This window comes from Stegostoma tigrinum, chromosome 38 (genome assembly GCF_030684315.1).
Source record: "Stegostoma tigrinum isolate sSteTig4 chromosome 38, sSteTig4.hap1, whole genome shotgun sequence".
NCBI lineage: Eukaryota > Metazoa > Chordata > Chondrichthyes > Orectolobiformes > Stegostomatidae > Stegostoma > Stegostoma tigrinum.
Window position 1 is genome coordinate 3,108,070 of NC_081391.1, and position 132,418 is coordinate 3,240,487.

Genomic DNA, 132,418 nt, shown 5'->3' on the forward strand with positions numbered 1-132,418 from the left:
GGGAGACTTGTCTACGTTTAGCCCTACTATCTTACCCAACACTACCTCTTTAGTGATAACGATTGTTTCTAGGTCATCCCCTGCTACAGTCTCCCTGTATCAATTATTGACATGTGATTTGTGTCTTCCGCTGTGAAGATTGACACAAAATACCAGCTCTGTGCCTCGGCTATTTCTTCATTTCCCATTATTAAATTCCCTTCACCCTCTAAAGAACTAATGTTTACCTTAGCTACTTTTTCATTTTGTATATTGGTAGAAATGTTTGGGTTTTTTTATATTCTAAGCTAGTTTACTCACTCAATCTCTTTATAGCTTTTTTTGTGGCTTCCTTGTTGACCTTTTGAAGATTTCCCAATCCCCGAGTTTCCCACTAATCCTAGCCACTTCTGTATGCATTTGCTTTCAATTTGATGCCCTTCTTTATTTCCTTAGCAATCAGTGGCTGATTATCCTTTTCCTACAGTCCTTCCTTTTCACTGGTATATACTTTTGCCGAGCACTGTGAAAAATCACTTTGAATGTCCTCAATTGTCCCATCATAGAGTCTTTGCTTCCAGTCTGTTTTAGTCAACTGCTCCCCTGCCCCATTGTAGTCTCCTTTAAGTACAAGACACTGGTTTTGGATTTTACTTTCTCACCCCTCCATCTGTATTTTAAATTCAACCATACTCTGATTACTCCTTCCAAGAGGATCCCTAACTATCAGGCCATAAGTTATTCTTGTCTTACTACACAAGTCTGAATCTAGGATAGCTTGTTCCCTTGTAGGTTCCATTACAAATATTTCACGAATACATTCTGTGAACTTCTCAAGGCTCCCTTGACTAACTTGTTTGACCAATCAACATGTAGATTAAAATCCCCCATGATAATTGCTGTATTGTTTTTATGTGCATCAGTTATTTCTTTATTGCCTGCCCACCGTGGTGTTATTTTTTTGGTGGCCTGTAGACTCTGCCTATTTTATTACTATTTCTAATTTTCTCCCATACTGATTCAACCTTTTTCTCCATCGAACATATATCATCTCTCACTATCACCCTAATGTCATCCTTAAACATCAGAGCTACACTGCCTCTCTGTCCTTCCTGATTGTCCTACCGAATAGTCTGATACCCCTGGATATTTAACTCCGTTATGACCATGCTGCAACCATATCTCTCTAATGGCCACTAAATCATACCCATTCACGATGACTTATGGCATCAACTCATTTACCAGTTGACACAATAGCCTACTCTGCAGATCTGAAAATAGTTCTTCACTTGTACCTGTGCCAAATAACAGGATCACAAGGGTCTTGTGGCATAGTGAGAGCGTTCCTACTTCTAGGACAGAAGGTCACCTCAGGATATGATGGCAACAGAGATATTTCATAATGCATCCACCCAGGCTGGATGAGACTACCAAACTCATTTGATATAGGACCCACTTTTGTCCCAGAAGCCCAGCCAAGACCCAGCAGTAAAATGTGTGATAAAGCCATTGCACCAAAAGTCAAATAAATTGGTTGGTATTTGAATATCAGATTATTTAAAATTTCACATTTCACCATGGCAACTGACTTTTGTGTTCATTCACGGAAAGTGGACATCGCAGTCTACACCAGCACTTACTGCCCTGGAGAAGGTGTGATGGTAAGCTATTGTATTGAACCGCTGCAGTGATAAGGACATTTGCAGCGCTGTAAGGGAGGGGAGTTTCAGTATTTTGACCAAGCAATGACGAGGCATCGAGGATTTGCTTCCAAGTTGGAAGGGAAACTTGAGTAGTGTTTCCTTGCTGACCTTGTCCTTCTAGGAGGAAGAGGCTGAGAGTTTGAAACAGTCCAGATTGGTGAAATATTGCGATGTATTTTAAATGTTGTACACACTGCTGACACTGTTAATGGTGAAGAGAGTGAATGTTGATGGATAGTCATCAGGCAGGATGCATTGGTAGTGATCTTGATCAGATTAAACAATTTAGGTTTGGATTTGTAGATGATGGACAGGCATTGGGGAAGTAGGAGATGATTCACTTGCTTCAGAATACCTAGCTTCTGTTCTACTTTTTAGCCACAGTATTTATATGACTGGTCCAGTTCAATTTCTGGTCAATTGTAGCTCCCATTATGTTGAGATAATGAAAATGAAGAATTCAGTGATGGCAATGCCATTGAGCATCAAGAGGATTTACATGTAAATAGTTATTGACTGCCATTTGTGTGATACAAATGTTGTTGCCACTTACTATCGAGGCACTGTTTCAGTATTTAAAGAATTAAATGATAAAAATGTGCAGTCATCAGCAAACATCCCATCTTTGTCCTTATTATGGAGAGACGGTCATTGGTGAAGCAGCTGGAGACGGTTGGGGTCTAGGACACTACCCTGACAAAATCCTGCAGAGATGGCCTGGAGCTGAGATAACTGACCTCCATCCACATCCCTGGCCCCCAACACCTCATATTCACCATGGACGTCCAGTCCCTGTACACCTGCATTCCGCATGTAGATGGCCTCAAGGCCCTCCGCTTCTTCCTGTCGCGCAGGCCGGACCAGTCCCCCTCCACCGACACTCTCATCCGCCTAGCTGAACTCGTCCTCACACTCAACAACTTCTCTTTTGACTCCTCCCACTTCCTACAGACTAAGGGGGTGGCCATGGGCACCCGCATGGGCCCCAGCTATGCCTGCCTCTTTGTAGGTTACGTGGAACAGTCCCTCTTCCGCACCTACACAGGCCCCAAACCCCACCTCTTCCTCCGGTACATTGATGACTGTATCGGCGCCGCCTCTTGCTCCCCAGAGGAGCTCGAACAGTTCATCCACTTCACCAACACCTTCCACCCCAACCTTCAGTTCACCTGGGCCATCTCCAGCACATCCCTCACCTTCCTGGACCTCTCAGTCTCCATCTCAGGCAACCAGCTTGTAACTGATGTCCATTTCAAGGCCACCGACTCCCACAGCTACCTAGAATACACCTCCTCCCACCCACCCTCCTGCAAAATTTCCATCCCCTATTCCCAATTCCTCCGCCTCCGCCGCATCTGCTCCCATGATAAGACATTCCACTCCCGCACATCCCAGATGTCCAAGTTCATTAAGGACTGCAACTTTCCCCCCACAGTGATCGAGAACGCCCTTGACCGCGTCTCCCGTATTTCCCGCAACACATCCCTCACACCCTGCCCCCGCCACAACCGCCCCAAGAAGATCCCCCTCGTTCTCACACACCACCCTACCAACCTCCGGATACAACGCATTATCCTCCGACACTTCCACCATTTACAATCCGACCCCACCACCCAAGACATTTTTCCATCCCCTCCCCTGTCTGCTTTCCGGAGAGACCACTCTCTCCGTGACTCCCTTCTTCGCTCCAGACTGCCCTCCAACCCCACCACACCCAGCACCTTCCCCTGCAACCGCAGGAAATGCTACACTTGCCCCCACACCTCCTCCCTCACCCCCATCCCAGGCCCCAAGATGACATTCCACATTAAGCAGAGGTTCACCTGCACATCTGCCAATGTGGTATACTGCATCCACTATACCCGGTGCGGCTTCCTCTACATTGGGGAAACCAAGCGGAGGCTTGGGGACCGCTTTGCAGAACACCTCCGCTCAGTTCGCAACAAACAACTGCACCTCCCAGTCGCAAACCATTTCCACTCCCCCTCCCATTCTTTAGATGACATGTCCATCATGGGCCTCCTGCACTGCCACAATGATGCCACCTGAAGGTTGCAGGAACAGCAACTCATATTCCGCCTGGGAACCCTGCAGCCATATGGTATCAATGTGGACTTCACCAGTTTCAAAATCTCCCCTTCCCCTACTGCATCCCTAAACCAGCCCAGTTTGTCCCCTCCCCCCACCGCACCACACAACCAGCCCAGCTCTTCCCCCCCCCCCCACCCACTGCATCCCAAAACCAGTCCAACCTGTCTCTGCCTCCCTAACCTGTTCTTCCTCTCACCCATCCCTTCCTCCCGCCCCAAGCCGCACCCCCAGCTACCCACTAACCTCATCCCACCTCCTTGACCTGTCCGTCTTCCCTGGACTGACCTATCCCCTCCCTACCTCCCCACCTACACTCTCTCCACCTATCTTCTTTACTCTCCATCTTCGGTCCGCCTCCCCCTCTCTCCCTATTTATTCCAGTTCCCTCTCCCCATCCCCCTCTCTGATGAAGGGTCTAGGCCCGAAACGTCAGCTTTTGTGCTCCTGAGATGCTGCTTGGCCTGCTGTGTTCATCCAGCCTCACATTTTATTATCTTGGAATTCTCCAGCATCTGCAGTTCCCGTTATCTCTTACTCTCTCCATCCACAGGTGTCATCCTTTGTGCTAGGTATGCACCTAACCAAAGAGTGTTGTTCTTTATACTTTACAGCTGTGTGATGTAACTGAGTGGCTAGCTAGGTTTTATTCAGGGAGCACTTAGAGTTAACACATTGCGATGGGTATGGAGTCACACATGCCAGATCAGGTAAAGAAATCAGATTTCCCTATAAAAATGACATTAGTGACCTGATGGGTCTTTGTAATAATGATCTCCTGTTCATCAGACTAGCTTTTAATTACTGATTTTTAAAAAATTTGATTCAAACCACGTTAGCGTGGAGTACTAGTTCCATGATACTACCGCTACACCACCACCTCCCTCTGAGTGAATTTATATGTAGTCAAGAATTAATTTGCATGAAAATTGGGCAATCTGAAATATAACTTAGTTCAAAAAGCTCATTAATTTATATAAAGGTATATTAAAATGTTGGACTTCAGTGTTGGCAAAATCTGCATTGAAATAAGAGTACATTAATGAATGGATAGCAGAAAATAGTTCTGACTGGTAAAGAACTTGTGTCATAAATACAAACACATCCATATTTCCAGCAAATAACAGCCACACAGCAAAGAATATTAATGTTCTTACCACCTGGAGAAGCAAGAGTTATGCCTTTGAATTTGTGCGATCTATTAGCACGAATTCGAAATGAGATAATGGCAGCTGTTTGCTTGTGTGCTGAGTTGACGGCAACAGCATGGTTGTGCATGACATGTAAGTTTTGTATGTGTGATTTTTAGAACATAGAAATGTCTGTCACATACTAGTATTATCCAATGAAGTGCATGCAATGCCCAGAATATTACAAATGCTATCAAGCAGTTCTATGTCTGTTGCAATCTAATTCATCTAAGGATGATTCTGACTAAATGAAATGAATGTCTCACTGGAAGGGTGTGACAGTGTAGCTACCTACATTTAAGGTGAGTACCACACTTACAGAAGGCCTAGAGATTCATTATGGCTGGATGTGTACAAATAATGAAACCAACAGGAACATTTAGCAGATCGACTGTTTAATACAAAGCTCTGATGAAAATGTCATCAGTATGAAATGTTCTGTATTCACCAGTACTGAGTAGTTCCAGCATTTTTAAAATTTCTGCTTTCCAGCATGTGCATCTTTTAAAAGAAAGCAAAGTTTGTGGAGTGAACTGACACTTTGAAAATTGGTGTTACCATTCAGATGTTTTGAATGAAGTGCACTGGTTATCACGTCTGTTTTCTGTGAATGATTTTTTGTGACTTCAGTACAGTGGAAAACATTGATAATGATGCTGTAACAAAGTTTACAGAGAGACAGTTATTATTTTGCAGCCACTGTTACATTTTCTCGGGGAGTTGTCTGAACTGTGCTGCAGTTTCAAAGGAATTATGTCATGTCAATGAAGCTTATCACAATGCAAAAGTCAAAATTTAAACATACCTCAAAGAAAGGTCTACTGCCTCAAAAGTGAAACAAGGGATCTCTCTCTATGGTTGTTTTATTTCATCACAAGACTAAGTGAGCTTTTCATACATAATTTCCAAAAAATGAGCTGCAGGTGGTCTACATTCGGTAACAAAATATTAGTTTCTGTAAATCACAATTACAGCTTAGGAAATGACAATAAGCTCTTTCACCAGTAGACTTAAACCTGGCTGTACAAACCGATGAATCAGTGTTCAACTGCAAATGCAAAATGTTTTATTTGCAACAAGAAATGTATTCTAAGTACATTTTGAACATTATTTGGCTGGGTTAATTAATGTTTCTGGCATCTTGCAAACCTTCAGTACTAATTGCGGGTGTGCCTTCAGGTTCATTAATCAGGTCAAATTCAAATCTCAACAGACTGGAAGAGACCCATGTAAGATGTTTTGAAATTGATACAACCCCACCTCTAAAGAAACAGTTGTCAGCCTTGACAAAACGTTCCCATCACTGAAAGAGAGGAAGATGAATGTGAACAGTATCTTACATAAAATACAAGTCAAATTCAACAAATATCAAACCTTACTTGTTTATTCCTGAAAGATATTTAGTGAAAGCTTTTCATTTTGGGACAGTTCCCAAGAATGCCCATTCAAGGGAAAAGACACATTTGTATTTTGAGAGAAAGAGTGCTGATTGATTGGCAAGTGGACTCTGAATAGTATATGCTTGCCACAGAGAATGTATCTATTAATGATGATGGACGGTTAACTGCCACGCTTCGTTTTGATTTTAAGCTGACTGACTCTAGATAAGGCATTGTTCTAAGACGTTAACCAGCGAATATCTGGTTCCTGAGTCTGCATAGAATTAAGCTGATAAGTTTGTCCCAACTGAACAATATGTATGGCAGCCCTTTGCTGATTCATTTCTTAGGGCTATACCTTGGCTGATCAGGGTCAACCTGACTGGTTTAAAATGTAAGCAAAGCCTGGCAGTTAACTGTCAATCAAACTGGCAAATTCTCCACATCAACGTCTGTATCAATCAGTCCACTTGCCAAACAACAGCATTCTTGCACGATAAAAAAGTTAGTTATTCCTCTAAATTGGTATTGTTGCAAGTGTTCTATTTGCAAGATAAAAAGCTTTGGCTTTTTTCAGCAACATTCATATTTTGTACAATCGAAAAACTATTTATTTACTTGAAACAAAAACAGAAATTGCTGGAGAAGCTCAGCAGGTCTGGCAGCATCTGTGGAGAAAAAACAGAATTAACATTTCAGATTCAGTGACCTAGTTCTGGAAAAGAATCTTTGTTTTAAAATGTCAATACACATAAAAGTAGAAGAGCTTTGTCCTACCAAATGCAAATAAAATTAAGAGGGAACAATGGGCTCTACTCAAAAATATTCCTGCCATTTCTCCTCGATGTCTCTGAACCTGTTGTGCTTTTCCAGCATTTGCAGTTTGTTTGATATCTGGCAGTCATTTTTGATTGCTGCTCAAAACCAGCTCTTCCAGTGAAGAGCTTCTGTTCCAGGAAACCTATTGGATTTGAAAATTGCACAGCCTAGAAACATGGGTTGCCTTTTTGGACCAGTTAGAGGTGGTGATTAAATTATTTTTTTTAAAAAGCGCGTTTTCTTCATTCATGTGCAGGGCAAATATCCATTGTTTCTGAACAGATTGCATTGCTGAGCTTTCTTGAGCTGCTGCAATCCATGGGGTGAAGGTATTCCCAGCAGTTTCAGGATTCTGACTCAACAGTCAGTCAGTCTGGCGAAAGTATAACTTGGAGGCTACTGAGAGTTTGCAGTGTTCCCATAGTGGAGATTATGACTTTAGGTTCAATCAGGGAAGCCCAGGGCATTGTTACAGACCGTATAATGGACGATACACCCTGCAGCTGCATTGTGCTGGTGGAGGGAGTAAGATTGCTTAGTTTTACATATAGGAATGCTGTTACCACTGTAAAAGATTGCATACAGCCCTGTGTTGCTTCATCTGGTTAGCATCTCATTGAAACTATAGATGCTGTACTGTTCTCATTGAGTCTGGCTTGATGGTATAAACTGAGAGTTATATGCTGGGTGAGAAGACATTGCATTGGAATACACTTCAGTTGCTGCTAGGCCCTTGAGTCCCAGTTTTCAGTTCCTAGTTCTGTTTTGAAGCCAGCTAGTTTTCTTCCCCAAATGTCAATATTGCCAGTCCAGTAGCTTTACGGTCACAGTTACTGGTGCTAGCTTTTTCTTATTTCAGATTGAATTGAGATAATTAAATCAATCTGTCATGGTGGTGTCATACAATATAACAAAGTATTCACAATGTCTTGCATGTAACAGTTTATCAGCTTGCCACACATGTTTGATGTGGACAACAACTTTCCTTTGTGTTGGTTCTCTCACTATTTCCAATCTGGCAGCAGTGCCCTTCAGGATTCAGCCAGAAAAATTACTACTGAGACACGCACATTGATGGACATTAAAGTCTTTCAACGCAAACCATGTCCTTGGCCACCTTCCAAGCTTCTCCCAAGGGCAGAGAACATTGGTTGCTCAGGAGGAGTTACTTTGCCAATATTTAACTGCCATGAGATTTCATAGGGTCCAAAGTCTTTTGTGATGATCTGTGGAGTACAGTACCCCGTGTCATTGGCCCCGAGTATACCCAGAGACAGAGAATATGGGACCATTGGCTGAATTGTGTGATTCTATTTTAGACTGTTGGCTGGCCATGCTGTTTGGCAGTTCTTCCAATTTTGCCACAAATGCCCAGATCTTTGAAAGTAAGATTTTTCAGGGGTCTCAAATGGGCAAGGTGTGCATTCAGCAGGCCAATTGCTTAGTACAATGCTGCTTGGCCCATCCTGATTCATTACATCCCTTTTGTGGCTATTTAATGCAAGTGTGTGCCTTGCTAGCCCATTTCAAAAGGCAGTTAAGAGTCACATTGCTGTGGGACCAGAGGCACTTTAAATTCCAGAATTATTTCATCTCAGAATTGCAGAATTGTTATTGTGCAAAGCAAGGCCATTTAGCCTACTGTGTCTGTGCTAGCTCACCAAATGCGTACCACACTGTCAGGCAGTGCATTCCAGGCTCACTTGCTGAAATGAAAAAGTTTTTCCCTCATCACTTTTGCTGCTTTTACTAATTACTTTGAACTTAATTCAAATTGACAGCCTTCCACAATAGGATTTAGATTACTCCGGTCCTTGAGACTCTAGGCTAGTTGTATATAGGCTATGACAATACTGTCACTTTAACTGGTTATTTTGTCCTGGTTTGATTTCTGAGGAGAGGTTGTAAGGTAGAGGTGCCAAGCCAGAACCCTGAGAGCAGACAATTTGTGAGGCCTTTAGGTTTTTTTTAAATGTTGGAACAATGGAAGCACCCAATGGGTGTGGCCAGCTCTCTCAGACAAAGCTTTCTAGTTTTATTTTAGCATCAGAAGCCTTTGGGGTCTCGGATGAGCTGAAAACCCTCAGTGAATTATTCCTAGGTGCCACTTTCTCTGAAATTTCTCTTGATGTTGTTTCTTGGATTGGAGAACTGCAGGTGAGAAACTGCATCCTAATTTGATTTTTTGGCAAGGGGTGTATTTACGGGATGTTACGATATTGGAACAGTTAATTACTCATAGGTACTTTATCTATTATTTGGTTAAGTTTTCCAATAGTTAGCTCATTCTAAATTCCTCTTTCTTTCTTTGTATTTAGCTATAGTGTTTAAATAAATTGTTTTGCTTAACATCTAGTAGTTTGACCAGTCACTTCACATCTGGAACACTCTTCACAAAAGCCTTTAAAATAAGGAAAAGTTAAGGTCTTAGGCTATATTCTTAAGATATTTCTGAGGTGGTCTGGTCTTGTCCATAATGAGGCTTATCATACCCAGTAACACTCTGTGATGATTTCAGTGCTGTCTACCTGGGGAGTGGTTGCTCTGTGTGGAAGTGGATCAGTGATGAAAAGCAGCAGTGAACAAAATTCCATATGCTGATGCCTGTGCAACTCAAAATCATTTAAACCAACAATACTCGTGTTTCAATATGACAAAAGTGAAGTGTATTTGGCTTTGAGTAACCTGCAACACAGTACAGCAGAGTGTAATCTTTATTAGAACTTTTCATGTACAATTTGATCAATAAACTGTGAGATCCTTCTTATCCAAACAAGGTCAGTCCAATCCTCAAAAATCCAACTCCTGCAGAAAGCAAGGCAAGTTGGCTGTTTTGGTTCCCATTTTTCTTGAGTAGAAATATGCTTTTGTACAACCTTGCACAAGGCACAGCACGTCAATTATCAACTCATGCCATATTTGACCAAAACAATCCTCTGTGGGCTATTTCCGCAGAATGTACAGGTGCAAGCAGCTCCCATTTAATGCAATGCAATCACCACTGGCCCACCCATTGAAATTTATCACTCAAAACCTTTTGACCTGGGATGAAGTATCTATAAAGTACACAAGTAATGCACTGAACAAACTGTGATCTGATCATCCTAGTGCCTGTTAAGCTTTGGGCTGGAGTCATCAAAACTGTTCACAGCATTTCTGTGGGAATTTCCATATCACATTGATGAGTTGTGTACAATGCCACTGGATCTCACTAGATTTCTTATCCAGTAAGAGGAGGATCACAAAATCTGAATCCTAGTACAGACTCCCCATGCAATAAAAGATTAACAGGTTAATTAACAGGTGCAGGTTACAATGATCTGTTGTTGCTCTGAGACCCCTAACCCTGTGATCAGACCAGTGCCAGACAGCCCCTGACAATCTCTGAGGGAGATGGTGACTATCTACAGCCAACTGCACTTACCATTTTTAAATCTCCCAGTCTGCACAGATACAGCATCTTCCAGATTTTTTCAGATTCAAATTATTCATGACCCTACATCTGAAAATGCTCAATGTTAAGACAGAAGCAGCCAAAAACAATCCAGGCACCTAAATCCCCTTCAGTAATTCATATTTGAAAAGCAGATCCTAAAATCCCTCTAAATTAAGGGAAGGACACGGATCTTGGCATCACAATGCAAAAGATTACTTGCTGAGCCATGGTGTGGCTGCATCAACAGTTCAGATTTCAGCTGCAAACTTAGAAAAGTGTACTTCATTTTCAGCACTTAGGGCAATTGAGGAATATGGGGATAGTGCAGGCAATTAGCACTGATGTCCACGATGAACTGTGACCTTACTGATGGACTGAAGCAGGCCTGGAGGTTTGGAGCCTTGTCAAATGTAGAATCAGGATTTGAACCCTAGTGCCTACTTTGGAATTCAATGGCACGGTGTTACACAGTGGAATGAGGATTTCTTGGGAATCTCTAGGTCTTCAAAGTGGAAGAACAGGCAGGAATTCACAAAGAAGGAAATGTGACTATATAATTATCTAACAATATTTGCACACACTTGTTACACTGTGGATGAATTCACCATGTAAATATTAATAGCTGTGCAGTCACATCTACCAAGCTGCCACAGATAAACTACTTGTTATTAGCTAAGATGCAGGCTCAGGAGTGCACTGCCCTCTAACCCTGGAAGTTAGCCGCCTTGTACAGTTGCTCGAGGTCAGAGCAGATGATTTTGAAAACATTCGAGAACGAATCCTGCATTGGTTTAGTCATCTCACTCGGGTACATCTCAGTCAAGATGATCAAGGCGATGTTGGTGATGAGCTGGTGGGTGTGGGGGAGAGAAAGGTACAGACAAAGTAAGAATGCTGACCTAAGCAAATACATATGTTTAAAGTAAGATAATAAAATGTGAGGCTGGATGAACACAGCAGGCCAAGCAGCATCTCAGGAGCACAAAAGCTGACGTTTCGGGCCTAGACCCTTCATCAGGCTCTGATGAAGGGTCTAGGCCCGAAACGTCAGCTTTTGTGCTCCTGAGATGCTGCTTGGCCTGCTGTGTTCATCCAGCCTCACATTTTATTATCTTGGAATCTCCAGCATCTGCAGTTCCCATTATCTCTGTTTAAAGTAAGATCTTGGTTGCGCCTGGAGAGGGGGGGGTGCAGTCTTACTGAGGTCTGCTAATGACAGGGAAAGTTATATTTAGTCTCGAGGCGGAGATGACTCAATCTGCCATGCTTCCTGCTTGACGGTGTGCATGTGAATATTTAGACACTAGTCACCCTCTCTGGTTAGCATTACAGATTAGAAAAAGTTATGGTCACCGTGGGACGTGATGACATGGCAGCAATTTCTGATGAGTCACGGCAGAAATGGACCACCACTAGCTTCCTGAAACAATCTGGTGAAGCTTGGTTCAAGGTGTTACTGCCCCCACAGCCCACAGAACCATGCCAAAGACTTATTTCTGATTCAGTTCCTGTTCCCTAAAACTATGAGGAGTGGAGATTGAATGCATAGGAAGGATCTAGATCCCTTGGTCGTAACAAGGAAATTAAATTTAAAGAAATTAGCTGAAGGATTGGAGGGATTGAGATGTAATATTTTCACCCAGATGTTGGGGTTTGGGAGTCACAGAATGGTTGGGAGATGATATCCTCGAAATTGGGAAAATCCTTGCAACACTTTTGAGAAGCTGTAACCTGCAGAAGTAGTGTTCAAGAGCTGGCAAGTGGCATAGAATAGAGTTCTCAGAGCACAACAGGACCTTGATCAGATGGGCCAAGGAGTGACAAATAGAGTTTAATTTAGATAACTGTGAGGTGTTGAATTTTGTAAAGGCAAATCAGGGCAGGACTTGTACATTTAGTTGCTGAACAAAAAGACTTGGAGTGCAGGCTAACAGGCTGGTGAAGAAGGCATTTGGTACACTTGTCTTTATTGGTCAGTGCATTGAGTAAAGGAGTTGGGAGGTTCTATTGCAGCTGTACAGGACTTTGGTTTGGCCACTATTGGAAAACTGTGTTCAATTCTGGTCTCCCTGCTATGGGAAAGATGTTGTGAAACTTGGAAGGGTGCAGGAAAGATTTACAAGGATGTTGCCAGGGTTTGAGCTTTAAGAAAAAGCTGAATAGGCTGGGGCTATATTCCCTGAGTGTTGGAGGCTGGGGGATGTCATTATAGAGGTTTAAAAAAATCATGAGCGGCATGGATAGGGTGAATAGCCAAGATCTTTCTCCCCAGTGTGGGCGAGTCCAAAACTAAACGGCACAGGCTTAAGGCGAAAAGGGACCTGAGGAACAAGTTGTTCATGCAGAGGGTGGTCTGTGTAATGAGCTGCCAGAGGACGTGATAGAAACTGATACGATTACACATTTAAAAGGCTTCTGGATGGGTATATGAATTGGAAGGGTTTAGAAGGATACGAGCCAAATGCTGGAAAATGAGACTGCATGAATTGAGGATACCTGGTTGGCATGGACACTTTGAACCAAAGGGTCTGTTTCTGCACAGTACAACTCTTATAGAGGGTCAACTGGCACTTTACATGATAACACAACATGTTAAAAGTGTGCAGTAGGGTCTGAAACAGCCTGGTCTGGTCTTGCAGTACTTACAGTGAAGTTCTGGGGTGGGACTTTGTGTTTGTGGATATGAGTTTCTGCAAGTTCCTTCACATTGACGCTATGGTTCCCCTTCTGTTTAAAAATATTGCCAAGAGCCCGGAGAACGACGGTTCCATGTTTGCGGAGATCTTCATTGTTCGTTAGCTGTTCCAAAGGGATTTCCTTAAACTTGGGGAAAATGGCTTTAGTGTTTGGGTGATCCTTGAATAATCTGGAGAGGGACAGAGAGAGATGCAGGTTAAAGTGGCATCTTCTTAGTTTCTAACTGTGCGGCACAAGGGTTGAGGAGGAAATCCTAGGGGTATGAAGCGAAGGCTGGAGGAGGGGATGATGAATTGAAGACAAAAAGCATTGAGATGAAAGAGAGAGAAGAATGACCTGGGGACTGTTCAGAGTCGCTGCGGACGTTTTAACCGCATCCCCCCTTCTATTCTTGCCACATTTCTGTTTTTGCAACTCGCTCTCTCAGAGGCAGCCCTCAAAAATAACACCAGCTCTGGCTTCATAAAGCCCTTTCAATCCCTGTACACAACAGGTAAGGTGTCTTATAAGCCAGGAAATAACCATTAAAAGGAATACTTTACATTTAGATAGCACCTTTCACATTCTCATCGGCCTGATGACTAACAAGATAGGAAACAATGCAGCCAATTTGGGCACAGCATGATCTGATTAATACCAATATGATAATGCCTACCTTTCGGCCAAGGGACAAGCATTACCAACCCTCCAGGACTGCCCTAGAGTTTCCTGAACGAAAATTTAATCTCCAGGAAACAACTGCAACCAGCTCAGGAGGATGATAAAAGCAAATTGTCTTCTTTGCTCTCCATTTTTATTGAATGCTTGTAACCCTCACGAAATGAAACTGGAGATGAGGGATAAAGGCTGGCAGACCAGGAGGGATATCAGACACAAGAGATTGTGGGATCTCCAAGAACCTATCCAATGGGAGCTTGTAACCATTGGACAAGGCCCTGAGGAGGGCTCCCTATTCTGGCCACTGATTTAACATCTCATCCTGTAGACAGCAGGTGGAACAGTGTGGCACTCCCTCGCCCGGTCTGCCCTGGCAATGTCAGCCTGGGTTATAGGTTCAAATCCCACACTGTGATGACCACTGACCAAGTCACAAACTTTATTTTTAACCTCGGGTTTGTTCTTCTGTATCCAACTATGTCATGCTGAAAGAATTCCAATGAACTGGAATGCGTTAGTTATTTATGGAGGCTCTCTTCGTCAGTCTCTCTCTGTCCAATGACCTTGTACTCTCTCCAGGGAAACAACAGCATTCCTCAATATGCATCCAATTCACGTTGACCCCCAAACTGACCCCCTTTAATAACTGTCAGCAATCCAGCTACAGAGGCACACGAATGCGCAAGGAACAGCCTAAGTGCTTTATACTGGTGATGTTTATAGAGTCATACAGCACGGAACAGACCCTTCAGTCCAACCAGTCTGTGCCAAACATAATCTCAAACTCAACAAGTCCCACCTGCCTGCTCCCGGCTCATATCCCTCCAAATATTTCCCATTCATATACTTATCCAAGTGTCTTTTAAACATTGTATTTGCACTCACATCCACCACTTCATGCCAACATGAACAACCCTCTGTGTAAAAAATTTGTCTCTCATTTGCTTTTTAAATCTCTCTCCTCTCACCTTAAAACTATGCCCCCTAGTCTTGAAATCCTCCATGCTAGGGAAAAGTCACCAGCCATTAACTCTATCTATTCCCCTCTCGATTTTACAAACTTCTGCAAGGTCAGCTCTCAATCTCCAGTGGAAAATAATCCCAGTCTATCCAGGCTTTCTTTATAACGCAAGCCTTCCATACCCGGCCACATCCTGGAAAATCTCTTCTGAATCCTCTCCAGCTTAATAACCTCCTTCCTATAACTGGGTGACCAGAACTGGACACAGTACTCCATGATCAAAATGTCTCTTTCAGTGCGGCCAGTGTGAAATCTTGGTGGACGATGTGAACATTTAATGTGGTGGAGGGATGCCAATCAAGCTTTGTGCTGGATGGTGCTGAACTTCTTGAGCACTGGTAGAATTGTATTTGACGAAGCAACTGGAGATCATTCCATTCCATTCCTGATTTGTGCTTTGTAGCTGACTGACCAAATCTGGGAAGCTGAGATCCACTTTCCCTGTCTTGGAATACTGAGCTCTCATCATATTATTTTGATGGCTGGCCAAGCTAAATCAATGGGTGATCACCAGGATATTGATAGCAGGTAACTCAGCCATTGTATTCCCATTGAACGTCATGGGGTCGTGGTTAGTTTTCTTCACACTGGAGATGGTCACTACCTGGCGCTTGTGTCATGGCCAATGTTACTTGCGACTTACAAACTGAGTCCTGAATGTTGTCCACTTGGAAAACGTCTGAGGAATAACACATGGAAATGAACATTATGCAATCAGTGAGCTTAACATTGGTGGCCTTCTGGTAAAAGGAAGGTCTCTGATGAAGCCGTTAGTGAGAGTTGGACCAAGGACATGCAGCCATGTCCTGGTACTGAGGTGTTTGGTTTCCAACTACATGTCTCATATTTGTCTCTACGTCCACCCTACGACCTCAGTGAGGTAACTCTTTAATAACAGATTAACCCTGCTTTCATCAACAGCCCCAAGCTGAAGAAGAAATTTGTTAAGATGTGCTATTTGCAATGACAATGCTATAGGGGCTAATGTTAGTTTCATATCTGAGAAGGAGACTCTAGTACTACCCCAGAGGGAGATACTAACATTATTCCAGAAAAAGACTCTAACAGTATCCAAGAGTGAGACTCACTAACACTATCGCACGGGGAATCTAATATTTTTCAAGAGGAAGACTCTGACAATATCCCAAAGGGAAAATCTAACACTATCCCAGAGGGAGATGCTAACATTATCCCAGAGGGAGACCTGTAACAGTCTGTGAGAGGGGACTCATGGTCATCAGACAGTCTGTATTTTATAGTCGCTGTTTCACAGCAGCCAGCTACAACTGTACACTCTGTACCCATACCATTTCACATTAATTTGGAACATGCCATACTGATATACTGATACTACACTATTACACACAGCCGCTTACATTCACACATCCTACGTGAGACTGGTGTGATTACACATTTACCCTCTAACACCAATCGGCCTCTGCACAAACCACCTTTTCACAACAGACAGCTCCACTCAGCTGTCTACAAGTGGACTTACTGCATTATACAAGACATTCACAACACCACAAGCAGTGCACACATCTCTTTACAACAACCGTGTGCACTATTGCAGAACAGGCAACTGCCTGTGCATCGACCGCATACACAGATTCACTGAAGGCATTGCCCACTGCCCATTCACACTTCCATACTTAGCAACAATCAGCAATGTGCGGAACACGAAATTAATAGATTGCACTTAAACAAGTCCCCTTTAAGATGTGCATATGCTCAGCTATGTGTCTATCTTACGGGCTGGTGCACAGCAAACAGACATTGAAATGAACCTCGTTCCCCACAGCACACTCAGCCTTTCACAACAGTCACACTGTGGGCAGACACAGAGACAGACAGACAGACACACACACACACCCCTTGAAAACTGTGGACGTGCACAAGCAGAGATACGCATAGACTCACACACACACCCCTCATACACTATGTATGTGGACAAACTGACACACACATACCCCTCGAACACTGTGTATATACACAGAGACACACAGCCCTTGAACACTGCGTACACACACACACACACACACACACACACACACAGTTTGCAGGGCACATTAGACTCAGTGCTTCCCAAAAGACACTTCCCTGATAAACACAACACACACATTTCACAGAGTTGCCATGGCAGCAATTGGGTTGTCACATAGCAGCTGGGTGAATAGTGAGTGGTTTGGGTGGGTCACATCTGGGGAGGGGGTGTTTAGGCAGAGGAAGCCGGTTGGAGAGGGGTGCATTTGGGGTGATGTAGTCAGGGAGGTGAGTGTCTGGGAGAGAGGGAGTGATTAGTTGGAAAAAGGGGTTATTTAGCAGAAGGGACACTTGGAGGGAATAGTTATGGGTAACTTGTCAGACAGGGAATGTTTGGAGAGTGATAAGTAGGGGGAGAGGAGGGCTCTTTGGGGATTGATCCATTGGGGGAGGGGAGTATTTGGGGAGTGACTCGCTGAGGGCGGGTGGTGTTTGTAGCTGAGGAATTGATGATCAAGGTGCAGGAGGGGGTCTGAGCACAAACTAGTCGCAGAGGGAAAGAACAGATAAAACACACTTGGGAATAACTTTAACAGAACCCACCTTCCCCTTTTCCCGCAGGGTCTCAAGGTCTGAATACTTACCTTACAGTCGCAGAAAGTGACCTGTCCAATCGAATCAGGATGTCAACTCACCTTTGAGAATTAAACAAAACTGAACTGAATTTTCACAGTATTTTCCACTCTGTGACCAGTGAAGTCTTTGTGGGACTTGGGCACAGAATTGGGGGTGAGAGGGACACTGAAACTGCATCAGAGCCAACACTGGTCCCAACCCTGGAAAGGAGCAAGAGAGTTATTTTCACAGGACATCTACATTGAAGCAAGTGCAGAAAAGTTATTTACCGCAGTAGAATCTTCTGCCCAACTGCAGCTATGTTCGACTCCACCACAGGCCAGACCTTATTGACATTCTCCCAGTCAGTCATTTTTCAGACCCCAGTGCAAAGACCTTTATGCTCCACAGAAATGCCAGGAGTGATTCTGGCTGCAGAGACAGACTGGACCTTTTATACCTTGCTGGAATGCTCTCTCCCTCCTCCTAACAGTCAGCCAATCCCCTGCAGTTTAAGCTGCCTATTTTAAGCTGTATTGCTGCACAGGTATGGAAGAGTTTGGCAAGTCCTTATCAGAAACTAGCAGTACTGAGCAGTTGGCAGGTCAGTGAGAGGACGAACAGACAGACCCACACAGCCCCAGCTCTTCATGCAGACCCTTCCAATCTCCACAAGTGACTGGCTTTATCTTGTTGAATGACAGGAAATGTGACATTTGCTTTCGCTGGAAGCCAGGCTGTCAGTTCACAAAGGATTTCAACAGGAAAGTATTGAAACTCAGGCTCGGGGCTTAAAGAATTGGCCACACTGAGTGAGGGTTGCACAAAGATTGTGTTCATTTAACACTCACCCTGATGACCTTGTGCACATTTTGGAGTATTCTGCATTCTTGTGTTGATACGTACTTCTTCTCCAGGAACACACTTTATTTGTGGTGTCTGTTGATTTTGGGTGAGAATGGACTGTGCCCAGGACATACGTTACTTTAGTTATAAACAGATACAACAGCTAAAATTTGACATTACAGAGACTATCATCTTATTTCTGTTCACAAATTCTGAGGTACCTCACTACAGTTACTGCTAACTGCTTATAACTATATTCATTTAACTTTGTTATCAATCACACAGCCTGAGCTAGACATTCCCTAGCCCCGTGGTGCTGTGTGCCCAAAAGCCCTCAGACCGTGGTCTTTCCCCACTGCACTTTGGCAGCAGCTGCCCCAAGCTTTACTACATCCCTCAGCACGTAGTCCTGGACCTTAGAATGTGCCAGTCTGCATCAGTCAGCATCAGCTCCCAGTTCTGGAAAGCCATCAAGTTTTGGGCAGACCCAAAGAGTGTTTTGATGGTCTAAGCTGATGGTCCTCTAGGTGCAGCTGTTGTTTGTCTCAGTGTGTATCCCGGGGAACGGACCGTAGAGCACAGTCTTGTGTCACGGAGCTGCTCACGTCAAACGTTGACACAAACCACTGCATCTTGCTCCAGCCTTCCTTTGCAAAGGCACATTCCAGCAGCAGGTGTGTGCCAGTCTCAATGACCCTGCAGCCGCTTAGAGGGCAGCGTGCAGTGGTGCAGCCTGTCAGGGTGTGCATGATGGCTCTCATGGGCAGAGCTCTTCTCACCACCAGCCAAGAGATGTCCTGGTGCTTGTTGGGAAGTTCTGGTGATGAGACATTCTACCAAATGACTTTGACAGTCTGCTCAAGGAACAGCCAACAGGATCCACTCTCTCCTTTCCCCACAGGATCTCAAGGATGCTACGTGCTGATCATTTCCTGATGGACTGTGGTCAAAGGGGTTTTTCTCCTGCATTGTCTGTCATGTCGTTTGGTCTAGTATAAAAGGATTTGTTGATCCATCGGATGTAGTTATGTGATGATGTTGCCTCTTGTTGACATTGTCCAGAGCAAATACTCAAGCGGGAGACACCCTGCAGAAAGCTCATGCATCCCTGGGTCCTGGCAGGCACTCAGACAGCTCTATCACAGTAAAGCTGATGACAAGTGAGGGAACAAGTGACTGAGCATGACGCCTGCATTTCTAAAACACCTTTCGTAACTTCAGAAAGTTTTACAAAAAATAATACTTCAAGTTTAGTGTCTGTTACAGTGTAGAAAATCTGGGGCAATTCTGTGCACAGAAAGCTCCACAAACAATTTAACGGCCTGGTTATCTGCTTCTCCGTTAGATGACGGATATCTGTGAAACCTAAAGATGTTGAAGCAGAAGAAAGCTATGCAGCCCATCAAGTCTGCTCTGCCATTCAATGAAATTGTGGCTGATCTGGTCATCCTCAACTCCACTTTCCTGTTCCCACCCCCCATAACCCTTACTGATTAAAATCTGTTAATCTCGGTTTTGAAAATACATAGCAAACCTTCAACAGCTTTCTGTGGCAGGGAATTCCACAGATTCACTTCCCTCTGAGAGAAGAAATTTCTCGTCATCCCTGTCTGAGGTGACTGACCCCTTAGTCTGAGATGATGCCCTCCGGTTCTAAACTCTCCCACAAGAGGAAACAATTTCACTGCATTTTCCCTGTCAAGTCCCCTAAGAACCTTGTATGTTTCAAAAAGGTCATCTCTCATTTTTCTAAATTCTGCTGAGTACAAGTCCAATCTACCCAACCTCTCCTGATAAGACAGTCCCTTTATACCTGGTATCAGCTGACTGATATTCTCTGGACTGCATCCAAGGTCAGAATATCCTTCCTTAGATAGGGGATCCCAAAACTATTCACAGTTTTAGCGGCAGCCTGGCCAGTGTTTCGTACAGATTTAGCCAAATGACTCATTGATGAGTAGTCCTAAATCCCTCACAGTGCTGTAGCTTTCTGCAGTCTTCCTCCTTTAAATAATAGCGAGCTGCTCTATTCTTCCTGCCAAAGTGCATGATCTGACATTTCTCCACATTACATCCCATCTGTCATGATTTTACCCATTCACTTAACCTGTTTATATCCCCCTGTTGATTCTCTCTGTTGTCCTCACTACTCGCCACTGATTTTTATATCATCTATAAACTTGGCTTTAATATTCACTCTCCTCATCCAAGTCATTAATATATATTGTTAAATAATTGTGGTCCAGCACTAATCCCTGTGGTGATCCACTGGTTACAGGCTGTCAGCCCGAAATCGCTCCATTTACCCCTTCTATTAGTTAGGTAATCCTCTACCAGGCTAATGTATTAAATAGTGCATGGCACTGCATGTGCGCACTTGAGAGTGAAGACAGAACCTTTGCATAGGGTTTTGTCTGAAAAACCGCACCTCTGACAGGGCAGCACTCTCTCAGGATTGCACAGCGCTGTCATCCAGAATGAAGGACTGAAATGTCTGGAATGGGACATAAATCTCCTAAGCTCCTGACTTGGTGACGAAAGCACTTCCACTATTGAGAATCACATTTTCTCTTAGTTGTAATGAGACCATTCAGCCCACTGAGCCCATTCTGACTCTGTAGAGAAACTTAATTAGTCTATATCTGCTGCTCAAATCCTGCTGGAATGGTTAGGGTGTGAAAAGAGACCTTTTGGCCCATCATGTTTGTTCTAGCCCTCAGCTGCTTTAAATCCCTTGCTATTTCCTTTTCCCTGTAATTTTTATCAGTTAGATAATGACCCAATTACCTTTTGAGATTGGGCAGAGCTGTGCAGATCTAAACTACTTGCTGCCTCATGATTTCATGACAAAGTTTCTCAATCACTTTCAGCCAACACCCTCTGGTTCTTGGTCTTTTCATCCATGGGAGCAGATTCACTCTGCCCCCTCTGTCCAAACCCCTCCATAATTTAAAAACAAATGATCTTATCCCCTCTCACCCTCCTTTTCTCCAAGGAGATCTGTCCCAGATCCGTCAACATGTTTGAAGCCCTTTATTCATCGAAAAATTCTCATAAAGCTTTTCTGCTCTATCTCGAGATCCCTCACAAGAGGGCACGGCTGAGATCAGCACTGAATGAGTGTCACACTGTTGGAGGGTCGATGCTGAGGTAATGCTTCATTGATGGAAATGGCATATTTTTGGTGACACTGTTTTGCGGTAAAGTGTCTCAGACAATGCTGGAAGCAGTCTCTTGATCTGGAGAAAGTTTGATGTCCACTGGTTCCAGTTTTTACTTCGCTCTGTCTTGCCAGCTTCTGCTCAGACACACACAACCCACCGAATGAGCAATTAAACCAAAAAAAGTCGGTGCATGATGGTCTGCAACCAATCCCAGAGTGAGGCCAAAAACAGAAGTTGCTGGAAAAGCTCAGCGGGTCTGGCAGCAACTGTGAAGATGAAAAAAAATTAACATTTTGTGTCCAGTGACTCTTTCTCAGGACAAGTGAAGCCACTCAGCCCGTTGTGGCCATACTAGCTCAGCTCTCCAATTTGGGCTTTTATTCATTCACAGGCTGAGGGCATTGTATTTACTGCCCATCCCTAATTGCCCAGAGGGGCAGTTAAGAGTCAACCACATTGCTGTGGGTCTGGAGTCAAATGTAGACCAGACCAGGGGGACATCAGTGACCCAGATGGGTTTTTTTCTGACAATCATCATCAGTTTCCTGATCATCATTAGGCTCTCCATTTCTGATTTTCATTGAATTCAAATTCCAATATCTGCCTTGGTGGGATTCAAACCCAGGTCCCCAGAACATTACCTGGGTCTCCGGATTTAAAAGTCTAGTGATAACACCACTAGCCCATTGCTTCTCATTAATCACACTCCATGGCTGTGGCCCTTTCACCTTAAAATAGTTTTCCTGTTTAAGTATAGATCCAATCCTTGTTCGTCTCAAATCACAGTCACATAGACTCACCCTCCCATCACCCACCAATGTATGAAAACTTTTATCATAATCATCTTCAATCTATGTGCTCCAGTTCCCGACCCTTTGTCCTAGAAACTGGGTCTCATTCCTCAAAAGCTCCAACATATTTTTCAAAGTGAGAGATAAGACACAGGTGGCACCTGCTGTCCTCTGTCACGCTGTTTATATCCAAGCACTGCGCCTGTATTCGACACTTCACACCTTGGGCGCATTTGTTACCCTAATCTGGCACTCATGACCTCACACTGGGCTGGAGCTCAGATCTCAGGCTTGTCACCCAGGAATGTTCAATAACTCAGTGGGAGACAAGCTCTTCAAACCAGCAATCTGAAATTGTCTGAGAGGCCACTGACATTCCAATAGGTCAGCCCCTCGTGGATAGAAGATGTAAAGGCCAGTTGCTGAAGGTCATGTCAACTCAGGGAAATCTGATTCCAACCCATAGATAGACGAGTGTTGTAACTGGGAACTGACAGGTGAGTGGAAAGAGAATCAGCTGCAGAAAGAATAGAATAGAATAGAACAGAACTGAAATTCATTGTCACATGTGCTTCTACATGAAAAATGCAGTGAGAAATTTTACAAGTCACTCCATCCACCGCGGCACCCTTAAATATAAGGCCCCCTCTCTCCCAGACTCTGACTTAACGGAGTACAAGTGGGGAGGCAGTGCTGGTGTACGCCTGAACCCCAGGCTGGGCAGGGCCTAGGATAGGAGGCTGGACCAGGGCCCAACATCCGCGGCCCTGAGTTCCAAGGGGTATGGGGCTGGGGCAATAGCTGCACAGTGCGCTATGATTTCTGACCCAGGCTCTCCTTCTGGAGAGCTGGCTTCAAGTTGCACTGGTATAGATAGTGAAAGCTGAATTCAATAAAAATCTAGAATAAAATGTGAGTCTAATAATGACCATGTAATCACTGGTCATTGTTGTAAAACGCAATATTCTTTACTAACATTCTTTAGGGAAGGAAATCTGCCATCCTTGCCTGGTCTGGCCTACACGAGACTCCATACCCACAGCCACATTTGCTTCTCTTAACTGCCCTCTAGGACAATTAGGGATAGGCAATAAATGCTGATCTAGGCTGAGATGCTCTAATCCCACAAACAAATAAAGTCTTTCTGTTGAAATGGCAGTTCTTTGTAGTTGGAAAACAAATTACCTGGATTTATATAGCACCTCTCACCTTGTCAAGGCCTCACAATAGGCTTGTGTGTCAACAAAGTGCTTCATGGAGTGTAGTTAGTAATCTCAGAAAAGCATCAGCCCCTGGACGAAGAATGTAATGGAGAAAACAGGAAGCAGGAAACAGTGGGCTTGACAGATGTCAGGTAGATTCGAGAAGTCAGGACTAGGCTCCTAAGTTGCTGCTTGGCCTGCTGTGTTCATCCAGCCCCACACTTTGTTATCTTGGATTCTCCAGCATCTGCAGTTCCCATTATCTCTGATTAAAATTGAACCTTTTGAGGGCAAGTGAAAAAAACAAACAAAAGAAGCAAAGACAGAATGTGAGAAGAGGTGGGCAGCTAACAATACAAACACAGTTACTTCACTGACATGGCTGCAGGTTGAGCTGAATATTGAAGATTGCAGGACATTTACGGAGAACAGGAAGCTAAGAAAATGTGGAGCTGTTAATCAATGATGTTATTAACACAGTCAAACAGAATGATTTAGATTTAGGAAACCAGAATGTAGAATGGGTTTAGGTAAAGATGAGAAAAGATAAAAGCAAGAAATCACTTGTAAGAGAGGTGTCCAGGCCCCCTGACATGGTGGTACGGAGTATAAAAGAAGAAATAATTGGACTTTATCAGAAAGTTTTGGTTTTAATCACTTCGAATTTTAATCCACATATGGGCTGGAAAGATCAGACAGGCAAAAGTAGCCTGGTTAAAGTATTCATTGAAAGCTTTCAGTTTAGGTTTTCAGAACAGTACATACTGGAGCTGACCAGAGAGCAGGTTTAGTAGACTTGGTATTGTGAAACAAAATGAGCCCTCAGATAGAAGAACCTCTAGGAAATAGTGATCATAACATAATGGCAGTGGGTGGGGCCCAGCATGAGCCCTGATGGTGCTCAGCAGTAAAGTGGCTGGCAAACCGAGGCAGGATTTAGCCTTGTGGGGATAGCTTCGCATGGAGTGACTGCAGGCCCACGGCTTAGGGAAGGACTGTAATATTTAACTTTATTTCTTTGTTTTCCTACTTTCTACTAAAAAGAACTGTAGTGATGACTATAATTTATTTCTTTATTTTTGTGTCTAGGATTTTGAACCTAGGATGGTGCCTGGAAAGGTAACATTGTACGCTTGACTGTACTTCTGTACTTGAGTACATGTGACAATAAAACCAAAACCCAAACCTAATTGAATTTTTCATTCAGTTTCAATTGTGAGTGGAGGAATAGAAAAACAAAATATTTATCTAAATACTGTGAGATCAAGGGTGCTGAGATGTTGAGTAATCTGAGTGTAAGAATCACAAAAAGGTAGTTTGCAGATTCAGCAAGAAATTACAAAATTGGTGAAATGACCTGACATTTTCCTCTCAGAGTTGAGAGTTCTTTGGAACTTTTCCTCAAATGTGGAAGCAGACACTTTGAATATTCTTAACAGAGAAGTAGACAGACTTTTGATAAGCAGTAGTATGAAAGGTTATAGTTTTTCTGGGTAGGGTGGGGGATAAAGACATGCAGTGGCCATTATCATGGCTTCAAATTGTCACAGCCTGTGTAATTTTATGAACAAGGCCTCCCTTTATGTCTTTAGTTGATCCCTATTACGCATGTAGATGTCTGAAAAACTGTAAAGTGCTCGGCCACTGTAACAGCCAGGAATCTCTTACATTTATTATCTGAAATCCCTTGTTTCAAAAAAATGTGACTAACAATATTTGAGAGTAAATAAAGGCTTTCTTTCCAAAAAAACTATTTAAAAGAAACACGGCAAAGATGATATTTGGATTCACGGTGGCTCAGTGGTTAGCACTGCAGCCTCACAGCGTTAGGGACCCGGGTTCAATCCCACACTCGGGGAACTGTCCGTATGGAGTCTGCACATTCTCCCCGTGTTTGTGTGGGTTTCCTCCCACTGTCCAAAGATGTGCAAGGTAGGTGGACTGGCCGTGTTAAATTTCCCATAGCGCCCAGGGGTGTTCAGGATAGGTGGGTTAGACATGGGAAGTACAGGGGTAGGGGAAAGGATCTGGGGGTGATGGTCTTTGGAGGGGCAGTGTGGACTTGTTGGGCTGAATGGCCTGTTCGCACACTGTAGGGATTCTGAGTTAGTGAAGGCCAGCAGGAATATGGAGCAACTGTGGCAGTCATTAATATTATTGAACAGGCATGCAGTGCTGAGAGCGCTCTCTTTGCTCCTAACCACCTCCTAAATATCAGGAAATTCAAGGTATTCTTTGGGATTATAAACAATCGAAAGATAGGTGGGGAAAGACTGGAGTCAATTAAGGAGAGGTCTATGTACAGAGACAGAAGAAATAACTGAGATGCCAACTGGGAGATTTGCATCTGCCATTGCCAATGATTTCTGTCAATGTCATAGTGAAACTGCAGTTTGTCAGGTTAGGAACGCATAGGTGGGAATTACTGATACATTGGCCACGCACTTTCTGCTGTTGGTTGTGCTCTCATTAAAAAAAAGAAAAAAAAAACCAGGAGATTAGAATCTCCTCAGTTGAGGACTGACTCCGAGCTGGCTGACCACAGCTAGTGTACTGTGCACAAGTAAATAAAGTGGGACTAGGTGATGGGACCTGGCCTCTAAGCAGTTACTTCAACTAATCTATCAGACAAGCTGATGAGGGGAATGTGGTTGATGTGTACACATGGACTTCCACGTCTTCCCTACACGTAGCCCACAGGCTTGTCAGCAACATTGAGGACCATGGAATGAGAGGGATGGGGCAGCATGGACTCCAGGTTGGCTGAGTGACAGGAGAGCTGTCTCTCAAGCTCATAATCCTCCTGGAAGCTTGTCCTTCCTGCCACACCTGGGTCAGAAACAAAAAAAAATGCAAGTGAAAGGGCCTAAAATAATAAATATACAACCATCTGTATTTCACATGTCCTGCCATTAGGGATACACAATGCAAATATCCTGGAAACATTTCAAACATTATTAACTGAAGAACCTCGTAATATACATTATTTAAAATTCTTTCAGAGGGTGTGGGCCAGTGTTTGTTCCTACCCGTTTCAGACAGCAGTTAAGAGCCAGTCACATTGCTGTGAGTTTGCAGTCACATGTAGGCCACAGCAAATAAGGACAGCAGTTTCCTTCTGACAAGGACATCGGTGAACCAGATGGGTTTTTACTGCTTTGCCATCATCATTGCTGAGGTGAGCTCTCAATTACAGGCTTTTTTAAAAAATGAACTAAATTGAAGCTCCACCAGTTCTCCTATTGGGATTTGAACCCCGGACTGGTGGATGTACAAGACCAGGGGCATACCAATGCACCACCAATCCCTCTCATGGACACACAGCGTGACTCATTCTGTACTCCAAAATACCCTCAGTTTGATTCCAACTTCCATTCTGATATACACACCATTAGTAAGCAAACCCCACCCATATTTACCCTGCAGTTATTCCACTCATATCCCACACATATGCACTCATACCTCACATTTACCCCATGCTCTATGTTGCTAAATATAGGGTTTGCAAAGTGCTAAGGTTTTTATTCGCCTGACTACAGCCCAGTCTGAAACACCAATCCAGGCTGACTTTATTCATAATTTTATGTTCAGGCTTTCAGGAGACTGCACACACTTCGTGGAGACACAGCATGCTCAGTAGGACTCTTTGTTATCTCAACATAAGTCAGTCGTAGGTTCAAGTCCCACTCCAAAGAGCTGAGTACCTGGTTTGAGTCTAATTTTCCCATACTGATGGATTGCCACACTGTCAGAAGTGCTGTACTCCCTTTGACACATTGAATTGATTCAGTGTTGCAAAGAAGAAATAAGAAATTTACAAGTGGATAAAGGCATTGTTGGGTGAATGGACTAAAACTTGGCAGATGGAGTTTAACGCAGCTAAGTAGGAGGCTATCCATTTTGGTTGGAGGAATTGAAAAGCAACTTATTATCTAAATGGAAAGAAATTCCAAACTGCTGCAGAGGGATCTGGGCGCCCTTGTGCATGACTCACAGGCAAATTGTACATAGGTACAGCAGGTAATAAGGAAGGCAAGAGGAATTTTGGCATTTGTTGCAAAAGGAATAGAGTATGAAAGTAGGGAAGTGTTGCTGCAACAGTACAAGGCATCAATGAGACTGCACCTGGAGTATTGTGTACAATTCCAGTTCCCTTAACAGAGAAGGGCTGTAGTTTTATTTGGAGGCAGTTCAGGTGAGCTTCGCTGGAATGATTCAAGAGATGAGCAATTTGTCTTATTAAGAAAAATTGAGCATTTTAGGCTGATACTTCTAGAGTTTTGAAGAATGACAGAAGATCTAATTGAGGTATGTAAGATATTAAAGGAAATTGACAAAGTAGGTGTACAGCAGATATATCACTTGTGCGGCAATCTAGAATGAGAGGTCACAATTCTAGAATAAGGGATGGTAGATTTAAAACAGAAGTGAAAAGAAATTACTTCTCTCAAAGGATCATAAATCTGAAGAATTCACTATCCCAGAGTACAGGAGATGCTGGGACACAGGGTAAATTTAAGGAGGAGATGGACAAATTTTTAATTAGTAACAGGTTGAAGGGTTATGGAGTTGAGGCTGAGATAGACTCAGCCATGATTGTTTGAAATGGTAGAAGAGGCCTGAGGGGCTGAATGGCCTACCCCTGCTTCTAGTTTTCATGGTTCCCTGTCCCTCCTCAATGGTGAGGCAGCAGCATAACCTGCTGAGCATCTACAGCTGCCATTCAGAATTTCAGGATTTGGAATCATGTCTCTGTAGCTGCAGTTTTGAGTTTGTTTTCACTAAAGAAACAAAAAAAAAATCACCTTTTCCTCAGACTGGAAGGACAGCATTTGGGAATGGAGGGAATGGTACTGTCAGAGAGAGGGACAGGGACAGAATACAGTCCCATTATGGACACATGGAGCCTATTTCGCTCTCCACGTTCAGCAGCTATTCTATGACCTCTATCTGCCTTAGTCCGTAGCCCTTAGTGTAACAAAGTAAATATCAGTCTCAGATTTAAAATTAACCTTTTTTAAGCATCTCACCATTCAGCAGGAGAGAGTTTGGACTTTCTGTTTTCACTTTTGTTGCATCTTTCTCTAATTCTTCAGCCGGGGCCCATTCAACGCTGTTCCTCGGGCCCTGGGATGTGTCATTGATTATCTGAGTCTCTCACACTAACCAGTCCATCAGTTTTTGTTCTTCCTGCATACATTTCCTGCATCTCTCTCTCCAGGTCAGAGTTGCTTTCCACACGTTAGCTTCCTTTGCCAGGTTGCCACGGCAACCATAATTTCTCACCTTCACTCGACTCCAATCTCCTAGCGTCTGTTTCTGGAAAGTTATTAAAGGCTAATATTTCCGTCCAAGCCCACCCGCCCTTTAGTGTAACTGCTCTATTCAATCCTAGCTCCTGCTGGGACACTGCAGACTGCCCAGTTCATGTGGAGGCACAGTTCCCTCCTGGCCCATTATTGCTGCCCATCATCCCATGAAATGGATTCTCTGTCCCAAGACACATGTTCACCTCCCTAATCTGTTTATCCCTTCACCAAATTGCACATTACAAAGCCAAGGTTATAGTTCCTGAAACTGTGGCGTTCTTTCATTTAGCTCCTAATTTTTGGGACTCACTAACTCGTCCCAGGGAGTCAAAGGAAATGGAGATAGGACTGGGTGCGGGGAGGGGGAGGGGGAGAGGGAGTGGGTGTGTGGGTAGAGATGGGACAGTGAGGCCACAATGATATCATGGTCTTATAAAGCAGCGCAGCGAGCTTGAAGGCCCGAACAGCCTCATCCTATTTCGAAGACCAGTTCCTATGTTCCTTTCCGTCTCCCTAATGAACCGCAAGAAATGGATCTGCCCCTCCCTATCCTGCCCCAGGACCAGATTCTCATCTTTTCTTCAGTTCTGAAGGAGGGTCACTGGACTCGAAACATTAACTCTGTTTATCTCTCCATTGATGCTGCCAGACCTGTTGAGTTTCTCCAGCAGTTTCTGTTCTTCCTTCAGATTTGAATTAGAATTAGGTTTATTGTCACATGTACACAAGTACAGAGATGCAGGAATACAGCAAAAAGCACAATTTCCACTTGCAGCGTCATTAGAAAAATAAAGAAATAAAGTCCAGAATTACGGTCTTTCTAAAGCAGAGATCTCCAGCATTCACAGTTTTTTGTTTTCTTTTAAGATCAGTTCTGTGTCTGTCTGACGTAGGCTCCCCCTTTACTGCACACACCAGTGATTACATCAGCTCCACAGTGAACAGGCAGCTCTCTGCAGTATGTGTGCCTGAAATCTGGAGCAAACTGTCCAGTTACATTTCCTTCCCTTCTCTATCCATTCTTCCTCCAACTTTCACTCGAGCTGGACTGATCCTGAGGCAAAGAGCTTTGAGATATAGACAAGTGCAGCAAATCTGGGCAGTCTCACTGTCCACAAACTCTCACATCCTGCCGTCTACAGGCAGACGGTTTGTATTATTTCTGTTGAAGTCTTAGTTTGTTGTGTTATTTTTTCTTTGCACTCCGAAAAACTGGACAAAATATCTTGAATACTTCATTGTGTCAGGCATTTTCGAAACATGGCAAGAGTTGGAAGAGAGAAACACGCCATTTCCTTCCGCAATCTCCCCCCAGATTTCCATTCTCCCCTCTTCATACATGAACCAATAAACGGACCAAAAAAAACTAACTATATTGTCATCTGTTGCCTGTGCTGTTCCACACTTTGTATTAACACTGTTGTCACTTTTTACTCCTATCATTTTCATGATGTCTGATGCTCTGCTCCTGGAACTGATTACAATCCCACTCTGCCCTAGGCCTACTACAGCCTCTCCCTTTCCACTCCAGACCGCAGTCCCACTCTGTCCTTCTCTAGATTAGAGTTGCGTTCTGTTTTACTCCAGATTATAGCTCTATTCTGCCTACGGTAGATTACAATCTCATTCTAGGTGATTCCAGATTACAGTCCATTCAGTCCTTCTCTAGATTACAGCCCCATTTTCTTCTAGACCAGATTACAGTCCATTCTGTTCTACTTTAGATTAAAGTCCCTCTCTCAATTACAGTCCCACTCTACCCTAGGTTATAGTCCCCTCCAAAAACAGTTCCACTCTGTCCTGGTCCAGATTACAGTCCCATTCCATCCTACTCTAGAATATAATCCCACTCTGGCATGTCTCCTATTTCACTGATTTGACTGTGACCTTTAGAGGTTCCATGCTATTTGTCTGACAGTTTTCAAAGCTTCTTAGCTTAGAATCCTCCACAAACTTTTTAGTTGTGGTCCACACAATTTTGCTGATTGAAAGTCCACCTTGAATCTTTTAATCACTATTACCTTCTGGCCCCGAGGGCATTAACGCCACATCTGAGACTTCTTGGTCCATTGGGCCTGACTGCAATTGTGAGGCAGCAATGCCACCTGGTGGCCAATACCTTTTAAGACAGGGTGTAGAGCTGGATGAACACAGCAGGCCAAGCAGCATCAGAGGAGCAGAAATGTCAGCGTTCCGGCCTGGCCTGCTGTGTTCATCCAGCTCTGCACCTTGTTATCTCAGATTCTCCAGCATCTGCAGTTCCTACTATCTCTGTAACCTTTTAAGACAGCATTTCCAATGGACTCTACTTGCAGGCAAGTTTCAAGAAGAGCTTCTGACAGGGTCACATTCTTGGTATTAACACAGGAATTTCCATCTTCACATCCTTCCCAACACCTAGAGAAGATTCATCAGACATTGGCCCCATTGTAGCTGGGAGATAGAACTTCCTGAACTTGTCCAGGGCCGTCACACTGAGAATCAGAGTCACAGGATATGGCCAGAAAGTAATTAACTGCAAAAAATTTTATCGCGAAGGCCTCAAAATGTATTTAAAAACAACTTCCTGAATAATTAGCATCCCACCCCCACATAAATCACCCCACCTGCACACCCACTGATATTACTGTTCCTCAGTATCATATCCATTTCTACAGCCCAATCCCGACCCTCACACACACAGACCCCCACAGCCCAATCTCTACCCTCACAGCCCAAACCCCACCCTCATGCACACAGACCCCCACAGCCCAAAACCCACTCTCACACACATAGACCCCTACAGCCCAATCCCCACCCTCACACACACACAGGCCCTCAGCCAAATCCCCTCCCTCACAGTCACACACAGACCCCCAAAGACCAATCTCCACCCTCACACACAGACCCCCAAAGACCAATCTCCACCCTTACACACAGACCCCCACAGCCCAATCCCCACCCTCATACACACAGACCCCCACAGCCCAATCTCCACCCTTACACACAGACCCCCAAAGACCAATCTCCATCCTTACACACAGACCCCCTCAGCCCAATCTCTACCCTCACACTTACACTCCCTCACAGCCATACCCACCCTCATGCACACAGACCCCCAAGCCCAAACCCCATTCTTACACAGAGACCCCCACAGCCCAATCTCTACCCTCATACAAAAACAGACCCCCACAGCCCATTCCCCATGCTCACAAACACACAGAACCCCCAGCCAAATCCATGCTCTCAGCCTCACACACAGACGCCCACAGCCCAATCCCCACCCTCATACACAGAGACCCCCACAGCCCAATCCCCACCCTCACACACACACAGACCCCCACAGCCCAATCTCGACCCTCATACAAAAACAGACCTCCACAGCCCATTCCCCATGCTCACAAACACACAGAACCCCCAGCCAAATCCCCCCCTCACACTCACACACAGACCCCCACAGCCCAATCCCCACCCTCATACACACAGAGACCCCCACAGCCCAATCCCCACCCTCACACACACACAGACCCTCAGCCAAATCCCCACCCTCATCCTCACACTGATGCCCACAGCAAAACCCTCACCCTCACATACAGACCCCCACAGAAAGGCACCCTCATCTTAACTCCCACCCTCTCTTATACACACACAGCCTAACTCCCACTCCCTCTCAAAAAATCAGAAGAATGAGAGGTGATTTCATTGAAACAAACAGGATTCTGAAAGGGCTTTACAGGGTAAATGTTTCCCCTCATGGGAGTCTTGGAACAGACAGCATAGTCTCAGAATACAGGGGTACTAGTTTAAGACTGAGATGAGAAAGAATTTCTTAAGAGTTTTTGGAATACCTTACTACAGAAAGCTGTGAGATTAGAGTCCTGTCGTATTTAAGGCTGATATAGATTCTTGATCAGTCTGGGATTCAAGAGTTAGGGGGAAAGGGCGGGAAAGTGGATGTGAGGAATGCCGGGATCGGCCATGATCCTGTTGAATGATGGAACAAGTTTGAGGGGCTGAACCGCCCGCTCCTGTTTCTAGTTCTTATGTTTTTTCTCTCTCTCTCTCTCTCACACACACACATCAGAACCAGAACACACAAACATTGCAATGTGGAAGAACATTTTGAGGGGTATTTTTTAAAAATTCAATGATAATTAATGGAGATATATGAATCTTCTAAGTTCATGACTTGACTGGATCCAAGCTGAGCTTGGTGATCCCTTAGGATTCACTGTTGAGTTATTGATGGTTGATTAGTATTTTCTACCAGAGGTGGTCAATGCTGGAAATCCCAACCTCGGTGAGTGAGTGGTCACCCAGCAGATAGAGTTTGAGCTGCTGGCATGCCTGGGATTTTAGGAAGATCATTCCTTTCTTCCCATTACCCTGCCACTATCCCAATCTATGTTTGAATCATTACCATTTGCCACTATAAATGCTCTTAATTCATGCAGTTGTCTGTAACTTCCTCAAAAAGTGTTCCTCTGTTCTCACTAATTGGTGATCCATGGACACATTGACCAATGCGACTACATCCTTTCGTTCCTTCGTCCTAGCCAGATTGATACTATGAGCTCTCTGACAGATCCTCTTTTCCCAGCACTGCAACGCTCTCCTTATTAATAACTCCAACCCTCCCCCTTCCTCCATTTCCTATTTTTCCTGAAAATCTTCTATCCAGGAATATTGAACAGCCAGTCCTGCCTTCGTTGAGCTAGTTCTCTGTTCTTGTCGCAACCTTTTGTTTCCATGTAGCAACTTGCAAACGTAAGTTGCCAATTTACACACCACACTCTGTGCACTGGCACTGACACACAATAATGCTCAGCACATAGTCCTGGACCCTGGAATGTGGAGGCAGTGGAGCCAGGGTACAATAGAGATTCGCAAGAATAATTCCGGGATAAGCAATTTTAGTTACAAGGATAGACTGGGTAAAGGCAGGAAGGATGTTCCCAATGACCGGGGACTTCTGAACCAGGGGTTATAACCTATGGATGTTGGGTAGGTCTTCAGAACTGCACAGAGAAGAAATGTCTTCACCCAGACAGTGGTGAGCCTATGGAATTCATTATCACAGAAAATGGTTGAGGTGAAAACATTGAATGTCTTCAAATAAGGAGTTATAGTTTTTTAGGACTAAAGGGATCAATGGGTACAGGGAGAAAGCAGGATCGGAGACTGAATTGGAGTTGAACGGCCGAGAGAGAGAAGTGCACTTTTTCTTTCAATAGAGGGGTCAATAATCAGGAGACATAGATTGAAAAGTCTTGACTCCATAAAGGTGTTTGGAAATGCTCAGTTCTTGCTGCCTCTGATTGCCAGGAGGAGCTTTGCTGCTGCCTCCAATCCCTCCGCTACCTCCAACCACCAGGAGGCTGCTGCCTCCAATCCCTCCGCTACCTCCAACCGCCGGGAGGCTGCTGCCTCCAATCCCTCCGCTACCTCCAACCGCCAGGAGGCTGCTGCCTCCAATCCCTCCGCTACCTCCAACCGCCGGGAGGCTGCTGCCTCCAATCCCTCCGCTACCTCCAACCGCCGGGAGGCTGCTGCCTCCAATCCCTCCGCTACCTCCAACCGCCAGGAGGCTCCTGCCTCCAATCCCTCCGCTACCTCCAACCGCCAGGAGGCTGCTGCCTCCAATCCCTCCGCTACCTCCAACCGCCGGGAGGCTGCTGCCTCCAATCCCTCCGCTACCTCCAACCGCCGGGAGGCTGCTGCCTCCAATCCCACTGCTACCTCCAACCGCCGGGAGGCTGCTGCCTCCAATCCCTCCGCTACCTCCAACCGCCGGGAGGCTGCTGCCTCCAATCCCTCCGCTACCTCCAACCGCCAGGAGGCTCCTGCCTCCAATCCCTCCGCTACCTCCAACCGCCGGGAGGCTGCTGCCTCCAATCCCTCCGCTACCTCCAACCGCCGGGAGGCTGCTGCCTCCAATCCCTCCGCTACCTCCAACCGCCGGGAGGCTGCTGCCATTCCACGAGGCCTGCTCTCACTGCTATGCCAACGCCACCAAATTGCCATAAAAGTCTTTGAAGAAAACAAAGAAAAAAGAAAACAAAGAAGAGCAAAAGTAAAAGAAGAGAAAGCTTTTGTGGAGATATTGTTTTAGACTTTAGGATCTGGATGTTTTCTTACCTTTTGGCTCTTTTTTTGTTGTTTTTCCTTTAACTCTGGTTTTTGTTATCAAGATGGTGGTGGAGAGTGGTGACTTTCTACGCTTTTCACTGTGCTTGTGTATTCCTGTACTTGAATACTTGTGTATTCCTGTACTTGAATACTTGTGTATTCCTGTACTTGAATACTTGTGTATTCCTGTACTTGAATACTTGTGTATTCCTGTACTTGAATACTTGTGTATTCCTGTACTTGAATACTTGTGTATTCCTGTACTTGAATACTTGTGTATTCCTGTACTTGAATACTTGTGTATTCCTGTACTTGAATACTTGTGACAATATAATCTAATTCTAATTGAATATAATAGAAAAATAGAAACTTAATGTTACACATATTTTTACATGAAATACACATTGAATAGTTTTATAAGTCATAGAGATGTACAGCACAGGAACTGATTCTTCGGTCCAACTCATCCATGCCGACCAGATATCCTAAATTAATCTAGTCCCATTTGCCAGCATTCAGCCCAAATCTCTCTAAACCCTTTGAATTCATGTACCCATCCAGATGCCTTTTAAATGCTGTTACTGTACCAGCCTTCACCACTTCCACTGGCAGCTCATTCCACACATGCACACCCTCTGTGTGAAAAAGTCGTCCCTTAGGTACCTTTTAAATATTTCCCCTCTCACCTGAAACCTATGCCCTCTAGTTTTGGACTCTCCTACCCAGGGGAAAGAACTTGACTATTCACTCTATCTGTGCCCCAACTGGTTTTATAAATTTCTACAAGGTCACCCCTCAGCCTCCAATGCTCCAGAGAAAATAGCCCCAGCCTACTCAGCCTCTCCCTGTAGCTCAAACCCTCCAAACCTGGCAACATCCTTGCAATTTTTTTCTGAACCTTTTCAAGTTTCACAACATCCCTCCTATAGCAGGGTGACCAGAATTGAACCAATGTCCTGTACCACCACAAAATGACCTCCCAACTGCTACACCCAACGTATTGACCAATAAAGGCAAGCATACCAAACGCCTCCTTCACTATCGTGTCGACCTGCGACTCTACTTTCAAGGATCTATAAACCAGCACTCCAAAGTCCCTTTATTTGGTACCACTCTGCAGGACCTTACCATTAAGCATATAAGTCCTACCCTGCAACCCATCACAGCATCTCCATCAATGACAGCAGTCATATATAATAATAAAAAAAATTAAGATAAAGTTCATACAGTTCAGCTACAGCTCCTGGGATTGAGGAAAGTTGATTAAGGAACAATGGAATACTCTGAAGATGCAGTCAAGACGAGAATGTCATTCCAGGACAAGACCACCATGCCGGGCCACTGGAGCACTGGGCCGGAAACCACTGGTGAAGAAGATCGCCATGTGGGGCTGAGATGGCCACGCCTGGGTGAAACCACCTGCCAGGCTGCTGGAACACCTGGATGCTGAAGACAAAGAAGACTCCACAAGGGGGCAAAACCTCCATGCTGAACCAAGACCGCCACACAGGGAGAAAAGGTAGAAGCCTAAAGGGCTAAGCAAGGGTGTGATATGTGTTATCAGGCTCTGATAGGATTTGTGGAGTAATCATTACCTTCTTGACAAGTTGAGCAAGTTTGAGGGGTTGAGAGGCTTACTCCAACTCCTAATACATATGCTTGTAGGTACATTTGTGTCTATATTTGACAATTGCATATATATGTTTGTGTGCATGTTGTGTGTCTATATTTACTTTTTGTATGTTTGTTTGTATGTAAATGTTTGTGTTTGTTTGTTTCAATGATTGTGCATGTGTTTGTGCATATACATTTGTATGTATATGTTTGCATGTTCATTTTTCTATGTATGTTTGCATATGTTTGTGTGTAAATTTTCATGTGTATTTGTTTGAATGTTAACATTTACATCTATGTTTGCATGTATATTTTGTATTTATATCTTTGAATGTATATTTTAAAACTTTTGTATATTTATTTAGTTGCACATGTTTGAATGTAGAGCTGGTGTTTCCTCACCTTGGGTCTAAGATTTGACCATGTTGGATTCACGTGGAACCTGGGGAGGTGATGACCTGGTGGTATTATCATTACACTATTAATCCATAAACTCAGCAAATGTCCCAAAAGTTGAATCTCACACAGCAGGTCATTGAATTTGAATTCAATAACAACATACGCAATTAAGAGTCTAATGACGACCATGAATTCATTGTTGTGGGCCAAAACCCATCTGGTTCACTAATGCCCTTCAGGGTGGGAATGTGGCCTACATGTGACTCCAGGCCCACAGCCATGTGGTTGACATTTAACTGCCCTCTGGGTAATTGGGAATGGGCAAAAAATGCTGGCCCAGTCAGAAACACTCACATTCCCTGAATGGAGATTAAAAAAAAATACTGCAGCATGTTGTTGGCGCTTCCCTTTGACAGAACTGGTAACTTGTGGGAATATCACCGTCAGCCTTGATGAGGAATTACCGGACAGGTTCTGGCATCAATTTAATGAAACCCCAGCGCTGAGTCGTGACCACGGGCCCTTCGCCCGGAACCGTCCCCTGATTGGACAGGGAACCATCAATCAGAAGGCAGTCCGCTAATGATTGGAGAATATTTATCCCGCCCACACCCCCAGTGATCTGATTGGTCAACTGGGGCGTCAATTGCAAAATGCAAAAGCGGATGTTCGGTCTGCGCGTGCGCAGTTTTCCACGGGAGGCCTGACAACGGTTTGAGCAGTTCAGTAAAACCTGCTTTTCTGTTATTAATATTTATATGTTATTATTGGCTTTGGTTTATCAGACAATATCCATAAATGTTGAGGGTTATTGAGGACCCTCAGACTTGGGGCGGGCGCGACTGGAGGACCTTGACACGCAAAGTGAGGGGCTGCAGGTATCTCACTCATTGGAAGAGGGGCTGGAGGATTCTGACGTCTGCGGGGGTGGAGCTGGCGGACCGGCTGTCGTTGGGGCGGGGCTGGAGGACCCACCGTCTTCGGGGCTGGGCTGGAAGAGCCTGATACCCGAGGGGATGGGGCTGGAAGTACAACACACCTTGGGGGCGTGCCTGGAGGACCTTGCCTCCGTTATGCAGTGGAATGAAGCACACTGACACCCAGGGCTGGATGACCTTCAGAGATAGTAGGAACTGCAGATGCTCCAGAATCTGAGATAACAAGGTGTTGAGCTGGATGAACACAGCAGGCCAAGCCGCATCAGAGGTCACATGACCTTGCCTCCTCGTGGGAATGGGCTGGAAGATTGACGCCACGTAGTCTTCGGAGTAAGCGTGGAGTTCCCTCGGTCTTGGGGGCGGGCCTGGAAGGCTATGTGGGTGGAGCTGGAGGATCTTGCCACCTTTGAGGGCGGGGCTGGAGGACCTTGACTATGGTAGGGGATGGAGATAGCTTTTGATAGGAGGAGGGGCTGGAGTACCCCCTGTCTTGGGGGCGGGGCTGATTCCTAGAGGGTGGGATTGGAGGCACTTCACGCCTGGGGTAAGGGCTGGAGGGTTCTCATTTTTTTGGTGGGAAGAGTTTTGGAAACCAAGTTGGTTGAAGCATTGGGAGGTGAATGTTGTGGTGAGTAGCTCTTCAGCTGGACGGAGATCTATAGGAAATGATTTCCTAAGGTCAATATCTTTGAAGGTGGTAACAGGACAAGTTGAAAACAAAAAGTACAAGATCCTTGGCTGCATTCTGAGAACAGAAAGTAGGAAGTTGTGGCCACCATCATAAAGCACGGACTAGGACTCACTTAGAGTTTTTCATTTAATTCTGGGTGACAGGCTTCAGTATGATCGGTTTTGGGTAAATTGTTGGAGGTGATTTTTAAAAGATAGGATTTATGGACATTTAGAGAGGCAAAAGTCGATTGGGCATAGTCAGCATGGCATTGTGCAAGGAAAATCATCTCACAAACTTGATTACTTTTTTTTGAGGAAGTTACCAAAACAGATTGATGGCAGAGCACTAGAAGTTGTTTATTTGGATTTTAGTAAAGCCTTTGACAAAGTTCCACAGGCTAGACTAATTGTTAAAGTTAGGTCACATGGGATTCAGGGTGAGCTTGCCAACTGGATACATAAGTGGCTTAATAGAGTAATGGTGGAGGGTTGTGTTTTGGACTGGAGAGCTTTGACCAGTGGTGTTCTACAGGGATTTGGTCTAGGTCCTCATTTGTTAATACAAATAATTGGGATGAGAATATGGAAGGGAGGGTTAGTAAGTTTGTGGATTATACCAAAATTGGTGATATTGGAGACAGGGAGGAAGATTTTCTAAGATTATACAGGGATCTTGGTCAAATGGGTTAATGGCCTGAAAATGGTAGATGGAGTTCAAACTGGATAAATGCGAGGTGTTGCATTTTGGTGTAACATACAATTTGTGGGGCTTATACAGTTCATGGTAGTGCCTTGGCCTGTGTAGAACAGAGGGACCTAGAGGTGCAGGTGCATAATTCTATAAAGCTTGCATCACATATAGACCGGATGGTTAAAAAGGCCTTTGGAATGTTTGCATTAGTTGTTGAGTACAAGAGTTGGGAAATTACATTGAGGTTGCACAGGACATTGGTGAGGTCTCTTCTGGACTACTGTGTTCAGTTCTAGTCACCCAGTTACAGGAAGGATATTATCAAGTTGATTTCCCAGGATGTTCCGGGTGTGGAAGGTTTGAGTTATAAAGAAAGGCCGGATAGGCTTTGACTTTTCTTTTTGCTGGAGCATAGGAGGTTGAGAGGTGACCTGATTAAAGTTTATAAAATGCTGAGAGGTGTGGATAGAGTTGGTGGTTGTCATTCCTCTAAGATGGGGAATTTCATCATTAGGGGACATTTTTAAGGCAAGAGGAGAGAAAAGGATAGGAGGCAAATTCTTTACTCAGGGTGTGGTTCGCATGTGAAATGAGCTTCCTGAGGAAGTGGTGTATGCGAGTACAGTTAATACATTCAAAAGGTATTTGAATGGAAAGGTTTGGAGGGATATGGGCCAGGAGTGAGCAGGATTACGTTTGGCATGGACTGGTTGGACCAAAGGGTATGTTTCCATGCTGTACAATTGTATGATATTTACTGGTATGGTTCCACTAAGGAGTGATTTCAGAGACACCCAGGGGTTTCTTCAAAGTGGTGTCACTGGTAGACAGGTTAGTGAGGAAGGCATTTGGCACACTTGTCTTCAGTGGTCAAAACACTGAGTGTAGAAGTTGGGACGTCGTGTTGAGGATGTGTAGGACATTGGAGAGGTTACTTTTTGAGTACTACATACAATTCTTGTTGCCCTGCTATAGGAAGAATGTTATTAAATTAGAAGGGGTACAGGAAATATTTATGAGGATGTTACCAGGACTGAAGTGTTTGAGTTATAAGGAGAAGCCGGATAGGCTGGGTCTCTTTTCCCTAGATCATAGGAGGTTGAGGGGTGACTTTTTTTAAAGGTTTATAAAGTCATGAGAGGCATGGATAAAGTGGGTAGTAAAGGGTTTTCTCCATGGTAATGGAGTTCTTAACTAGATGACAAGGGTCTAAGGTGCAAGGGGAAAGACTTAAAAAGGACCCAAGAGGCAACTTTTTCATACAATGGGTGGTTTGACTGTGGAATGAACTGCCAGAGGAAATGAAGGATACAAATAGTTAGAATATTGAAAAGACGTTTGGATAAGTACTTAAAGAGGAAAGGTTTAGATGGATAGGGACCAAACACAGGCAAGTGGAAGTAGTTTAGTTAGGAAACCTGATCAGTGTGGTTGAGTAGGGCCAAAGGGTCTATTTCCATGGTGTATTACGCTACATTTTTGATGTAGAGCGAGGGAGAGACATTTGTTTGAAATATTCAAAGTTGTGAAGTGTTTTTGATGGGATGATGAGGAGAAGCTGCTTCCAATTCATCAGAAGACACAAGGGTCTAGGCCCAAAATGTCAGCTATCCTGCTCCTATGATGCTGCTTGGCCCACTGGGTTCATCTATCTCTCCACCTTGTTATCACAGAATTAAGGTTTTTCGCAGAAAATATCCGGGAGGAAGCCGAGGAAATGTTTCTTTATCCAGCCAGTTCTGATCTGAATTGTAGTGATGAAAGAAAGGCTGTTGGCTGCAGCCTCACAATGGAAGAACATCAAATACTTGAAGGGAAAGTGATGGGAAATAAGCAGAAGAAAAAAATGAATTGAGTATCTCTGCTACAGGAATGATGGGCCGAATGTCCTCCTTGCATTGATGAGTACAAACCTATGAATTAGGAATAGGCCATTTGGCCCCCTCAAGTCTGTTCCACCATTCAATAAGATGATCTGATTATGTTCGAAACTTCACTTTACTGTCTGTTCCCTGATATCTTTTGACATCCATGTTGGTCAAGAATCTATCTAAATCAGCCTTAAAAATATTAAACTCAATGTTTGAAGGGGGAGACATGATTAAAATGTCTTTCAGTCCTTGAGCTCGCCATTAATTTTCTGTTTTCTTATTGCCTTTAAATAGGATGTGATCAGAATCTTTCCCTGTGGTTGGTCGAGGAAATGTCTTTCTTGTCAAAGTATTTTTCCACAGTAGTTGTGAAAGGTGAGAATTGTTGTTGGGAATGTTAATCTATTAGTGGAATATAATGCTCCCCAGCCATCAGCCTTTCAATGACGGTTGATAATATTGAGAGGGAGTTTGGGAACAAAGGTGGGAGTCCATTGTGGAAAAAAAATGCATTCCACAACCTCAAAATGCTTCAGGGATAGGAGGAACTGCTGATATTGGAGAATCTGAGATAACAAGGTGTAGAGCTGGATGAACACAGCAGGCCGAGCAGGAAATCTTCAGATTTTCTGAAGAAGGGTCCAGACCTGAAACATCAGCTTTCCTGCTCCTCTGATGCTGTTTGGCCTACTGTGTTCATCCAGTCCTACACCTCAAAATGCTTCACATCCTTTTTGAAGTGTAACCTCTGCTGTAATGTAGCAAACATGGCACCATTCACACACAGAAAGCTTCCACAAATAGCAATTGAACACCACTGGATTGTTTATTAATAATAGAGTTGTACGAGAGAGAAACAAGCTTTTTGGCCCACCATGTCTAGGATTGTAGAGAATTTGCATATTGTAGATAAACGTGAGGTTATCCACTTTGGTAGGAAGGATGTCCTTTTACTCCAGTTGCTGAAAGTTAGTGCGCAGGTACAGCAGGCGATGAAGAAGGCCGATGGTATGTTGGCCTTCATAGTGAGAGGATTCAGATTTGGGAGAAGGGAAATCTTATAGAATCATAGAGATGTACAGACCCTTCGGTCCAATTCATTCACGCCATCCAGATATTCTAGACTGATCTAGTCCCATTTGCCAGCATTTGGCCCATATCCCTCTAAAGCCTTTCTGTTCATGTAACCATCAGATGCCTTTTAAATGTTGTAATTGTACCAGCCTCCACCACTTCCTCTGGCAGCTCATTCCATACACACACCACCCTCTGCGTGAAAAAAATTGCCCCCAGGTCCCTTTTAAATCTTACCCCTCTCACCTTAAACCTATTCCTTCTAAGTTTTGGGCTCCCCCACCCTGATTTTATAAACCTCTATAAGGTCACCCCTCAGCCTCTGCCACTGCATTCTTGCTGCCCATCTTTCCTTTAGAATCTGTCATTGTAACCCTCTATTCCCTTGGCCATCCTTTACTTGTCCAGTTCTCCCTTAACGCACCGATTCCATCCACTTTAGCAAGACCATAAGAAACAAGAATAGGAGTAGGCCGTTCGGCCCCTCGACCCTGCTGTGCCATTGAACAGGATCATGTCTGATCCCCACACTCCTCAAATTGCTTTCCCACGAAGGGTTTAAATGCTGGCAAAAGGGACTGGATTAATTTAGGATATCTGTCATTTGAGATAAGTTGGACTGAGAGGCCTGTATTCATGATGCACATCTCTAGGACCCTAAAAGAAGGACACACAGTTTCCAGCTTCGTATTTGTTCTTTGAGGGGTTTGAATGGCATGGTAGCTCAGTGGTTAACACTGCTGCGTCACGGCACCAGGAACCCAGGTTCAATTTCACCCTCGGGTAACTGTTTGTGTGGTATTTGCACATTCTCCCCGTGTCTGTGTGGGTTTCCTCTGGGTGCTCCGGTTTCTTCCCACAGCCCAAAGATGTGCAGGCTAGTTAGATTGGTCATGCTAAATTGCCGTAGTGTTCAGGGATTTGTATGTTTGGGGGATGGGTTCAGGTGGGTGCTTTGAGGGTCACTGTGGAGGGCCTGTTTCCACACTGTATGGATTCTATGATTCTTCAGTTTGCCTGTCTCGATCATTGAGAGCACCAGCTAGCTGTCCTGCTTGTGTCAATCTCTCACCAACTGCTGATGGTTTGATGGTCACCCAACCCCTCACACAGGGGTTCTACTTGGCACTATCTTCACGTACCTAGTTTAGGATAGAAAGTGAGGTTGACAGGTACAGTGGGAGTAGTGAGTGCCATGGTGTCTTGAGCTGTTGCACGCTGTCACCTTAATACAAAATGTAACTTAATTAGACTATATTCTGTATTTTTTTTTCAATCTTAATCTTTCAGAGGAAATGGCCCCTGGACTCCTAGTCCATTGATATTACCGCTACATTACCATCTATGCTCTGCTTTTCTGACAATTACAGAGAGCCCTTACTGTCCTCTCCTGCTCATTCTGTCTGTACAGGTGTGTGCCATGAACTGAGTTTTACAGTCCCATGGGGCCACATTGCAGCCAAGGCCTGGGGTCATCCAAGTGGGCGCCCAGTATTATGTTTGCATGGCTGGGCAGATAATGCCAATACTTTCAACCGACTCATCCCTTTGCTTCCAGAAGGTGAGTACTGGCTAATATCCTATTTATGAGTTTCAGGCCAGGAACTTCAATTTCTTCAGATAACCAAAGGAAAGGTAACAATCATCCACTTTTATATCAAGACTGTTGGATTAGAGACCATGCCTCGGCTCAGCTGCTGACAACTTCTTTTATTTTTAATTGCCTTTCTTACTCCTAAATATAGATATTCAGTGTTCTCCTGGCCACCTTTCCTCCCCACTTTGAAACTGCAATTGTCAACATGATCTCCCATTTCTAACCTGCAGTGAACCTTAGTTCACCCACCACCCCTGCACTAGCTGTCCAACGCTTAGATCCTGTGTAAACAACACTTTGATTATTAAATTTCCACCCTTGTTTTCAAATCTCTCCATGCCATTACTGCAACCCCACCTTAGCAATTTAGCGGAAGGCTACTCAACCCTTCAAGCTTGCCAGTCCTTTGGTGAGATCGTGGCAAGCCTGGTTGCATCCATAACACTCCTTTCCTTACTGCTTCTCCTGTCTCTTTTCACCCCCTACAACCCTCCAAGATATTTGCATTCCTCCAATTCTGGTATCTCACGTCCTTGATTTTAAGTGCTCCATGCCTTCAGCTGCCTGGGCCCTAAGCTCAGGAAGTTAGCCCCCAGATGCCTGTGCCTGTCTTTACTCCTTTTAGGCTGCTCCTTATGGCCCAGCTCTTTGACTAAGCTTTTTGTCATCGCACCTAATAGCTCCTTGTATGAGTCAGTGTCGACTCATTGGTTGGCTGCCTTGTGAAGCACAGCGGTATATTTTACTGCATCAAAGGCGCAATATAAATGCAAATGCCAGTGAATAGACGAGTGAGAAAATTCTCACCTCATTTAGGCACGTCTTCAGTTAGACTCCATTTGGAGTAAGTGCAGTCAGTTTTAGACGCTCCATCTCAGAGGATTAGTATTGGCCTTGAATGTATCATACATTTATCAGAGTTGTGCTGGAACTTTAAAAGGTTAATTTTGCAAGGGATGTCTCACAGTCTAGGCTTGATTCCCTTTGAGTTTAGGTGAAATTAGAATTAGGTGTTATTGTCACATGTGCTGAAGTAAAGGGATGCAGCAGTACAGTGAAAAGTTTACAGTGTCACCATTCTCAGTGCCATCTTAGCTACAAGGTACCTCGGTACAAAATCGTAGGCAAACAGTAGAAAAATAAAGAAATGTTAAAAGTTCAACATTACAGTTCTGTCAGTATAAAGTAGTAATAAACAAAATAAGTAATAGAGTTAAAAGTTCCAAATTATGGCCCTCCTTTAGCCATGGGCCTGCAGTCCCTCAATGCTGGACTTTTCCCACAAGAATTCGATCGCTGTCCCCCATTGAACTCTCATTCCCTGCGCCACCATGCTGCCATATTCCCACCGACCACCATGCTGTCTCTCCCACTGTAGGCTTGATCTTGTGATCCCTGTGCTTCTGCATTGCTGTTTCACTGCTAACCGTTGTCTGGCTCTGGTGCCACTCCAGGCCCCTAGCTGCTTCCACGATGCTGCTGACCGCCTGAGTTTTGCCCAGGCATGCCAACCACCAAGTCCCCGCTCTGGTCCCCCAGCTGCTGCTGGCACTGCCATTGTCTCCATGACTGAGCTCGCAGACTCACTCCAATTGACCAGCTCCTCCTACAGCAGGAATAGCATCTATTCTTGGAGTCTGTCTTGTATCCTTCATAGCAGAGTTCCATACCAGGTAGTAGAGGGGATCTAATCAAGGTATTTATTTAATAATAATCACAGAACTGTTACAGTACAAAAGGGGGGCATTCGGCCTGTATTGCCTGCATCTGATAAATGAAGAGGAGCTGCTTGCTCTACAGGAATGTAGAAACTCAGAGGCAAGCTGTTCCCTGCACAGAGGGTATTGAAAAATCTACAACTTTCTTCCTTCAAATGATTGTTGATCAGGTGAAGCATGAGGTGGATAGATCGTGCTAAATTAGTGTGTCAAAGGACATCAAGCAAAGGAAGGCAAAGGGAATTGAGACAAAGATCCATCTTGATCTCACAGATAGGGAGTACTGGCCCAAGGGTGTTGAACAAGCTCCAGCGTGTAGGTGTGAGCAGGGATAAGTTAATGCTCCTTATTAAGAAGATCTGAAGCAAAACTGTTTATTTGCTTGCCTTATTTTAGTAGATCAGATGTCCGTAGCTGCCGCACTACTGCAGTACAGCGGGTGTGCTGCCAGAAACATTTGAGTTTGGAAGAAACATTAAACTGGCACCCTTTCTGGACACAAAAGGTCCTATGGCAGTATTTCACTGCAAGAGTGATTCTCAAGTCTCTTGGCTGATATTTATCCTGGAATCAACATCACAAAAAAGAATAGACTATCTGGTGATTATTACACAGCTGTTTGTGGGAGCTTGCTGTGTGCAGTTTGGCTGCCACTTTGCCTATTTTACAATAGAGTGGTATGGACCAGACCACGCCCCTCAAATATCTTAAAAAGATAGCCTAGACGCTAGTATTTTCTTATTTTAAAGGCATGTGCCAGGCGTTGCATTCCAGATGCAACTTGATAAGTCAAACTGCCAGTCTTGAAGCAAAACACACTTTATTCATACAATATAGTTAAAATACAACAAAGAAAGAATTGGAATAACTTAACAGAATGATAGATTACGTGACTACCAAACAGTAAATGTTCCAATATAGTAACATCCCATATACACATCCTTGGTAAAGGCAAATTCAATGAAACAGATTCTCTCACATGCAGTACTAGCAGCAGGAAGAGAACCCCAGCTTTTAGCTGAAACAGAGAGAGGAATAAGAGCTTCCACATCTTGCTTCAAGACCCTAGTAGCTGCAACTGAAAATCTAAAACTAAAAGATCCTGGTTCAGTGGGAGTTTGGCCTCACCCATTCAAGCTACTTCTATTGTTCCAACTTTTCTTTTTAAAAAAAACTCAGGGCTTCACAAACTGTTTACTTTATTGGCTCTGAGTTGACTGTTTTTCACCTCTCTCTTAACCTTTCTTCTTTGTGAAAAAAAGGACAAAATACACCTCTTAAAACCATAGTATTGTCATGAGTGCCTGAGTTTCAAAGGTATATCATTAGCTGTAAAGTGCTTGGGTGCAGCTGGTGGTTATAAGGAGGAGCAAGTTTTTATTTAATTATTCAGTGTCTTTTAGAGCCTGAGACTGACTATTCTTACCCCTGGGAGCAACTGTCATGAGTTACAGGAATAGTGGGATGTGGAAATTTTGGATTAATCACTGAAACATGATTGAAGCTTTTTGACAATGATTTGATGTCACCTTCCTAACAGGCCTGATGATTCTCCCAGTGTGAGATTTCCACCATTCTGTTACTTCCCAGCATAGCAATGGGTGATATGTCAAGTCTGCTTGCTGTAACCTATAAAGAAAGGAATACTTACAATTCCTTGCTACCCCTTTTCACAATCTTAGAACATCTCAGAAAAGGTTTTACAGTCAGTGAAGTACTTTAGTTGTTGTGGTAATTTATGGAATGCAGCAGCGAAATTGTGCACAGCAAGCTCCCACGAGTAACAATAAACAGATAATCTGTGTTGGAGGAGGAGTGATTTTTGGCCCCAGGATACTGGGAAGAACTGCAGTGATTATCTTTGACATGGGCTCAGGGGATGGATTGTACTTATTTGAGAGGGCAGATTTGATTTAGTTTGATTTGGTATTGTCACATGTACCGAGATATAGTTTAAAAAGTATTGTTTTGCATGCTAACCAGACAAATCATACCTTACATAAGTATATCAGGGTAACAGAACAGACTGCAGAATATAATATAACAGTTGTAGAGAAGGTGCAGGGAAACATCAACCACAATATGAGAGTTCAGTTCATAAGTCTGACAACAGCAGAAAGAAGCTGTTCTTAAATATGAGTACTTTTGTGTCTTCTGCCTGATGGAAGAGAGTGTAACCGGGATGGGAGGGGTCTTCAATTATGTTGTCTGGTTTCCTGAGGCAGTGGGAAGTGTAGATGGAGGAAATGGATGGAAGACCTCCTGAGCTTTTCCAGCGACTTTGTTTTTGTTCCTAAATGGATGGAAAGTTGGCTTTTGTGATGGACTGGGCTATGTTTGCATCTCTCTGTAATTTCTTGCGGCCTCGAGTGGAGCTGTTGCTATACTAAGCTGTGATTCATCCAAATAGAATGCTTTCTATGGAGCATCTTAAATGGGAGCTTATTTTAGCACCTCATCAGAAAACTGCACCTCCAGTAGCTCAGAATGGCCTTTATGTTACATTGTGAGCAGAGAGTCCACACAGGATTGGGAGTGTGGTGTTGGGGAAGTTTCTGGATTTGGCTCGGTGAGCCCCAACCATCATTTGGGGGTCTGCAGTGATGAAAGTCGGAGAAATTGCACCTGGAGCCTCACGTGGTGCTTTGGCACATTAAGATAACAGTTTTCACTTAGTGAAATAACAAGGTGTAGAGCTGGATGAACACAGCAGACCAGGCAGCATCAGAGAAGCGGGAAAGCTGACATTTCGGGTCTGGACCCTTCCTCACTAACTGAGCTGTTGCGTTTTATATGCAAAAGCAATAAACGGTAAAGTCCTGCTGTTTACATAATCAACGTTTGCTAATACACATTTTCTCATCCCATGCAGCATATCACCCACTGTAGCACAACCCTCACTTATTTGACACTGGCATGAGATACTCACACTGGAAGGTTACAGCCAGCTTTGTCATTGTAAGAGATGTCTAAGCCTGCTATTGCTTTAAGCTCAGACATGATGCCATTTGACCTTTGCCTCCAGACTAGAACATTGTCACATAGTCCCAATTTACTTATTTTTAAATCTGTACCTTTGCAAGTGCTACTTCACTTTCTGGTCGTGTCCATTGTGTTGTGCTAATTTCTATTTTCCAGTCAGCTATTGTTTCCCTATTGAAATTAGCTGCTTCTATCAAGATTCAGTACTTCTTCCAAAAACTGAGCACTTCATGTGAGAATGGGCTTTCCGTGAGGGAATATTTCTGCTTTCCCACTGAAACTTTCCCTCAACAGGCAGCACGGTGGCTCAGTGGTTAGCACTGCTGCCTCACACTGTCAGGAACCCTAATTTGATTCTATCCTCTGGCAACTGTCTGTGTGGAGTTTACACATTCTCCCTGCGTCTGTGTGGGTTTCAGTTGGGTGCTCTGGTTTCCTCCCACTGCCCAAAGATGTGCAGGTTAGGTGGATTGGCCATGTTAAGTTGTCCATAGTGTCCACGGCTGTGTAGACTAGGTGCATTAACCATGGGACATGCAGGGTTACAGGAGTAGGGTAGGGAAATGAGTCTAGGTGGGATACACTTCGGAGAATTGGTGTGGACTCAGTGGGCAGAATGTCTGCTTCCACACTGTAGAGATTCTGTGGTTCTAACTGAGAATCAGGCAGCTGCACCAGTTCACCAGAGTTCACTCTTACTGTCCAGAGAGAACCAGGAGAACTCCCCTTCCCCCACTGCATCCCTAAACCAGCCCAGTTCATCCCCTCCCCCCACTGCACCACACAACCAGCCCAGCTCTTCCCCCCCACCCACTGCATCCCAAAACCAGTCCAACCTGTCTCTGCCTCCCTAACCGGTTCTTCCTCTCACCCATCCCTTCCTCCCACCCCAAGCCGCACCCCCAGCTACCTACTAACCTCATCCCACCTCCTTGACCTGTCCGTCTTCCCTGGACTGACCTATCCCCTCCCTACCTCCCCACCTACACCCTCTCCACCTATCTTCTTTACTCTCCATCTTCGGTCCGCCTCCCCCTCTCTCCCTATTTATTCCAGTTCCCTCCCCCCATCCCCCTCTCTGATGAAGGGTCTAGGCCCGAAACGTCAGCTTTTGTGCTCCTGAGATGCTGCTTGGCCTGCTGTGTTCATCCAGCCTCACATTTTATGAACTTTGGAGCCTCTTCGTTTGACTCCAATTATAAAACATGTTTGTGCCTCAGGATTTTGCCATTTGGCAAGGTTTTTCTGGTAATATATCTCCTGCAATTGGTAGCACTTTACCATGAGTGCTGGAGATCTGAAATATAAACAGAAAATGCTGGAAGCACTCAGCAGCATCTGTGGAGAGAGAAAAACAGGGAGCTAACATTTCAACGATGAACACATTTTTTAAAAGTGCCTCAATGGCATTTCATGACAATAGAAAGAAGTTTGAGATGAATGAGGTTTGAAGCAAGTACAGAGGCATGAAACAAGTGCAGGAGAACAGGAGGCAGGGTTTGTGACAGTTTGGAAGGAGAGATTAATTGTTGAAGGGATGCTGGTGCAAGGCATATAGCCTACTTACCTGTCATTGTACTGATACTCGTGTGACAATGTGCTCCTCTGGCTTTTCACAGTAGGCAGGGTATAGAGCATACTCAGCCAGCCACACCTTCAAAACGCAAGGTCAGCCATTAGATATGGTTCCACAGTTAGACAACACTGAGCAACCTACTGCACTAATAACTACCAGTTTAAAATCATTGGTCAAACTGCCTCAATTATACTTAACAGAAATGACACACACACGCAGATTGGTACTCTGCAAACTGTAGGAATACACTCAAGCCTTTTGGCTTTTGTTTGAAAAACGCAGGAGCTTATGGAATCTGTAGTTCTCATGACAACACCTTGACAATCAGAGTTAACTAACGAACTGATTAGCACCACATTCTCCCTTGCCATACATGGGTGTTTGAAATGGGCATTCTTGTATTTGTCCTGATATATTCTTCAGTAACATTCCCCTCTTATGTATCACCCCCAGCTTCTCCCAAGAGACACCTGCCTGCTGCTTTTCAAACTTGGTGTTCTGTTTACTGCCTCAAGTTACACAAACCACTGCAGGTATTAAAGACACAAGGAAGCACCTCTTCCCGATCCTGCAGCAAATTCCTACTTTCTCCAAATTCTAAACTTCCCTGTCTGTTCACAATGCAATTCATTACATCCATTAAAACTAATGTAGCTCTTCCAGCCCCCGTCCTGTAAGTTTGTCAGCCTGTGTCTTCCAGTCCTCCCACCGTTGAGAACCATCTCTCTAATTAGCTTTAACAACACCCTTTATAATCCTGACTGTTTAATCTTCCCATAATCTGCCCTCCAAGGGGAGCAATCCCGTATCTTTAGTCTTTCCAGGTAACTGAATTTCATCATTTTCTGATGTCATTCGAGTAAATCTCCACACCCTCAATAAGGTCTCCTGTGGAGAGTAACTCGTAATCGAACACAATCGTGTTTGTAATACTAAGGCTTAACCAGTGGTTTATAAACAAGTCTGGCATAACTTCCTTACTGTTATACTCTTGAAGTGCATAGAATATAGTGATGAAAACTGTGTGATTATAAACATAATTTTCAGAGTTTGGGTTATAAAGTATGGGTTATAAGTGTTCATCTTTATTTTGTGAAGGGCCCTCCTAGAATGTTAACATTTACATTGCTTTCTTATAATCCCGCATTTAGCCATTAAATAAGAGGGACGGAAAGCAACTGAGCTGAAATAAGCAAGTTCTTCTTTCATTTAGCTAAAGTTTTCGGGCAGTTTGAAGGAGACATGTCATCTAAAGAATGGGAGGGGGAGTTGAAATGCTTCGCGACAGGGATGTGCAGTTGTTTATTGCGAACCAAGCGGAGGTGTTCTGCAAAGCAGTCCCAAGCCTCCGCTTGGTTTCCCCAATGTAGAGGAAGCCACACCAGGTACAATGGATACAGTATACCACATTGGCGGATGTGCAGGTGAACATCTGCTTAATATGGAAAGTCACCTTGGGGCCTGGGATGGGGGTGAGGGAGGAGGTGTGGGGGCAAGTGTAGTACTTCCTGCGGTTGCAGGGGAAGGTGCCAGGTGTGGTGGGGTTGGAGGGCAGTGTGGAGCGAACAAGGGAGTCACAGAGAGAGTGGTCTCTCCGGAAAGCAGACAAGGGTGGGAATGGAAAAATGTCTTGGGTGGTGGGGTCAGATTGTAGATGGCAGAAGTGTCGGAGGATGATGCGTTGTATCTGGAAGTTGGTGGGGTGGTGTGTGAGAACGAGGGGGATCCTCTTTAGGCGGTTGTGGCGGGGGCGGGGTGTGACGGATGTGTTGCGGGAAATGTGGGAGATGCGGTCAAGGGCATTCTCGACCACTGTGGGGGGAATGTTGCGGTCCTTGAAGAACTTGAACATCTGGGATGTGCGGGAGTGGAATGCCTCATCCTGGGAGCAGATGAGGCGGAGGAATTGGGAATAGGGGATGGAATTTTTGCAGGAGGGTGGGTGGGAGGAGGTGTATTCTAGGTAGCTGTGGGAGTCGGTGGGCTTGAAATGGACATCAGTTTCTAGCTGGTTACCTGAGATGGAGACTGAGAGGTCCAGGAAGGTGAGGGATGTGTTGGAGATGGCCCAGGTGAACTTGAGGTTGGGGTGGAAGGTGTTGGTGAAGTGGATGAACTGTTCGAGCTCCTCTGGGGAGCAAGAGGCGGCGCCAATACAGTCATCAATGTACCGGAGGAAGAGGTGGGGTTTGGGGCCTGTGTAGGTGCGGAAGAGGGACTGTTCCACGTAACCTACAAAGAGGCAGGCATAGCTGGGGCCCATGCGGGTGCCCATGGCTACCCCCTTTGTCTGTAGAAAGTGGGAGGAATCGAAAGAGAAGTTGTTGAGGGTAAAGTTGATAGATTTCTTTCCCTCAAGGAGTTGGTTAATCCACGTGGGTTTTTCCGACAACTGGCAGTGGTGTCATGATCAACATCAGAACTTTAAATTCTTAATTTTTTCTTCAATTTAAATTCCACCATGGCAGTATTTATATTCAGTCCCCAGAACTTCACCTGAATTTGGGGTTTTGGGGATATCCCCATAACCCTTGATTCCACTATCTTTAAGTGCTCTATCCATCTCTTTCTTGAAAGTATCCAGGGACTTGGCCTCCACTGCCTTCTGGGGCAGAGCATTCCATATATCCACCACTCTCTGGGTGAAGAAGTTTTTCCTCAACTCTGTTCTAAATGGCCTACCCCTTATGTTTAAACTGTGTCCTCGGGTTCTGGACTCACTCATCAGCAGAAACATGCTTCCTGCCTCCACAGTGTCCAATCCCTTAATAATCTTATACATCTCAATCAGATCCCCCCTCATCCTTCCAAACTCAAGTGTATACAAGCCCAGTCGCCCCAATCTTTCAACATATGATAGTCCCGCCATTCCAGGAATTGACCTTGTGAACCTACGCTGCAATCCCTCAATAGCAAGAATGTCCTTCCTCAAATTTGGAGACCAAACTGCACACAATACTCGAGGTGCGGTCTCACCAGGGCCCTGTGCAGCTGCAGAAGGACCTCTTTGCTCCCATACTCAATTCCTCTTGTTATGAAGGCCAGCACGCCATTCGCTTTCTTCACTGCCTGCTGTACCTGCATACTTGCTTTCATTGATTTATGATCACTTGGAAAGGCACAGTTTGATTCGTGATAGTCAGTATAGATTTGTGAGGGGTAGATCATGCCTGACAAACCTTATTGAATTCTTTGAAGAGGTGACCAAACACGTGGATGAAGGTGGAGCAGTGGATGTGGTCGGCATGGATTTTAGTAAGGCATTTGATAAGGTTCCCTATGGTAGGCCCATGCAGAAGGTAAGGAGGCATGGGATAGGGGGACAGTGTGGCAGATTGGATTCAGAATTGGCTGAGCCTTAGAAGTCAAAGGGTGGCAGTGGACAGAAAATATTCAACATGGTGCTCGGTTACGATTGGTGTATCACAAGGGACTGTCCTGGGCCGTCTTCTATTTGTGATTTTTGTAAATGATTTGGATGAAGGAGTGGAAGGGTGGATTAACAAGTTTGTGGATGATACGAAGGTGGGTCATGTTGTGGACAGTGCAGAGGGCTGTTCTAGGTTACAATGAGACATTGATAGAATGCAGATCTGGGCTGAGAAGTGACAGATGGAGTTTAACCCTGAAAAGTATGAGGTGATTCATTTTGGAACGACAAACTTGAAAGCAGAATACAGAGCTAATGGAAAGATTCTTGGCAGTGTGTAGGAGCAGAGGGATTTTGGGGTTCATGTCCACAGTTCCCTGAAAGCTGCCACCCAGGTGGATGGAGTTGTTAAGGCGTATGATGTGTTAGCTTTCATTAATAGAGGAATTGAGTTCAAGAGCTGTGAAGTTACGCTCCAGCTATACAAAACCCTGGTTTGGCCACATCTGGAGTATCGTGTCCAATTCTGGTCGCCTCATTACAGGAAAGATGTGGTAGCATTAGAAAAGATGCAGAGGAGATTTACCAGGATGTTGCCTGGAATGGAGGGAAGGTCTTATGAGGAAAGATTGAGAGAGTTAGGGCGTTTCTCTTTAGAATGACAAAATGAGGTGTACAAAATGATCAGAGGTACAGATAGAGTAGACCGCCAGAGATGTTTTTCCTAGAGTGGAGATAGCTTTTATGAGGGGGCATAGTTTTAAAGTGGAAGGAGGTAAGTATCGGGGAGATGTCTGAGGTAGGTTCTTTACTCAGAGTGGTCGAGGCGTGGAATGCTTTGCCGGAGCGGGTAGTGGAGTCGGCCTCATTAGGGAAATTTAAGCAGCTATTAGATAGGCACATGGGTGATAGTATAAGGTAGTGGTGGAGATTAGATAGACCTTAAGTTTAGGGTAAACGTTCGGCACAACATCGTGGGCTGAAGGGCCTGTATTGTGCTGTACTGTTCTATGTTCTAACAGTCTAACAATGATACCACTAGACCATCGCCTTCCCTGTTGCAGTTACACAGCCAGGGATTTGAGCTTGAAACTTTTGTATCAGCTCCAAACCATAGAATGTGACCTAGAATTTAACTAACTCTGGGCTCGGTGCGTTTCATGTGTTGGAGAAAACTAGTTCTTGTACCAATGCAACTGTTTCCTGTTTCAGAGTTTTACTATGTGGCATTGGATTTTCCTGGTCATGGTCTTTCCTCTCACCGGTCGCCTGGAATTCCCTATTACTTCACGGAATACATCTCGGATGTGCGGAGAATTGCAGACAGTAGGTTTCGGTTCTGCCGTGGATTTGATGGGCCACGGTGAGGTGAATCTGGTCTTGAGGCTGTTCCTCAGTCCCACTTAGGCCTCCTGCAGGCAGAGGGAATCGTCAGTTGAGGGCTGCAGATGGGCCAACTCCACCAGTCTCCTTCCAGGGAGCAGAGGGGATGCAGGCATCACCCTCTCTGCTCCAGGAGTGGGAAAATTAGCTAAATGTCAGTCACTGGAAAATCGGGCAGTTGTGGATATTGGGATAACAGTGTTAAGCTGGATATTGGTTTGTGATGAGTTTGTGACTGTTACAACAGCTGTTGTGGTCAAGGCACACAAGTTAAGTTTGTCCACTTTGCCTAACTACCAGAGGATGACATGCTTTACAGTAATCTTTAATTTTGCCAGTGACCGAATTATCCAGAGCCTGGACAAAACCAACTTGCAATTACATTTCACAAACTCAGGAAGTCCCAGAGCCCCAACAGTGACGGTATTAGAAAAGAAGCTACAGCGACTTGCCCATGCAGCCCTCCGTGCTTGCCCCTCAGTTAACCCTGAAAGATTATATGGTGGTCATCTTTTTTTCTACATCCAATATCTTTCTATGTCCACTTTGGCTGCCACGTTCGCTACATGATCATGCTTCAGAAATAACCCATTGGCTGTCCACCATTGTGCGACTTTGAGGTTGTGAAGTACAAATGAAAGTTGCTTCTCCCTTCAATTGGAGCACCAATTTCTTAGAAAATACCTGTTTCAGCACAGCTCATTTCTGGGGTAAGCATTGGCTGGATATTGATATGTTCTGTTACAAGGAATAGGCCGGACTCCTTTAAGAGATACACTCGTGTCATCATCACTGTATCCTAGCAGGTGACCTGAGAGTATCAGAATCTTGAACTCCATCTTACCTCTGATCACTCAAAGCATGCCACTCTCCTGGAAGCATGCTTCTCTGTTGTTCCTGGGTTGGCAGGACTGGTGTATGAAGAGAGACTGAATTGATTAGGACTATATTCACTGGAGTTGAGGGGAATGACAGAGTATCTCATAGAAACCTATAAAATTCTAACAAGACTAGGCAGGTAAATACAGGAAGAATGTTCCTGATGACTGGGAGTCCAGCCCATGGGCCACAGTGTAAGGAGACTGGGTAGGCCTTTTAGGACTGAGATGAGAAGAAATGTCTTCACACAGGGAGTGGGTAGCCTGTGGAATTCTTTTCCACAGAAAGTAGTTGAAACCAAAGCATTGAATGTTTTCAAGAAGGAGTTAGATTTATTTCTAGAGCTCAAGGGATCAAAGGGTACGGGGAGAAACAGAGGAACCAGGGTACTGAGTTGGATGATCAGCCATGATCGTATTGAATAGTAGAGCAGGCCTAAAGGGTTGAATGGCCTAATCCTGCTCCTATTTTGTACGTTACTGTGTTTGTAATCCAGTAGCTTAATATTATCCCAAGCACTCATGAGCCTGAAGAGTGTATTGTTTGCACAGAGTTGGTTGGAATAAACATTTTTTGGATTCTTCGAAGCCACAGTATCTACACCCATTCCCTCCGAGAACCATAGAATCCCAACAGTGTGGTAGCAGGCCATTTGGCCCATCGAATCCACACTGACCCTCAAAGAGCATCCTACCCAGACCCATCCTCCTACCCTGTCCCTGTAAAACTGCTTTTCCCAGGGCTAACCCACCTAACTTACACATCCCTGGACACAATGGTAATTTTAGTATGATCAATCCAGTTAGCCTGTGCGTGTTTGGACTGTGGGATGAAACCCACGCAGATGCTGGGAGAATATGCAAACTCTATACAGACAGTTGCTGGAGGGTGGAATCGAACCCAGGACAGTTGCTGGAGGGTGGAATTGAACCCAGGACTCTGGTGCTGTGAGGTGACAACATAGTATTGCCTCATCAGATAGAATACCCTGTTGGAGGCAAACTCACACCAGAGATCCCCCCCCCCCCCCCCTCTCTCATCACAGTCTTACTGACAAATATTGGTGTGTGTGGAGGGATTGGGAGGAGAAAATATGCCCTGGGATGTCCCCTTCACCATTGATTAATAACTTGCTGCACTCAGCATTGAGGCTAACTTGTGGCAAGATGTTGTATTAACCCTCCCTGGACTTACTCCTGGTGAAGAGTCAACATCTGCAGCAGAGGAGGGTTATAAACTAACGAGAAATTAAAACTTCAGAAGTGCTTCTGAGCTTATTCTGGTTTTTATTGTTACAGCTTTAAACTGGAATAAATTCACCATTCTAGGCCACAGCATGGGTAAGTGAGCGACTTCTCTGATTAATCAAATATTGACATTACCGTGTGAAATGTACAAAATCCAGACAAAATGTCGTCTTCATGTAAAATGTGCTTCAAGACCAAGTGATATCTAGCATTAAAAGTCAAGGTAAGGTCACCGTACAGTTACTGGGCCATGGGACTCCAATCACATTAAAGTGAGATGACGAGGGGTAGTTTAACCGGAGGGTCACCACACCTTCGGTGAGGGGAGAGGGTGAGAAGGAGCACCCTTTATATTAACCTCAGCCAGTGTGGAAATTTTAACCCGCGCTATTGGCGTCATCCTGCATCTCTCAAACCAACAGTACAATCTCAACTGAGCTTACCGAGCCCCGTAACCAGCAGCAGTACATCCATATCAGTGAGTCAAATATTGCAGGTTCGAGTCTCACTGCAGACACTCATAGAATTCCTACACTGTTAAAGCAGGCCGTTCAGCCCATCATGGCCATACTGACCCTCCAAAGATAACCCCAATCAAGCACATAATCCAAGCTGCCGTTTCCACTGCAGCACTGAAGGAGTCAAAGGCGCTTATTTTCAATAAGACATTTAAACCAAAGCCAACCTGCATCTTGAGGTCAGCACGAACGATCCCAAAGCACCATTTTGTGAAAGAGCAGGGTAAATTGTCCCCAGTCTCCTCACCGATTATTACCCATTAAACTAGTGTTTTAAAAACAGATTCTGTTGTAATTATCACCTGTCAGCTTGTGGGAATCAGCCTGTGCATTGTTTAATTAATCTATTACAATTAAATTATAAATTGGCTCTAAAACACTTTGACAGATCCCAAACTCATGACAGGCACTATATAAATGCAAGTGTTTCTTTAAGCTCAGGCTTTTATTCACTGTGACTGCCAGTTGTTGTTCCAAAATTCTGTTGACATCGGAGAGTTGGGACTATTAATGCCTTGCTCTGTTCCCTCCCACTCTGCCTCACCGCTCCTGCGGAAAAAAACAAACCTACCCGTTACATAGCAGTTCTTACAACTTCAGGGTACCGTCAAATATGTCACTATATAGAAATTCCCTTAAAATGGGCACAGCGTTGCTCATTGGGCAAGATCCCACAGACTGCAAGTGAGCTGTCAAAGGAGTGTACCATTGTAATGGTACCATGGATATATCCGTTTGGATTTTGCAAAATCAGAGGCAATCCTGTTGAAACATACAAGATCCTGGGGGGAGGTGGTAGTGTGGATCCTGAGAAGATGTTTCCCTTGTGACAGAGGCTGGAAAGTGGGAATATGGTTTAAAAACAAAGGCTCTCCTGGACAATATGGGATCAGATGAAAATGGATTTTTTAGACTGTCATGAAGTTGTGGAATTCTCTTCTACAGAGAGTAGTGGAGGTAGGCCCCTTAAATATATCTAAGGCAGAGTTAGTAGATTCTTGTCTAACAAGGGAGTCAGTGATTATTGGAAGTAGATGTGAATGTGGAGTTGAAGTCGCAATCAGATCAGCTGTGATTTTGGTGAATGGAGGACCAAACCTACTAGCCTATGTAGAAAGACTGGCAGATTGTATCAAGCAGCATGTCCCATCATCAGAACGCAACAAGGAAAATAAGGTCCAAAATTAGCTGTGATTCCACATCTGCTAAATAATCCTGAGTGCACTAAGAATTACACTGACCACTGAGGGGAAGCAATGACAGGATTGAGGTATTTAGGTTATGGAGCAGATGTAGAGATCTTTCCATTTGCTGGAAAGAGGAGAAAGAGCCTAAGGTAGACACCAGAGATTCAACAGGGAATTCAGCAGAAGCCTCTTCACCCAGTGAGTGAGAGAATGTGGAAATGGCTCCCACAGGGGGCACTTGAGGCCAGTATTGTAGCTGCATTTAAGAGGAAACTAGATTAACGCATAAGGGAGAAAGGAATATGCGTATACCCCAATGGGCTGGATGAGGAGGGGTGAGGAGACGGGATTTGCATGGAGTATAAATGCCATCATTAACCAGAGGGACCAAATGAACTGTTTCTAATGCTGTAAATCTCAAACTATTGTCTCTCCGATATTAACGTTCTCCACGGTTCTTTTTCAGGGGGTAATGTTGGAGGCTTGGTAAGTAGTTACACAATAACTATTTTAACTTCAGCTACAGATTCCAAAGCCATGACTTAATTTTTTTCTTTCAAAAGTATACAGTCACTAAAGCAGTAACATATGAGGAAACAAACAAATGTTGGAATTTGACTCTCTATCTAACTAACAAACCAAAGACATTTCTTGTACAAGACTAGGTTTATATCCCTTTGAGGCATTGAGGAAGGTCTGATAACTGAACAGACCTCCATTTACCTTTATCAGAAGGATCTTGGCAGTGGTCTTTCCCCACTGCGCCTTGGTGGCAGCTGCCCCAAGCTTTGGTGCATCCCTCAGCACATGGTCCTGGAATGTGTCAGCCTATAATATTCGGTCGAGGTCACCTCCTTGCTCTGGAAGATCAGCAAGTTTCAGACTGACTAAAGAGTGCCTTTCATTGAGTTGATGGTCCTCCAGGCGCAGTCCGTGTTTGTCTCAGTGTGCGTCCTTGGCAGCAGACCATAGAGCACAGAGTCTTGCAGCGAACCCCGGCAAAAATCACTATCTCTGTCCAGGCTTCTTTTGCAAAGGCACATTTCAGCAGGAGATGTGTGTCAGTTTTTATCTTCCATGATTTAACCTTGTAATTGTCCTTTTGTTGCTGGCACTGACATCCTTCACTTTCACAGGCCTCCCTATGGAGTGCCATTCATGGAGAATCTCAGTAGCGTTGGGAGAATGGTGATTAGGGAATCTGTGGTGTTAACGTGTCCTGTTGGGTTCATGGGTTGAGCTTTGCCACAGCATTTCCTCCAAGTGTTAAAACTGTGTGACTCCTATTAAGATTGCCTGCAAGCCTGGGAATGAATCAGATCTGAAGGAGCTAGTGGATCTCTTTAGTCATTTACAGAACAATCTACTTGAGGCAAGGCAGTTGACAAAATGAGTATTGTAGAAGATTTAAAGGGATAAGGATCAAATGCAGGCAAATAAGACTATTAAGTTTGGGACATTTGGTCGCATGGACGAGTTGGAACAAAGGGTATGTCAACCTTCTTAACCTTCACTACTTTAGGGAGAAATATTCTAGTCTCCATGTAACCGGAAGTGTTGACAAAAATCACTTGTCGAAGATTGTGATGCAGGAAGCAAACAGTGTGTCAACAGACTCTGTCAACAGTGCCAGCAAAGTCATTGATATAACAATGGAACTAACACCTATGTAGGAGAGGCTGTTTCAACTTGTGGATAAAGTGGGACAGGCAAACCTAGCCTTGCAATAAAAACTCCCTGAAATATGTTTAGGCTAGAGATTTTCTTAGACTGTTTGGTGCTCCCTAATAAACTCTGTCAGTACAGGGTAGTGTAACAACAGCAACTAATGATAGCAAGCTGACCCTAACACTACAAGCAATGTAAACACTGAGCTTTTCCAGAGTTTACATCCCAGAGTGATATAGGAGGAGGCCATTCAGTCAGTCATTTCTGTGTTTGCTGTTGGTTGGCAGAGCTAACCGATTAGTCCCATTTGCCTGCCCTTTCTCCAGACCCCAACAGATCCTCCCCTTTCCAGGATCAATCTAATTTACTTTTGAAAGTTCCTTTTGAATTTGCTGCACTGTCCCCTCAGGCAGCAGGTTCCAGATTACAACAACTCAATCTGATTTTTCTTTTAAATAAATCATGTTTTTCTTTTCTCAATCACTTTAGCTTCCTCTTCTCCAGTCACTGACTTTTTCCACTAGAGAGTACAGTTTCTCCTTATTCACTCTCTTCAGAACCCTTCATGTTCTTAAACCCCATTTTATTTTATCAAGCCGCCTCCTTAACCTTCTTTGCTTTAAGGAGAAATAGTCTAGCCTCTTCATGTTGACAAAAATTATTTATCAAAGATTGTGATGTAGGAAGCAAATGAAACGTGACCAAAAGTGAGAGTTTTAATATATTGATGATGATGTGTACTTCATTTCTATTTGCATAATGGTATACAAGTACACAGTATTTTTAATAACCAAACTCCTATCTGACTGGTGAACCTCTGCTGCTTTTTATAGTTTTGTTCAATATTCCCAGAGTTGGTGGATAAGCTGATTGTGCTGGATGGATACGGCTTTTATCCAATTGCAAGTGTAAGTTTTATTCATTTTTGAAAAATAAATATACATGCAGGGTGACAGCAAGCAGGTACCTATACACAAACCTATGGCTAGCTGAGAGTACTAAAGACTTGACTTCCTGGCTAGGTCAAGTCAATGTTGTCTGGTCTAGGGACATTGCTTATTGATTTCCCTTCCCTAAGCAATGGACTCAGCTGAGCACAATGGGGGAAGTTCATAACAATTCCTAGATATTGCTATTGGAGTTTTCAGCTGAAGGATATTGGGTCTAACCATTGCTGCTCCTGGAGGCACTGCTTTAGTTTACATTGTGGCTGCAATGTTGCAGCTGAGAGTGGGAAACATGTTAGTCCATGGGGGAGTAACTTACAGACCTGTAACTCAAAGCCCAGGCCTAAGGCTGTCTCCCTTGGTAGCTGGTCCTGGCTTCCAGATTCCTCCCTCAGCAAATGTTCGCATCTCTTGCACCCAATCCATCTATGTCCTCTATTCAATAGCCGTTGTTATCTGCTTGCAAACCTCTTTCAGGCAATGTATTCCATATCCCAACACTGGGACTGAACTGAGAGTGGGTGATGCACGGATAAGGGGAGGCAACGGCCTTAGTGGTATTATTGCTAGATTATTAATACAAAAACTCAGCCAATATTCTGAGGATCTAGGTTCAAATTCTGCCATGGTAGATGGTGGAATTTGAATTCAATAAAAAGAATCTGGAATTAAGAGTCTAATAATGATCGTGAAGCCATTGTTGATTGTTGGAGAAAACTCATCTGGTTCACTCATTTCCTTTTGGGAAGGAAATCTGCCATCCTTACTTGGTCCGGCCTACATGTGATTTCAGACCCACAGCAATATCATTGACTCTTAACTGCCTTCGGGCAATTTGGGATGAGCTACAAATGCTGTCCAAGTCAGAGATGCCCATATTTGTGAATGAATTTTCTAAAAAGGCTTTGCAGAGGACACAGTGCAGGTTTTTGAGATTTAGATGTTTTCTAAAGAAGCTGTACCAGGGATGTTATTACACTCGTCTGGTGCAAGTGGGACTTGAATAGTGGCAGGGCTGAGGGAGTGGGTGGAGTGCTGGGGAGGTTGGAGGGGAGGGACTGGGAAGAAGGGGTCGAGGGAGGACTGGAGGGTTGAGCTGAGTACCATCAGGTAAAGAGCAGAAACTGGCTCCTGGGAATGTCATGTGATAAATCCCTATTGATCAAAATGAAGTAACCAGATATGGCCGCCTCCCTGAATTCAGTGGCTGTTGGTCTTGGAGCTGAGAGTATGATGTGTATGTAGGGCATAAGACTTGGGAACAGGAGTAAGCCATTCAGCCATTTGGGTCTGCCCCATCGTGCAACAAGATCGAGGTAATCCAATTGTGGCCTTGACTGCACATTTGTGTGTGTACCCCATGAAACTATAAGATATAGAAGCAGAATTATGCACTTGGCCCACTGAGTCTGCCCCACCATTCAATCATGGCTGATACATTTGTCATTCTGCAAGCTTCTCCCCTGGAGCCCTTGACCCCCTCACCAAGTCAAGAACCTGACTGTGTTTTGAATACACTTGATGACTTGGCCTCTACAGCCTTCTGTGGCAATGAGTTGTACAGATTCACTACCTTCTAGCTGAAGACACTTCCTTTTCATTTCAGTTCTAAAGGGTCATCTCTTCACTGTAAGTCTGTGACTTCAGATCTCTCTTACTAGTGGAAACATCATCTCCACGTCCACTCTGTCCAGGCCCCTCAGTATTCCTTAAGTTTCAATCAGATCCTTCCTTTGTCTTTCTAAACTCTATTGAGTGCAGATCCAGAGGTCTCACCCCTCCTGTTATGACAGGCCTTTAACTCCCTTGACTGCTTAACTCTACCTTGGCTAAATTCAATGAGCCAGCCTTCATCACTTTCTGAGAAAGGAAATTCCACAGATTCACAAAAATATCCCTCTCATCTTGGTCTTACAAGTGATGCCTCATCTCCTTGAACTCTTCCTGAGCTCTAGCCTGTCCCACAATGGGAAATATGCTCTCAGCACCCACCCTAAAAAAATCTGTCAGGATCTTGTATGTTTCAATATGATCACCTCACGTTCTTTATAGACCCATACCATCCATCAGATAACCTCTTTGTCCCAGCACTGAGTCAAGTGAACCTTATTTGAATTGATTCAAATGCATGTACATCCCACTTAAACAGACTAGTTGTACTTTGTATGTTGTACTCCAGATGTGGTCTCACCAAGGCCCTGCATGGCTGCAGTAAAGCTTCCCCACCTTTAATGTCCACTTCTCTTGCACTTTTTTAGAAGGAGTCGAGAGCTGCTGTTTTTTTCTCAATTTCAGGGTGACTGTGCTGAACTGAAATATTTTGTTTTAATGCTTTAATTGCAGAATGCTGTCCAGCAACAACTTCAGACAGCGATCAATGAGCTTATAAAGCTGGAGAAGGAGGAGGGTTCACCCCGAGTGTATACACCTGATGGAGCGCTAAAGAGGTTGGTACAAACTCTGCAGGTGGGATTGAGACTGGATCAGATTGTTATCTGGTGCAGCATGCTGTCCTAGTGAGCGAGGATATGCATTTATGTATCATACCTTCCACATCATTGGGGCATGCCACATTTCCAAGGACCTGACATTATTTCTGAAAAGCAATCACTGTTGCACTGCAGGCTGCTTACAGCAGCCAATTTGCACAGTCAGATTCCACCGACAACTGCTGAAACAATAACAGTATTGCAGTTAGTGGAAATCTGAAATAAAAAGTGTTGGAGAAATTCAGCAGGTTTTCAGCATCTGTGGAAAGAGAAAAACAGTTTTGAGTCTGAGTACTTTTTAGGACTGTAATTATTATAATTGTATTAATTATTTTTTGTGGGTTTAATAGGACAGGAAAATATATTCACAACTCCATCCACCAGCAGAATAATATCCCGATAGAACTAGCACAGCGATCTTGTCCTTTTAAGTGACATATTCTCGTGTTTAAATCTTGTTTCTCTGGGACGTTAAGATTGGTTGGCACAAACGGATTCATCAATGCGGTGTGTTCAATACTGAAGCAGCACAGAATTTCAGAGTTGATACAGCATGGAAAGAGGCCATTCAGCCCATGGCATCTACACCAGCTGAGTCAGATACCTACTGCCCTTCTCCTCACATTCTCCCTGTAACCCTGCATGTTGTTCCTTCTCAGCTTCAATTGCTGTGTTAAAACAAACTTCCCCTCATCTCACCACTGCTCCTTTCACCAATAACCATAAATTTGCACCCTCTGGCCACTCATGTCTGCCAGTGGGAACAGTTCCTCTTTCTTTCACGCAATTGATACCCTTCATGATTTTGAATCCTTACATTAAATATTCCTTTTTTTTTGTCTTCACCCCAAGAAGGACTATGTAAACTTGTTTCTAACTAAATCCTTTTCCCTGTTCTAGTGTGTCTGTTCTGCACTTGCTGTTGTCACTAGCTATGACTTCTGACCTGGGGACATCCTCTGCTGGCTTGTCAGTTGCCTGAGGGTGCACAGAGCCTGGGGCAGGGTAGCACGTCCAGACCCAATAACTGGGGCTTGGCCTTCGGGGGAAGCCAGTTGTGCTTGGTTTGGGGGTGATGTAACCGTATTCACATCGAAGGGCAGGACTTCATTGCTCAGGTCAATGGGCAGGGTCTCAAACTCAGGTTGGGAGGTTGAGACCCAGGAGCCCAAGCCAGGAGTAGTACCATAACCTATGATTTCTGTCCCAGCCCCAGGCGTGTGGTGTAGCACGGCATCTGTCAGAGGCAACACAAGTCTCTCTAGACAACCACAACCCCTTTTATCTCTCTGGTTCTGGCCAAGAAAGACAGAAGGTGCTGGGGCAGGTGAAAAAGGGACTATGATTTCAATATTCCGCTTGACTTTGATTGTAAGATTTGGGATCTGACTTGTATGAGACTGCTATGGGTACAAGTGTGTTTACACAAAGCCCACCAATTAATTTAAGTTATCAAAATAAACACCAATCCTCAGTTGCCTGCATACACATACCTAATCAATAAGCCTCATTAACCTTTTGCAAACCACTTTTGATTATTTACATCATTACGTTCTGATTGGCTGTGCTGAGGAGAGGCTCATTTCTAATTATTTAATGGGCGGCTCAGTGGTTAACACTGCAGCCTCACAGCGCCAGGGACCTGGGTTCAGTTCCAGCCTCGGGCGACTGTATGTGTGGAGTTTGCACATTCTCCCCGTGTCTGCGTGGGTTTCCTCCCACAGTCCAAAGATGTGCAGACTAGGTGGATTGGCCATACTAAATTGCCCATAGTGTTTAGGGGTGTGTGGGTTATAGGAGGATGGGTCTGGGTGGGAAGCTTCAGGGGGCGGTGTGGACTTGTTGGGCCGAAGGGCCTGTTTCCGCACTGTAGGGAATCTAATCTAATCTAATCTTAAAAAAACCCATGATCAATTTCTAATTGGCTCTTAAGGGCAATGGATATGTTCACTTCCTACTATTTTCTGATTTGTTCTAGAAGATGTAATTATCAATTTGCCTCATTCTGTTTATTATGATTTTTCATTATTACTTTAATGATTCTTTGCTGAGAAACAAGGATAGTTTATAACATGTTCTTTAACCAATTGTTTAGGAAGGGGAAATGTTGATATTTTTAATCACCCTGACCAGAGAAGTTTTAACAGTCCTCTGGGGCAGGTGGGACTTGAACCCAGTCCTCCTGGTTTAAAGGGAGGACAATTGCCAGCACATCAGCAGAAGATGACTAGAAAAGCAGTAAGGTAGTAGAAGATGTAAATTGAAAAGAGATTGCTAAGAGGTTTGTTTTTAAGATACCCTTAAAAAAAAGAGACCGGCAAGAATGGACATTGGACTGTTGTAAGAAGAGGCTGGAGAAGTAGTAACTGACAGCAAAGAAATGGCAGAGGAACTGAATAGGTACTTGGCATCAGTTTTCACAGTGGAAGACATCAGCAACATACCAGAACTTCAAGAGAGTTGGGGGGAGAAGTGACTGTAATGGCTATCACTAAGGAGAATTTGCAGGGGAAGCTGAAAGGTATTGAGGTGGATAAATCACCCAGACCAAGTGGACTACACCCCAGGGTTCTGAAGGAGATACTTGAGATTGTAAAGGCATTGGTGATCTTTCAGGAATCACTGGAGTTAGGGACCGTTGCAGAGGACTGGAATATAGCTAATGTAACATCCCTGTTTAAGGAGAAGGAGGCAGAAGATGGGAAACCATAGGTCAGTTAACCTGACCTCAGTCTTTGGTAAGATCTTAGAGTCCATCATTAAGGATGAGATTGTGAAGTACTTGTAAGTGCTTGGTTAAATAGGGCTAAGTCAGCACGGCTTCATCAAGGGGAGGTCATACCTGACAAAATTGTTAGGATTCTTCAAAGAGCTAACGAGCACGTTGGACAACACAGAGCGTTTCCAAAAGACCTTTTGACAGGTTGCTACACGGGGTTGCTAAATGAGTTAAGATTGTGTTGGGGGAAGGTACTGGCACGGATAGAGCATTGGCTGACTGGTAGACGGCAAAGAGTAGAGATAAAGGGGTCTTCTTCAGGACTGCGGCCAGTGTGTTGTGGAGTTCCGCAGGAATCCATGTGGAATCCCTAGTCACTGGATCTGGATGAAGGAACTGATGGCACAATGATAGGCGTAGTGTTGAGGAAGCAGGAGGCTACAGAAGGACTTGGACAGGGTACGAGACTGGGCAAGGAAGTGGCAGGTGGAATACAGTGTGGGAAAGTGTGAGGTTTTGCACTTTGAAAGGATGAATAGAGTCATAGACTATTTTCTAAAAAGGGAAAGGCTTCAGAAAGGAATTTGGGAGTCCTAGTTCAGGATTCTGTTAAGGTTAACATGCAGGTGTGTTTGTTAGTTAAGGCCCCCCAATAGCAGCAGGGAGATTGAAGAAGGCATAGGTCGGCAGATTTTGGAAAAGTGCGGACGTAGTAGGTTTGTTGTAATGGGTGACTTTAACTTTCCCAATATTGATTGGAACCTCCTTCAAGCGGAAGATTTGAATGGAGCTGTTTTTGTAAGTTATGTTCAGGAGGGTTTCCTAACTCAGTACGTTGACAGGCTGACGAGGGGAGAGGCCATTCTAGACTTGGTGCTCGGAAACGAGCCGGGGCAGGTATCAGATCTTGTGGTAGGAGAACATTTTGGTGATAGTGACCATAACTGCCTCACATTCTACATAGCTATGGAGAAGGAGAGGATTAGGCAAAAAGGGAGGATATTTAATTGGGGAAGAGGAAACTATGATGCGATTAGACATGAGTTAGGAAGCATGGACTGGGAGCAATTGTTCCGTGGTAAAGGCACTATAGACATGTGGAGACTGTTTAAGGAACAGTTGTTGCGAGTGAATAAATATATCCTTCTGAGACAGGCAAGAAGGGGTAAGATAAAGGAACCTTGGATGACGAGAGCGGTGGAGCTTTTCGTCAAAAGAAAGAAGGTAGCTTACGTAAGGTGGAGGAAGCTAGGGTCAAGCTCAGCTCTAGAGGATTACAGGCAGGCGAGGAAGGAGCTCAAAAATGGTCTGAGGAGAGCCAGGAGGGGGCACGAGAAAGGCTTGGCAGAACGGATTAGGGAGAACACAAAGGCATTTTATACTTAAGTGAGGAATAAGAGAATGGTCAAAGAAAGAGTAGGGCCGATCAGGGATAGCACAGGGAACTTGTGTGTGGAGTCTGAGGAGGTAGGGGAAGCCCGAAATGAGTTTTTTGCTTCTGTCTTTACAAAAGAAACGAACTTTGTAGTGAATGAAACCTTTGAAGAGCAGGTGTGCATGCTGGAATGGAGAGAGATAGAGGAAGCTGATGTGCTGAAAATTTTGTCAAACATTAAGATTGACAAGTCGCCCAGGCCCGGACCAGATTTGTCCTCGGCTGCTTTGGGAAACGAGAAATGCAATTGCTTCGCCACTCGCGAAGGTCTTTGCATCCTCGCTCTCCACTGGAGTCGTACCTGAGGACTGGAGAGAGGCAAATGTAATTCCTCTCTTCAAGAAAGGAAATAGGGAACTCCCCGGCAATTACAGACCAGTAAGTCTCACGTCTGTCGTCTGCAAGGTGTTGGAAAGGATTCTGAGGGATAGGATTTATGACCATCTGGAAGAGCATGGCTTGATTAAATGCAGTCAACACGGCTTTGTGAGGGGCAGGTCATGCCTCACAAACCTTATCGAGTTCTTTGAGGATGTGACTAGAAAAGTTGGTGGGGGTCAAGCTGTGGATGTGGTGTATATGGACTTCAGCAAGGCATTTGATAAGGTTCCCCATGGTAGGCTCATTCAGAAGGTCAGGAGGAATGGGATACGGGGAACTTAGCTGCTTGGATACAGAATTGGCTGGCCAACAGAAGACAGCGAGTGGTAGTAGAAGGAAAATATTCTGCCTGGAAGTCAGTGGTGTTCCACAGGGCTCTGTCCTTGGGCCTCTACTGTTTGTAATTTTTATTAATGACTTGGATGAGGGGATTGAAGGAGGGGTCAGCAAGTTTGCAGACGACACGAAGGTTGGAGGTGTCGTTGACAGTATAGAGGGCTGTTGTAGGCTGCAGCGGGACATTGACAGGATGCAGAGATGGGCTGAGAGGTGGCAGATGGAGTTCAACCTGGATAAATGTGAGGTGATGCATTTTGGAAGGTCAAATTTAAAAGCTGAGTACAGGATTAAGGATAGGATTCTTGGCAGTGTGGTGGAACAGAGGGATCTTGGTTGCAGACACATAGATCCCTTAAAATGGCCACACAAGTGGAGGGGTTGTTAAAAAAGCACATGGTGTTTTGGCTTTCATTAGCAGCGAGATTGAGTTTGAGTCGTGAGATCTTGTTGCAGCTCTATAAAACTTTGGTTAGACCGCACTTGGAATACTGCGTCCAGTTCTGGTCTCCCTATTATAGGAAAGATGTGGAGGCTTTGGAGAGGGTTCAAAGGAGGTTTACCAGGATGCTGCCTGGACTGGAGGGCTTATCTTATGAAGAGAGGTTGACTGAGCTCGGACTCTTTTCGTTGGAGAAAAGGAGGAGGAGAGGGGACCTAATTGAGGTATACAAGATAATGAGAGGCATAGATAGAGTTGATAGCCAGAGACTATTTCCCAGGGCAGAAATGGCTAACATGAGGGGTCATAGTTTTAAGCTGGTTGGAGGAAAGTATAGAGGGGATGTCAGAGGCGGGTTCTTTACACAGTTGTGAGAGCATGGAATGTGTTGCCAGCAGCAGTTATGGAAGCAAGGTCGTTGGGGACATTTAAGAGACTGCTGGACATGCATATGGTCGCAGAAATCTGAGGGTGCATACATGAGGATTAATGGTCGGCACAACATCGTGGGCTGAAGGACCTGTTCTGTGCTGTACTGTTCTATGTTCTAAGGAGCAAATGCATTGTTAGCATTCTTTTCAAGAGGGTTAGAATACATGAGCAGAAATGTACAAGACTCTGGTCAATCCATGTTTAGAATATTGTCAGCAGTTTTGGGCCCTTTTTCTAAGGAAGGATATACTGACGTTGGATTGTGTCCAAGGAGGTTTAATAAGAATGATTTTGGGTGCGATGGGCTTTGCAGTCTGTACTCACTGGATGGAGTTCAGAAGGATGAGGGAAATCTGATTGAAACTTACAGAATACTAAGAGGCCTGGATCAAGTGGACGTGGAGAAGATGTCTCCACTCTGAGGAGAGACTAGGATCCGAAGGCACGGCCTCCGAGTGACGGGACGACTCTTTAGAACTGGGATGAGGAGGAATTTCTTCAGCCAGAGGCCAGTTAATCTGTGGAACTCATTGCCACTGAAGGCTGTAGAGGCCAAATCATTGAGTATATTTACATTAGAGAGAGATCAGTTCTTGATTGGTAGGAGATCAAAGGTTACAGGGCGAAGGTTAAGGAGAAAACAAAAACAGAAATTCCTGGAGAAACTCAGCTGGTCTGGCAACATCTGTGGAGAGAAAGCAGAGAATAACAAGAAATGGATTCAGCATTAACTCTGCTGTCTGCCTACAGATGTTGCCAGACTTGGAGTCTCCAAAAATGTCTGTTTTTGTTTCAGATTTCCAACATCTGCAGTTTATATCTTATTTCTCTGAAGATGATAATGGGGCCTATTGTCTCTAAAACATTTGAATGTTAACTTCACTTTTTGCACTGCTTTGCCAAATGAAGTTAAAGTATTAAAATCTACACTAGTTACACCAAAGCAAAATAGCGTAATGTTAGATTAATCAATGAAGATACTCTGTGATTATAACTAAACTAAATTATTTGTGAAATGATAATTTATCGGTTAGTGCTGCAGAGAATGGTGGAAAGGAAATAAAAGAAAGCTCCATGATCAGATGGAGGAGGAGGAGAGATTAAATAATGAGCTTCTAAAGTTAAACACCCCCCTGCCCTTCATAAAGCTGAATATGTCCCCGCTACCCCTTCCATTGCTCACACTTTCTGTCATCGGTTTGGATGAATGGTCGTCTGCTCCATCTTAACTCTCTTCGTCTCCACAACAGCTGCTGGACATGCAGAGTTTTTTCTAGCATTGTTTTATTTTAAATCTCCAGCGTCCACAGTAGTTTCTTGTCGGTGGAGACTGGCCACGTTTTTATATGTTCTATGTTAGTGTTGACAGCGTGCTTTCTGTTGTACCTTCAGATTTCCCTTCGGCTAAACCCTTTCCCTTACCCTTCAGACTGCTGCTGGGAAATGAATCCGTTTCGGAGGAAAGTGGCAAGATTCTGCTTCAGCGGGGAGCCACCAAAGTAGCTGAAGGTAAAGTCAGTCTGCAGACTGAGCATCGTTGATTATAAACTTGTGTTTTATTCCTGAGCTGCCAGACATTTATGCCCTCTGTAGTGATAATGGAAATCTTGGAAGCATTATGGTCCTTTCAGCCCAACGAGTCAATGCCGACTGTCAGCAGAGCAATCCAATTGGTCCCATTCCCCTTCTCAATTCCCACAGCCCTGCTGTTGGTCTGTTCAGATGATAGTGCAAGAAACTTTGCTATGCCTTGCAGAGTAAAGCCTTCCATGAACCTCAGCAATAATAACACTGAGTTAACATGTAGTATGATTAATGCTGTCCATCACAAGCCTGGGTGCAACTTCAAATTTAAAATGTTACATTTTTATTCTTGCATTTTAATGCAGTTATTTATTATTTTATTTCAATTTGAGGAGCAGTGATGTAGGAGTAGGTTAGCCTTCCTGCACTATTAAGGAGCTGGGAGATATGAAACTGAAGCCAGGCAGCACCACAAGTGACAGAGGGCTGTCTGCAGTGTCACAGTTTTTCACAACCACTTCCTCATTATCAATGATTATCAATGCAGCAAGAATAACTTGAAGGACAATGGAAGGAGATTGCTAGAGCCCTGGAGGAAGTATTTAATACCCTGTTGGCCAAAGGTGAATCTGGAAGATAGCTCATGGTTCCTTTGATCAAGAAGAGCAGCAACGTAGGCGAGGTAATAACAGACCAGTTAGACTGAGGTCAGTGGTGGGAAATTATTGGAACATTTGAGGGAGAAGATTAGTCAACACTTGGAAATTCAGGGATACTCAGCACAGACATCACGTTTTTCAAAAGGTAACTGAATATATTGATGAGGGTAGTGTATTGATGTGGTTTACATAGACTTCAGTAAGGCCTTTGACATGGTCCCATGTGAAAAGCAAGTCCAAAAGGTAAGAGCTTTTGGGACCCAAGACAAGCAAACTGGATCCAAAATTAGCTGCAGAAAGGAAGCAAGGGGAAATGATGGAGGATTGTTTTTATGATTGGAAGCCTGTGGCCAGCAGTGTACCACAGGGATCGGTGCTGGGACCCTTGTTGTTTGTATATACATTAATAACTTGGATGTGAATGTAGAAGGAATAATTATAAGTTTGCAGATGACATAAAAATTGGATGTGTTGTTGATAGTGAGGAGGATGGTCTCAGACTATAGTCTGATATTGGGCAGAGCAATGGCAGATGGAATTTAATCCTGAAAAGTATGAAGTGATGCATTTTGGGAGGTCTAAGAAGGGAAGGATTTACGCGGTGAATGGTAGGTCCCTGGGGAATACTGAGGAACAAAGGGACCTTGGTGTGCAAGTCCATAGATCCCTCAAGGTGTTAGCACAGGTAGACAGGGTGGTGAAGAAGGCATATGGGATACTTGCCTTCATTAGCTGGTGCATGGAATGCAGGAGCGAGAAAGTCTTGTTGCAATTTTATAAAACATTGGTTAGGCCACAGATGAAATACTGTGTGCAGTTCAGGTCACCACACTATTGGAAGGGTGTAATTGCACTGGAGAGGGTGCAGAGGAGATGCATCAGGATATTTCCTGGATGAAAGTCTCCGTTATGAGGAGAGAGACTTAGTTCATTTTCCTTGGAGCAGAGGAAACTGAGGGTGGATCAGATTGAGATATACAAAATTGAGAGGCGTGGACGGAGTGGAGCATCTTTCCCCATGTCCAATACCAAAGGCACAAGTTTCAGGTGAGGAGGAAGTGGTCTAGAGGAGATATAGCTGAAAACGTTATTCCTCAGAGGACAGCAGAAATATAGCGGTAACCTGGTCCCCCACAGCTAGACTCATGACTCCTATCAATGTTAAAGAAGCTATCAAAAATGCACTTGAGACATCCTCATCCAGGGCTCTCATTGATCTGAGTCGTCTTAAACGCATCTCCTAACGTTCTACATGCCATGAGTTCCACAATACCCCAATGTTGCACGAATAGAAAGGGACATCTGCCAGCTTAAGAATCCCAAGGTAGCTGGAACAGAGGGTATTCCCGCTGAGACATTGAACTGTGGAGGCTAACAGCTCCTGCTGCAGCTGTTAACCTTTGTCTGCCTTATCTGGAAAGAGGCGAGCATCCTGGGAAAGGTCCAAGATGTCACCATCGTGAGGATCTTTCAAAAAGGTAGCACGTTCAACTGGGGTAACTACAGAGGAAAGTCCCTGCTGACAGCCGTTGGAAAAGCCATTGCCAAGATCCTCCTCATCCGTCTCCTCCCTGTGGCTGAGGAATTCTTCCTGGATTTACAGTGTGGCTTTCAGCCATGGAGGGGCACAACAGACATGATTTTTACCGCAGGACAGCTGCAGGAGAGATGCAGAGAAAAGAACCTACCCCTCTACATAACCATCTGCGACCTTACAGCAGCCTATGACATCATTGATTAGGAAGCGTTATGGAGAAGCATCCTTCTCCACTTTGATTGCACCATGAAGTTTGTCACCATCCTTCGCCTGCTCCATGATGTCTTTCAAGCCATGGTAATTACAACTGGCTCCATTGCTGACCCATTCCCCACTCAGACAGGTGTCAAGCAGGGCTGTGTCATCACCACAAAACTGTTCTGGATCTCCTTTGCTGCAGTTCTGCACCACCTCACCAACAAGCTCCTCGCTGGAGTGGAGCTAACCTACGGAACCTGTGGGAAATTATTCACCCACTGATGCTTGTGTATGCGCATTATCCAAGGATGTGCTCCAGACCATCATCAGCACCTTTACAGAAGCATATGAGAGCATGGGTCTCATCCTGAACATCTGCAAGATGAAGGTCCTTCGTTAACCTGGCTTGGCATTGTATAGCAAACCCACGATCATCAAGGCCAAGGGGAAGGCCTTCGAGATCGTTGACCCCTTTCAGTACCACAGTACCATTGATCAAAGCAGTTACTGATGAAGAGATCCAGCATTGCCTCCAATGTACTTGCACAGCCTTTGGCCACTTGAGGAACAGGGTGTTTGAGAACAACAACATTAGATCCATGAGACAAAGGAAACTGCAGATGCTGGAATCCAAGGTAAACAAACAGGAGGCTAGAAGAACAGTTGTGAAGAAGGATGATAACTGAAACGTTGACTGCTTCTTTCCTCCAGTTACTGCCTGGCTTGCGGTGTTCTTCCACCCTCTAGTTTATCAGCATCAGAACCAACACCAAGAGCATAGTTTACGGAGCTGTGGTGGTTCCTGTCCTCTTTTTCTGGCTCGGAGACGAGGACTGTCTACAGCTGACGCCTCAAGGCACTGGAGCAGTCCCACCTGCACTGCCTGTGCAATAGTGACGGTAGAAATGTGGAATGCCTGAGCGGGTGGTGGAGACAGGTACTCTCTCTCAACATTTAAGAAGCATTTAGATGACTATTTAAATTGCCAGGCCAAAGGTTATGAAGCAAGTAGCGGTAAATAGGATGAGGATAGTTTGGTGATATTGGTCAGCGTAGACATGGTGGACTGAAGAGCCTGTTTCTGTGCTGCACGACTCTGACATATGAAGAAGGGACGGGTGTAGGTTGTTCAGCCCTTTTGAGCCTGCTGTGCCTTCCAGTCAAATCATGGCTGATCTTCTGCACCATTTCCCTGCACAATCCATGTATTCCTACAATTCAGGAGTGTGATGGAATACTCCGCACATTCCCTGATCATTCCAGCTCCAACAACACTCAAGAAGCTTGACACCAGCCAGGACAAAGCAGCTACTTCATTGGGACCTCATCCATAAACATCCACTCCCTCCAGCACCAGCGCTCAGTAGGAGCAGTGTGTCCCATCTACAACATACAGTAACTCACCAGCACTTTTGAAACACATGACCACTGCCATCTAAAAGGACACAGGCTGCAGGTACATGGGACTTCCACCACCTGCAAGTTCCCCTCCAAGCCACTCACTATCCTGACTTGGAAATATATCGCCATTCCTTCAGTGTCACTGGGTAAAAATACTGGAATTCCTTCCCTAAGGGAATTGTGGATCTACCTGCAGAACATTGACGGCAGTCGTTCAAGAATGCAGCTCACTACCACCTTCTCAAGGGCAACTAGGGACAGGTATAAATTGGTCAGCCAGTGACACCAAAGTGCTGTACTGTTCTATGTTCTATACACAGTACTTTGTAGTTTCACCAACAGTCTATATAATTACAGCAACATATTTTTATTCCTGTATTCAAATCCTTTCACAATAGAGGCCAACATACCATTTGCCGCCTTAATTGTTTACTTAATTGTTACTAAAGCATGAACAAAGATGCCCAGCCCTTTGACATTCAGCATTTCCCAAGGTCTCGCTCTTTTGCTTTTCTTACAAAAATGGATAACCTCTCATTTCTTCACATTGCATTCCGTCTGCCAAATTTTGTCCCCCTCGGGTAGCCTGTCCAAATTCCTTTAAAATGCCCTTCCACCTAGTTATTTGCAAATTTGGAAATTGAAACTTCAGTTAAATATATTTCAAGTTATTGACGTATATTGCGAGTAGCTGGGACCTAAGCACTGATCCTTGTGGTACCCCACCAGTCACAGCCTGTATTTGTAATGGGAAAGGGTAACAAAAGCAGAGAAAAACATGACAGTAGAAAATACTTTTTTTAATGTAAGGTTGCACAGACAGATGTAAGATTTTGATCACGGAATTGTTACAGCACTGAAGGAGGCCATGCAGCCGAGACCAGTTCTGAATGTGTAGATATTGTGCATAGTTTATTCTGTAAAATCATGAATATTGAATAGATTAGAATTGATTTGATTTATTATTGTCGCACATGCCTAGGTACAATGAAAAATTGTTTTGCGTGTGGTACAGGCAGATCATACTATACAAAGATCACGGGGTGATAGAGCGAGGAATATAATATTATGGCTGCAGAGAAGGTGCACCAAAAGCAAGTTCAGCATTAGATTTGAAATTTGAGGTCCATTCAGAAGTCTGATAACAGCAGGGAAGAAGCAGTTCTAGAACCTGGTGCAACATGTGTTTATCGCAGCCTGCTGTGTGTCACCCACTGCTGAGGTAATGGGGAGCCAGTGCTGTAATGTGCTTATGATTTTATTCTTAAATTTCAAAAATATACCTTTTATAGAATAAAAATCTTTACATAGTTACAAACACATTTTGCTTCTGTATATGGCATGTCAAGAAACAAACATTTGCATTTGATACTATCCATGTAAACCAAAGGCAACTCTCCTTTGTACAAGACTATATTTGCATATGTTTTGAGGCACCAGCAGCATTCGATAATTGAATGGATCCCCATATAGTTTCAGCCGGAAGACCTCCAACAGTGGTCTTTACCCACTGTGTGTTGGCAGCAGCTGCTCCAAGCGTTGCTGTGTCCCTCAGCACGTAGCCCTGGATCCCCTGGAACATGTCAGCCTTGCAACACTCAGTCAGGGTCACCTCCTTTGCCGTAGAAGACCAACATGTTTCTGGCAGACCAAAGCATGTCTTTCACCGAGTTGATGGTCCTTCAGCTCAAACGATGTTAGCCTCAGTGTGTGACCCAGGGAACAGCCCAAATAGCACAGTCTTGCATCACTTCAGTGCTTGTGATGTTCTGGAACCTGCCCCTTCTGCTCACTGTCACTTCATAGCTCCTCTCGATCCACAGCCTCGCTCTTTACAAAGGTGTTTTAAAAACCAGAAAGAAAAGGGTGATAACTTCAGTTGTTAGTTTTGAAGGGATCCCAATTAGACATTTATTTGTTGCCTTCGGTTTGAGGTGAATGTAAAAAGGGCCACACCCAATGTTCATCACAAAGGAGGGAAACAGTAGCACAGTGGTTATGCTGTTGGACTAGTAATCCAGAGGCCTGCCCTCGGACGGTGAAGATTGAGTTTAAATTCCCGTATTTAAAGGCGGAATGAAATGGCGAAAACATCTGTACTGCTGAGTATGAAATTGCCTGAACGTTGCATAAGCTATTCCTGATTCATGAATGACTTGCGGAGGAAGATATTCTGACCCAGTCTGACACGTACGTGACTCCAGGCCCACAGCAGCACAGTTGACTCTTAGCTGCTTTCAGAAGTGGCCTGACAAGCCTGTAAAAAGGGTGACTCACTTCTGCCTTCGAGGGCAATTATTGGATGACCAATAATGTCTCACAAATGAGTTTCTCCTCAGTCTCCAAGTCCTGCATCAACCATCATCACTGACCTGGTCATTTATCACATTGCAATTTGTGGGATCTTGCTGTGCAAAATGGTGTGCCATATTTCCTACGTTACAAGAACTATAATACTTTAGAAGTGTTTCATGTAAAGACGTGATATCTGAATGCAAGTTCTCACCTTGGAAAATGGCTTTGCCGTCCTGAAGGTTCTCTGCGAATCAATTGTTTTAGACTCTAACAGGTTTCTGATAGTGAGGCACATGAGCATTAACAGGAGCATCTGTTTACGAGCAGAGAGATTGAGAAAGGTGCTTTTTTAATGCTTCTGATTGTGTGTATTGTTCTGTTAAGGTCTTGTCTTCAGCCGCGATTTGAGAATTAATCTGGTGAGTTTTACTTTAAATTTTACTGAAGGTGATAGTTGTGACATCGTCCCAGAAAGGTCTAGTGTTAATTTAAACCTAGGTTCACTTAGTCTGTTCATTTCCAAGTACTCTACCAAAGCTTTTAATAACCACAAGCACCCCAATGAGATCACTCCTTAACCTAATCTGCACCTTGTCGTTGCATTGCAGTACTTTTCACTTCATGTCAGTTTAATGACTGCACTGCATTCTCTCTCGGGACCTAATAAACGGAACCCAGATCTAATGGCATTAGCTCCCGATTTAGGACTAACCAGAACTCTGCACAGGAGTTGTATAACTCCCATCATTTGGTATTCTACACTCCCACTTTGAGAAAAAGGCGAATATTCTGTTAACCTTTTGAATATTGTTTTATGTTCTCTGTATTTGTGACTTTTGTACTTGAACTTTGACAGTCTGTATGTGTCTGTCTTTCTCTCTTTCACGCTCTCACGCTTGCTGTCTCCCTTCTGCCCCGTCCCTCCCTCCTGCACCGTTCTCAGCTTCCCACCATTTAGAATATACCCTCGTGATTCTAACTTAGATCCAGTTATAACATCTGGGGTCTCCCCACACTGACTTCAATCAGTTAAGGATGCAGTTGCATTAGAGGCAGTTCAGAGAAGATTCACTCGGTTAATTCCAGAGAAGAAAGGCTCCTCTCATGAGGAGAGATTGAGCAGCTTGGGAATGTACTCATTAGAGTTTAGAATCATGAGAGGTGAAATAGGTTTAAGGTGAGACGGGAAGGATTTGAGGGACCTGAGAGACAACATTTTCACACAAAGGGTGGTGCTTGTATGGAATGAGCTGCCAGTTGAAGTGGTAGAAGTGGATATAGTTACAATATTTAAAAGACATTTGGACAGGTCTGTGGATAGGAAAGGTTTAGAGGGACGTGAACCAGACGCAGGCAAATGGGACTAATTCAGTTTAGGATACCTGTTTGGCATGGATGAGTTGGACCCAAGGGTCTGCTTCCATGCTGTATGACTCTGTTAATAATTGAAATCTATAAGATGCTAAAGGGGACTGATAGAGTAGATATAGAGTGGATATTTCCACTTGTGGGGCAAACTGGAGCCGAGTGGTCACACTTTAAAGGAGTGGTAGATTTAAAACAGATGAGGGGAAATTACTTTTCTGAAGGGTATGAGTCTGTGGAATGGATGTTGCGATACTAAATAAATTTAGAGAGGAAACATTTTTAAAATTCATAACGGGTTGAAGGCTTACGGAGAGTGGACAGGAAAGTGGAGTTGAGGCTGAAATGAGATCAACCATGATTGTATCAAATTGCGGGACAGGCTGGAGGGGCTGGATTACTTATGCCACCTCCTAGTTCTCATGTTCTTCCACTTTTGATCATCCCTTTGTCTGTCAATGTCACTCTCTAACTTTGAGTATCCAACTTTGCTGTTTATTGTGAGAGCCAACTAATTCACTGAATCTTCCAAAGGAGGCCATTCAGTCCCTCACGTCCACAATGGCTACCCAAATGAGCCATTTCACCTGGTGCTCCCCTCCTGCCACCTTCCAGTAAACCTCTATCTTCTTCCTTTTCATTTCACAGTCTCATTATGTTTAATCTGCATACCACCTGCTCTGCCTGTTATTGAATCTGTTATATGGAATCCAATAAAATGCCTCTAGGTCCTGAAAAATGAATACAGCCAGGAGTATTGAATGTGATAAGCCCATTAAAAACCACAGCTCACTGGCGCTCTCACTCTGATCAGTTCATGTTTCTCCAAGTGCTCAGTCACACTGTCCTTAGTAACAGATTCTTCCAAACAAACTTTAAGCTAACGGGTGTTTTTAATTTCCTCATTTGTCTCTATCTTTAAGAAAAAGAGTGATGGTTGCAGACCTTCCTCGAGGGTCGTCTTCTGATTTTTTTTTTAATTCACTGTGGGACAAGAGCATTGCTGGCTGGACCCAACATTTCTTGCTCGTCCCAAGTTTACCATGAGAAGGGGGTGGTGGTGAGCTGCCTTCTTGAGTCACTGCTGTTCACGTGCTACACAGGATCAGTGGATGAACCTCTCCCAACTTTGCACTCAACCCTTGTGTAACTGGGACCAAGAATTTACTTTGTTGCTTTACCTTAATCTAACCTTCCATGGCAGGCTGCCTAACGTCAGGAAGAGGACTGGAGGGAGATAGAGATAGTAGAGAAATGATAATGAGACTGGGCTGCTCGTGCAGAGGCCCACGCTAATATTCTCGGGACATAGGTTCAAATCTGCTATGACAAGTGGTGGAGTTTGAATCCAATAAATAAATCTGGAATTGAAAACTAGCCTCCATGATGGTCAGCATGAGAACCATCATTGTTTGTTTTGAAGCCCATCAGGCAGGGAAAAATGCTGTCCTTACCTGGTCTGGCCTACATGTGACTCCAGACCGACAACTCTTAGCTGGCCTCTGAAGTGGCTGAGTAAGACACTCAGTTTGAGGGAATTTTGGGAGATGACAAATTTCTTGCCAGCAAAGACCACATCTAATGGAAGAATAAATTCTAATACCCTGTGATGATGTGGCAGGTTACTTGTTCTCATCTGTGTTGAGCCGCTGTCACTCATACAAAATCCAGGAGAGCTGTGTCCAAGCTGAAGAACAGACTCCAAGCGAGGAGCAGTCAGACAAAGCACAGATTAACAGCTCCATCTTGTGATAACACGGTGTAGAGCCGGGTGAACACAGCAAGCCAAGCAGCATCAGAGGGGCAGGAAGGCTGACGTTGCAGGCCTAGACCCTTCAGAGAATTGGGGTCTAGGCCCGAAACATCAGCTTGCCTGCTCCCCTATTGCTGCTTGGCCTGCCGTGTTCATCCAGCTCTACACCTTGTTACCTCCGATTCTCCAGAATCTTCGGTTCCTACTGTCTCTGAACCAGCTCCATCTTGTGTTTTTTGTTCAATCTCACCAGGCCACTCCTATAAGGATCACCATCGAACAGTGTCTGGAGTTTCAGAAGAATATCACGGCTGCCGTTCTCCTCATTATGTAAGTACCACCCATTTGTTGTCGTGTCCCCCCCCCCCCCCCCGCAACCACCATCGTCAACTTCTTCCAGATGGCAACCATACTCCGTGTATAGCACTTTTGCTTCTGAGAGTCTGAAGGTTGTGCGTTCACACCCCATCCCAGGGACTTGAACACAAGAGGTTAAGCCAACGCTTTCAGTGCTAATTGCTGCACAAAAAAACATTGAATAGAGGAACAGGAGTGGGCTGTTCAGCCAGCCTCTTCAGACTGCTCCACCTTTCAATAGGACCATGGCCTATCTCACATTCCGCATGTCCACTTTCCTGCCCTTTTCCCGTAACCCTTGATTCTCTGACTGATAAGAGTCTATCTCAGTCTTAAATATACACAAGGACTGTGCCCCCACACCTCTTTGTGGCAAGAAGTTCCCAAGACCCTCTGAGAGAAGAAATTTCCCCTCTTCTCAGTCTTAAATTAATACCCTTTTTAATGCCCTCTGGTCCTAGACTCTCCCTTAAGAGTACTATATGTATGAGATCACCTCTCATTCTTCCAAACACCAATGAGTAGAGTCCCAACCTGTTTAATGTTTGTTCATAAGATAGTCATTCTGTACCAGGGATCATCCAAGTGAACCATCTCTAAACTGTCTCCAATGAAATAATATCTTTAAATAACAGGACCAAAACTGCTCACAGTACTCTAGAAGTGGTCTCATCAGGATCTTACACAGTTACAATAAGACGTCCCTACTCTTATACTCCAACCTCCATGAAATAAGGGCCAACGTTCCATCAGCCTTTCTGATTAACTGCTGCTGCCCTGTGCTAGCTTTCTGTGTTTCAAGCACAAGTAACCCGTGTTCCTTTGTGTTGCATCTTTCTGCAGTTTTTCTCCATTTAAATAATATTCTGTTCTTTTGTCCTCCCTTCCTAAATGAACAAGTTTGCATTTTCCCACCTTATATTCCATTTGCCATTTACTTAACCTATAAATACCTAAAGTCCAAAGTAATTCATTTCCTGATTGCCCACAGCCAGTTGGGACTGTGGTGGAGTTGTCCAATCACCTGGATGGGTGCAGCTCTAACCAGGTTCAAAACTCAACACTATCCAAGAGAAAGCAGGCCCACTTGATTGGCACCCCACCTAACACCTCTAAAATTCACTGTCTCCCCCAGTGAAGTATAAGGCAATAGTGTGTATCATATACAAGGTGCACTGCAGAAATTCACCATCGCTCCTAAGACAGCATCCTCCAAATCCATAACCACTTTGTCCTTCTGGATCAAAGGCAGCAAATACTTAGGAATACCACTACCTCCAGGTTCCCCTCCACGCCACTAACCAAAAATATAAGCAGAGAATGTGGAAGAAAATCAGCTGGTTTGGTAGCATCCACAGGGAGAAAAACACTGTTAATGCTTAGAGTCTGGTATGACTCTTCTTTGAAACTGGTCCCTCACTGTCCTGACTGGAAATATATTGCTGTTGCTTTGTTGCCGCTGGGTCCAAATCCTGGAACTGCACACCCCACCACCACCACCTTGACAGTGCTGTGGGTGGATTGCTGCAGGTCAAGAAGGTAGCTCACCATCATCTTCTGAACGGCAAGTAGAGGTGAACAGTAAATGGACAGCAATGCCTATATCATGTGAATAAATAAAAACAATCAAGACCAGAGACCCAATGACCCAATTTAATCAACATTTCATCATAGAACTACCACCCCCCCCAACCACCCAATCATTCCAGGGATCAATCTAGTGAACCTTTTATGGTACCATCTCCACACTTGCACTCAGATGGGATGTAAAAGTTCCGTGACACTGTTTTGAACAGCGGGAGAGATCCCCCTATGTCCTGGCCAATCCTTCAACCAGCGCCATTAAAGGTAGAATATCTGATCATCGTCACGTTGCAGGTTGTGGGAGCTCACTCTACAGAATTTGGGTGCAGAAAGCTAATGATTCAAAATTGTGTTATAATGCACTGGCTGTAAATAGGTTAAAATAGAAATTAGATTTTTTTGTGTGTGAGATTGTTATCAAGGCAGATTGACTGGGAGACAGGGAATGAGGGGAAGATTCCAGATTCTAGTCAAAGATGGACAATCCTCTGAAAACTTCACTTCTGGAAAGTTGATATTAAATGAGAGGGGGATGAGCTAAACATTTTGAAGGTGAGGTGAACCAAAGTAAACAGTGCCCGGTTTTAGTTTAATATTTTGCAGTTTGCATGAGGAAGGAACAGGTGAGAGAAGTTGCTCAAGTTTTGTTAATTGTTTCAGTTGTTTAGATGACACTAAATGCAACCTGACATCAAAGGGTTTTGGGAGCTGGCCAAGAAGAGAGAAGCAGCAGAGCCTGGGATTACTGTTCCCAACCTCTAGTGAAGCACTTGGCCTGAACTCTGCACCATTACCCAATGAGCATGAGTATAAAAGTAGGAAGGTTTTGTGTAAAGCTGTACAAGACAATAGTCAGACCACAGCTGGAATACTGTGAGCAGTTTGAGCCTCTTTTTGAAGGGAAATAGACTGACATGCAGGACAGTCCAGAAAAGGTTCACTAGGCTGATATCACGTATCTTTTAGAAAGAGGGTGAGTGGGTTGGACTTGTCCTCATTGAAGTTTAGAAGAATGAGAAGTGACCTAACACACACAGCTCTTAAGGACTTGACAGGGTCAGTGCAAAGGCATTGTTTCCCCTTAGAGTCGAAGATGTTTAAAGCTTGGAAACAAGCACTTTGGCCCAATTTGACAATCTGCCCCATTTTCACAATTAATCTAGTCCCATTTGCCTGCGTTTGGTCCATATCCCTCCCTATCTATCCCATCCATGTACCTGTCTAAGCATTTCTCAAATGACAACATTTGTACTCAACTCCACCACTACCTCTGGCAGCCCACTCCAGACACTCACCACCCTCTCTGAAAAAAAATGCCCTCTGAACCTTCTTGTATCTCTCCCCTCGCACCTTAAACCTATGCCTTGTAGCTTTAGACTCCCTTACGAGGGGGGAGAAGCTGTTAGCTATCTTATGCGAGAAACTAGGACCTGAAGGCAACATCTCAGTAAAGGGTTACACATTTAAGACAAAGATGAGGAGGAATTTCTTCTCTCAGAAAGTAGGGAATCTGGAATTCCCTATGGAGCATAATAGAGGCTGAGTCATGAGGATATTCAAAGCTGAGAAAGACAGATTTTTAATCAGGAAGGGAATCCGGGATTATGGGGAAAAGGTAGGGAAGTGGAGTTGAGGATCGTCAATTCAGCCACAATGTCATTGGTGGGGAAGCCTTGACAGATTGAATGGGCTCCTGCTCCAGTGTCTCAGCATTGATTGTGGAATTAGGTGAAACCACGGCCTTTTAAAGGGCCAGGGTCACACTAGATCAGCCACACAATGAGCTCAATCAATGGTAGTGAACGTTGGATTGGGACAGGGTTAGCTTTACATCGATCAGAGCTCCTTTACCCTTTCTCACAGCTCCATCGATATATTCATCTCAGGCTGTCTGACAGCACTGAGACCAGAAACACCCCAGATTCAACTCCTGCTTCATGTTGGCTTCACCAGTAAAGTACCACAGCTGTGTTCAGCACAGTTAGTTTCAATGGACCTGAGAGGGGGCCCAAAAAATCCTTCGTGGACTTCCCATTCCTGAATCCTTTCTTCCTGGGGTGTGCTTGTGTATCAATCTGATGGTAGTGAGCTGGTCCCCAGACTGGTTGCACTGGTCTCTCATATGGAGAGTGGCAACAGAGGGTCTAGTGGCTTGGGTGGAGGCTGCACAGAACTGGACTCCAGCTGATTTACCCTCATGGGAAAAGTGATCTCAATTTTTGCCCCTCAGTCATCATGTCTACAATTCCCTCTGTCCTCTACTGAAATTCCAAGACCTGCTGGTCAGACACTGTCTCTCCCCACTGCCCATGTCAGGGTGATGTGGAGACTGACCTGTTGATCCATGTGGAGGATAATCCTAGAGCAATAGGAGTGGTGCTCCCAGTGACTCATGTTTGTTTTTACCTTGTAGTGCTAAGGATGGACTGCTCTCAACAGAAAAATGGAACCCAAACAAGCCACCGTTTAGTCTCATACTGGATGGATACCGGAATCATCTGAAGGAGGTAAAAAGAGGTTTCAGTTCAGGGTTCGAAACACACCTTTGTCCAGGCCCATAAGAAATGATGGTTTCCATCAGGGCACCTCCAAACTAAGACACATTCCAGCCACACACTGATCTTCACACAGTGCAGCTCATGCCAGGCCTGATGTTTGTTGCACATCTTTTGACCATGTTAGTTTTCTGCTTTTCCATTTTTGGTTAAATTACAGACTTTACAGCAGGAATGCTGCAAGTAGGGCAAGTGTGAAAGTTACTGGGACACTGTCTTCAGGCTGTGCACGGGGAATGTCAGGGGCTGGTGCTCTGTCCTCGTTGCAATGCACTGTTAGCTGTTTTGCTGTTGGACTCCAGAAGTGAGACCCTTTCTCACAGAGTCTGATTTCTGTGCACAAATGTATTGTGGTTAAGTGCAAATCACCCCAAACTCTTCTGTGAACTCCCACCAGCACAATTCCTGATATCAAACATATATAGCGTTATCGACACCTTTCAAAGCCACTCCCTGAGAAAGCATTGTCTCTGTTCTCTCTCCACACTGCTCAAGGTGATGGTCTCTCTCTGTTTCCCTGTGTAGCCTTCTCAATTTGCACATCTGAGGTGTGGGTTTTCTCAGTGTCACTGTAATCTTGACTGTTCAAGGTTTTGGACAAATTGTTTTGTATCAGCTTTGGGATCATCCTTGTTAATTTCATCTTTTGGAGGAGAGGACAGGTTTAACTTGACCATTTTGTTTCTTTAGCCTTGATTCCTTGTCATCTTGCCTTTACAAGCAAGTACTTCTTATATGAAGATACCAGTCCTAAATTAAAGTGGTTTATCTGTTAAAAATACCTCATGTAAACATATGCAGTTAGTATTAATGTGCCTAAGTTACCTTTCACATCCATTAGGGGGGCAAGAACCTTTTCAATTAAAAAGTTGAAAATTCCAAGTTCCGGCTTTTTCCATGCCAGCCTCTTCATTGTATGAGCCCAATATGTCATCACACTTTGAATTTTGATTAAAGTGATCTGAGCTTAAATCAGACACAGCAGGGTATTGTCAAGAACAGAACACTGAAAGTCACTGATCTCTGGGATTGACACTTCCTTGTCGTTAACCCTTTGTGTTCCATCAACCAAATTTTTTTTTGGTGCTTTGCTGACCAGTCTCCTCTTCTGATGGTCACACCCAGATTTACAAGGATGTTGCCACACTGGAAGGGCTTGAGCTATGGGGAGTGATTGAATAGGCTGGGGTTATTTTCCCTGGAGCGTTGCAGGCTGAGGGGTAACTTAGAGGTTTATAAAATCATAAAGTGCATGGATAGGGTGAACAGCCAAGGTCTTTTTCCCTGGGTGGGGGGTTCCAAATCTAGAGGACATAGATCTAAGGTGAGGGGGGAAAGATTTAAAAGGGACTGAAGGAGCAACGTTTCCTTGTAGAGAGGGTGGTGTGTGTATGGAATGAATCACCAGAAGAAGTGGTGGAGGGTAGTACTATTTATAATATTTAAAAGGCATTTTGGTGGGTGTATAAATAGGAAGGGTTAGAGGGATATGGGCCAAATGCTGTCAATTGGGACTAGATTAATTTAGCATATCTGGTTGGCATGGACAAGTTGAACTGAAGGGTCTGTTTCTACAGTACAGCACAGAAAGGCCGCTCAGCTTGTCAAATGTTTCCCAGTTCAACTGTAGCCTCTCTCCATGTTTCTGTGTAACACTTTCATCTTTTCTCCCAGTAATCCAGTATCCAAATCTGTTGTCCTCATCTACTGGTTCCTTTTTCTCTTCGTTCTCCGCAGTTCCGAGTGGAGAAAGTGGAGGGAAGTCACCATGTCCATTTGAATGATCCAGAACGGGTTGTGGAAATCATCACCAAGTTTCTCCAGATGGATGTCAAATCCAAACTATGAGGGTGGAAAGTGGGCAGCCTGTGCCTGGCCCATCTTACAGAGGGGAAGCACCTTCCCAAGACAGAACACAGCTGCCTTTATCCAACACTTAAGACCAGAGATACCAGTCGTCTCGGAGAAAGCCTGGGCCTGACCAGTCAACAACCCGTTTAACAATATTTTAATAGGAAAATTAATGGCTTGAATTGATTTGAGAAGATTTATTGCTGACGAACTGGAAGGCTGTAGGAATAACAGACATTATGGCAGGTTTAAATGCAGAGGGATAAATTGCTGGGAAATATCATGGAATTGTTTGGAATTTTGAGCTTCTGTTCATAGGTTAGAAAATTGAAATCCTGAAACATTTAAATCAGGTGAATTAGCCACAAGCCACTCCTTGGCAGTGGAATTTCCCAAGGCTATCTCTCAGTGATGCTGGGGCAGAGTTTGCCGATCACTTGAATTGCAAATGCACTATCACTCTTTGGGCAAATACCCTGTGAGGGCATTTTACAGGATTAACTGCACTAAGGCAAACATCTGTCTCAAAGCTTGAAAATACCTAAACTTCTAATTTGCCTAAAAGTGCCAGTTTCTAGTCCTATAAATTATTAGCTGTGTTTCACGTAGAACGTTATAAGATAGAAATAGGCCTTTGGCCTAATTAATCCATGTCACTGCTAAGAATTCCTCTTAGCAGTTCAGAGGAGAGTCTTTGGTTGTCAGGCCCATGTCCTGGGGGTGTCCTGAAACCCCTAACAAAGTGAGGGTAGCTGGGCAAGAGACTGAATGATATTCTCGTTGCCTCTGGAACGCCCCACACCAACAGCAAGTCACTGTCTCTAGAACAGCAGGAGAACTTCGAGAAACAGTAAATCAACAAGTTTTTATCCCTCCTGCCCAGGTTAATGTACGAAATGTTCCAGAGTATCCCAGGAGAGAGAAAGCGAGCTTTGGCAGCTCTGGGAGAGTTGGGTACAATTGCTATGGAAAATGGCCTTGTTTACTCTCAGAATGCCAAGGGATCCGGGAAAGAATGTCATTCCGGTGTAAGTTTGCTACGTTCTCAGGTTGTGCTAAAGACTGTCCATTGCTTTGGCAATGATTATCATCATAAGATTAGAAGTTTGAATGTTTAATTACCAGTAACACGTTTACTCAAAGTTAATTGTATTTTCAAGCAAGCAGTAGATATTCTCAGTCTGTCTGTTTCCTGTCTTAGAATAAAAAAAGCCAGATTTTCTGTTCTGAAACTTCTGAACTTTTTGGACTTTTAGAAGTATTAATTCTTTCAGGTGAGGCCACCATTCCTTTCATGTCGCAGCTCATGTTCCAAATGTTGGTACTTGTCTTAAACTGAGCAATGAGTAGAATGTGTTCACTGCAGCAATGCTCCCCACTCTAGTGTACACAAAGGCCTCCAATCAGGGCACTGGGAGCTCCCAGATTTTTATATTGTCTGGGTGTGGTCATCACTTGTAACATTTGCTGTTCAAATCGCCCAAAATGTTTTGGGAAAATCACCTAATCATTGATTTACCTGGGGACTGAGAGTATATTCACAAGAACAGCATTTTTGGGGAGGAGGGGTTGATCACTGTTCAATCCCAGTACACACAACCACCACCCCCCCCCCCCCCCCCAATAATTGTGATAGTATTTTCTCCTACCCAAACAAGAAATCGCAGGAGGAGGGATCTCCCATTACCAAGGGTTGGCATCCACCACCTCAGAACATCTTGAAGCACTTTATGGCCAATTGAGGTCTTTTAAAAAAGTTGTCAAACTTGAATTGCAGGAAATGCACAGCATGATCCCACAAGCTTCAATGCAATAATGGCCAGGTCATCTGTTTTTGTGCCAATGGTTGAGGGTCAAATCTTGAGCAGGGCTTGGGGAGAGGGAGAGAGAACTTTCCTGCAATTTCTCAAGTCATAATTTACCCATGGGGCCTCGAAGTGAAGTTTAACCCAAGAGATGGTATCTCCAACAATGCAGCACTCTCTTGGTGAGGCCAACTTCAATTCATCCTCCAGTTTCCAAAGTGAGGTTTAAACTTGCAACCTACTAACCCCAAAGCTATCAACTGAGCCACGGCTGAATTGTATGTGCCACTTCAAAGGAAGGAGGAGGAGAGGAGAGTGTTGGATTCCTCTGTTGGGAGGAGTCAGTAGGATTTGTTGTGCTCTTGGTATTTGGCAACTGCAATAAAGGGAATTGAAACGCAATAAAAATACCTACGACATGTTTCTATTCTCAAAATAGTCAGTACATTGAGCAAGCAAGATTGGTCACCGAGCTGGGAAGAAGTAGGAATCCTACATCTGTAAGACCTCCTGCACCATCTTTGCTCGGAACAATGTAACTGCTCTCCTACACCCCTCCCTAACAACACCTTAATTTCACAGATCAATCTTAGCGCACATACCAAATGTTGGTGTTTACCTTGAACTCAGCGAAGAGGTGGAATGTAAAGCGAAGTTGATGGAAAAGCTCAGCAGGTCTGGCAGCATCTGTGAAGAAAAATCAGAGTTAACGTTTCAGGTCTGGTGACCCTTCCTCATAACGGTCTAAAGAAGGGTCACTCTGATTTCTCTCCATTTTTACCAGCAACTTGTGTTTTTAACCCTGATTTACAGCCTACGCAGTTCTTTCGGTTTTTATGGGTGGAATGTGTTCCCTGCAGCAGTGCTCCCACTCTAGTCTACGCAAACAAAGACCTTGGCTCAGGATGCTGGCGCTCCCAGATTTGTAAACTATCTAGGTTTGTCCTTTACTTGTAACATTTGTTGTTCAAATCATCCGAAACATTTTGGGCAAAATACGTAGTCTCATGTCTCGTAAGGGGTGGTGACTGAGGCCCTGATGAATCCAAATTTAGAAAATTGAGTATTTTTGGGCCCCATATTCAGAAAGGATGCACTGGCCCTAGTGCAGGTCCAGAGGAGGTTCATGAGAATGATGCCAGGAATGAAAGGCTTAACATGTGAGGAACTTTTTTGAGGACTCTGGGTCAGTGGAGTTTATAAGGCTGATGGGGGAATCTAATTGAAACTTAATGAGTACAAAACCCTGGATAGAGTGGACATTGGGGAGATGTTTCTGTTAGTAGGAGGCTTTAGACCCAAGGGCAGATCCCTTAGAGTAAAGGGAAGACCCTTTAGAATGGAGATGAGGTGGAACGTCTTCAGCCAGACAGTGCTGAATGTATGGAAGTCATTGCCACAGAAGGCTGTGGAGGCCAGGACATTGAGTATACTTAAGGCAGACATTGATCGCCTTAACCATCAAAAAACTATCAAATATTATAGGGAGAAGGCAGGGAAATGAGGTTGAGAAACTTATCAGCCATGATTGAATCACAGAGCAGACTCGATGGGCTGAGTGGCCTAATTTATGCTCCTATGGAATTCTCAGGGCTTTCAGTGGGCTTGGCCTCTAATGAAAGCAACTAAAAGGTACAGATGGATGAGATCATCAAAACCAGGAATGATAGTGTGACAACAGCAGTGTTTCTGGACTGGGCATCAGATTAAGGTAATGGGAATGAGGGGTGATGAATCAGTGAAAAACTCTATTTTCCTCCCACCCTACTCTTTAAATTGTAAGTAACGATCTTATATTTTCTAGCTACGTGTAAATGGGTGTGAGAATTTCTGCATAACAAAGTGTGGAGCTAGATGAACACAGCAGGCCAAGCAGCATCTCAGGAGCACAAAAGCTGACATTTCGGGCCTAGACCCTCCTTCAGAGAGGGGGATGGGGCGAGGGGGAGGCGGACCGAAGATGGAGAGAAAAGAAGATAGGTGGAGAGGAGAGTATAGCTGAGGAGGTAGGGAGGGGACGGGTCAGTCCAGGGAGGATGGACACGTCAAGGAGGCGGGATGAGGTGGTAGGTAGGAAATGGAGGTACGGCTTGAGGTGGGAGGAAGGGATGGGTGAGAGGAAGAACAGGTTAGGGAGGCAGAGACATGCTGGGCTGGTTTTGGGATGCAGTGGGGGAAGGGGAGATTATGAAGCTGGTGAAGTCCACATTGATACCATTGGGCTGCAGGGTTCCCAAGTGGAATATGAGTTGCTGTTCCTGCAACCTTTGGGTGGCATCATTGTGGCACTGCAAGAGGCTCATGATGCACATGTCGTCTGAGAAACGGGAGGGGGAGTTGAAATGTTTTACGACCGGGTGGTGCAGTTGTTTGTTGCGAACCGAGCGGAGGTGTTCTGCAAAGTGGTCACCAAGCCTGTGCTTGGTTTCTCCAATGTAGAGGAAGCCACACCGGATGCAATGGATACAATATACCACATTGGCAGATGTGCAGGTGAACATCTGCTTGATATGGAAGGTCATCTTGGGGCCTGGGATGGGGGTGAGGGAGGAGGTGTGGGGGCAAGTGTAGCACTTCCTGCGGTTGCAGGCGAAGATGCTGGGAGTGGTGGGGTTGGAGGTGAGTGTGGAGCGAACAAGGGAGTCGCAGAGAGAGTGGTCTCTCCGGACGGCAGACAAGGGTGAGGATGGAAAAATGTCTTGGGTGGTGGGGTCGGATTGTAGATGGCAGAAGTGTTGGAGGATGATACGTTGTATCCGGAGGTTGGTGGGGTGGTGTGTGAGAACGAGGTGAATCCTCTTTAGGCGGTTGTGGCGGGGGCGAGGGCGAGGTGTGAGGGATGTGTTGCGGGAAATGCGGGAGACACGGTCAAGGGTGTTCTCGACCACTGCGGGGGGAAAGTTGCAGTCCTTGAAGAACGTGGACACACCCATAAGACCATAAGACATAGGAGTGGAAGTAAGGCCATTTGGCCCATCAAGTCCACTCCGCCATTTAAATCGTGGCTGATGGGCATTTCAACACCACTTCCCTGCACTCTCCCCATAGCCCTTGATTCCTTGTGAGATCAAGAATTTGTCGATCTCTGCCTTCAAGGCATCCAACATCCTGGCCTCCACTGCACTCTGCGGCAATGAATTCCACAAGCCCACCGCTCTCTGGCTGAAGAAATGTCATCTCATTTCTGTTTTAAATTTACCCCCTCTAATTTTAAGGCTGTGCCCACGTGTCCTAGTCTCCCCGCCTAATGGAAACAACTTCCTAGCGTCCACCCCTTCTAAACCATGCATTATCTTGTAAGTTTCTATTAGATCTCCCCTCAACCTTCTAAACTCTAATGAGCACAATCCCAGGATCCTTAGCCGTTCATCATACGCTAAACCTACCATTCCAGGGATCATCTGTGTGAATCTCCACTGGACACGTTCCAGGGCTAGTATGTCCTTCCTGAGGTGTGGGGCACAAAATTGGACACAGTATTCTGAATGGGGCCTAACTAGAGCCTTATAAAGCACCCGCCGTGGCTGCCTCTACATTGGGGAAAGCAAGTGGAGGCTTGGTGACCGCTTTGCAGAACACCTCCACTCAGTTTGCTACAAACAACTACACCTCCCAGTTGCGAAACATTTTAACTCCCCCTCCCATTCCTCAGACGACATGTCCATCATGGACCTCCTGCAGTGCCACAATGATGCCACCTGAAGGTTGCAGGAACAGCAACTCATATTCTGCTTGGGAACCCTGCAGCCCAATGGTATCAATGTGGACTTCACCAGCTTCAAAATCTCCCCTTCCCCCACCGCATCCCAAAACCAGCCCAGTTCTTCCCCTTCCCCCACTGCATCACAAAACCAGCCCAGCACATCCCCTCCACCCACTGCATCCCAAAACCAGTCCAACCTGTCTCTGCTTCCCTAACCTGTTCTTCCTCTCATCCATCCCACCTCAAGCCGCACCTCCATTTCCTACCAACCACCTCATCCCGCCTCCTTCACCTGTCCATCTTCCCTGGACTGACCTGTCTCCTCCCTACCTCCTCACCTATACACTCCTCTCTACCTATCTTCTTTCAATCTTCAGTCCGCCTCCCCCTCTCTCCGTCTTTATTCCAGTTCCCTGTCCCCATCCCCCTCTCTGAAGGTCCAAAACGTCAGCTCTTGTGCTCCTGAGATGCTGCTGGGCCTGCTGTGTTCATCCAGCCCCACACTTTGTTATCGTGGATTCTCCAGCATCTGCAGCTCCCATTATCTCTGAGAATTTCTGCAGCTTGCCTTGTTACTCCAGCTATGTTTCGTCTACCTGATCAGTCAGTGTTCCTAAATGCTGCTGTCCTCTATTCGAATGATATGAAACTGCACATATGTGATGTCTATAGCTCTCCTAGAAAGACTATTTATACATATACTCACTGTCTATGGGCTGAGCATGTCCTCTAGGTGAAATAGTGATTTGTGTGTACTTCTCTCAGTTTTATACACTGCATTCACTGCTTAAAAGGTGCATTTCTCTCCATTGAGCAGAACAAGGGGAGGTGATGGCCTCGTGGTATTATTGCTGGACTGTTAACGCAGAGACCCAGATAATGTTCTGGGGACCTGGGTTCAAATCCTGCCACGGCAGAGGGTGAAATTGGAATTCAATAAATATCTGGAACGATGTCTAATGATGACAGTGAATCCATTGTTGATTGTTGGAAAAGCCCCTTGTTTCAACTGAGAGAACAAGGTGAGAGCTGGATGAACACAGCAGGCCAAGCAGCATCAGAGGAGCAGGAAGGCTGATGTTTCAGGCCTAGACCCTTCTTACACTGCCGCAGCCAGACGCCAATTCTCCGATGCCGCCTCCTACCATCATGACTCCATCCCCGAACACCAAACTATCAACTCCCAAACCATCCACAACCTCATCACTTCAGGTGACCTCCCACACACAGCCTCCAACCTCATCTTTCCCCAACCCCGCACCGCCCGCTTCTACCTCCTTCCCAAAATCCACAAACCTGATTGCCCTGGTCGACCCATTGTCTGTGCCTGCTCCCGCCCCACCAAACTTATTTCCACCTACCTGGGCTCCATTTTCTCCCCCCGGTCCAGGAACTTCCTACCTACGTCCATGACACCACCCATGCCCTCCACCTCCTCCAGAACTTCCAATTTCCTGGTCCCCAATGCCTCATCTTTACCATGGACCTTCAGTCCCTACACACCTGCATTCCCCATGCAGATGGCCTAAAGGCCCTCCGCTTCTTCCTGTCCTGCAGGCCCGAACAGTCCCCCTCCACCGATACCCTCATCCGCTTAACCAAACTGATCCTCACCCTCAACTTCTCTTTCAATTCCTCCCACTTCCTGCAGACAAAGGGGGTGGCCATGGGTACCCGCATGGGCCCAAGCTATGCCTGCCTCTTTGCAGGTTACATGGAATAATCTCTCTTCCGTACCTACACTGGCCCTTAACCCTACCTCTTCCTCCGTTGCATTGATGACTGTACCGGCACCATTTCGTGCTCCCACGAGGACCTCGAACAGTTCATCCACTTCACCATCACCTTCCACCTCTTTAGTTCACCTGGACCATCTCTAATACCTCTGTCTCCTTCCTGGACCTCTCTGTCTCCATCTCCAGCAACCACCTAGAAACTGATATCCATTTCAAGCCCACTGACTCCCAACCACCTTCCTGCAAAAATGCCATGCCCTATTCCCAATTCCTTCACCTCCACTGCATCTGCTCCCAGGATGAGGCATTCCACTCCTGTACGTCTCAGATGTCCTCATTTATCAAGGACCTCAACATCCTCCCCTCAGTAGTTGAAAACGCCTTTGACCGTGTCTTGCGCATTTCCCACAACTCATCCCTCGCACCCCCGCCCTGTAATAACAACCAATATAGAATCCCCCTCATCCTCACGTACCACCCCACCACCCTCCGGATCCAACGCATCACCCTCCGACACTTCCACCATCTGCAATCCAACCCCACCACCAAAGACATTTTTCCCTCCCCACCCTTATCTGCTTTACGAAGGGGCCACTCTCTCCATGACTCCCTTTCCCGCTCCACACTCCCCTCCAGCCCCACCACATCCAGCACTTTTCCCTGCAACCGCAGGAAGTGCTACACCTGCCCCCCTAAACTTCCCCCCCCCTCCCCACACCCATCCCAGACCCACAGAAGACTTTCCACATCAAGCAGATTCCCATTCCTCAGACAACATGTCCATTCTCCTGGGCCTCCTGTAGTGCCACAATGATGCTGTTCCTGCAACCTTTGGGTAGCAACTCATATTTCACTTGGGAACCCTGCAGCCCAATGGTATCAATGTGGACTTCACAAGCTTCAACATCTCCCCCTCCCCCCACTGCACCCCAAAACCAGCCCAGCACATCCCCACCTCCCAAACCTGCCTTTCCACCTAACTCCCCTTCCCACCCCAAGCCCACCCCCATTTCCTACCCACTAACCTCATCCCACCCCCTTGACCTGTCTGACTCCCTGGACTGACCTATCTCGTCCCTGACTCCCCACCTACACTCACCTTTACTGGCTCCATCCCTGCCTCTTTAACTTGTCTCTCCTCTCCACGTATCTTCTCCTCTATCCGTCTTCTATCCACCTCCCCCTCTCTCCCTATTTATTTCAGAACCTCCTTCCCCTACCCCATATCTCAAGAAGGGCCTAGGCCTGAAATGTCAGCTTTCCTGCTCCTCTGATCAGTCCGGTGCAGTACCGAGACTCTGCAGCATAGTTGAAGGTGCTGTCTTCCATAGAGTCATACTAGCATGAAAACAGACCTTTTGGTCCAACCAGCCGACCAAGTTTCCCAAATTAAATTAATCCCACTTACCTGTGTTGGCCCATATCCCTCCTCTTGGATGGCACTGTGGCTCAGTGGTTAGCACCGGTGTCTCACAACACTGTGGACACAGGTTTGATTCCACCTTTTGTGTGGAATTCGCACATTCTCCCTGTGTCTGTTTGGGTTTCCTCTGGGTGCTCCAGTTTCCTTCACATCCAAAGATGTGCAGGTTAGGTAGATTGGCCGTGCTGTATTGTGCACAGTGCATCGTGTCCAAGATGAGCAGGCTAAGTGATGTGGAAACACAGGGGTAGAGGAATGGGTCTGAGTGGGGCCCTCTTCAGAGCGTGGTGTGGACTTGTTGAGCCGAATATACTTCCATACTGTAGGGATTCTGTGATTCTATATGAAGGGTGATTTGTGAAGAAAAACGGTTTTCACTCAGCAAGCAGTTAGGGTTTGGAAAATACTGCCTGTAAGTGCGGTGGAGGTAGGTTCAATTGAGGCATTTGAGAGGATATTGGCTGATTATTTGGCTGGAAATGGTGTGCAGAGATATGGGAAAAAGGCAAGAGATTGGCATTAGGAAATAGACTCAGGCACAGTGGAATGAATGGCCATTTTCAGTACTGTAATAATTCTGTGAAATATGCCAAGTATGTAACTCGCCTGCCTCAGAATAAGAAATGTGGCAAATTCCAAACACAACATGGAGGAATCTTGGACTCCACAGAATTTGTGTTGACTTTGAGTGGCAGTGTAAAATTTCCAATGTTGCACCAGCCCTCCTGCACTCTTCGCTGAACTGGGGTTGATCCCCTGGCTTCATGGTCATGGTGCAGTGGGAGATAAGCTGAGCCATGAGGTTGCAAATTGTGTTGGACTCTAACTTGGGGGCTGCTGATGGCCCACAGCACCTCATGGATGTCCAGTCTTCAGCTGCTGGATCTGTTCAAAGTCTGTCCCATTTAGCACGGTGATAGTGTCAGACAACATGATGAAGGGTATTCACAATGTGAAAGTGGGACTTTGTCTCCCCAAGGACTGTGCGGTGGTCACTCTTATCGATACTGTCATGGACAGTTACATCTGCAGGTGGCAGATTGGTAATATGGTTTCTCGCTTGTTGGACTAACAGCTATGTCGTTTAGGAGCCAACGAGCTCAATCATTGGTCCCACTGCCAAGCCACTCTTGGGGGTGGACATTGAAATCCCCCCATCCAGAGTATTCTTTACACCCTTGCCAACCTCAGTGCTACCTCCAAGTGTCAAATCATCAGGCAAGGGACAGTGGTACATGGTGATCAGCAGGAGGTTTCTTTTTCCATGTTTAACCTGAATCCATGAGACTTCATGGGGTTCAGGGCCAATGTTGAGGACTCGTAGAGCAACTCCCTCCTTACTGTATACATTATGCCCCCACCTCTGCTGGATCTATCCTGCTGGTTACAGGATATATTGAGGGATGGTGATGGTGGTGTCTGGGATATTGTCTGTAATGACTCATTGAGTATGACTGTGTCAGGCTGTTGCTTGAGCCAGCTCTCCCAGCGTTGCCAGTAGCCCCCAATACTTAGTAAGGAGGAATTTGCAGGGGTGACAGGGCCATTTCTGCTGTTGTGCTTTCTGCTGCCTAGGTCAATGTCAGGGGTCCATCTACTTTGTATTTCTTTTTCAGACTTTCTAGCAATTGTGGCAGTGAAGAATCAATCATGTTTCTCTGGCTCTGGAATTACACGTGACCATAAGGTGTAGGAGCAGAAGTAGCCCATGGCCCATTGCATCTGCTCTGCCATTTGATCATAGCTGATATGTTTCTCAGCCCTATTCTCCTGCCTTCTCCCTGTTACCCTTCATCCCTTCACTCATTGAGAACCTGTCTCTCTCTGTCTTGGATACACTTAATGACTTGGCCTCCACAGCCCTCTTCAGCAATGAGTTCCACCAAGCCACCATCCTCTGGCTGTAATCGTGTTTCTAGAAGGTCGTTCCTTCACTCTGAGGCTGTGTCCTCAGGTCCTAGGCTCTCCCACTAGTGAAAACTTCAATGAGATTGTAGCTTATCTGAAAGTCCTCAATTCCACTTTCCTGTTTTATCCTCATAACTCTCGATTCCCTTACTGATTAAAAATATACCTGTCCCAGAGTTGAATCTTATTAATGACCCAGCCTCGATACCCCTCTGTGATAATGAATTCCGCAGAATCACTAAGAGAAGAAATTCCTCCTTATCTCTGTCCTAAAAGTATAACATCTACCCTGTCAATCCCCTAAAGAATCTTATATGATTCAATAAGGTTACCTCCAATTCTTCTAAACTCCAAAAAGTATACACCCAATCTTCCCAGCCTCACCTCATAAGACAGTTCCTCTGTACCTGATGCCAGCCTTGTGAACTCTTTCTGGATTGCCTCCAACACCAGTATATCTTTCCTGAGCTAAGATGATCAAAACTACTCATAGTCTTCCACTTGTGGTCTGATTAGTGCCTTGTGTAGTTTTAGTAAGACCTCCCTACTATTTTACTGTTCCATTTGCCTTTTCTAATACCTGCTGAATATAGATGCTAGATTTTTGTGATTTGTACACAATGACTCCCAAATCCCTCCGTGCTGCAGCTTTTCAATATTTAAATCAGATTCAGTTTCTCTATTCTTCTTGTTAAAGTGCATTAGACCCCATTGGCCAAGTTTTTGTTCAATATGTAGCGTGCCCAGTACACAGCTTGTGTCATTTTCACTACGTGGCTTCCCACTTATTTTCGTGTTATCCACAAACTTGGCGATTCACTTTCCTCATCTAAGCCATTGGATGGCACGGTGGCTCAGTGCTTAACACTACTGCCTCACAATGCCAGGCGCCCAGACCTGATTCCAGCCTTGGGTAACTCTCAGTGTGGAGTTTGCACATTCTCCCGATGTCTCTGTGGGTTTCTTCCAGGTGCTCTGGTTTTCTCCCACAGTCCAAAGATGTGCAGGTTAGGTGAATTGGCCATGCTAAATTGCCCCTGGTGTCCAGGGATGTGCAAGCTAGGTGAATCAACTGTTGGAAATGCAGGGTCCCAGAAATGGGATGGGTCTGGGTGGGATACTTCTTGGAAGATCAGTGGGACTCGATGGGCTGAATGGCCTTCTTCCACACTGTAGGGATTCTACGAAAAGGGATTGACAGAGTAGATGTAGAAAGGATGTTTCCTCACATGGGGCAATCCAGAACAACAGGTTTAGTTTTAGGATAATGCGTGGCAGATTTAAAACAGAGATGAGGAGAAATTACTTCTCTCAAAGGGTCAAAAACCAGTGGAATTCACTACCTCAGAGTGCAGTAAGTGCTGGGACATTGAGAAAATTTAAGGAGGAGATGCATAAATTTTTAATTCGTAATGTGTTGAAGGGTTACGGAGAGTGGGCAGGAAAGTGGAGTTAGGGCCAACATGACATCAGTCGCGATTGTGTTAAATGGTGGAGCAGGTTCGAGTGCTAACCTTGGTTCTCATGCTGAGTCTTCACACATTGAGTTGTTTCTGAACCACCATGTTCTGGGGTTGTTTAGGAGGATAGTTCTTCATCTTTTGAAGTGAGAAGAAGGTGGCCAGTTGAGCAGTTAGCAACACTGATGGGCTTTCATCACACCTCCAACCTGTCTGTCTTTCCAGGCAATGATAACTTTTAAATGCCAAAACATAGAATGGGAAGTATCCAAGATGACATGCTGCAATTAGGGAGGTGCAAAGCAGTGACTAAGAGTTCACATTCAACATGCATCTTCAGTAGAAGCAGCTACTGTTGCTTTGCTGCCAATGCTATCTTTTTCAATGACTGATTTGATGATTTTCACCAATTCTTAAATTGAAGGCATTCTGTTGATTCACGGAGCTGACCCTGTACCAGTAGAAATCAAAAAGAAGATCGTCGTGGAATTTATCCTTGACTTAATCAGGGTTGCCTATGGTATGCACATACACAATGATGTTGGTCACTTACTTGTTGCCATGTGGGAGGGATTTAACTACCATCGGTACTTTCATGATTGTGTGGATGCTCAGAGGTTCCGCATGCTCTAGTCGGCTTGCCAGCACTGCACTGACACATTTTTCCAGTTTCAGAATTTGCTGCCACACCTAGACCTTGGAGGTCTGTGCAACTGCAGGGAATACTGGAAGGAATGTAGCAGAAGATGATTATTAATGTCCTTGGGAAGGCAAGCCAAGTTACCGTCACCAGCAAGCAGGAGAAGTGAATTCACTTGACCTGAAATGTTAACTCTGATTTCTCTCCACAGATGCTGTCAGACCTGCTGAGGTTTTCCAGCAATTTCAGTTTTTGTTTCAATTTTTTTTGTAATTGCTCTTCTGTCTGTAACGGAGTGTTTTTAAAATTTCCTTTCTGAAATGTATTTTCCCTTTCAAAATAAACTATAATGTATCTCCCCTACTTCTGCCTCCACCCAGCAAACACTCTATGAAGCCCAATTTTTAAATGACAGACAACAATTTTTTAGGGTGTAACAAAAAGCATGATTTATTCACCCAGCAAATAATTTGGTAGTGCAGCAGTTATAAAGTGGAAATTGGCTCACGTAGTTGGCAAAAAAAACCAGGATTATTACCTACAAATCAGACTTTGAGAGAGGTCTCGATTAAAGTCAAATTTAGATAAGCCTAGTGATAATGGGAGCTGCAGATGCTGGAGAATCCAAGATAACAAAGTGTGAAGCTGGATGAACACAGCAGGCCAAGCAGCATCTCAGGAGCTCAAAAGCTGATGATTCATTTGAGATAAGCCTAGAACTGTTTTTGGCGGGACTGTACCACTGTAGAGGCACCAACATACGTAACATGCAAGTAATGAAGTGAGTCAAAGCTGTTCAAGCATCAACAGTTTCAGTTTTAGGATTGGGTCCCCCTGCTGAAGCATTCAGCTAACAAAGTGGATTTGATACACCCTTATCAAAATCATTGCATTTTGTAGCAGATAACTGGATTTATTAACACCATCTCAGACATAATGTGTTTCAATAGGTTCATTTCTAATCACTGTAGCTGGGGAGACACCTTTGCTGTACCTCACTTGTGTTGACTTGGTTGGAATGCCTATACAATACAAGGAATGACATTCCAGGAGGATAATGCAGGCTGTTATCCCCTACTTGCTGCTGATCAGATGTTTCCAGAATTTGTGGCCAGCTGACATTGTGTGATCAGTGGCATCCACGTTGTCAGTTCAAAGTCTTAGGAAAGTTTAAGCAAAATAACGCACTTTTCAAACAAAATAGGATTCCTCTCTTCATGCCTTCTTAGCCTTAAGTTACTGATTAGATGGTTCATGACATCAGTTTGGTGTCATCCATTTTCTCCATGGCCTCTCCGAATGAGTGTGTGATGGGATGGCATACTGCCTGCTTGCCTGGATGAGGGTAGCTCCAACAACAGTTCAGAGCTCAACGCCATCCAGGACTGCATCCACTCCCTCCACCACTGACAGTCTGTAGCAGCAGTACCATCTACAAGATGCACTGAGGAAATTCACCAAGCCTCCTTAACCAGCACCTTCCAGACCCACAGTCTTATCATGTAGAAGGACAAGGGCAGCAGGAGCATGGCGACACCACCCCCTGCAAGTTCCCCTCCAAGCCACTCACCCTCCCGATGTGCATTCACTCTCACTAACTATTTTGGTGCGCCTACACTGCACTCACTGCAGTGGTTGAAGGAGGCAGCTCATCTCTACCTTATTTAGGCAATTACGATAAGCTGCAAATTCTGGCCCAGACAGTGGCACCCGTGAATGATTAAAAAATAAAAGATGGTGCTGATTTCCTGGAGCTGACCCTCCTCAGATCAACTAGTCTCTCTGAGAGTACTGTACCAAGCCAGTGCTCGGCCAACAAGAGCGAGTCTTCTCTCAGACCTGTCAATTGTGTGGCATTAACTATGATTAACTCACATTATATACAATCTGTAATATTTTGTCACTGAACCCATTTATATCTGTCAGCAAATTTCTTATGTTTCTTGAACAACATACCTTCCTACCATCTTTGTGACATCTGCAAATTTAGCTACTAAACTTTCACTATCCTCATCAAAGTTGTTGACATATTTTGTAAAAGGTTAAGGCCCTAGCACAGACCTTTACAGCACCCATTTATGCACACTCTGTTTTCCACCAGCCAGCCAATCTTCTTTCTTTCAGCCAAATGCCTTTGGGAAATCCAAGTATATTACATCTACAGGCTGTCCTTTATCTCCAACATGTGTTACTCCTTCAAAGGACTCCAATAAGTTGGTTAGATATGATTTCCCTTTGACAAAAACCATTGGTCTTCCCAATTACCTTGAGTGTATCAAAATGCCCAGGTTATATAACTCATTACTGATTGATTCTAATTCCTTCCCCAGAACAGATGCCAAGCTAACTGGCCTAGAGTTTCATGCCTCCCTTCCTCCTTGAATAGAAGAATTACATTTAACCTTCCCAAATTCTGGAAAATTAATGCTAACGCATCTACTGCCTCAATATCCTCAGCTCTTTCATCAATGCCCTTCCAATGGGAATATTTGCTGGTGAATGCACAATGTTCAGCACCATTTATGACTCAGATATTGAAGCAGTCTAATCCAAATACAGCAAGGCCAGGACAATATCCAGGCTTGAACTAATGTGGGACAAGTAACATTCAACACATCTTAGCCCCCTTACAGCCCTCACTCATGGTTACACCTTCATGGCCCCAACCATGGGCCAAGTTAGAAATCACTGTCTGGAGGAGTAGGACCTAGAACAAAATATCCGGGTAACTTTCCTCCTCTCTAATGTATCACAGTGTCACTTGTTCATTCCCCAGCTCATGAACTCTGGACCAAAGCTGCCTGAGTTGTAAATGCTTACTGTTAATGTGTTTGACTTGAATCACTTTGGCATGCAGGAGCTCCCACATGCTACTGTCACAACATATTGTGCTGCCATTCTTAACGTGTGTTTTTAAAACTAGCTACTTAAATAATTTATTCAATTATTTGTTCCACATTTTTAGATATTTTATTAATCCTGTTTTAAGCACACTGTTTTAAAACATAGAAATAGAGGAGGCCTTTACCAGATACCAACCACCAAACAGTAACTTCTCTCCCTGTAGTATAGTATGAGCCAATTCCTAAATGCCAGCACTCTGCCCCTCGGTCCTCCTTTTGCACACTCTTCTAATGGATGCCATCAGGTCTTCTGCTTAAGTCATAAATGGTGCTGATCATTAGGCAATTATCAGCAAAAATTCTCACTTCTGACTCTGATGGATGAAAGACACAGCCAGAAAGTGGGGTGAGGGAGGAGGTCCGAAAAATGAAATAGTGGTCAGCACGGTAGCTCAGTGGTTAGCATGGCTGCATCACAGAGACCCAGGTTCGATTCTCCCTGTGTCTGTATGGGCTCCCTCCGAGTGGCTTGGTTTTTCCCCCACAGTCCAAAAATGTGCAGGGGATTGGCCGTGCTGAAGTGCCCTTGGAGTCCAGGGGTGTGCAGGCTAGTCCAGTTAGCCATGGGAGATGCAGCGATAGGGTAGGGAGGTGTGTCTGGGTGGGATGCTCTTCAGAGGGTCAGTGTGGACCTGATGGACCAAATGGCCTGCTTCCAAGCTGTAGGGATTCTATGGTTACACTCTGAAGTTAGGAACTCAATTTTGAGCCATAGAGGTTTTGAAGTTCCTAAATGGAAAATGAGATGTTGTTCCTCTAGCTTGCATTGAGCTTTGTTAGAACATTGTGGGTGGCTAAAGATGGAAATGTGGAAACATGGTGGTTTAATGAAATTGAGAACAACTGGAAAATCAGGATCATTCCTACAGATAGAGCGGAATTGTTCCATAAAGCAGTCACCCAGTTTGTATTTGGTCTCACAAACGCAGTTAGAAATTGGCAGTCCATCTCACTGCTGAATGTTGACCACACAACTCTGTCCAAGGTCATTGTCATTAAGACAAGTCTACTCTGCCGATGGGGATTCACCCTGAATAAACCTGCACCGTACATGGCAGGAAAATCTCTGAGTGCCCCATGCTTCTTAGAGATATGATTGCCTACATGCAGGATAGTGGCCTGGAGCAGGATATCACACACCCACCATGAGGGATATGCTCACCAAAATGGGCTTTGAGGAGGGGACCCAGAATCTAATGTTACTGCGCTGATGACTACACAGATTTGCAAAAGGGAAATAATGTTTAACCAACTAATTGAAGTTCTTTAAAGGAGTAGCATATCCTGTGAAGAAAGGCAAGTCTGTATTTGGATTTCCAGAAGACATCTGAGAAGGTGCCACATGAAAGGTAATTGTGCACGGTAGGAGCTCATTGTTTAGGGGATACCATATAGAGCCACACAGCATCGCACGGACCCTTGGATCCAACGCATTCACGCTAACCAGACATCCCAATCTGAGCTAGTCCCATTTGCCAACATTTGACCCATACCCCTCTAAACTCTTCCTAGTCAAGGAACCATCCAGATGTCTTTTAAATGTTAGAACTGTACCCATGCCCACCACTTCCTCTGGCAGCTCATGGCATACACGCACCATATGGATGGAAGGTTGACTTGCTGGCAGAAAAAATGGAAGATGCATAAATGGGTCTTTTCTGATTGAAATTGTGTGCACATTGGGGTCCCACAAGAGTCCATGCTGGGACATCAGCATTTTACAGTTTAAACGATCCACCTAGACAAGGGGAGCACATTTGCTAATAACACAAAGATAGGTTTGGAAGTATATTTCGAAGAGGTCAAAAGGAGGGTGAAAATGGATACAGATAGGGTTGTATTTAGAACATAGAACATAGAACAATACAGCACAGTACAGGCCCTTCGGCCCTCGATGTTGTGACGACCTGTCATACCGATCTGAAGCCCATCTAACCTACACTATTCCATGTACGTCCATATGCTTATCCAATGACGACTTTAATGTACCTAAAGTTGGCAAATCTACTACCGTTGCAGGCAAAGCGTTCCATTCCCTTACTACTCTCTGAGTAAAGAAACCACCTCTGACATCTGTCCTATATCTTTCACCCCTCAATTTAAAGCTATGCCCCCTCGTGCTCACCGTCACCATCCTCGGAAAAAGGCTCTCCCTATCCACCCTATCTATCCCTCTGATTAATTTATATGTTTCAATTAAGTCACCTCTCAACCTTCTTCTCTCTAATGAAAACAGCCTCAAGTCTCTCAGCCTCTCCTCGTAAGACCTTCCCTCCATACCAGGCAACATCCTAGTAAATCTCCTCTGCACCCTTTCCAAAGCTTCCACATCCTTCTTATAATGCGGTGACCAGAACTGTACACAATACTCCAAGTGTGGCCGCACCAGAGTTTTGTACAGCTGCAGCATAACCTCTTGGTTCCGGAACTCGATCCCTCTATTAATAAGAGCTAAAACACTGTATGCCTTCTTAACAGCCCTGTCAACCTGGGTGGCAACTTTCAAGGATCTGTGTACATGGACACCGAGATCTCTCTGCTCATCTACACTACCAAAAATCTCACCATTAGCCCAGTACTTTGCCTTCCAGTTACTCCTATCAAAGTACATCGCCTCACGCTTGTCCGCATTAAACTCCATTTGCCACCTCTCAGCCCAGCTCTGCAGCTTATCTATGTCTCTATGTAACCTACAGCATCCTTCGTCACTACCCACAACTCCAGTATGGCAGGGGGGTTGGAACCTGAGCTGTATACCGGAGGTGAGAGTTGATGCAGGTGAGGCAGTAGCAAGAGGTAGACCAGCTAGTGGGAAGGATTTTCCTGGGAAGGAACCAAGGGATCGGTTAAAGTGTGTTTGCTTTAATGCAAGGAGTATCAGGAATAAGTGATGAACTTAGAGCATGGATCAGTACCTGGTGCTATGATGTTGTGGCCATAACAGAGACATGGTTTCTCATGGGCAGGAATGGTTGCTGGACGTTCCAGGGTTTAGAGCATTTAAAAAGAATAGGGAGGGGGGAAAAAGAGGAGGGGATGTAGCACTACTAATCAGAGAGGGTATCACAGCTACAGAAGCTTCCATTGTCGAGGAAGATCTGCCTACTGAGTCAGTATGGGTGGAAATTAGGAACAGCAAGGGAGTAGTCACCTCGTTAGGGGTTTACTACAGGCCCCCCAATAGCAGCAGGGAGATTGAAGAAAGCATAGGTCGACAGATTTTGGAAAAGTGTGCACGCAGTAGGTTTGTTGTAATGGGTGACTTTAACTTTCCTAATATTGATTGGAACCTCCTTCGAGCGGAAGATTTGAAAGGAGCTGTTTTTGTAAGGTGTGTTCAGGAGGGTTTCCTAGCTCAGTACGTTGACAGGCCGACGAGGGGAGAGGCCATTCTAGACTTGGTGCTCGGAAACGAGCCGGGGCAGGTATCAGATCTTGTGGTGGGAGAGCATTTTGGTGATAGTGACCATAACTGCCTCACATTCTACATAGCTATGGAGAAGGAGAGGATTAGGCAAAATGGGAGGATATTTAATTGGGGAAGAGGAAACTATGATGCGATTAGACATGAGTTAGGAAGCATGGACTGGGAGCAATTGTTCCATGGTAAAGGCACTATAGACATGTGGAGACTGTTTAAGGAACAGTTGTTGCAAGTGATGAATAAATATGTCCTTCTGAGACAGGCAAGAAGGGGTAAGATAAAGGAACCTTGGATGACGAGAGCGGTGGAGCTTCTCGTCAAAAGGAAGAAGGTAGCTTACATAAGGTGGAGGAAGCTAGGGTCAAGCTCAGCTCTAGAGGATTACAAGCAGGGGAGGCAGGACCTCAGAAATGGTCTGAGGAGAGCCAGGAGGGGGCACGAGAAAGGCTTGGCAGAACGGATTAGGGAGAACACAAAGGCATTTTACACTTATGTGAGGAATAAGAGAATGGTCAAAGAAAGAGTAGGGCCGATCAGGGATAGCACAGGGAACTTGTGTGTGGAGTCTGAGGAGGTAGGGGAAGCCCTAAATGAGTTTTTTGCTTCTGTCTTTACGAATGAAACGAACTTTGTAGTGAATGAAACCTTTGAAGAGCAGGTGTGCATGCTGGAATGGAGAGAGATAGAGGAAGCTGATGTGCTGAAAATTTTGTCAAACATTAAGATTGACACGTCGCCAGTCCCGGACCAGATTTGTCCTCGGTTGCTTTGGGAAAGAAGAAATGCAATTGCTTCGCCACTCGCGAAGGTCTTTGCATCCTCGCTCTCCACTGGAGTCGTACCTGAGGACTGGAGAGAGGCAAATGTAATTCCTCTCTTCAAGAAAGGAAATAGGGAACTCCCCGGCAATTACAGACCAGTAAGACTAACATCTGTCATCTGCAAGGTGTTAGAAAGGATTCTGAGGGATCGGATTTATGACCATCTGGAAGAGCATGGCTTGATTAAATGCAGTCAACATGGCATTGTGAGGGGCAGGTCACGCCTCACAAACCTTATCGAGTTCTTTGAGGATGTGACTAGAAAAGTTGGTGGGGGTCAAGCTGTGGATGTGGTGTATATGGACTTCAGCAAGGCATTTGATAAGGTTCCCCATGGTAGGCTCATTCAGAAGGACAGGAGGAGTGGGATACGGGGAGCTTAGCTGTCTGTAAACAGAATTGGCTGGCCAATAGAAGACAGCGAGTGGTAGTAGGTGGAAAATATTCTGCCTGGAAGTCAGTGGTGAGTGGTGTTCCACAGGGCTCTGTCCTTGGGCCTCTACTGTTTGTAATTTTTATTAATGACTTGGATGAGGGGATTGAAGGATGGGTCAGCAAGTTTGCAGACGACACGAAGGCCGGAGGTGTCGTTAACAGTATAGAGGGCTGTTGTAGGCTGCAGCGGGACATTGACAGGATGCAGAGATGGGCTGAGAGGTGGCAGATGGAGTTCAACCTGGATAAATGCGAGGTGATGCATTTTGGAAGGTCGAATTTGAAAGCTGAGTACAGGATTAAGGATAGGATTCTTGGCAGTGTGGAGGAACAGAGGGATCTTGGTGTGCAGATACATAGATCCCTTAAAATGGCCACCCAAGTGGACAGGGTTGTTAAGAAAGCATATGGTGTTTTGGCTTTCATTAGCAGGGGGATTGAGTTTAAGAGTCGTGAGATCTTGTTGCTGCTCTAAAAAACTTTGGTTAGACCGCACTTGGAACACTGCATCCAGTTCTGGTCGCCCTATTATAGGAAAGATGTGGATGCTTTGGAGAGGGTTCAGAGGAGGTTTACCAGGATGCTGCCTGGACTGGAGGGCTTATCTTATGAAGAGAGGTTGACTGAGCTCGGACTCTTTTCATTGGAGAAAAATAGGAGGAGAGGGGTCCTAATTGAGGTATACAAGATAATGAGAGGCATAAATAGAGTTGATAGCCAGAGACTATTTCCCAGGGCAGAAATGGCTAGCACGAGGGGTCATAGTTTTAAGCTGGTTGGAGGAAAGTATAGAGGGGATGTCAGAGGCGGGTTCTTTATACAGAGAGTTGTGACAGTATGGAATGCGTTGCCAGCAGCAGTTGTGGAAGCAAGGTCATTGGGGTCATTTAAGAGACTGCTGGACATGCATATGGTCACAGAAATTTGAGGGTACATACATGAGGATCAATGGTCGGCACAACATCGTGGGCTGAAGGGCCTGTTCTGTGCTGTACTGTTCTATGCTCTATGTTCTATGTTCTACCGACCTTAGTGTCATCTGCAAATTTACTAACCCATCATTCTACGCCCTCATCCAGGACATTTATAAAAATGACAAACAGCAGTGGACCCAACACCGACCCTTGAGGTACACCACTAGTAACTGGTCTCCAGGATGAACATTTCCCATCAACTACCACCCTCTGTCTTCTTTCAGCAAGCCAATTTCCGATCCAAACTGCTATATCTCCCACAATCCCATTCCTCCACATTTTGTACAATAGCCTATTGTGGGGAACCTTATCGAATGCCTTGCTGAAATCCATATACGCCACATCAACCGGTTTACTCTCATCTACCTGTTTGGTCACCTTCTCAAAGAACTCAATAAGGTTTGTGAGGCACGACCTTCCCTTCACAAAACCATGCTGACTATCCCTAATCAATTTATTCTTTTCCAGATGATTATAAATCCTATCCCTTATAACCTTTTCCATCACTTTACCAACAACTGAGGTAAGGCTCACGGGTCTATAATTACCAGGGTTGTCTCTACTCCCCTTCTTGAACAGGGGAACCACATTTGCTATCCTCCAGTCGTCTGGCACTATTCCTGTAGACAATGGCCAGTTAAAGATCAATGCCAAAGGCTTGGCAATCTCCTCCCTGGCTTCCCAGAGGATCCTAGGATAAATCCCATCCGGCCCAGGGGACTTATCTATCTTCACACTCTGTAGGATTTCTAATACCTCTTCCTTGTAAACCTCAATCCCACCTACTCTAGTAGCCTGTATCTCAGTATTCTCCTCAACAAATTTGTCATTTTCTAGAGTGAATACTGTCGAAAAATATTCATTTAGTGCTTCCCCTATCTCCTCTGACTCCACACACAACTTACCACTACTATCCTTGATTGTCCCTAATCTTACTTTTGTCATTCTTTTATTCCTTAAATACCTATAGAAAGCCTTAGGGTTTACCCTGATCCTATCCACCAACAACTTCTCATTTCTCCTCCATTCTCATGTCTCCTCCTGGCTCTTCTGAGCTCTCTCTTTAGGTCTTTCCTGGCTACCTCATAGCCCTCAAGCGCCCTAACTGAGCCTTCACATCTCATCCTAACATAAGCCGCCTTCTTCCTCTTGACCAGAGATTCCACCTCCTTCGTGAACCACAGCTCCCACGCTCTACCGCTTCCTCCCTGCCTTACAGGTACATATTTATCCAGGACACACAGGAGCTTTTCCTTGAATAAGCTCCACATTTCTAATATGCCCATCCGCTGCAGTTTCCTTCCCCATCCTATGCTCCCTAAATCTTGCCTAGTCTCATCGTAATTGCCTTTCCCCCAGCTATAACTCTTGCCCAGTGGTATACACCTATCCCTTTCCATCACTAAAGTAAACATAACAGAATTGTGATCGCTATCACCAAAGTGCTCACCTACTTCCAAATCTATCACCCGGCCGGGCTCATTACCCACTACCAAATCTAATGTGGCTTCGCCCCTTGTTGGCCTATCTACATACTGTGTCAGGAAGCCCTCCTGCACACACTGGACAAAAACTGACCCATCTATCGTACTCGAACTATAGTGTTCCCAGTCAATATTTGGAAAGTTGAAGACCCCATGACAACTACCCTGTCTCTCTCACTCCTGTCAAGAATCATCTTTGCTATCCTTTCCTCTACATCTCTGGAACTATTCGGAGGCCTATAGAAAACTCCCAACAGGGTGACCTCTCCTTTCCTGTTTCTAACCTCAACCCATACTACCTCAGTTGACGAGTCCCCAAACATCCTTTCTGCAACTGTAATACTGTCCTTGACCAACAATGCCACACCTCCCCCCTCTTTTACCATCTTCTCTGTTCTTACTGAAACATCTAAATCCTGGAACCTGCAACAACCATTCCTGTCCCTGCTCTGTCCTTGTCTCTGAAATGGCCACAACATCGAAGTCCCAGGTACTAACCCATGCTGCAAGTTCACCCACCTTATTCCGGACACTCCTGGCATTGAAGTAGACTCACTTCAAACCAACCTCTTGCTTGCCGGTGCCATCTTGCGTCCCTGAAACTTTATTTTGGACCTCCCTACTCTCAACCTTTTCTATACTCGAACTACAATTTTGGTTCCCATGCCCCTGCTGAATTAGTTTAAACCCACCCGAAAAACCTTAGCAAATTTCCCCCCCAGGATATCGGTACCCGTCTGGTTCAGGTGAAGACCATCTTGCTTGTAGAGGTCCCACCTACCCCAGAAAGAGCCCCAGTTATCCATGAATCCAAAACCCTCTCTCCTGCACCATCCCTGTAGCCACATGTTCAACTCCTCTCTCTCCCTATTCCTCGCCTCATTAGCACGTGGCACGGGCAACAAACCAGAGACAACAACTCTGTTCGTCCTAGCTCTCAGCTTCTATCCTAGCTCGCGGAATTTCTGCCTTAAATTCCCATCTCTCTTCCTACCTATGTCGTTGGTGCCAATGTGGACCACGACTTGGGGCTGCTTCCCCTCCCCCTTAAGCATCCCAAGAACACGATCAGAGACATCACGCACCCTGGCACCTGGGAGGCAACACACCAACCATGAGTCTCTCTCATCCCCACAGAACCTCCTATCTGTCCCCCTAACTATGGAGCCCCCAATGACTACTGCTCTGCTCCTCTTCCCCCTTCCCTTCTGAGCAGCAGGGGCAGACTCTGTGCCAGAGACCTGTTCCCCACTGCTTTCCCCTGGTAAGTCACACCCCAACAGTATCCAAAACGGTATACTTATTGTTGAGGGGAATGTCCACTGGGGATCCCTGCACTGCCTGCGGGTTCCCTTTCTGTCCCCTGACCATAACCCATCTGCCTTTTTCTTGTACCTGAGGAGTGACTGTACCTCCCTGTAACTCCTCTCAATAACCCCCTCTGCCTCCCGAATGATCCGAAGTTCATCCAGCTCCAGCTCCCTAACGCGGTTTTCAAGGAGCTGGAGTTGGGTGCACTTCCCGCAGATGTAGTCAGCAGGGACACTAGTGGTGACCCTTACCTCCCACATTCTGCAGGAGGAACATTCAACTGCCCTGACTTCCGTTCCCATTATTCTAAATTTCCAAGACTGCTAAAAAAAAAAATAAAAAATAAACTTGTTACCTTACCAATCAGGCGCACAGAACCTTTTTTTTTGGTTAGAGGAGGAGGATGGGTGGGAGACACTAGCCGGGTAGTGTTTCGGGTAACGCAACCACACAAATATATTACCTCACTTACTCACCAGTCCCGTGTCGGCTCCTGCTCAGCGCAGCTCCGCCTATTTTCGAGGTAAGCTTTTTATAAATTCAAAAACAGTGACTCACCGGCTTCCCGACAGGCCCCTGCTCCAAGCTCCCGCTCGCGCTGCTGCTCAACCAGAGGATGACTTCAAGTATCTGAGATGCAAAGAGATCTAGGTGTTCTAGCCCATGAGACCCTCAAGGTAGCATGCAAGTGGAGCCAGTAGTTAAAAAGGCTGATAGAATGCTATCTTTTATTACTGAAGACTTGAACAAAAAGACATGATGTAATCTACATTTATACAGAACATTGCTGAGACCCCACCTGGTTCACAGTGTGCAGTTTTGGTTTCACTAATTAAGGAAAAAAAGGTAGCACTGTTTAATAATTAGGGGTCTTCCTTTTAGGACAGGGAGAATATTTCCTCTCAGAGGATTGTGCGGCTTTGGAATTCTCTGACTCAGAAGATGATTGAGGTCTAGTCTGAATATTTTTCAGACAGAGGTAGATAACATTCCTATTCGGCAGTGGAATTAAAGGTTATTGGAAATAGATGAGAATGTGGAATGTGAAATAAAAGCAGACCGACCATGATCTTTTTGAATGGCACAGTAGGCCTTAGGGACCAAGTGACCTATTTCTGCACACAGTTTGTATGCTTTATACAAACATCAATGCACATGAATATACAAACCCAGAGCAGTATGTTGTGGAAACAACCAGAGAGAGCAGCTTATATTAGATTTTGCATTGTCTAATGTGACAGGATTAATGAGTGACCTCTGAGTAAAGGCACTTCTCAGTAGCAATGATCACAACATGATTGCATTTTACACTCAGTGTGAGAGGGAGAAGATTGGGTCTATGACTAGTATTTACTAGAATAGTAATAAATTAGTGTGCAGTCTCAATCAATGGATGGGAATTGAAAAGCTTTTCAATCAAAATCAGGAGATACGAAGAGCTGTGCCCTCACCCCTGGCCTGTTTATGTGCTACATAGAACCCTACGATGGGTGCATTAAAAGGGTTCAGTCACAAAGAGTGGTGACTACTCCAGGTAGCTAAGCCACTTGGTTCAAAGCCTCCTTTACATGGGCAGTGTCGCTGTCCTCAGCTCAGATGTACTATCGCTGTGCAGACTCGTGAGCATCTGAGACCAATTCAAACTGACCTTTGGAGTCAAGAGTGAGATCAGGTGTTCTTTGGGAACTGGGCCAATCAATCCTTTATCCCATTCACTGTCAGGACAGATTATCAGTAGCTTTTGGGAATGGAGGGCTAGGCGTGCATCAAAAACTGAGCAAAGTGTATAACCAAATTGAAACACGTGGCAGCGATGTTGGCTCTTCACCACAGCAAAGAGCCTGATATCGGGTGTTCTCAATACTGCAGGTATGGCTCACATCCCACTCTTGTACCAGATGCTTCTAATCAATAGTTCAGCCATGTCGGTATTGCTGGAGCAGGTGGGATTTGAAGCCAGATCTCCCAGCCCTGAGACAGGGACACTACTGGCACTACCCCACTCCTGTACCACGAACATCACAAAATCCCTGACAGAATATGTAACAATGAGGTTTCAAACTCAATGTCAATGTTTATTTGAGCTTTTGAAAAAAAATACAATGGAAGCATGTAATTTAGTACAAAAATCAAAGTAGAAGCAATTTATTTCAGAATTGTTAATTCAGTTTACAACTAATAGGACACATACAAAACATTTTAAAATGAAAGAAAACAATTCTATAGACCATAAGACATTGGCCCAGAAATTTGACTATTCAGCCCATCGAGTCTGCTCCACCATTCAATCATGGCTGTTAAGTTCCTCAACCCCATTCTCTCACTTTCTCCTCATAACCCTTGATAATCAAGAACCCATCTATCTCAGTATTAAATGTACTCAATGACCTGGCCTCCACAGCCTTCTGTGGCAGTGAATTCCATAGATTCACCACTGTGGCTGAAGAAGTTTCTCCTTATCTCCGTTCTAAAAGATCTTCCCTTTACTCTAAGGCTGTGCCCTCGGGTCCTAGACTCTCCGACCAATGGAAGCATCTTCCCAACATCCAGTCTGCCCAGACCATTCTGTATTCTGCAAGTTTCAATTAGATCCCCCCTTATCCTTCTAAACTTCAATGAGTACAGTCCCAGAGCCCTCATATGTTAAGTTTCTCATTCCTGGGATCATTCTCATGAAACTCCTTTGAACCTGCTCCGGGGCCAGTATATTCTTCCTGAGATATTGGGCCTAAAACTGCACACAATACTCCCAATGTGGCCTGACCAGAGCCTTATAAAGCCCCAGTAGTATATCCCTGCTTCTGCATTCAAGTCCTCTCAAAGTAAATGCCAAGGTTGCACTGGCCTTCCTGACTACTGACTCAACTTGCAACTTCACCCTGAGAGAATCCTGGACTAGATCTCCCAAGTCTCTTTGCACTTCAGACTTCTGAATTTTCTTCCCATCTGGAAAATCCTGCTTCCCTTTCAGTGAGTAATCCCCCTTCCTCAGCACTTTCTTATCCTCAATATAGCGAGGGTAAGGAGTGATTTGATTGAAGTTTTCAGGATGTTAAGAGGAGCTGACAGAGTAAATAGAGACTAACCATATCTGCTTGTTCAGGAGTAAAGGAAGAGGAGATAGACCTTTGTTATGGATCTGACCAAATCGCCACAAAATATATTAAGAGGATAGCCTGAACCCTAACTTTTTCTTATTTTATAGGTAACTACCAGGCATCATCCAGATGTAATTCTAACAGCAGGAAGAAAACCCCAGCTTCCATATTCATCTCAAGAGCCCAGCGATTGCTACTGAAAAACTAAAACTAAACATTCAGGCTCTGGGGGAGTTTGATCCCACCCATTCAGGCTGCCTTCAGGAGTGAAGACAGGAAAATATGTTCGCGTATAACTGGGGGTCGGTGGGGGGGAGGTGGGAGGTTGCTGAAGTTTCAGATTCCCCTCTAAATGGATCTGGACTGATCTTCAATAGCTTACAGACACTTTGTATCACCAGTGTATTAAACTATCCAAGGTACATTACAGAGGCTGGGGGTCTAATCAAACTAGACACCTGGTTAAAAGAAAGGAGGAGACCCCAAAACCTCGATCAAAGACCCTAGTTTCAAGGAGGGTCTGAATGAAGTAGAGCAATTGAGAGGTTTAGGGATAGAATTCCAGGACTGGACAGCTGAAGGAATGGCTCCAGCGCTGGGGTGCAGGGAGAAGAGGCCTTTGAGGTATAAGGAGAGGCTGGATAGGCTGGGACTTTTCTCACTAGAGCACAGGAGATTGAGAAGTGACATTGTAGAGCTTTCTAAAATCATGAGGGCATAAATAAGACGAACAGCAGGTGCCTTTTCCCTAGGGTGGGGGATTTCAAGACTGGGGGGGTATTTTTAAGGTGAGAGGAGAGAGATTTAGAAAAAAATGGGGGCAAATTTTTTTATGCACAGAGCGGTTAATGTGTGGAATGAACTTCCAGACGAACAGACGGGCTTGGATACAATTCTGTTTACAAGGCATTAGATCAGTACACGCGTAAGAAATGTTTGGAGGGATACGGGCCAAGGGGAGGCAGGTGGGACTAGTTTAGTTTGGGATTATGGTCGACATGGACTGATTGGACCGAAGGGTCTGTTCCCATGTTTTGAGGCTAGAATTGGAGGAGCACAGGAATCTGGAATGCTGGAGGGTGTTAGAGGTTGGGATCATGGAGGGACTTGAAGTAGAAAATGGATATTTTAAATTCAAGGTGTTGCCAGGCCAAGAGCCAACATAGGTCAAGGAGCAAAGGGGTGACAGGCAAGTAACAGACAGGACTTGGTGCAAGCTAGGATGCAGGCAGTGAAGTTTTGGAAGGGCTGCAATGTGTAGGGTAAGTGATAAGAGACCAGCAGGAGTATGTTTGAATAATTAAATCTAGGGATAACAGAAGCTTGAATCAGAGTGCCAGTGGCTGTGAGAAGGGGCAAAATTATGGAAGTGGAAACAGATGATCTTTGTCACTTCCGTAAATACTAACTATCCCATTCCGTCTCTTCCCTGCACCTGTCCAAGTTGCCCTCAGTTTCAACAACTTCATCCTACCAATCCCAAGAGAGCAGTTGTTCCCTACTCCCTCCCATGGCTGGAAGCAGACTCTGAGGCAAAAAAAACAGCCTCCACTGCTGACATCCTGCCAAAGGTTTAAACATGGCTAGCGGCTCTCGGCAGGATTCAGTGCTGACATCCTGCCGAAGGTTTAAACATGGCTAGCGGCTCTCGGCAGGATTCAGTGCTGACATCCTGCCGAAGGTTTAAACATGGCTAGCGGCTCTCGGCAGGATTCAGTGACGACATCCTGCCGAAGGTTTAAACATGGCTAGCGGCTCTCGGCAGGATTCAGTGACTAAACGTGGTCAAACAGACCCTGCTGCTCTGACCCAGGAACAAGAGTTGGGCACATGTGACAACAACAGAGCAACCAGCTGCTGGTTTAATCCATCAAACGCTGGACATTCCCACCACCCACACAACATTGTAAATTAAGTTGGGTGTAAAAGTATAAAATAAAGCCCACAAAACCCTGAAAAGAGCAGGCATTGGGAATACCTTTCTTGCTTGGTGCACAACTGAGCTTTCGATTTGAGAATAAAACAGACATTCATAGCGTCAACATGCCTGAGAGGAATAAAAAGTTTATAGTAGTTGCCATGGGTGACAAAGACCTCTTCACAGTTTCAAGAGGCCGGATTCTGGCCTATTCTCCCATTTCTGTATTAACTGTTTCACAGGATACACGAACAGCATCACGACTCCACTGGGATTAATGGTGACAGTGAACTCGGTGTCGACTTCGAGCCTGTGCAGGACCCATCCCGAATATACATCCTGCATCTACATCCAGAAAAAACAAAAGGACCAAGTCAGGGCACCTGAGAAGTAGTACTCATTCTCAAACTGGGCAATGAACTTAAAACTGACCACAGAGTTCTGGTCAGGCAAAGAATGTTTTACAAATAGAATGAGAGAGTAAATCATACGTTGGAATCAGCTCAGCAAAGATGCAATTGGCTAATTCTTAAGATGAGGGTATTACCTTATGGGGAAAGGTTGGGCCTCTAATGGCTGGGATTTAGAAGAATGAAAGGTGTTCTTATTGAAATAAGATCCTGGAGGTGCACATTGAGAGGATGGGGCTCCCTTCTGGGACAGACTAAGTCTAGGGGATACAATTTAAAAAGAAGGGAGCTCCCATTTAAGACAGAGATGAAGAGAATATTTTTCACTCAGGGTACTATGATTTTATGGAACTCGCTTCCCCAGACAGCAGTCAATGGGCAAATCTATGTATCTATACATGCAACCATTGTCCTTCAGTTTGTACTTACAGCCTAAATTTCCATGTCTGCAATTGTTAATTGAAGCAGCAAATGTATTTGTAATGACAGAATCCAGCCAGTGAGAGCACTACAGGGGGCTGGGCTTAATTAGCATCCATTATAAATATGGAAATGAGCAGCATAGGCCTGGGAGGATAATGGGGCTAAGACAGGGACTTGTGGAAGTGACATGGCTGTGTTTGGCAGAGTGGGGAGACAATTCCGCGGTTTCCTTGTTACCCGAAGAAAAGATGCTCCCAGAGGGGAGTTACAGATACAGATTCTCCAAATGCAACTTTGCAAGGTCTCACAGTACCTCAATTTCATCAAATCTACGGCACGCTATCATTCAGAGCTAGTAATCTCTGCCAGTGTTCAGGTTCCTGTTCCATTCATCACAGCCTATCAGTATGTTTCTATTCCCTACTCCTTCCTTTGCTCATATAACTTCCCATTAAATTTATCTGTACTGTTTGCACCAATCCCTTCCTGTGGGGGGAGAGAAGTGTCCCACATTTGAACCATGTTCTGGGTAAAGAAGTTTCTCCTGAATTACGGAGAATTTCCTCTCTGCATCTACCCAGCTGTCAAATCCGATAATAGAACCATAGAATCCCTACAGTGCTGGTGGAGGCCATTCGGTCCACCAAGTCTGCAGCGACCCTCTGAAGAGCATTCCATGCAGGCTCCATAACTCTGCATTCATCATAACTAATCCACCAAGCCTACACATTTTTGGACTTTGGGAGGGAACTACAGCACCAGGTAGAAACCCATGCAGAAATGCGGAGAAAATGCAAACTCCACGGAAACAGTGGCCTGAGGCTGGAATCAAACCTGGGTCCCTGGTGCTGTGAGGCAGCAGTGCAAATCACTGAGCTACTGTGCCGCCATTCATAATGTTAAAACAAGTTCTCAGGTCTGATTTTACCTGGGAATACAGCCTCAGCCTGTTCAAATGTCCCTGAGAATTGAATAGAATAGAATCCTACAGTGTGGGAACAGGCCATTGGGCCCAACTATTCACACTGACCTTCTAAAGATCATTCCCACCCAGACCCAATGCCTTACCTTATCCCTGTAACCCTGCATTTCCCATGACTAACCTACACATCAGTGAAACACTATCAGCAATTTAGCATGGCCAATGCATTGACCTCTCCACTCTGGCATTACCCTTGTGAAGCTGTTTTGCTTCGGTAATATCCTGATCAAACCACAAAAGGCAATCCATACTCACTGAGAAGAGCGGAGGGGTGGTAATGTTGAGCTGGCTGAGAGACGTTGTGTAGTGGTAAGGCATGTCAGTGCGCTGACTGAAGAAAGCTAGTGCCATGGTTGATGATGAGAGTTCTCGCAACCAGACTTCTATATTGTTCTTACCCTGGGGTGAAGAAGGGGAAGAGGAAAAATAATAGCTGTTGAAAACAGATTGGCCACAACCTGCTGCAAAAAAGTGGCATGTTAACCATTACCAATGTGAAAATTGGGCAAAAATTAAGAGAGTCATGATTCAAATTCTGAGAATGTGCTAGTTGATTTACATTGCAAGATCAGCATCTCACTCTCAGCCTCATCACACTTGTTGTATCTGTGCATTTATTAATTTCATGTTAAATCTGTTTTCTAACAGTCTAAATACCTTTTAACAACATGGACATGATTAATGATTGCTCGTCAGCCTCTCTGGCCTAGAAAGTTATCCGTTTCAAACATTAATTTTCATTCCTTCAGATAATCAATTGTTGTTGGAGATTTTTTAGTGACAGCACATTCCTTATGCATTTAAGATGCCTTTATTCCATTATTTAATGGTATATTCTGTATGGTTTGTGTACTGTAATTAATTAATAACCAATAATTATCAAATCTGGATTATTGCTTGCACTCCTCGAATGTTAGTTTTCACCTGGGCTGATTAAAAACATTTGATATTTTTGCTGAAGGGAGAAAGGGCAGGAGGCTACAATTGAAAAATCATCAAATAGGTAATAGTATAGGTCTGAGTCATGCTAACTTAATACCTCAAAAAGATACTAGCATGTTAAAGCAGGATACTCCTTTGGCAAATACTGAATGAGGAAAACAACGTGTGCAGAAAGATGCCAATGTCATCCACTAGGGTTGTGAATAAAGCTTTAAGCCAAATAGTGGAGGCTGGATTCAGTTGCCTTGAAAGTTATGGAAAAATTTAAATGGTAGCGAGGGCTCAGCAGGGGTTATTAAAGAGTCCAGAAGAAGTAATAGGATAGAGTATGGAAAGAGTTAGGAATCTAATTTCAGTTAGAGCAGGCAACTCTGAGAAGGGGTCAGTTAGTGCAGGCCTGAGGGTGTTGTACATACACACACTGTATGAAACAAGGTAAATAAGCTTGTAGCGCCAGGTTGAAATTGGTGGCTACACGGCTGGAAGGTGATCAGGGCTAGGAATTAAATATCCAAGGATACATGTCCTATCAATAGGACAGGCAAATGGGCAGAGGGGCATAGTTGCCTTGTTAGTAAGAAATGGAATTAAACCAACAGGAAGAAGTGATAATCGAGCCTGAGGCGAAGAATCTGCATGGGTAGAGTTGAGGAACAGCAAAAGGGAAATAGCCCCTGAAGGGAGTTGTGTACAAGCCTCCTAGCAGTAGTCGGGATGTAGAAAAAAAACTCACACGAGGATTAAAAAAGGCATGTAAGAAAGGCACTATGACAATAATCTTCAACATACAGGTAGACTGGAAAAATCAGGTTTCTTCAGCAGATCTGAAGAAAAGGAATTTGTGGAAGAAACTTACGTTGGAGCTCACTAGGGAACAGACAATTCTCGATTTGGTGATGTGTAATGAGGCAGACTTGATTAAGGAGCTTGAGTGAGAGAGCCCTTCCTAAGGGGCGGTGACCATAGTATGATAAGCTTCAGAGTGAATTCTGAGAGGGAGAAACTTGAATCAGATATGACTGAATTACAACTGAGTAAAGGTAACTGAAAAGACAAAGACAGAACTGGCCAGAGTTGATTGAAAAGTCAGACTAGCAGGAAGACAATGCAGCAGCAATTCTAGGGGTAACTCGAGGATCAACAGAAGTTCATCCCAAGGAAGAACTATTTTCTAAATGTGGAAAGGCTTCAGAAATCTGAAGCAGTAAGGGACTTTGGAGTCCTAGTTCAGGATTGTCTTAAAACTTAACATGCGGGTTCAGTTGTCAGTTAGGAAGTCAAATACAATGTTAATATTCAAGAGTACTGGAATACAACAGCAGAGATGTACTGCTGAAGCTATATCAGGGTCTGGTCAGACCACATATGGAAATTTGTGAACAGTTTTAGTCTCTGTATCTAAGGAAGGAGGCACTGACGTTGGAGGGGGTCCAGAGCAGGTTTACAGGAAAGATCCCAGGGGTGATGGGCTTGTTATATGAGGAGCAACTGAGGACTCTGGATCCATACATGATGGAGTTTGGAAGAATGATGGAGGCGGGATCTCATTGACACTTACAGAATACCGAGGGGTCCAAATAGATTGGACGCAGAGAAGACATTTCCACTAGTAGGAGAAACTAGGACCTGAGGGGACAGCCTCAGGGTGAAGGGACAAGCCTTTAGAACGGAAATGAACAGCATTTCCTTCGGCCAGAGGGACATAAATCTGTGGAACTCATTGCCACAGACGGCTGTGCAGGCCAAATCATTGAGTGTATTTAAGACAGAAAGAGGTTCTTGATTTGTAAGGAGATCAAGGGATACAGGGAGAAGGCAGGGTTAAGAAACATATCAGCCATGTTTGAATTGGTGGAGCAGACTCAATGGGCTGAATGGTATAAATTGTGCTCCTTTATCTTATAAACATCTTCAAGACTGCACCTGGAGATACAGCAATTTAAAATGTCAGATTTTACATTCTTTTTCTTTTCTGACCTATTCTCTTTCTTACACTTTCTTTATTTCTCTTCTTGCATCTCAGCAATAACTGCAGTGTGTTTTTATCAGTCCTGGATGAAAAATCAGATGTTTTCCAGCTTCGACCAGTGATTAGTAATCAATCTATGACGGCGTACAAACTGTACACAGAATATGCCATTAAAAAGCAAGATAAGGATTGCATTAGGAAGTGTAGCTCCAACGTTACCAAAAATTTCCAACAACTATCTGAAGAAATGAGATTGAACAGTTTAAATGCATGTGCTAATTTGTCTCTATCTTCCTCAGTTCTTTCCCTGTTTAGTTATTAGTTTACTGCTTAAGGAGATATGCCATTGATTTCAAATGTCCTTTCACCCTTACTATTCTGCGATCAATTCACATTCCCAGCACAAAACATTTTAGCTGGCAGTAACAAGCCTTAAATAATGGCACAAATGTGAAATGCCCCCCTCCCGAAAGATCCAGCTAACTGGGTCACTGATTTCTGAACCACAGCCAACTGCTGATCCCCTTGTTCCACAACTCTGTCACATCAGCTCCCCCATTCTCATGGAGCATCCAACCATGGTTGACCAAGAATGTGCCCGTGGCCCTAGTAGGAGCCAATATCCCATCTGGGCTGTGAACTCCATTGTTACTGGTAACCAGTAAGAGATGGTACATGCTCATCCACACATGCCAATTCTAACATCTCTTAACTTGACCCAACTTAGAATAATGAACTCATCAGAGATGAAAATGACAATGGGACATTTCAGTCCACTGGGCTTAAAGATGACGACCATAATCCCAAACTAAACTAGCCCTACCTGCCTGCGCTTGGCCTATATCCCTCCAAATCTTTCCTTTTCATGTACTTATCCAAATGTCTATTAAATGTTGTAACTCTACCTGCATCCACCACTTTCTCTGGAAGTTCATTCCACATGCAAACCACTCTATTAAAAAAAAAATTGCCCTCATGTCTTTTTTAAATCACTCTTCTCTCACCCTAAAAATATGCCACCTAGTCATGAAATCCCCCAACCTAAGGAAAAAAGGCACCTACTGTTAACCTATCTATACCCCTCATGACTGTATAAACCTCTAAGGTCACCTCTCAACCTCCTCCGCTCCAGTGAAAGAAGTTCCAGCCTTTCTCTATAACTCACACTTTCCATACCTGGCAACATCCTGGCAAATCTCTTCTGAACCCTCACTAGCTTCACTCATTCCTTCAATCTCATCACGTACTTTGGTGATGGGCCCAATCTACCTCAAAGCCCAGCATCTCCTTGCTGTTCCATCCTTCCTGTCGCTCACCTTCAGAAGCATACAGCCCTGCATTCCCAGTGGATCCTGGTTGATCCTGATCAGCAGCTTGTTCTGTAAGATGGACGATGCCTTCAAGGAGATAGCCCGCAGGTCATTAGACATAAAGAGGGGAGCAGCTAGAATGGCCCAGAGAGCCATCTGTGACTTAGACTGCTCGTAACTCAGGCCGAAGTTCCCGATAATTAACTAGAGGAAAAGAAACATCAAAAAGGAGCATGAGGGATAGAGATAGTACACCACTGTGACTAACTATACGACAAATATAACCTTTCCAAAAAAATCCCTTTAACTGAGTAAACTGTACCAAGGCACTTTGCAGTAATGTAACCAAATATAATTTCAAGACATGACAATATCAAGGCAAGGGAGTACTCAATGAATGGCAGGACTCTAGTCTAGTGATTGTAACACAGTCAGCTGGGTGGACCTCATAGATTAGGAGTTCCCTGATTGGGGCTGTTAATATGGTGCAATCAGGGAGCCCTGGCTGACAGATATAAGCAGCTATGAAGACAACCTGGATAAGCTTGGGTTATTTCCTTTGGAGCAGAGAAGGTTGAGTGGGGTCCTGAGGTATATAAGATTACAAGGGGCATGGATAAGGTGGATAGAAAGCAATTGTTTCCCTTAGTTGAAGGATCAATAACAAGGGGGCACACTTTCAAGGTGAAAGGAAGGAGGTTGAGAGGGGATATGAGGAAACATGTTTCACCTAGAGGGGTAGGGGACAGGAATGCACTGCCTGGGAGGGGGAGCTGAGGCAGGAAACCTTAAAACCTTTAAAAGGTACTTGGACGAGCACTTGAAATATCATAACATTCAAGGCTATGTGTGAGGAAATGAGACTAATGTAGCAATTAGTACATTTTTGGGTGAACAGTTTCTATGGGCGGAAAGGCCTCTTTATACTGTATGATTCTATGAATTTGACAGTGATACTCGATCAAGTAATATCGATCTTAGGGTCATCTGAAAGAGGAAAGGCAGGTAGAAAATTGGAGACATTTAGGGAGATTTAGGGGCCTGGATAGTTGCAGACATAGGCATTAGCTACATTCCCCTGAATTTGATTTTCCTCCAGGGTCCGTGCACGGCAGTGGTTTCCAGAACCAGAAGTTAATATGTCAGCTCACCAAGTGCCACACAAGAATCCTTTGATCAGCTATGTGAACACTGAGCACCACTGATGGAGAGATGGGAACTGGGGATGTGCAAGAGGCCAAAACTGGAGGATTGCAGAGCTCGATGGGGTCCCAGAAATTTGAAAACGAGGGTGAGATTTTGAAGCACTGTGGTTTCAGAAGTCAATGCCAGTGAGCAAGCAGAGGGGTGATACAGGTGAAATCGGACCCAGTACTAGTCAGGGGAGGGCAGCAGAGGCATGGATATGCTGATCCTGCAGAGGGTTAGAGGCTGGCTACATCGGAATAACCGAGCGTGGAGGGTCCAGAGTTTACCGCAGCTGGTGAACTGGGAAAGGTACAGTATAGGGTGATGTTAAGGAGATGGAAATAGGTGACGCCAGTGATGGAGAGTGTACAGGGCTTAAGACCTAGCTAGCTCAATTAGGATGTCAAGATTACAAACAATCTGGTTCAGTTTCAGACAATGGCACATGAGAAGGATAGAATCGATAACACGAACCATGGAGAAAGACACCAATATGATACCATGCCAACAGATTAGCAGAAATTACAAGGGGGTTTTCAACCACAAGGCTGCGTTGCCTGTCATTGGCCCCTTCCCCTTCCTTCTTCCTGTCAGAGGGATTGGCAGCTTTTGTCTCTTGTGACATTGCAAAGTTCGGAAACAATGAGTAATTTGGAAGTACTGTCACAACTGGAATATGTCTAATTTATGGACACAGCAAGATCGCACAGACTGCAATGAGAATATAACCAGAAAATCTGATTTACCAGTGTTTATCAAGGAATAAAATCATGCAGGAAGAACTTCCCTGCTCACCTGTGAGTAATACTGAGGATCCTTTACATACAACACTTGAGGGTAAAAGTCCTCAGTTTAACATCACATTCAAAAAGCAGCTCTTCTGGCAGTGTGGCACTGGGACTGTTAGTCCAGAACAGAGGCTCAAGTCTGTGGAGTGGAACTTCAAAGTACAACCTTTTGAATGGAAGTTGACATTTAAATGAAAGTGGACACCGTAGATATAAGATATAATAAAAATATACAAGAACTTTCAAAATGGCTGGGGGGGAGCAATGAGCAATGATCTTACTGAATGACAGAGCGGGCTTGGAGGCCTGAATGACCTACTTCTGCTCCTAATTTGTACAAGTGCCGACAGCAAGGACTACTCCAATGAACATGTGTGTCCGAAAGTCTCCCATTGAGTGGCAGAGCAGCGTGTGAACTAAGGAAAATAAGGCAGGGTACCATGTCTGGGTCGTTCCACTTTCCTGGGCCAGCGGCTGGCTGCAGCACATCCTGGTGGCTCGAGTACCAGTTAATGATGCCACGAACACTCTCCCATGAGTCGTCAATATCAGCATAGTTCCTCCACAGATTGCAGATCTCCCCCAGCAACGTATAGTTAACCTGCAAACAGCCAAAGGGACATAAAGACAATGCTCATGAATGGAGGAAGCCGAGAGATGAGGGCATGCAGTTGGGGAGGAGTGAGCAGGGACGAGTAAGAGACAGAGAACATGACGGGAGGATGCAAACTGGTAAGACAGTAAGCGTGAAAATGAAGTGCATTTTTATAGCATCTTCACAACCTCAAGATACCCCAAAGTACTTCATTAAGGTGGAGTACAGGCCTTTAGCTCAAAGGCCCGAAATGCAACAGAGAAGAGGTTCTGCTTCAATTGTAAAAACAAACTTTAGTTAAATACCATTGGCATCATCCGGGGGAGTATAATCTAGTAACACTTTGCAAGAGACGCAGGTAAATTGTACCATGGCTCCAATACTTAAACTATGAGGGTTGATTACATTAACTTAGACTGATTATGGTTTAAAGTTAAAAGACATAATGGTGATACAATCAAGGTGTTTAAGATGATTAAAGGACTTGACTGAGAGAAAGAATAACCCAAGTATGAGTCAGGGGCTATTGCAGGGTTGAATTCAGGAAGCACTTTTCCCTCACAAATGTTGCTGGATATCAGGAAGTTTCTCTCCCTAAAGCAGAGTGATGCCAGTGCTCACCTGGAGATTTCAAAACTGGGATAGATAGATTCTTGCTGGGTAAGGGTAATGGATCAAAAGCAGGTGAACAGAGTTGAGGAGAGGACGAGTCAACACTGTGAATGGCTCCTGCTGGGATAGCTGTTTGATAATGTCCAATTTCAGCTGGTCTTCTAACTTTCCATCCAAGCTGTGAAGCTTTCATTCACAAGCATTTCCTCATCACTTCACCCTTCAAGTTATTTGTGTTTCTGATACCTACACCTTTCAGAGGCTGGGATCTGGCAGAATTCCTCCAAACATGCTGCAGAACTTCCAGTTTTCGCTTTCTCCTCACCCAGTAATGTTGCCCTCAATATCAATGTCAGAAGAGAGTAATGAGATTGACAAGATTCTGGCTGCCAACGAGAAATTAGCAACCAGAGACAACATGGCAAGTATCTACGGAATCCAGGAGATATCCCCCTTCGGTAAAGTTGTCACAGTCCCAGAGGATTACTCATGTCTCTCATCACAGAAAGACAACTCCGGTGGTTTAACCAGAGGGTCACCACACCTCAGGCAAAGAATGAGGTTGAGAAGGTTGGACCTTCACGGTAACTGGTTGGGAAATTGAAAACTGCATGTCACTCTGTATCATAAATCAGCCATCCAGCCAAATGAACAAGCCCACACCACCCCCACCCATCCATTAGAAAGTGAGGCAGATACTGTGTTCTTCAGCCTTACTTGAGGGGGCAGACCTCCTTCATAAGCTGGCCAGCTACAGGAGAAGGCTATTGGACGGCCTGTGGCATTTAGTGCCTTTGACATCAATGGATACCCTGTTCAGAAAAGAAATGACAAATGATTACACTTAAAAATCTATCCACCTGCAGCTTTGATTAGCACAGATCTAACCAGAAAACAAGTGAAGATCCGAACAGAGTCTGCTTCCACTCCTCCTCACTGCCACAGCCCCCTACTCTACCAATTCTCCTCCTCAACCCGGACACAAAATCACCAGTTGTCCCGTCCTCTCAGTTCACCGGCATTGCTAGACAAGTTAATTAGCTCGCAGTTTCTGCTCCAATGGCCAGTGCGAATGAAGTTTTGGCCTGGAGAAGATTGAGCTTTAATACGATACGTACAATGCCACCTGCAGTTGAATAGCTTATCACTCCTTAAACATAAGAGAAAATGCCCCGAGTCACTTCTCAGGATTGTGACCAGCTCCAAAAAGATATTGATCCAAAGAAAGAGAAGTTGGAAGCGGATGACCAAAGCCTTGATTATAGACGTGAGTTTGTGGAGGGTCCAGTGGGTGTTGGGAGTGAGAGACTGGCTTTAAAAATGGAATTTTGGATTGAGGAGTGACTGGGAGAATGAGAGGTGACCATGAAAGCATATCCTAGCAAGACAGCCACTTTTTTTGGAGAACAATCAAGGAAATTCATAATATATATGCCAGGAATCAACCAAGTAGAATCATAGAATCCCCACAGTGTGGAAACAGGCCACTGAGCCCAAAACATCCACACCAGCCCTCTGAAGAGCATCCCACCCGGATCCATCCCACCACCTTTCCCGGTAACCCTGCATTTCCCATGGCTAACACACCTAATCGACACATCCCTGAATACTATGGGTAATTTGGCATGGCCAATCCACGCAGCCTGCACATCTTTAGGCTGTGGAAGGAAGCTGGAGCACCTGGTGGACACCCACACAGACACGGGGAGAATGTGCAAACTCCACACAGACAGTCACCCCCAGGTGGAAGTGAACCAGATTCCTAGCGCTGTGAGGCAACAGTGCTAACCACTGAGCCACCGTGAATGGTCACTATGGTGTGCCACAATCTTGGTCACATTTTTACATCAACAGTTAACATTCAAAGTGCCTATGTAAACATTTTGGATTGAAATTCTATGTAAACAAGGCAATTACAAGCTGTGGCCACTAGGGATCATTTCTTCCACCAGCCATTGTTTTATTTTGAGAAAGGGCATTTCTTCTGAGTTCTGTATCGACTTATATTTACAGCCTGCATTTCAGAATGCCCCAAAATGCCTTACATCTATTGAAACAGCCTGTCATTTTGAAGGGCTGGCACTGTCATTATGTATGCTCACAGAAAGTTCCCACAAACAGCAATGAAAAAATGACCACACGACTTGTGTTTTCTTTAGGTTGTTGATTGAAAAATAAACATCACCTCAGCTTCTAGAAGGAAGTTCCCTGCTCTTGTTCCAAAATACTGCCATGGGAGACAGAGCCTTGGTATCTCATCTGAAAGATGACACTCTGATACAGTAACGCTCTAAGGACTACATGTGGAAACACAGTTCCAGTCACTACAGCAGAGGCTTGAACCCATGATCTCAGGGGCAAAGGCTCCTGATGGACATTTCTGCATTTTGGTAAAACAAAGAAGGGCAGGACTTATACAAGTAATGATAGGGTCCTGGATGGTGTTGTAGAACAGAGAAGGGTTCAGGTTCATAATTCTTTGAAATTCACATTACAGGTAGACTGGGTGACTACGAAAGCAACCACTGCCCAGACCTTTGAGTATAGGAGTTGGGGCGTCATGTTCAGGTTGTACTGTATGTTGGTAAGGCCTCTTCTACAGTACTGTGTGCAGTTCTAGACACCCCGCTATAGGAAGATATTATTAAATTGGAGAGGGTTCAGAAAAGATTTATCAGGATTTTGCCAGGAATGGAGGGTTTGAGTTATAAAAATAGGCTGGAGAGGCTGAAACTTTTTTCACTAAAGCATTGGAGGTTGAGGGGTGACCTTATAGAGATTTATAAAATCATGAGCGGCACATAGAAGGTGAACGGCAAGGGTATTTTTCCTAGGGTAGGAGAGTTTAAAACTATTTCTAAGGTGAGAGGAAAAAATTTTAAAAAGGACATGAGGGGCAACTTTTTGTATTACAGAGCGTGGTTCATGTGCGGAATGAACTTCCAGAGGAAGTAGTGGTTGCAAATACAGTTACAACAATTAAAACATTTAGATAAGAACATGAATAGAAAAGGTTTAGAAGGATACGCGCCAAACTCAGGCAAGTGAGACTAGTTTAGTTTGGGATGGAAGGGTCTGTTTCTGTGCTATATGACTCTATGAAACACTGCTCCTGGGATTGAGTATACAGATCAGGCCGTGATTATCTCGCATTAATATACAATAATGATGCTGTAAATAAGGACAGACTTCTGCAATGACAGGAATGGTAGTAATCAGATGGCACAGGAAAACAATAAACCTCCAGCATTGGTCAGTTAGAAGACGAGAATAAACTTTATACAGGGAGCTGTGATGATCTGGAAGGTGCTGCCTGAATGGGTGATGGAAGCAGAATAAACAATAACTTTCAAAACAGAATATTTCAAATGAAAACATTCACAGAACTACTGGGAAAGTAGTTGGATTGCACCACTAAGCTGCTAGTACAACCACAATGGGCTGAATGGCCTCCTCCTGTGCTGTAGCATTCTCAGATTCTATGAATTCTGCAGAGGTTCCCCAATCCCAATGAGCCACGTGGGACAGTGCTTGGGGTAAGTCACTCCAGTTCTCACCCAGAGCCTTGGTAGAGGAGTTGGAGTAGCAGCCATCCAGCTTCAGCATGTCCACTCCCCAAGAAGCAAAGGTGCGAGCATCCAGCTCGATCTGGTCCAGTGTGGTGCCCGGATAGCCACCACAGGTGTAGGTGCCCAGATCTCCATAAATACCAAGCTTCAAGCCTTTTGCATGGACCTGTCAAAAAAGACAGAAACATTTTGTTTGTTGTTTTGCTGGTTAAGGGTTTTGAAGAATTACCAAATCGAGGTGTGTCAATTGAGCTCTGATACAGAACAGTCGCAACTCACTTCAGCAGGTCCAAAGGCCTCCTCCAGCTCGGAGGTTTACTGGCAAACATCTTGGATTCCAGCTATGATAGGAACTGCAGGTGCTGGAGAACCTGAGATACCAAGATGTACAGCTGGATGAACACAGCAGGCCCAGCAGCATCAGAGGAGCAGGAAGGGTGACGTTTCGGGCCTAGACCCTTCTTTCTGACATCAGCCTTCCTGCTCCTCTGATGCTGCTTGGCCTGCTGTGTTCATCCAGCTCTACAGCTTGTTGTCTTGGATTCCTGCTGTTGCCTTAAACAAAAGGCAGGCAAATTCTCTGAAGAAAATGGAGGCTGGAATCCTCTCCCCTCCCCGACAGCCCCAAAACTGTTTTGTCTTGGAGGCTTGCGTTCAACAGTAAGAGAGAAAATGGCTGTCAGCCCATCTATGTGGCTTGGGCCTGAGAGGTGAAGGGTTAATAAAGAGGCAAGAGCAGACGTGATCAGCAGCACCCAGTGAAGGCACGAGGCACATCTGTGCTGGCATTCTGCAAGAACAACGCGCCTAGTTAGGGTGGCACAATGGTTAGCATTCCCGCCTCGCAGCATCAAGGACCCGGGTTCGATTCCAGCCTCGGGTTACTGCCTGTGAGGAGTTTGCATGTTCTCCCTGCGTCTGTGTGGGTTTGCTCTGGTTTCCTCCCACAGTCCAAAGATATGCAGGTTAGGTGGATTGGCCATGTGAAATTGCCCACAGTGCTCAGGGAGGTGCAGATGAGGGGTTGGGTCTCGGTGGAATGCTCTGAGGTTCGGTGGGAATTTGTTGGGCCGAAGGGCCTGTTTCCACACAGCAGGGATTCTATGGTGTATTTCCACTTCCCTGTCCTTTTTCTGCAGCTTTGCAATTTTGGTTCTCTTCAGATAATTATTCAGTTCTATTTAAAAAGCCTGATTAAACGTGTCTCTGCTATAATCTCATGCATTCCAGGTCCTGATCCCGCTGTGCAAAATAATTCCTTTCCTCCAACCTTTCTTTATTTTACCATTTATTTTAAATTGGTATCCTCGAGTTCTTGATCCTTCTATCAATCTGGACAATTTCTCCTTAATGACTCTGACCCCTCATATCTTCAGGACTTTTATCAAGTCATTTTCCAAACAACAGCAAACCGTTTGTTGCCAATCTATCCACATAATTATAGTCCCTTGTGGTTGGAATCATTCTCAATAATTTTCTCTGCACCCTCTCAAAAGCCTTCACCATCCCAAATTATACTGCCTTCTAATATTTTGTCCTGACAGACACACACTATGTGAGGACGGACTGCTGAAGGGAGTTGAATGGACCGTTCTTGTTCCTTCCTTGTGTTGGAATGCAAGTGTTGGAAGGTGGCAGGACAAATTTATTAAGCTGTTAAAAAAAAAAATTTTTTTTGGCTTTGGAAACAGGTTTCCATTACAAAAGCAAGGTGAGATGGGGAGAGGTGGGAGGAAATTCACGTAGCGCATAAAGAGTGGCTGGTGGCAATTACATCATGTGGATGTTGCAGGTTCTGCATATTTATAAACCAGGGAGTAAAGTCAAACAGAACTTACCTCGGCCTCACAGCTGCAGAGATAGATCGAGACTGGTGCGGACTGGATTCCTGGGCAAAGCACCACCACTTTCTCAGTTCCACAGCTATTAAGCCCCTTAAGTGATTGATTAATAGCCCCTTAAGAAGCAAAAACTCACCACCTCCCCACCAGATGAGAAAGGTGCCTACAGACTGGGGTCCAACTTAACTAACTGGGGACAATCAGGGGCACAGACAACAGGCAAGTGGTAGCCTCTGAAAACCGGCCTCCAAACACCACCCTGCCCTGCTCTATGACCTCAATGCTGTGAGAAAAACATAAGAATCCAGATTAGGCCATTCAGCCCCTTGGGCCTGCTCTGCCATTTAACACAATCATGGCCGATCTCACCTCCACCTCAACTCCACTTTCTTGCCCACTCTCCGTACCTCTTCAACCCATTACTCAGTAAAAATCTATCCACTTCCTCCTTAAATTTATTCAATGTCCCAGCATCCACCACACTCAGGGGGAGCAAATTCCATAGTTAGATGAGAAAACTGACACATCTCATCACAGGAATCCCCTGGCTGTAGGTCTCAAGTAGCAGATTTTAGGAAACGGAAGCTGTGACCTGTGGGGATGGTTGTGGTAGTCACCATCTAATATGGTCACCACACCAGACTCCCACAACCACTTACACAGAAAAAGGAGCGCCTCACCCTCTCGACGAACAACTGCAGAACAAATATGCTTCTCTTTCAGTAGAAGTTCCTGAATGATCCACTGCAGAACAATATTGAGACCACAATCAGTTTCCACCCAATTCTGACTCATTCAACGTTCAGGTCAGCTGCAAATCCAATGGTTATATTCACACTTCTCCTCTCCCCTGGGTGGGGTGAGGTTAGACTGGACAGTCAGGATGAAGATGAGAGGAAGAAAGAGAGAGTTGAGGGGCTGGGATAGGAGAAGGATAAATCTAGACTCACATATTCAGCCAAAGCTTTAATTCCACTGGGGAATCTGACGGGATCAGCCACCAGCCGTCCCTCTGAGTCTCTCCTCTTTGCTGCCCAACAATCGTCAATGTTCACATACTGATATCCAAGTTCCTTCCAACCATCTTCTGCCAACCGATCAGCCATGTCCATAAACAGACGCTCACTGTGTGCAAATATGGGCAAAAAGGTCAACAAGTTAGATTCCTTGCCCACTGGTCCCAGTGCAGGCCGCTGATAGATAGGCCCAACTCCAGACCCCAGATCCTAGCCCAGGATCCAGGTCCAGGTCCAAATTTCAGCACAGGGTCTAGGCCTACAAGACAACAACCTGTCTCCCCACAGACACCTAGCCAGATCTATCAAGTCTTCTGTCGAAGTTAGATTCATCACAGTGGGCATCATTTCACCTCAAACTCTGAAGGTCATTGTAGAAACCAGAATGCCTAATCCATGCTGACTGTACGATGGCTACAGTGTGAGAGTGAGAGTGTGTCTGTGTCTGTGTGTGTTTCTGTGTCTGTGTGTCGGGGGGGGGGGGGCGACCCCGTACCCCAGTGACTGTGTGTGACCCTGTACCCCAGTGATAGTCAGTGTGTGTGTGTGTGTGTGTGTGTGCGCGCGTGACCCCGTACTCCAGTGACAGTCAGAATGTGTGTGTGCGACCCCATACACAAGTGACAGTCAGTGTGTGTGTGTGTGTGACCCCGTACTCCAGTGACAGTGAGTATATGTGTGTGTGTGTGTGTGTGTGTGTGACCCCGTACTCCAGTGACAGTCAGTGTGTGGGTGTGCGGGACCCCGTACCCCAGTGACAGTCAGTGTGTGTGTGAGTGTGAGTGTGAGTGAGAGAGACCGCGTACCCCAGCGTCAGTCAGTGTGAGTGTGAGTGTTGAGTGTGAGTGTGTGGGGGACCCCATACCCCAGTGACAGTCAGAGTGTGTGTGTGTGTGTGTGTGTGTGTGTGTGTGTGTGTGTGTGTGTGTGTGAGAGAGAGAGAGAGACCCCGTACCCCAGTGACAGTCAGTGTGTGTGTCTGGGGGGGGGGGGGCCGTACCTCAGTGACAGTCAGAGTGTGTGTGTGTGTGTGTGTGTGTGTGGGGGGGGGGGGGACGACCCTGTACCCCAGTGATAGTCAGTGTGTGTGTGTGTGTGT

The 132,418-nt window shown here is 44.8% G+C and overlaps 3 protein-coding genes and 1 long non-coding RNA gene across 10 annotated transcripts in view; 1 reads left to right on the forward strand and 3 right to left on the reverse strand.

Annotated features, from left to right (window-relative positions):
* Positions 1 to 9,854: 9,854 nt before the first annotated feature.
* mb (myoglobin) lies at positions 9,855 to 18,001 on the reverse strand. The gene is made up of 3 exons (XM_048520951.1): positions 17,858 to 18,001; positions 13,241 to 13,460; positions 9,855 to 11,444 (listed from the first exon to the last, which is right to left on the reverse strand). Exons 1-3 carry the CDS (start codon positions 17,938 to 17,940, stop codon positions 11,298 to 11,300), a joined length of 450 nt encoding a protein of 149 aa, XP_048376908.1. The 5' UTR covers positions 17,941 to 18,001; the 3' UTR covers positions 9,855 to 11,297.
* Positions 18,002 to 22,583: 4,582 nt separating this feature from the next.
* LOC125446952 (uncharacterized) lies at positions 22,584 to 37,508 on the reverse strand. 2 transcript variants are annotated; one of them, XR_007246500.2, is made up of 3 exons: positions 37,355 to 37,508; positions 23,578 to 23,851; positions 22,584 to 22,885 (listed from the first exon to the last, which is right to left on the reverse strand). It is a non-coding gene; the product is annotated as an uncharacterized LOC125446952 (long non-coding RNA). The 2 variants fall into 2 exon arrangements; XR_009443031.1 differs by having other exon boundaries at positions 37,004 to 37,508.
* A 159-nt stretch (positions 37,509 to 37,667) lies between these two features.
* On the forward strand, positions 37,668 to 88,184 carry serhl (serine hydrolase like). Of its 6 annotated transcripts, none has more exons than XM_059640541.1 (13): positions 37,668 to 37,721; positions 41,467 to 41,547; positions 43,658 to 43,807; positions 54,702 to 54,815; positions 57,050 to 57,091; positions 59,170 to 59,189; positions 61,205 to 61,279; positions 63,662 to 63,765; positions 70,982 to 71,061; positions 77,551 to 77,585; positions 80,538 to 80,614; positions 84,639 to 84,732; positions 86,518 to 88,184. In XM_059640541.1, exons 2-13 carry the CDS (start codon positions 41,505 to 41,507, stop codon positions 86,626 to 86,628), a joined length of 945 nt encoding a protein of 314 aa, XP_059496524.1. In that variant the 5' UTR covers positions 37,668 to 37,721; positions 41,467 to 41,504; the 3' UTR covers positions 86,629 to 88,184. The 6 variants fall into 6 exon arrangements, with proteins under 6 accessions (XP_059496524.1, XP_059496527.1, XP_059496528.1 ...); XM_059640544.1 differs by lacking the exon at positions 37,668 to 37,721 and adding an exon at positions 37,728 to 37,878; XM_059640545.1 differs by lacking the exon at positions 37,668 to 37,721 and adding an exon at positions 37,728 to 37,864.
* Positions 88,185 to 112,764: 24,580 nt separating this feature from the next.
* LOC125447301 (alpha-N-acetylgalactosaminidase) overlaps positions 112,765 to 132,418 on the reverse strand; it is a 31,226-nt gene continuing 11,572 nt past the window's right edge. Inside the window, exons 3-9 of the mRNA XM_048521610.2 lie at positions 131,254 to 131,428; positions 128,451 to 128,628; positions 125,611 to 125,705; positions 124,126 to 124,287; positions 121,717 to 121,914; positions 117,745 to 117,888; positions 112,765 to 116,019 (exon numbers count right to left, since the gene is read on the reverse strand). Of these exons, the coding sequence (XP_048377567.1) occupies positions 115,855 to 116,019; positions 117,745 to 117,888; positions 121,717 to 121,914; positions 124,126 to 124,287; positions 125,611 to 125,705; positions 128,451 to 128,628; positions 131,254 to 131,428 (1,117 nt within the window). The 3' untranslated portion in view covers positions 112,765 to 115,854. The remainder of the gene's footprint in view (positions 116,020 to 117,744; positions 117,889 to 121,716; positions 121,915 to 124,125; positions 124,288 to 125,610; positions 125,706 to 128,450; positions 128,629 to 131,253; positions 131,429 to 132,418) is intronic.

Bases quoted from the DNA above. Each gene is read 5' to 3' on its own strand.
- mb (XM_048520951.1), bottom strand. From the start codon at position 17,940: ATGACTGACTGGGAGAATGTCAATAAGGTCTGGCCTGTGGTGGAGTCG. The intron at 13,461-17,857 runs GTAAATAACTTT...GTCCCTCTCCAG, and splicing joins GGGCAGAAGATTCTACTGCG to ATTATTCAAGGATCACCCAA. The intron at 11,445-13,240 runs GTAAGTACTGCA...CACACCCACCAG, and splicing joins TCCCACCCCAGAACTTCACT to CTCATCACCAACATCGCCTT.
- serhl (XM_059640540.1), top strand. From the start codon at position 38,084: ATGAAGCACACTGACACCCAGGGCTGGATGACCTTCAGAGATA. The intron at 57,092-59,169 runs GTAAGTGAGCGA...GTTCTTTTTCAG, and splicing joins CATTCTAGGCCACAGCATGG to GGGGTAATGTTGGAGGCTTG. The intron at 61,280-63,661 runs GTAAGTTTTATT...CTTTAATTGCAG, and splicing joins GCTTTTATCCAATTGCAAGT to AATGCTGTCCAGCAACAACT.